At 41.0% G+C, this 126,985-nt stretch overlaps 1 protein-coding gene and 2 long non-coding RNA genes across 4 annotated transcripts; 1 reads left to right on the forward strand and 2 right to left on the reverse strand.

The window, feature by feature from the left end:
- Window positions 1-30,074: 30,074 nt before the first annotated feature.
- LCLAT1 (lysocardiolipin acyltransferase 1) lies at window positions 30,075-118,363 on the forward strand. The gene is made up of 6 exons (XM_081000258.1): window positions 30,075-30,424; window positions 58,411-58,579; window positions 63,569-63,767; window positions 72,566-72,712; window positions 77,982-78,098; window positions 115,276-118,363. The coding sequence occupies exons 2-6, from the start codon at window positions 58,415-58,417 to the stop codon at window positions 115,770-115,772; spliced, it is 1,125 nt and encodes a 374-aa protein (XP_080856384.1). The 5' UTR covers window positions 30,075-30,424; window positions 58,411-58,414; the 3' UTR covers window positions 115,773-118,363.
- Window positions 41,771-45,269, reverse strand: LOC308473065. 2 transcript variants are annotated; one of them, XR_013983885.1, is made up of 2 exons: window positions 44,961-45,269; window positions 41,771-42,130 (listed from the first exon to the last, which is right to left on the reverse strand). It is a non-coding gene; the product is annotated as an uncharacterized lncRNA (long non-coding RNA). The 2 variants fall into 2 exon arrangements; XR_013983886.1 differs by lacking the exon at window positions 44,961-45,269 and adding an exon at window positions 42,846-44,115.
- Window positions 111,974-115,268, reverse strand: LOC308474260. Its single transcript, XR_013984628.1, has 2 exons — window positions 114,445-115,268; window positions 111,974-114,068 (listed from the first exon to the last, which is right to left on the reverse strand). It is a non-coding gene; the product is annotated as an uncharacterized lncRNA (long non-coding RNA).
- Window positions 118,364-126,985: the final 8,622 nt, after the last annotated feature.

A 126,985-nucleotide genomic window follows, 5' to 3' on the forward strand; every position in this document is an offset into this window, starting at 1 on the left:
ATTTTTGCCACAAACTTGGGACAAGTTCACACATGAAAGCTCATCGTACGATGACTGCATGTGTGAATGGGCCATCAAAAACAACACATAACTTATTTTATGCTATGTCATATACAGTATTGTGATATATCAAACACAATGGCAATTCCGTGCGATCGGTTCATGCATTCAACTGCCTTCAGGGGGGCAGTAATCAAATGATACGTCCATATGTCAACTGTCCCTTTTTTGCAGGCAATCATCACTTGTAATCAGTATTTATTTATACCATAAACACACACACACACACACACACACACACACCCCTTTGGGTGTTCTCTGTTTTGCTTTAAAAAATTTTTTTAATGTTATTATTGAAATAAATGCGATATAGAAAAGAACACAGGTGCTCCAGGAGATTTGAAATCACGTAGGCATGATTTTGGAACTTTCTACAAAGCTATGTGCATCCAGCTCCTGTCTCCCTACCCTCCTCCCTCTGCACTACACAGGTCAGTGCAGATGAATATCTGAACAGTTGCTGAGAAGAAGAGGAAAGAAAAAGGAAGATGGATCCATCTTGGGCAGGTTGGCTGCAGGCTGGCTGGGAGAAATGCCTTGAAATCCAGGGCTGCACTGCTGTGGGGTAAAAGCCCCTCCTGAAATGACCATGCGGTAAGATCTGGACTCTCTCCATGCAGACTGAAGGTGTAAATAGGTGAGGAAACCAAATTTCTTAAAGCTATGACAGTCTGCACTGTGTCTCAATTCTCCAAAGTACCACAGACCCTGAAACCCCATGGGCTTTTGCCACTGCACCCAACTTTTGTAAGAGTAACTGCCAAAAGTGAAGAACAGAGATGCAAAGACTTTGGGGGATAATAGGCTTGTGCTATCACATCCATTGACCTACATTTCTGGACTGAGCTAAAACCATTCTGAAAATCAAGCCGCTTCTGGCAGAACTTTGGGTTGAAGCCACTCTCTGCATCTTCTTCACCAGTTCCTGTTCGACCTAGCTGCTTGCGCACTGTGTTGTGAATCACATCAGGTGACACAGACGCTGTGACACACATACACACACTGCAGCTCACAGAAAAGTGCTAATATGAGTAATTATTGCAGTATGTCACTGTGCTATTTAAAGGCTGCTCACCGTGTGCCAGAAAATGCTCTGTGCAGGGTTTTCATTGCAAGTGTCTGCCAAAGCACTTCCCAAGGGGATAGTGATAAATATAGATAGCAGAGAGCCAGTCTGAAGCCATTGGAGTGAAGAACGGCTAAGCACATGCCTCGGGGTCTGCAGAGCTCATAACCCAAGAGATAGTTAATGTGCCTGGCTCGACTCCCTGAAATATTTTGGAAGAGTCTGGCAAACTCAAGTGATGGATTTTTCAGGTAGCCTTTTGATATCCTATAATACCTCAATCTGAAGAGTCAGCTCTCATAGGCATTGCTACCTTTGCCTCTAGTCCCTGATTAATCATTTCTTTCTGAGCAATGAAAATAATATTTTCGTAGCTTTTTTCTTATGCCATGGCTCATTGCATTCCATTGTCACAGGCAAACATATGACAAAGAAAGCTGACCAATTAAATGCACCCTTGCTAGCACTGTGGGGAAGGGCAGCAGTGCAGTAGCAGGATACCATATAACACCAGTCCTGAAAGTTCTTCATTGGCTCCCAGTACCTTTCCAAGCACAATTCAAAGTGTTGGTGCCGACCTTTAAAGCCCCAAACGGCCTCAGTCCTGTATACCTGAAGGAGTGTCTCCACCCCCATCATCCAGCCCAGACACTGAGATCCAGCGCTGAGGGCCTTCTGGCGGTTCCCTCATTGCGAGAAGTGAGGTTACAGGGAACCAGGCAGAGGGCCTTCTCGGTAGTGGCGCTAGCCCTGTGGAACGCCCTCCCAGCAGATGTCAAGGCAATAAACAACTATTTTACTTTTAAAAGACAACTGGAGGCGGCCCTGTTTAGGGAAGTTTTTAATGTCTGGTGCTGTATTGTTTTTAATATTCAGTTGGAAACCGCCCAGAGTGGCTGAGGAAACCCAGCCAGATGGGTGGGGTATAAATAAATTATTATTATTATTATTATTATTATTATTATTATTATTACTTGTACTGCATGCAAAAAGTCCCAGGTTCAATACCAGGTTTATTCAAGTAGCACTGGGGAAAATCCCTTGCCTGTAACCCTGGAGAGCTACCACACAGCAGTAGAGAAAACTGACAGCACAGAGCTAGATGGAGCAATGATTTGACTTGATATGAGGCAGTCTCCCATTCCAATCCATCTAAGCAAGAATGATCCTGATTTGGACAGAACACCTCAGTCCCGGTGGATTGCTGGTTTTGACTGACTAAGCATATCAAGTACAATGCTTCAGCACCAGTGTTTTGTCTCAGTGAAGGCTATTGCTCCCACATGAACACCAGGCAGTAAGACGGTTGCACTATACTGATTAAAACAATCACTTAAGGATATTAGGTAGAAAGAAAAAATGATAAAGTAATGACCTAGAGAGATCACCTGTGCCTCTTCTGGTTTGTCTAAGTGACTTATTGGGGTCATCCAATGAAACGGATTGGCAGGAGACTCAGGACAGACAGAAGGCAAAAGAGAGTTGGTGATGCCACTGATTTAAATGGCTTCAAAGAAGAAATAGGCAGATTCATGGAGGGTATGTGTAGCAAAGCCAAAAAGTCATGATTGCTTTATGTACCTCCAGGATCATTCCATTCCATAAAGTTACTGGAGAAGAGAGGGCTATGACCTTCGTGCCTTGTTTGTGAGCTTCCCATAGGCCAGGGGTTGCCAGCTGTTTGGAAACAGGGAGATCAACTGGAATTTTGAAATAGTGCTGTGGCTCCATATAGGTGTAACATAACACAAAATGGCAACCGCGTCTAAAACAGCAGAAAGAGAGAAATGTGTGAGCATGGCCTCACCCTCCATCAGTGGGGGAAAGAACCTAGATCAACCACCAACAACAGGTAATACTCTTTGCATCCTTTGTCTGTTCAGAATGGGACAGTGGATGTCCAATCCTGGCATCCAATGGAACGTTGGCATGTTTAAGTGGATGACTGAATCAGTGCAAACAGGCACTGAGCAGGAAGAGCAAATGTTCTCTCATGCACTGTGGATTTTTGATGGGATATATACTGAGACCTTTTGCAGGCACCATTAGGAGGAGCAGGGCTTTTCTTATGTTCTTGTATGTCACACAAGAGCATCCATCCTTGATGAGTTTTTCCATCAACAATAAATATTAAAGGCACATAACTGGAGTTTTCTTCAAACCAAAGCATTGGAAAACACACAAGGTTCAGTCTTTAAAATGCAATGAGTATACATTAATAGCATTCCTGGGAGCATTTAGAACTAAGCAAGCACACACCCATTATTAGAAAAACTGTCTGCTGTAGCACATTTTTGTTCCCTTATGAAGAACCCTTCTCACCTGTTGACAAACTCCCATGGGAGGCTGAATGGTTGTTACTGCTTGTTTTAGTTAATCATCCGCTTCTGTGAGATGGGAAACAGGAAGAACAACTGATTTTAGGGCCTTCTTCCTTTCTCATGACCTCTAGAGGGACCATTTCCACCATTCATTCCAGAGAGAGTCCTGCTATAGGTAATGGAAATGGGCAATGAGAAGAGATAGCCATAAAAGTCTTGGATTGGGGTTACAAGTTGGCATTGCAGGTGTAGAAGACATGGAAAGTTCCACTGCAGACAGCAGGGTGATGTTCCTCAGACCCATGTTAAATATAGCTCCCTTGAGTTCCATTTTAGGAAATGCATTGATTTAAATCAAGGCCACTGTCAGGGGTCGGCAGCCTGTTATGGGGACCATTAACAACAACAAACCCTTGAATGACTGTGGTGAGGAGATAGGCGCACTAAGGGATGGGGTTTCATGCAGTGTGTCTTGCCCGGGGCCCCTCTAAAACCTGGAAATGACACTGAGCAAAATTTTAATTTTTCACTCCTGTCTTACAGATGAAAGACACTGGTTTCATGTTACTTTTATCATATATTTAATTTGTGTGGGGCTGTTGTTGCTATACAGTGGTACCTCGGGTTAAGTACTTAATTCGTTCCAGAGGTCCGTACTTAACCTGAAACTGTTCTTAACCTGAAGCACCACTTTAGCTAATGGGGCCTCCTGCTGCCACGCCGCCAGAGCATGATTTCTGTTCTCATCCTGAAGCAAAGTTCTTAACCCAAGGTACTATTTCTGGGTTAGCGGAGTCTGTAACCTGAAGCGTATGTAACCTGAAGCATATGTAACCCGAGGTACCACTGTAAATAGGGAATGTTGCTGGGCTCCCATCAGTATAGTGAATGGTTAGGGTTGATGGAAGTTTCAGTTCAACAACATCTGGAAGCTACAGGTTCCCAACCCCATATTAGGGAACCAAGGTGTTTCCTTTTGTCCTTGAAATATAACAGCATGTGTTTAACATATAATCATCAGGATGCCCACCGAGTTGTGGAATGCACATGGCAAACACAAGTGCTTGTATGATTAGCAGAACTTGGGTTTTGTTTTTTGCTTGGTCCCAACCCTCAGAAAATGTGCCTCTGCCCCCTCAATGCCCTGCACAAAACTGAGCTTCCAGGCCCTGGTTTTTCTAGTTGTTGCTCACTCTAGGGTCAGAAAACACGCCAGTCTTTCCTCCTAAAGAACACAAGAAGAGCTCTGCTGGATCAGGTGAAAGTCTCATCTGGCCCAGCACTCTGTTCTCACAGTGGCCAAGTATATGCCTTTTGGAAACCTATAAACAAGGCCTGCTCTTTCCTTACTCCTGAGGTACAGGGGCATACAGATTGGTCATAGCTAATGATGCCACATGCAGTTCCTGGGACTAAGGGAGAGCTTTCTCTTTGGGGGGGAAAGGTCCTAATTCGCTCAAACATCATCCATTTACCTTATCTTCCTTCTCCGCTTTCACACGGCACTTTCCCCACCCAATGCTGGCAAAGCAATTCCAGAGGAAAAGGCAAGCAGGCAGATATGTGGAAACATTATTATGTAAAATGACACAAGGGCACAGGGGGATTAACACAGTTCAGTAATGTATTATAGTGTTTGGTATGTGGGAAGCAAATTACAGAAAATTTATTACCCAGATTTTCCTGCTTACTCAAACTTTTCCTACAGAAGGCAGTTTTGGGCAAAAGACCAAGAAGCAGAGAGGCCTGAAGCTGAATCTTGTTCCAGGTTTCTCTGAAACAATCAAAAACATGACATCCCCTTCAAACCACTCAACTTTATTTGTGTTTTCACTCCCCCCTCAACAATTATGGTATAACTGTGGGTCCTTATAAACTAGAGGTGGGGAACCTGTGGCCCTCTAAATGTTGTTGGACTCCAGCACCCATGAGCCCTAGTCCAAGGTCAAGGATGATGGGAGCTGTAGTCCAAACTGCATCTGGATGGTGGCATTTCCCTTGCCACTGCCTTGTAAAAAAAACAACACTCTAGACACGGTGATTGATTCTTTGGTCTCATTTCTGCAGTGCTATTTTTCTAGAAAAAGAGGTGTCGGAACTCACCATGAACACCTCCCTCATTCTCTTAGAATAGCAATGAAGGTGCCAGAACTGCATTCATGTGAGTTCCCCCTGGGGAAAAAAGCAGCCCTGCACTTCTGAGAAATTAGAACCCACAGTTCTCCTTTCATCTTCTTTTAGAATTATAATCAGTAATTCCAGGGGCAAATACTCCAGTTCTATATTTAGAGATCATCAGCACTTCATGAATATCAAATTTGTGCTGTTGTTCTCTGTATACAAAGATGAACATAATTGTTAATTGTTATGCGAAATGTTAGGGAAACAGGTTGGAATCCCCCAAACAGGCAAAGAAAAAGATGCAGCACAACCACTAACAGAGTAAAGATATTAATACATCATCAACATCATCTATTTATTTCTAAAGCATTCATATCAATGGCTACTAACTCGTAACTCTCAGAGGTTGAGGTGGCATACAATAATAGATCTCTTAGGTGTCATAGGCCAGGGTAACAAGGCAGTGGCTGGTGCCCATTGAGGCTGGTAGGGCAGAAGGCAGGGAGCTCAACAGTAGGTTGAGCCAGAGCCAATGACAAGCAGAGCCAGCTAATTCTAGTTTTGTTCCCATCCTTCTCTATGCTGCGTTCTACAGGGGCAACTCTGGCATTAAGCAGAAAGAAGCTGGAAGGCAACACCACCCACCACCTGGGGACTGGATGAGAACCAGCCTCTACTGGGCATCCTCAACAAACAATGAAAACCAATGAAGGTGCCAGACCCACTTCTTTGGGGAGAAAATTCCAAAGCTATGGGGCTGCCACAGAGATTCTCCTTTCATGCCCCCCTGAATTTCTGAGGGTGGTGGAATTACAACCCCTCTGCTGATCTTAACAACCGATGGGGTCTGTAGGGATGGAGGGCTGAAGGGCTGAGGGATGGAGGGCTGTAGGGATGGAGGGCTGAGGAATTTCATGGCTAATAATCCCAAAGCACTATCAGGTTTTGACCGTGAAATCAGGATGCAACACCAGTGAGAGGGCAACGTGTTATTGGAAGCATACTAGCAACTAGCTATCATTGTAGGGAAAATATTTGTTTAACACTGACTTCAGTGACTCTGAAACCTTGGGACAAAAATAGCTGATCCCAACAGTTTACCAGGAAAAGAAAGAAAGAGTGAACTGCTTTGAGTGGGCCTTGGAGTTATTTGGCCTTTCACCTGTCTCACAAGCTGACATATCTTTCTTTTTAGGATGACATTGGGGGGAGGCAGTGTTGTAAGTGAACAGCCTACTCTTGGAAGAGACACGCTTGTTTGACAAAACCTGAATTTATCCATGTAATCCTTCCTCACATCTCCACAGCCAGATTGGAGCAGCCGGTGGAAAAATTCCTGTCTATTTTCAGAAACAGATAAAAGCATTCAGATTATGAAGTGCAGATCTCAGCTCAAAATGGCTGGAAAAATCCATTCAGCACCCCTGTCACTGACCCCCATGGCCCCTCCAAGTAATGAATTTCAGTAATCCTAGCTCCCTCCCCTGCTTTCTGGCAAGCTTGCCTCACACTCATCACCACTCCCGGAACCGCTTTATGCACCCAACATCTGCAAAATGTCATAGTCCTGTCATAAGTGTTTATGCTGCGAGGGGATGAAGCAGGGAGGTGTTTTGTAAAACAGCTGGGCTTGCAGATATTGTTTACTAATTGTTTTGAATCCCACCATTCCTCCAAAGGGCTTGGAGTGACATGCCTGAGGTTTCCAGGTGGTCTCTCATCCCAGGACTGCCCAGGCCTAGATCTGTTTTACTTCAGACTACTATGCAGTCTTGGTTTTCCTACTTTCTCTGTTGTCTTTTTAGAAAAAGAAGATAAAGAAGACATAACTTAGTTTGAGATCCTATTTCTAGGATCAATCCAGAAAAAAAGCAAGGGTGTGTTTGTCTGGGTTTTGCTGAATATGCTGGTTCAGCACCGGAGGTTTCACACGGAAAATGGATGCCATCTGCCCTGTGGGAAGGAAGGCTGACAAACGAAACAACAGGGCCTGCACTAGTTGGACTGCTCCTTACACAGCACTACCACCCAAAGGGCCAACATTACATTTAATATCATTTCTTTGTTTGGGTATTTTGAAACTGTAAACAGCTTTGGGTGTCTCAGAAGGAAGGCAGTCCATATAACTGCAATACACAAGATTCAATCAGTAATAAAATGACACTTTCAGCCCTTATGACAAATTGTAGGGCCAACCCTAACGTGAGGCACCTGCCTCAGGTGGCAAATGCCAAGAGGCAGGGAGGGGGACAGAGGTGTATGCCTTGCCCTGCATCCCCTGCTGCCCTCAAATTCAGTGGGGAGGGGGGCTGCCCATTGCCAGAGTCAAATGAAGATTCAACTGCCAATCTGATAGGCTTTTGTACATGGAATGTGTGTGTTGGTGAGGAGGGCACTATCTTGTCATTCACCTCAGGAAGCAAAACGTATTGTTCCACCCCTAGCAGATAGGGTAGAATGACAAAATCAACATAGCACAATCTGTCCAGAAAAATGATGTAGTGCAAGGTAGTGCTTCCTTTTCTGAGGTAATGCTTTCTGAAGGAGGAAGTGGTTCATTCCCTCCTTTAGAAGATGTTCCTGGTGTCGGAATCGGGGCATGGAAAAGCCAGCTGGCTCGGCCCCAGCTAGAGCGTCTCACCTCTCAGCTTTGCCGCTGTGGATATCCATTGACCTCTGCTCCTCCGACGTTCATCAGTGACTCAAGCTGCAGTGCATACTTGAGCACGCATTACTCAGCAGTGTAAACTCCACAACAGATGAGGTTTGAGGCTTGGACACAAACTAAACTACGCATTTATTATACATAAATCAGGACAAAGAAAACATGGCATCTCTCCTTGCCGTCTTCTCGGAGAGAGACTGAAAACAAAAGCAATACAGAGCGGAAGTTCTGCTCGTGCCAGCCATCTGTGCTGGAATGTAAACAGACATGTGACATGTAACAATCCACATATCTGCAGCAAAAGGTGGAATGGAATTCCCAACATCTGGACCCAGAAGTGCTTGGCAACTGTTGACTGAATGCTAACTTCCCCTTCTTGGGCAAAGTGCTTGAGGAGCTGATGCTTGGATGAAACAAGCCATTTATGACTGTTTCAGTCTGTCTTCAGGTCTGGTTTAGGGACCAAGGGACCCAAACTGCCCTAGTCAGCTTGGCTGATGGCCTTAGTTGCAGGAAAGAATGGGGAATGCAACCCTGATGATTCTCCATTACCTCTCAGCAGTTTTTCATACCACTGAGCGGCCAAGCTATCTTTCTAGACCGCTTTCGGGAATTAGAAGTTGGGGGTATTGCTTTGTGGTGGCTCTGCTACTAACTCAAAGGGCAATTCCAAAAAGTAGCATTGGATGATTTTTGCTCAGCACTGTGAGAGTTGTCTAGTGAGATCCTGCAGATTCTGAGTTCTAAGGCAAATAAGCTAGAGATATTATTATGTTATTATTTTATAATACAATGCAGTGCAGTGCAATATGACATAATATTTATTTATCCTATATTGTTTATTTATTAGTTACATTTCTAAACTGTCCTTCAACAATTATAATCTTAGGGCAGTTTACAGTCCAAAATGTCAGTGCATTAAAACAATAATATTCCAATGACAATTTAAAACCAACATTAAAATACAACCATAATTTAGAATGCAGCAATTCATCAATGCACAGTTGGTGTCATCCAGATTATCTTCCTCCAAAGGCCTAAGAGAGGTGCAACTGGCACTGAAAATAAACAGTGAAGATGCCAGCTGTACCTCTGAGAGCAGGGAGCTTCACAGACGTTTCAGAGAGTAGGATAGAATATTCATTCATAAGTCTATTGCTGATCTAAATGCGAACCTTTGACGACTGTTCATAATGGAATAATAATCACACATCTGGCAAACAAAAGAGTGAATATGCCTGCATCAAATTTAAATGTGAGCGGACTGCATTTAATACCCCTAAAAATGTCATTGTGGAAGTCTTCAGAGACTAACCATGTAAATATTTTTTCTGCTGCATCGCCAGCACTCCTTTTTATATAACACTGGTCAACAACAAATTTGTTGTCTGCATTTTTTCAGTTGATTTAGGATGAATCTGATGCGCTGAATCCAAAATTCACATTGGTTTTGATCAATCAGGTCAAGTTTTTGAGCTACGGCCACATGTCTTTTTTTACGTTTTTGTTCACATGTACGCTTGTGTGGAGCATTTTAGAAGAAGTTGGTGGGGGTAAAATGCCATGTCGAATAATTGTTTTGATTGGAAATGATTATTTTAATGACAAGAAGTATTCAGGTCCGATAGTTCTGGGTGATTATGTCGAAAAGGGATCAGTTTGAAGTCATAAAACCTCGAAATCTTCCATAAATTGGTGCGGCAAAGCATAAAGTTGGGGGATCAAAACTAAGTTAATCCTGATCTTCAATCAGCACGTCACCCTGTAGCTCATTGTGATGAAATTCCAGTGCCTATCTTCGGAGAACTTCCTGACATTAGTGACGAAGATGCCTCCAGTGTTGAAGGACATGAAGAAGAAGTGGTTCTTGAAGATGATGCTCCACATCCATTTTCCCAAAAGGAGTTGAATGATCTAGTTCGCGACCTCAGCTTGTCAAAGGACTCTGCCAAACTGTTGGCATCCAGATTGAAGGAAAAAAACCTCCTCTCTGACAGTGCTCGCATCAGCTTCTTCCGCAACAGGCATCAAGAGTACCTCCATTTTTTCTCGGAAGAGAAGGATTTGGTGTACTGTGCAGATATTGCGCAGCTTCTGCTCAAGCTTGGAGTGCCACAGTATGAACCCAAAGATTGGAGACTGCTCACTGACAGCAGCAAGCGATCACTGAAATGTGTTCTGCTATACAACGACAACCAGTTTGCCTCTATACCCCTGGCTCACTCAACTACACTGAAGGAGAACTATGAAGCGGTGAAGTATGTGCTGGAGAAAATTGGTTATGATCAGCATAAGTGGTTTATTTGTGTTGACCTGAAGATGGTGAACTTTTTGTTGGGACAACAGTCTGGCTTCATCAAGTACCCATGTTTTCTGTGCATGTGGGATAGTAGGGACCGTGCTCAGCATTACACGAAGAAGGACTGGCCTGTGCGGGAGGAATTGGTGCCTTGCAAAGAAAGGAACGTTATCAACGACCCTCTGGTGGACAGAGACAGAATACTCTTCCCACCGCTGCACATCAAGCTCGGCTTAATCAAGCAGTTCACCAAGGCTCTGGACAAGGATGGTGACTGCTTCACTTACTTGTGCCAGGCTTTTCCAGGATTGACCATGGAGAAGTTGAAAGCTGGCATCTTTGACGGTCCTCAGATCCGTCAGCTCATCAGAGATCCAGAGTTCGGAAACTCAATGAATGAAGTGGAACTGGAAGTGTGGAAGGAATTTGTTCTGGTAGTGAAGAACTTTCTTGGCAACAATAAGGCCAGAAACTACGCAGAACTTGTCAACAACATGCTGACTGCTTTCAGAAACCTGGGCTGCAACATGAGCGTCAAGATGCACTACCTATTTTCACATATGGACCGGTTTCCTGAGAACCTGGGTTCAATGAGTGACGAGCAGGGGGACAGATTCCATCAGGACATGAAAGAGATGGAGACCAGGTATCAGGGTCGCTGGGACGCAGTCATGATGGCTGACTACTGTTGGACTCTGAAGAGAGACCTCCCTGCTGCTGAGCATTCCAGGAGTTCCAAGAAATGGAAGTTCAAACCCTGAAGTTTGAAAAATGGTGAAGCAACATGCAATTTACGTGTACTTACCTTTATCAATGCCCACCATTCAGTTTACAGTAAACCTGACCTGATGGAGAGAAACGGATGCCATTTTCTGATTCAGCAGTGCAAAAATACCCTAAATCAGTTGTAGAAATCTAGACAACATTCAAAAAGTAAAAAATTGTTGCCCAGTGTAATGATTGCATCATAGTTTTATATAATGGTTGCATATGGCAGATCAAAATAAGTTTGAATTTAGCCTGCACAATACTAATCTCTCTTTTTTTTTAAATGATATTTATTACTTTTTCAACATTTCCAACATAACACTACAAACAAAAAAAGAAAAAAGAAAAAAGAGAAAAAACAATACAAATACAATAGAAAAATGCTACATGGACTAACAAAACAAACAAAAACAAACAAAAACAATTTAAAAACACCTCAAACATTTTCAATATCTTATATTTCATTCACTTATTTCCAGCGACCTCCTCCCACCTCCCTTTTTGTATTCCACTTCTATTATTTGTTTCAGCAATTCCTTTCCATCTTACTCTGTTTTCTGTTCTATAATTATCTTAACACATTCTTGCCATACTTTTCCTTTAATTTTCTATTAATCTATTTATACTTAATTCCTTATGACATTTCTACTAAAGCCATGTAATTTCATTCCAACATTTTTCTAACATTCCTTAATTTTACAATATTTCTATAAATAGTCTTTAAACTTTTTCCAATCTTCTTCCACCGACTCTTCACCCTGGTCTCGGATCTTGCCAGTCATTTCCGCCAATTCCATCTAGTCCATCAACTTCATCTGCCATTGTCCAACGCTTCAGTGTTTTCAAAAATCAACCATTCTCTCAACCAGCAAAAAGCAGATGGTTCACAGCGAAGTTTAAAGGTCTAGCAGGGCAGGTCCACCTCCTTCTTTAGCATCCATCAATATCTTAAGTTTTACTCGAGGCTTCCTGCCCTGCCAAACAACTCTAGGAGCATCCCTCTGCCACCTCCTGAAACCCTCCATCCCATCCAAAGCTTGCAATGTTTGAAACAAAAGCAACATCCCCAGCAACACAGCAGCCCTCATCCCCACCACAATAACTCGGCCCAACAGTAACAACTTCTGATTTATCCATATTTCCAAATCCCCCTTCTCTTCAATCCAACATCCTTCACAGTTATCCTTAAGCAGATTCACATTTTTGGCGGTCATACTGACCCCCAAATACCTCTCTTTCTCAACCAATGTTAGTCCTGTCGCCTCCTGAAACTCTGTCAGGCTTTCCTTTTCCAATTCAGATAGGGCTCTGGTCCTCAAATTCGTCCGTTCTTCTTTAAGTTCAATCATAACGAATGTCAGCTTATGTTCGTCAAGTTGTCTTTGTATGGATGGGACTCTCCTCTCCAGTTGTATTACTTTAGATTCAGCAGCAAGGGTTTTTTCCCTGACTTCATCTGCAGTTTGCCGTATCAAAGTAGATTCCTGTGTCAGTTTCTGGGTGGTTTCTGAATTGGTATTCACCTTTTGTCCCAAGTTATTTAAACTTTCTACAATTGAATCAATTGCAATATTTGCAACATCCAATTTCACATTTATTGCATCTGTTTTCTTGTGGAGTTGTTCCAGCGAATCGTTTATTTTCAATAATGCAGCCACTAAGGCCTCCTCTGTCGACATCCCGTCTGTTTTTTCCTTCCCGTTTGCCATAACACTTTAGAGATTCAAGGTCAATTCCAAAGTCTCACACTTTTTTATCTTGCAGCTGGAAATTCCCCTAGCCCAGCTCCTATAAAGTAACCAATTTCAAAAGCTTCCACTAGGGGAAAACAGGTTGTATTTGTATCGGTCAGTATGTCCTCTTTTAAACACAGTTTCAATAATCCAAAGTTAGTTTCAATTTTCAGTTACTTTCCTCCTTTTTTAAAAACAACCGGAGACAGTAGAAACAATGTATTCTCTTGATTAGCTACCTGTCAATGAACGTTCTAAACACTGTCAATGGACGTTCCAAAAAACATCAATCCTGCTAGCAGCCCGTTTCCAGGGTCAGAGCGGCGGTATTTTAACTCTCTTAACTCTCTCCTACAGGCATATTCAGTCCACCACTTCCCCCCCTTTTCTCCTGCCTCCAAAAAGGGGGGATTTAGTTCTTTACCGATGGAAATTTAGTCCTTTACAAAAGGCTTTCCAAGACTTTAGCTTGCAGTCTCCTTGCTTCAATTAATCTACAAAAGAGGGAGGCGGACTTCCTGTATTGAACCTCCCCGTTTTGATGCCAGATTAAACATTTAAAAATCCAATTCTTCCCAATTCAGCTCTACTCACGGGTAATTACTTTAGAGTCAAATTGTCCACAGGAAAGAGTCAGTGCTCTCCGACAACAGCTATGCGGCTTCGCTCCGTGGAAGAAGCAGACGATTCGAAGCACTGCGCCACTCACCCCACATCGCTCCGGATCCCCGAAACCGGGTTTCCCCGCGAGTAGGGGAGGCGCAAAAGGTGCCTGCCGAATCCCACGTTCACAGGCTTCTCCCGCCTGTGATTTTTACGGGTCTCCGCCTTCGCTGTGAGACCCAAAGTCCCACGGGGCAAATTCCTCCCGATCAGAGGAATTCCGCCATTGCCGGAGGCACCAACCCGGAAGTCTCTGCACAATACTAATCTCACTGCCCTCCAGCTAATTAATAATAATAGCAAAATTGGTGGGATATCAAAAATAGCCCATAGTGACTGTATTCCATTATTCTGGAGAACACACATGCCAATTTTGACCTAAGTCTAAATTAAAAGCAGAGATATCAGTCTTGGAGTAGCCAATCTTCTACATAATATAGCTGAAAGATGCACAAATTCAGCCCAGTAGAGATTCTGGATCATGTCATTTTTAGATAACTGGATACATATTCAACTTTCATTGTTTGTGAGAAGAAAGAGTGATGGCTTTGGTCCAAATATTGTCATGCGCTACAGGCTGCCATGTGCAACAATTGGCCCAAGAGAATGCATAGTGGATAATTACAACTGAGAGAGGAATGATTTCTAAGCTTTGGCAGCTTCCAATTGGCTGCAGGAGCTTTCTGCGGCCAATCAGAAGCCGCGCTTTGGTTTCCAAACTTTCTGGAAGTCGAAACGGATTCCGTTCAACTTCCAATATACAACTGTACCTTTAATAAGGTACATGCTTTATAGCAGTTCGTGAAATAAAGGCTATATGTTTGAATATCATAAATATTTAAAAGCTTCCTGTGAAGTGATTTAAGACTTACTGTCTCAAGAAATAAGTGTTGTTGTCAGTTAATTCTCTCTCTCTCTAACACACATACATATACAAGCATTTATAGAAAACTATTGTCCAAATTACCTTACTGATCCAATAAGAGTGCAATATGTGAAAGAAAATGCTGGGATTTGCACTGGGATGACAGAGACAGTTTCTAATCTCTGCTTTGCCATGGAATTCACTAAGGACAGGCACATTAATGTATTTCATTTGATTTTCACTCCATAGGATTCATGTGCAATTTGTAGCATTTATGCAGTAACACTGTCAACTGCATTGTTTTTGAGGTGAGTGAGGTTCTGCCTACTGTTCTTTTTTTTTTAATGATATTTATTAAGAGTTTTAAAGTTACAGAAAAAACAGAGAAGAAAAAGAAAGAGAAAAAACAAAAGAAAGACAAACCACAATCCAGCAATACAAATTGATAAAAATCAAAATCAAAAAATAAGAACAAAGCACGTAACAGAACAGAATCAAAAAACAAAAATAAGCCACAAAAATTTAAAAACAAATCCAATATTCTCATATCCTTGACTGTCATTACCTTCTTTTTTTGACCTCCTCACTCCTCCCTTTTTTTTGTATCCTAGTTATTAATAGTCACAGCAAATCCTTTCCATTTTTCATAATATTCTGTCATTACATTACCTTAATCTGTTTTAACCTTATCTTACTATAAAAGACCTTAAGACTTAAAACTTAGATCTTATTTACACCAATTTCTCATAACCATAACATATTCTTACATAATTCTTTTAACATTTTTGCTAAAGCCAAATAATTTCGTTCCAACATTTTTCTAACATTCATCAATTTTATAAAACAATCCTAATAAAAAAAATTTCTTCCAATCTTCATCCAGCGTCTCTTCCTCCTGGTCCCGGGTTTTGTCAGTCCTTTCTATCCCATCAATCTAGTTCATTAACCTGGTAATCTTATGTCCAAGGCCCTTAAATCTCTTCCATGTCCCTTCCGCAGCTCTTCTTCATATTTATACCTGTACTTTACTTTATCTCCTGCTCCTTTCACTCGTGGAAACTCCAACTTAACAGTGTTTTTGACCCTTCTCGACAAATCAGCCCCTTTTCCATAGTCCACACTAGACTCCATGTGGTATTTAAAAACATGTTTCAAGATCCCTCCAGAATTAAGAGCCCCCACAACCCCAAACATCTCACGGCCCATTGCCAGACTTGGAGAGTCAAAACATCCCTGCATGGGGGGGGGGTCTATCCAACCCCCCATTTCCAAACCAAACAAAACTCTATCTCTCCAAGCCTGGCTTTTTCCAAGTTCATTTGTCAAATCCAACAACTCATGTTCCTGCTGGGCCACAGCTCCCTCCATCTCTGGCGCCCGAGGTTCAACAACATCCTCTTCCCTCATCTGATCTGTCAGAGCACACTCCTGATTTAATTCCTGGATGGGCTCTATATAGTTACCCACTACCTGTCCGAAATTTCCATTCGCTGCAGTCATCAAGTCCGTCTTCTCATGTAGCTGTTCCAGTAGGGCACTTGTTTTGCAGAAGACACACATCAGAGCTTCTGAATACATTGTTCTGCAAGGTCAGATGACTATTCCCACGATCGTAATCTGCTGCAGCTGCAGAGCTTCCCGATTCAGATTTAGTAACAGTTTCACAGGCTCCCTCTAGGGGAAGAACTTCTATTTGTTCTTTTCTTTTAAAAGCAGATCTAACAACAAAGTTTCCTTTTTCAGATATTTTGTCAATATTTGTTCCTTTAAAATGCGAAGGAGAACAATGGAATCACTATGTTTCTCTTCTTTTAACTATCTGTCAAAAACGTTTGTCTCTGGTCAATGAGCTTCCCAAAGAACGTCAGTCCTGACACCCGCTCCCAGGATCAAGACGGTGGAAAATTACTTTGCTTTACACTCTTTCTGCAGGTTTAAACAGTCCGGGGAAAAAATCCCCCCTCTTCTCCTGCTTCCGAAGGGGGTTCAACAATTTTAAATGATGAAAGTTAATCCTTTACAAGCGATTTTCTGAACTCTAGTTTGCCATGTCTTTGCTTTAATCTATCTACAAGAAACAGAAGGCTGACTTCCTGTTTAGACCTTCCCGTTTCAGTGCCAAATTGAGATGAATTTCTTAGTCCAATTTTCCTTTCTACTCGCAGGTCATTATTCAAAGTCCAATTGTCCGAAATTAAAGTACTCACGGGTAATTGTTTTAAAAGCCAAATTGTCCCAGGAAAAAGGCAGTGCTCTCCGGCAACGGCTGTGTGGCTTCGCTCCATGGAAGAAGCAGTTGACTCTCAGCACCGTGCCACTTCCCCCTCTTCGCTCCGGAGCCCGTGAATGGGTTCCTTACTGGGTTGGGGGGGCGCTAAAGGTGCCCGCCGAGTCCCATGGTCACAGGCTTCATCCGCCTGTGATTTTTGAAAGGGTCCCCGCTTCGCCGTAGTGGGAAAGACCCGTTTTCCGTGGAGCTGGTCCCTCCAGATCAGAGGGAGTCCGCCATTACCGCTGGCGCCACCCCGGAAGTCTGCCTACTGTTCTTGGATCTCTCATGGCTAAGTCACACATTTAGCTGGATGTTGCAGTTACAGTGGTACCTCGGTTTTCGAATGCACAGTGGTACCTTGGGTTAAGAACTTAATTCGTTCTGGAGGTCCGTTCTTAACCTGAAACTGTTCTTAACCTGAGGTACCACTTTAGCTAATGGGGCCTCCCGCTGCCACCAGGCCGCCACCGCACAATTTCTGTTCTCATCCTGAAGAAAAGTTCTTAACCTGAGGTACTATTTCTGGGTTAGCGGAGTCTGTAACCTGAAGCATCTATAACTTGAAGCATCTGTAACCCAAGGTACCACTGTAATCCTTTCCGGAAGACCGTTCAAGTTCTGAAACGTTTGAAAACTGAAAACTCAACAGCCGACACTTAGGCCTCAGGATCTTGCACTCAACAGAAGCTGCGTGCCATGTTTGACTTCTGAGGCGTGTTTGAAAACCACAGTATTTACTTCCGGGTTTACAGCGTTCGAAAACTGAAATGTTCGTCAACGGTGACATTCAAAAACCGAGGTACCACTGTATATGAAAACACATGCATGAGCTAGCCTTTGGAAGGGGCCATAGCTCAATGGTAGACTGTAGGCTTTGTAGGCAGAAAGACCATGGATCAACCCCTGGTATATATCAGTTAAAATGATAATGTGATGGGAAAAACTCTGGAGAGCTACAGTCAGGCAGCAAATGTGTCAGCTTGTCTGACCTGGTTTATAGCAGCTACCTATGTTTCAGTGACCTTGGTGATGTTGCTAACACTTTATGCTAACTTTCTCATGGAGTTGTTGCGAGGTTATAAACCTTGGATGCTTCTGACTGAGTGAAAAAAAAAAGGGGGGGGAACGATCCAAGTAATAAAATTATGCCTTTCCCCACAGAAACCTCTGGAATGTTTTCTCCTCATTACAAATTATAATCTATTGTTCCAACTAGCAATATAGTTCAGGGTTGCTCTACATATCATGATTTTCTGCATCAGATCAAGTTCTTCTTGGATGCAAGCCACCTCCCACTGAGCTCACTGGCAAAAATCCCACTGTTTCTGGATCGTATTCCTTGTGTCAAAATTCCATACATTTCTCAAGTGTAGCAACTTTTAATAGCAATAGAAATAATAAAGATAATAAGATCTCATCGCTGTTTAAAATGTTCTAAACACGTAAGGCAAGCCCAGGAAAAAAAAAAGTTGAACTCTGTCATAACTGTCAAGGGAAAAGAACACATACTGCATGTATTATCAGGTTTACTCGACATACGGGAACAATACCAGTTATAGAACTACATTTGCATGCAGATGCAAATATCTGCATATGTTATCTGCCTGGATATGAGCTTTAAATATTATAGACCTCAGAGGAAATAAGCCATAGAAATGTACTCAGATATCATCCCTGAAAATCATCCAATTACTTGGAACAACATTCCTTGTATATATAAAGATATTTTTGATTTGAAAAGAGTTCCAGTGAATATGCAAACACTTTGCAGAAAGGTATTCATCCTTAGGATGGGAGCAACAGGCAAAACACCATTGCTATACATCTCAATTTATTTTAGTGGGGCAATGGAAGAGTTTTGCACAGAAAAAGAACAGCAGATGTTCTTAGCCACTTCTGCCCCATCACTGACCTTGCTTGTATGTCATTATAAACCATAGCTAAAAGTTTACTGTGAACATGCCAATCTTAGCTGCTTTGCTTTTCCTGCTATTGCATGGGGGGAACACAAGCCATGATCCCTAACTCAGTGTTATGTCCAATATGGGAATCATGTTTTGTTTTTCTCCCAACAACCATGATCTGTAGGCCAAGGTTTATTCCAGGCTTACTGATTGTGACTTCTTTTGAAATAAACCACAGTCTCCAAGTTGGATGTAACATCACCCTGGGGTTATGGTTTGTTTTCCCTACTCTCAAGAGGAGAGAAATAAAATTGCCTAGATTGGAGCGCTCCTAGTAAACCATCAACTATGATGCACTGGGTCACTGTAATAGTCCCTGTTTAATGCTGAACAAGAAGTATTTTTCTTAAAGAACTATGCATAACAGGTCCTTTAGCTACTTTCTCACTGGCCTCTCCCTATCCTCCTTACCTAGATATTGGAGGCATCCTTAAAGGTATAGTCACGTTTATCCTCACAGCCGCTGCTATGATCTGTTTAAGTCCAAGAAAGTGAACCTGCTTGCAGGTCAACAGGATACAGGAATAGAAACTAATGGGTAATTAATATAAGTGTTGCAGGACCTGAGCTACTTAGAACAAACCTTTGCAAGAATATAGAACTCCTTAAGATTTCAGCTCTAAATATGAGAGAAATTAATTCATTGGCAAATGGCAGTGGAGCATTGCCGTTGCAGAACATCATTGTGCACTGGTTTACAAATTAAAGAATTAGTGGTATGTGAGATCTGGTCAGAGATATCAAATAAGAAAATGGGAAAATCCAAATGAAAGTATTTGGGTACCTGAAGATGGACTAGGCAACAGAAGTGGCGTGAACACAAGAAATGCTGGATTTAGGAACAGAAATGGCAAGTTTGTGATATTTCAAAAGCTGGAGGGCACTGGGTAGAGCAACAAGAAATTGCACACTTACTGCCCAAGATTGTAAATCTTAAGAACAGCCTGTACATGTATAAAAGAACATTCATTTCTCATAATCCATGGAGGATATAGCACTGCAACAATCTGTTATGGTGATGTTGCAGACAATGAAAGAGCTGTTCCACAAGCTGTTACTTTAAGTTATACACCAAGGAGTATTAATACAGTGAATCTCATTCAAGGAGCTGAAAACCTGTGACAAAGGCAGGTAAGCCTTTCATTGTGATTACGCTTAGCAGATGGAAAACATTGCATGAACCATCTGGGGTCATGCAGTGCTGCTGGGTTTTGCTGTTGTACAATCATTTTGGTCCTGTGTCAAGGCTGAAAGACAACAGAAGATGAAATGCACAATAAAAAGCAAGTAAATGACAAAGAAGCGAGTAAAACAGTAGGCAGGTGTCCAATGCAGTTGAAAGGTAATTGCCTCCAGAGCCTGTCCCAGCCCTACCTAGAGATATTGGGGATATATTCACAGGCAAGATATGTGTTCTGCCACCAGTGAGCCTTTCCCTATACTGTATTTATGCAAAAAATGGATTTGGAGGTCCACCATCATTTTGCCTCCCTGACCTCCTTTGGAAGGAAGCGCAGGATATAAATGTAACAATAAATTAATTAAATAAACAAATCATTTTAATTGTATTTACTTCTTTAACCATCCTCCACAATATTAACCCAGGGTAGTCTACAAGGCAAATGAAAGCAACAACATAGACTCAACCCATGAAGACCAAGAAACAAGTGAAACAATTAAATATCAATTAAAACAACAGTGATTCTAGATTTCCACTGTTTCATAGACAGCACTGTTCCAATACTTTATACATACAAACCCAAGAATAACCCAATGCCTATGATGCACCTAGTTCCATATCTGGGGCACTACAAATGAGAAAGCATACTAATTTTGGACTTTCTGTTCATACCATAGTCAAGAGAAGGGCTTAGTGTAACCTTCAGCAAATCTGTCAATGGCTTTTTACCATGATGGCTAGTTGAAAATAGAGAGTGCCAAATATGTCAGTTTTGGTTTTTCTCAGTTTCTCATTTCTCATAAGTTGAGTTCTCTACTTTTCTGAATCAGTTTCTTTATACAAACATACACATATATTCAGCAACATTTTAATGCAAATTTCTCCTAATATACAAATTTTTGTATGTAATTTCACCAGGTGTAGTGGTTAAGAGCGGTAGTCTCGTAATCTGGTGAACTGGGTTTGCTTCCCCGCTCCTCCACATGCAGCTGCTGGGTGACCTTGGGCTAGTCACACTTCTCTGAAGTCTCTCAGCCCCACTCACCTCACAGAGTGTTTGTTGTGGGGGAGGAAGGGAAAGGAGAATGTTAGCCGCTTTGAGACTCCTTAGGGTAGTGATAAAGCAGGATATCAAATCCAAACTCTAATATGCACATTTTTGCAAAGCTATTCCCTCAAATGGAATGCACTTTTGGATGCTATTTGCACTAATATCCATATTTATATGCATTTTTAATGCACACTTTACCCTAGTATGTGGATTCCGGGAGAGCAGCAATTGGGAGATGCACTCTGATAAAAGAAAGAGTGATTTAACCAAGTGAAAGCAAATTGGGCATGCTGATAGTATAATAAGGCAATTCAAATATTTATTGGTGGATAATTTTTCATCATTCACACCCTGTGTTATTGACTACTTCCTCTGTCGGTGCTGACAGAGCTCATTGTTTATGGCTTGCAGTGTAACACAAGGTTTTGGTTGAGGCTGCAGGATGTTCGAAAAACCCTCATGCTGTTTCAGCAGCCAACCTGAAGTTGCAGTGCTTGATTCGGCTAGGAAGGAAGGGGCTTGGCTCAGACCTTGAGATTAGCTAGAACAGATTCTAGGTCTTAAAGCAGTTCAGGATGTCAAATTGAGATCGACCAGATAAAGCTGGATTTGCATTCTGCAAATTTGGAAACAAATTCTTTTTGGCATTTTCCAGCAACAATGTGGGCCAAGAGGGGAAGTGCATTTTCCACTTGTCTTCTCTCTCGCTTCCTTCTGGACACACAATGACTATCCTAGAGGCCATTCACAGAAGTGGCTATTGATGCTAGAATGTGAACATTTATCCTGCATTGTGACTTTTAAAAAGTGGCAGCACTGTACTAGATATACCGTATTTTTTGCTCTATAAGACTCACTTTTTCCCTCCTAAAAAGTAAGGGGAAATGTGTGTGCGTCTTATGGAGCGAATGCACGCTGCGCAGCTATCCCAGAAGCCAGAACAGCAAGAGGGATTGCTGCTTTCACTGCGCAGCGATCCCTCTTGCTGTTCTGGCTTCTGGGATTCAGAATATTTTTTTTCTTGTTTTTCTCCTCCAAAAACTAAGTGCGTCTTATTGTCTGGTGCGTCTTATAGAGCGAAAAATACGGTAATACACAGCAAAGCACAGGTCATGTCAGTCTTGTCAGATCTCTTAGTGAGAGCCAGATGCAAAAGACATACAGATAGAGCTAAAGAAGAGGGTGCCTCTGAGCACATTTGTTTTTAGTACCAGAACTGAACTCAGCTTATTCAGTCCTTTCACACAAAACCCCCCTTCCTGGTTTGCTGTCTTCATTTCAACAGTCTATTTTAGTTGTTTCCCCCTGTCAACCTTTATTAAGTTAAAATGAATACATCCATACAGTATTTGCCATTACAAGCTTACAACATAAGAAAGAAAAGAAAAATGCAAAATAAGGACAAGTGTATAAAAATCAAGGAAAAAAGAAGAGAAAAAATATGCGTAATTATGAGATTCCTCAACACTGAGTATTTTGTTAATACAATGATTATTCACACAATTAGAAATAAAAAGTGCTGCAAACATTTAAAAAGACTTCCAAGTATTCTCATTGTACTTTATCTGTTATGTACATTATACTGCACAGTTACCTGTTTCTTGTGATTTTTCGTTATACCTCAGTTACCTTTTATGAATTTCAAGGATTAGTCTAATTCTGCCAGGAGATTTCTGTTTACAGCATAATTTTTTAGGTATTCTTTATACAGTATATTCTCTATGAAAAGAGTGAACTCCTTACCCACCCATCTAATGAATTATCAGATTCCTTCTCCATGGGCCCCACCTGCTAAACTGCTTACAGGTATCAGTATAATAATACAATGATAGGTGATGGAAAACAGACAGACTTCAAGAGAACTTCTGCAGAATAAGCTATTTATGGACTTCAGTGTTCACATGTGCTATTTTTTTTTGTTTTTCCACTGCTTCTCAGTAACTTTTTGATATTACATGAATGATGGCTAACTTTGATCTTCCTCTTCAGCAAAATGCAGCCATCTGTCCCAGAGCTGTTTTAAGAAAAATAGCATTCACTTCCATTATTTGGCAGTGTTTCAAAAATAATAATAATAAAATTCCAGTATTCTGCTACAGCTAATGTTACCTTGGGGCATTTTTGGCATGCTTCTGATGTAAATGCATTGTACATGTGGCCAGGAAGAACAACATCGTGTTGCATCATGTAAAAAGAAAACACTGTTTCTTCCCTGATCGCTCATTTCCAATCTATATAAGCAGATGGCTGAACAAAGAAAAAAGACCTGTCTTGGAACAAAATAATTAAACCCACAAAACAATGGCATGCATGAGGCCCAACTTAAAAGCACAAGGTCAAATCATTCTACGTTTCCCCTTTTTAAAAATTAAACTCTATTTATTATATTTAACTCTTAGAAACCTGACAATATTTTCCTTTTCTTGGTTGACCCCAAGTTTTATTTGCGATATATAGTTGTGTTTTCGTCTAGTATTTAGAAGATGTCCTTAAATGTCATTTGTATTTTTATTCTTGTTCTGTAAACTGCATACAGATTTTAACTAAGCTGCACGGAAACTGTATAACTTAGCTAAAAAAGAAGAAGAAAGAAATAAGAGGCTAGCCTGGCATGTAACAGCAGCACCTCTTCCTACTTGGGGGAGTGTCGCCTTATTTATTTATTTCACAAAATTTATACACCACTTACTAGAACAAAAGGCTTCTTCTCAGTTTCCAGTAGACAGTCTAAAATAATCAAAAACATGTTACATAACGTTTTGAAAATATCAAATAAAATCAGTAATATCATGTGCTAAAATTACAGGCCTGGGTAGTCTTGCTGGAACAAAAAGGTTCTTAGCAGGCGCCGAAAACAATACAGCGAAGGTTTTCTCCATAATCCAGTTAGAACTGGCTAGGGTGTGTTAGTCTGTATGCCTAGTGAGCACAAGCTGTGTGGTTTTGTTGGTGTCTGTTGTTCTTGCATGAAGAAAATTGAATAAAGAACATTAACCGTTACTCCTGCTGTTTCTTGGCTTGGAGGAGGCTAGCTGGAAGGTCATCTCACAACAGAGAGCACTCTCCTCCATGCCCAGTGGCGAAGGATACACGGGCCTGAGGATTGCTCCTGGGGTCTGGCAGAAAACACCTGTGGCAAAGCTCTGTGCTTTTCTCCATTCCTGTCCTGACATGGCTGGGAGCCCCTAACAAGAAAGCTTTTGTGGTCTTTCCTCCTGACCAAGAGGGCCCAAGGGTTTGCTTGGGTGGCTGGAGACAGTCAAGAGGAGCCTGGGAGTACATGAGGCCTATCACTTCACTTACACTATCGCAACCTCATACCTTCCAAGCACCCTGGGGGAGAAAGGGACATCCCATTATTATTTTTTGCACAAGATCTTGGCAGCCTTGGTAATCTGCACTGGGGAAGGTGAACATAGGAAGTTGACTTATAGCTAGTCAGACCATTGATCCATGATGATCAGCATTGTCTTTTTTTTTTTTTAAGAATAATTTTTTATTAACCGACCAATCACATCAAATCAAACCAAATTACATAAATTCCAAATTACACAGCCGAATTTTAAATTTTTGTTGGGGTTACCCATATTTCAAGTTCCGAAGGGATCCAATCAACTTCTTGCTTCTTACTGCTGTTTTAATGTCCACAAATCTAACCTTATGATGTTCACAGTACTATCCAGTCCTTTCTTATTATTTTTCCACATCTCTTGTTGTTATTTTCATATATTTTTCCTTTCTCTTTGTGACCTCTGATAGTCTCCGCAAGCTGGTTAGAACAGTTTGTAATCCTGCGTGGATATTAATTTTTTTATCCAGTAGCCATATTCAGACGTTTTCCATATAACATCACTTCCATACATCAAAACAGTCTTAGTGTCATTAATCTTCACCAATCTGCCTCCTTTCTCAAAACCTCTGAGGAGATTCACTAGGAATGCAGTCTGAAAACAAATCCATTCTTCCTCCCGGCTATAAATCCTTTGGCAAGATGGCGACTCCGAATTAATTGCTGCGCCATTCCCAAAAGCTCTTATTGCTTCTCGGTCTCCATAAAGCATACTTTTGGTTAAAGTTTATCTCCACACAGACCTTGATCATCCTGCTTGGGTCAGTTCAACCGACGGTTCTAATGAGGAGGGGTTCTTGTAAATCACATAGAAGGAAAGTAAAAAAGGTTCCCCCCCCCATTCAGCCCCATTGTCAACATACCCCGCCTTTGGTGTATCTTCATCGTAAAATATTCCTGTTTCTCCAGCCCGTCGTCTTCTTTTGCAGAGGTCACTTAAATTAGCAGACTTCACTCCCCTTCTTCACTTGAAATATGTGCATTTGCTTCTTTTGTAATTAATTATTCCAAATTGCTGCAACTAGTGCGCGATCAGAAACAGCGTCCAGGAGAGCCGATGTCCACACGGGGGCATTCTGCCTAGGGCCCTCACCCCCTTCTTTCGAATTAGGGGGTGATTTATGGGCACAGCAGGCAAGGGCAGTGTTCCCCATTTCCTTGGGGCAACAAGGGAGGCTGCCTACTCCCATAACAGCCTCTTAATTACCCCGTGTGGGTCGGAGAGATCGTATTGTCGGCCATCTTCCAATGCGCCCCCTAGTGGCCCCCTGATGATCAGCATTGTCAACAATGACAGGCAGCAGCATGTAGGCAAGAATCTCCAAGCCCTTCCCAGAGACACCAGGGATTGAACCTGGGACCTTTTGTATGCAAAACATGTGTATCTGCTGCAACCCCCGCCAACGCTTCCTGCCTTACCCACTTGAGTAGAAGAGGCAGTGTGGGGAAACTGGAATGTTGATGGTGTTGCCACATGTTGACAGATGCCTTTCATTCAGGCTGGTATAAGGGTGTCATTGGCAAGTGATCTTGTGAGTTACTAGGGAGCTACACTGTGGAAATAGTTGCTCGTGTTGCTACATCAGCACTGGTTTCTGCAGCTGTTGAACTTCTGGCTTTGTTGCTGGTTGAGCAACAGATCATGAATCGTTCCCCACCTACACTATACATTTAAAGCAGTGCGATTCCACTTTAAATAGCCATCGCTTCCCCCTAAAGAATCATGCGAATTGTAATTTGTTAAGGGTGTTGTCAGGAGACCCCTACCCTCCCTCAAGCTACAATTCCCAGAGTTCCCTGGGAAGAGGGACTGATTGTTAAACCACTCTGGAAACTGTGGCTCATAGCAATCGTCATCTTAGTTGACCCATTGGTTGAATACAAAGTTACCTTATACATCAATATGTATGTTTATGTGGAATTGGAATTGCCACAGCTACTATTCTTTAAATAAAACAAACCGATATTTTGTTTTGAATGCATATTTCTTTAAACACTTTCAATTGTGTCTTGCAATGACAAACTGGTGTTACCTACCATCTCCTCCCACATTCTTCTTTGACCTTTTTGGGATGAAGTCTTCATCCTTAGTATTAGTATAACAAAGCCTTAAGAATTGCACATAAATTCCCAGTCTATCACATCCTTCCTTTTGCCGAATACTGAACATTCTTTTCTTGCCCTAGCTGTTGTCTTTGGCTATAAAAACCGGTCTTTCCATTTAAAAAAAAAATCATGGAGGCTTTAATAGTGTATATATAGTTTCTGAATAAACATTTGCTTTCTATCAAAACAGCTGTTCTCCGTCACTCTACTAATTATTTCAAACTGATTAGTTTATAATCAGTTTTCCAGTATATGTATAAGGGTGCTTAATACTCTCCACAGTACAGATTCAATTAAAAACCAGATTTCCGAAGTATTGTGTAAATAACCTTCAGTGTTAAAATTGTAGTGTACTCTGGGCTGAACCTACCATTAGGCAGGCTTAGACAACCTGACCTGGATGCCAGATTTTGAAGAACCATCCAAGCACAGCAAATAGTCAATAATTGGGTTTAATATAATATATTTTGCTACCATGAGAGAACCTTTTTATTTTCTTCTTTGGGTTCCAAAGTGCCTCAAACCATTTGTATGGTGCAAAGTCAGAGGTGTCTGCATTTCAACTAGTAGATAAGATAGTTTCTGTTTTCACAGTTTTGAACCAGGACTCCCAAATTCCAGCACATTACTTCCTTGGGCCACCAACACTCTCATTTCTGTAGTAAGCCTGATAGGTAGTGTTCTGGACTCCAAGAGAACCTCTCAGTCTGCTAACTCCTAGGATCAATTCTGGTGCACTATAAAGCCCTGGTCTCAAAGGGTGCTCCATCACAAAACTTAGAGTGCTGAGGAGTAGACAGTCAAGTTGGTTTGAAAAATGAAGTATAAACAACTCAGATAAATACTTTTAAACTTCCAAAACCAGGTTTCTCACAATATCGGTTTAACGCAGGAAATTCTACCCAAGCAATCAATGTAACGGATAGTCACTATATCAAAAATTATCACATTAATTAGCTGGAGAGAAATTTTCTACACCACTCTTCATATTCCCATTTCAACATTTGATTCTTAAGTGGGAATTTGGAGTCAAGCCTCCCAACCCTGCCAAAAGCAGAAATAACATGGCATATATGATGCTCCTTTGGTTAAACAGACTCCACTGGCTATTGCAGAGGCCCCCTTAGAAGGGAAAATTAAAACCAGAAACACAAATCCAGCCATCATGTGGGAGGTGATTAACAGTTTAAATAACCCAGCTGTACATGACCTGTTCAATATTCCAGAAACCGTATGAATGTGAATTGGACTCACTGCATTACGACTTCAAAAGTAGATACTGACCACACTTATGGGCCCCCCTGATTTAATCTAGTGATGTCATGAAGGAGGAGGCATATATCCAGAGGACAGCATATAATTGTCCCTATGCTACACTCTATTGAGGATCCAGCAACAAAGGGCACCATTTGTTATGCGGCATATCCAATGAACAAGCCAGGTGGTAATGAAAAGAACAGACGTTAGGAGCAATTTGAGTCTAGTGAGCTGCTCATGGTTTTAGATTGGAAACGGCAGGTATGCGTGGGAAGGGCAGGACAATAAAATGAACAAATATTTAAAAACAGATGTTAAGGGAATAGGGACTCCACTCAGGAACACTTACGCTTTGGTTGCTGTAAGAACTATGGATGAATCCCAGTAAAGGCAATGAAGTACCGGATTACTGTTCTTTTATAGTACAAAGGATGTGTACTGCAGCCCCTTCCCGTGTTATTAATCTGGCTCCTCTCTGGTTACAAATGCAAAAACATTCCAGTCAACATGAATCACAGCATGCAGAAATGGAAAAGACCTAGCAAGCCATCCACTTTATCACTTAAGCAAAGTAGCATTGCTCTTTGCATGGCTGCACACATGCTCTACAGAATAAATGTTATTGTGTTGCTGTTTTTAATCTTGAATGCTTTAGCATGGGAACCCAAAGTCTATACCCAAAATAACCATGCAGCTGCCAGTTCAATTCTATAGTTTCTTGCGCAAGCAAAAAGGAGGACAGCTTCAAGCTCAAGAGACATATCACCAGTGTCTGTTGCAGCAGAGCACAGAGAACACCCTCCTGGTTTTATATATCAGGGCAAGTGACCAGTGGAACTATGCTGGCATGGCCAAAAGCATGATGCTGGTGATCACAATTAATTTATTATTCACCTTCCAAACCACTGTCTCAAAGCAATTTACCCATCTGGTAAATTGCTTTGAGACAGTGGTTTGGAAGGTGATTAATAAATTGAAAGCAGTTAAAGCAGTTAAAGACTTAAACTAATGTTGCCACATTTCAATAAGTTAAAATTTGGCATAGTTGCTCAGCTATGGGTAATCATCCAAAGTTGTTGACCTTTTCTAGGGAGATAGGCAAGTGCTCTGAGCAATGTGGGGGCATGTTTACTCTCCGCCAGGGTTCTCTCACCAAAGAGTACTTGCCCCAAACTTGGGTCCTGGCTTCCAGGATTTCCAACACGTTGCAAGCTGGACAGTGTTTGCAGATGTCTATCCAAAGGCAAGTTACAAAATCTGGGCCTTTTTCATTTCGAAAAATGTAAGAGGAGACTTGATAAAGTGTTTTTATTTAATTAAAAAAAAAACAACCCAGTTAAAACAACAACTATTTTTGTGCTGGAGCTTCTCCAGACATTCATGCTTCATCCCCTCACACCATTCTCCAGGGATCATCTCTGATCTCTCTCATCCCAGTGTTTCCAGGAAACAAATGCCCCCACATTATTACACTGGCTACTCTGGAGTTCTTGAAAATGACCGGCTGGAATGAAAACATTTCAAAGACCAGAGGAGCTTAAAGTTACTGATATTTCCGTAGAACTGGTGGAGAAGGCCCTGGAGTCCCATCTCTTTCCAGTGACTGCTGTAGATGACAAATGGTGGAGGATTCTGATGAAGCCCTTCATACAATTTGAACACTGTCTAAATGTTATGGGGCAAGCTAATTTTTTTACAATGATCTAGGCTTCTGTTTTCCCCATTTTTGGTGTGTGTGTGTGTGTGTAGTTTTAGAACCCCTTAAAATCTAATGGATTATCGCACCTTTCAGATACATGAGATGATATCCCTAGTTTGCAAACATCCCCACGTGCACACACACGCAAACGCACCAGTGGAGGTTAAAGATCACGATTTGCCATAAGTACATGAAGCCTGCCTGACCTTTCAATGGAAATCGCAAATGTGTTGCGAGATAAGCGCAGTGACCGTTTACAACAGGAATAACACTCCAAGCTTTGCTAGCTTAACACTTAAGTGTTAAAAATAGGCATAGCTGTCAACGTTTTCCCTTTTTTAAGGGCAATTCCCTTGTTTCGAATAGGATTCCTCGCAAGAAAAGGGAAAAGTTGACAGCTATGAAAATAGGTAGCATTTTTGTGTGTGTGTGGTGGTGATTTTAATTATACTGCATTGGGGTGGGTGGGTGTGTTTCAGGGCATATAAAGCCACAACATTAAAAGAGGTAATTTCAAGGCACGGGAGAAATCCTTGTTCTTAATAACAACAACGGAGTGCCATAGTTGTGTGGCTCCAGCTTCAGGGAAGGAAAAAGAAAGAAGGTTGGTCCCTTGTTCTTTTATACAGAAGGCAGGCGTTGCTCAAAAAGGGCGGTATCTCTTTAAGAGAATCCAATTCCCCACGCGGGAGAGCGCGGAGATCACCTTGGCAACCGAAGCTCAGGCGACAGCGGACCGGAAGTGACCCGAGGGGGGGGGGAAGAGTTCGAAGGTCGAAGGTGGCGGCGGGAAGAAGATGGCGGCGGCGAGGGACTTGCCTTTGCATCTTAGCGGCTGGGACGCGCTGATGGGGGTCCTCGGCAGCCTGAGCCGGGGCTGAGGCGCCCGTTGCTGGTGACGCTTCGGAGCGTGGTGAAGGAGCCGCGAGGGCTGAGGCCTCCTTCTCCTCCTCCTCCAGCTGACGCTTCTGGGTCCGCGCATCAGGTGAGGGGAGTGAGGCTGGAGGCGGAGAGGGCTGGGCTAGGCTGGGCAACGGCTCACCCTGCGGACGGGGGCGGGTCGTCTCCGGGTGAAGTGGGGTTGGTGGAGGCGCCAATGCGTGCTCTAAATGTATCCCCCTCCCCTTCCCCGGTACAAAACGGCCTTCGTCATTTTCCTGCTTCGGTTCCACCTCTTTAAACAGGCTTTTCTTCCTTTTGCTCTCCTGATAGCTGGGTGTTGCGCACGTGTGACGTGTTTTCATTTCCTCAGACCTTTTAGAAAGTGACGTTGACTTGCATGCTGACGTGCCGGCATAGTGGTGGATTGTGGCAAGGGAAATCCAATTCAACCCCCTGGCCGGCTATGACTTCCTGGGGTAGCTTGGCCGCAATTGTCTTCTTGCAGCCCAGTCTGTTTCTCAGTGTGGTCGTGAAACGGAAACGCCAGCTTGAGATCTTTGGAGGAAGGGTTGGTGACGGATATAGGTGGGATTAAAATATGTGCTAGTTTCGAGTCCTTGTCTTTCAATTCCAGGTTACAATGGGGTGCTTTAATTAAGAAAGTTGGGAGGGGTGCCTCATTTTGTATGCAGTGAGACTCATGTTGTACATAATATAGGATTCTTTAATTAAACTGCCACCTGCCTCAGTTTCCTTACTAATATTGTTTAGCTCAGTTATGACACTGCTTTTGCTGGATGAAGTAGACTGTTGATACTGAGGAAACCAGTATTTCAGATGTTTTTGAACCAACTCCCATCAGCCTCAGCTAGGCTGCTCCAATGGTCAGGGATGATGTGAATTTTAGCACAACAACATCTGGAGACCCACAGGTTCTCCAACCCTGCTGTATATTTCTGCTGATGTGCTAAAGTAGCACTCGCTCCCCCATGTACACCTATGTAGTTACTGTCGTGTAAACTCAAGCTCTTACTGATCAGTGTATACATTTGGGTGCTTTTTCTTCTAGGTCCTTAAGTTCCAGCTTATAAAGAAGATGTGTATTCAGAAATAAGTCCTACTGAGTTCTTACTCGAGCAAGTATGTTAGAATTGTTGCTAGCAGTGTATAATTAGGTAAAAGGAACTTTCCTGCTTAATGTCTTGAATACTAATGTATATCCCTCACTCCCTTCAAAGAGTTCAAGATGGGATACATGGTTCTTCTCCTCCTCCTCATTTTACACTTACTGACATACTGTGTGGTATGTTAGACTGCAAGACTGACTAAGCCAAGGTCATCAAATGAGCTTCAGGGCTGAATGGGGGTTCAAACCCCAGGTCCTGTCCAACACTCTAACTATTAGGCTACACTTACTCTATTTAGGCTTACTTCTTCAGCGATGCCGATAGCTACCAATCTTACTTAAGCACAGATAAGATGACAGTGTCAAAGGAAAGCATGAAACACTAAGAACTTCCCCATCCGGGGCTGCCTTCAGATGTCTTCTAAAAGTCCGTTGTAAACTTGTATGATTTCAAAGAGAGAATTTTGTCAATGTGTAAAGTCTGTTCTGTTGGACATACGATTTAATGTTTTTGTAAGGACATACTCAAAATAGAGCTTAATATTGGCTTTCTCACTTTAAAACATTTAAAAATTGTTAAATTTGTTTAAAATTTGTCTAATTCAAAATCTGATTGTGATTCATTTGAAAGAGTGAATAAAGCAATTATGTATTTGTCATTGTTAAGGTGTTCCATATCATTATCTAAAGTTTGCTAGATTCATATTCAGTGGCATGGAATGTTCTTACCTTGATCTTGTTTTGCTGGAACAGCCTTTGCTAATCTGGTGCCTTCCAGGTGTGTTGTACTACAGCCCATCAATCCCAGATGCTATGCCTGATGTGAATTGTACTTGAAAACATCTATAGGGCACCAGGTTGGCAAAGGCGGCGCTTGAGAGTTTGTGTGCCAGCAAGTGGGTGGTCCCTATTTTTTATCTTAATTCTGATGCATCACAGTACTGAAATCATGAGATAAAGCTGGCAGGCCACTTCACAGGCTGGAGCTGAGCTGTCAGACAAAAACCAGTTTGTTACTTTTGCTATTCCATTTCAACATTAGATTATAAACAAACCACTTCTACATATTGCCTTAGGCTTATTAGTATGGCTTCACATGCTGCCCAAGAGCCAATTTCTGTCTATTGGTTAACAAGACATTCTTATTAACTCAATTATGCTTTTCTTCTTTGTTCATTAGCAGTCCATGTGTCAAGGTCTCTCCCAAAGGCAGGTTTTTTTTAATTATTATTACATTGGGAGAGGTTACACACAGATTTACTTTTCCACTGCTTCCATCTATCTTAGTTCATCTTGGCTACCCCAGAATTTGGGCTTGGCAGTATTGGATTAACAATGGTCACCCTCCCAATGGTGCCCTCATTGACATGTAGAAGTTGATACATGTCATGGCAAGCCCCATTTGCCTTTGGACTTCTAGTGCTTGTGGATTTGTGGGTGCCCTTGTGGTCTTCTACATCCTTGTGGACTAGGTCTGCACCAACTGATGAGGCTAGAAGCTGATTTCAATAAATATCTTATAAAAAAAGAAGAAGCTGAGAGACCTGTGGTGAGAATGAGTGAGGCTTGAACTATAGGTTTTATTTTTAAATACTTAGATGTCGGCACCACATCTTTAGGTACCAGTTTTGTACAGGAGTGATGAGGGAAAATTAAACTACCTCATTTGTCCATTTAGCTTGGTATGGACTTCCACATACTACCTAATCCTTTTAAACTAGAGGCATTGAGGTTTGGAACAAAGACCTGTATACAAAGCATGAGCTGATACAAAGCATCAGTTTTAGAAGCTTGAGAGACCAGGCTTCTAGGTTTGTTTCTTTCAGCTCTGACACTAGTCTTTAAGGATCTAAGCACACATTCTTTCTTAGGGGAATGGTGTTTCAAATAAGATTTCTTATTTGAGTTATGCATTTCCCCAAAACATGCGTGTCTCAATCTTGTCTTTTTCTTGTCAAGCTTTTCAGTTGGGTTTGATTATAGCTGTCAGTTGCTGTTTAAAATGGCTGTTTCACATTGCTTCATTGTAACTCTTTTGTAGCATTGTTTTCAAAGTGTTGCTGCTAACATACTGTGGACCCTCGGGTTACGTTAGCTTTGGGTAACGTAGTTTCACTGTGTGCGCATGCGCAGAAGCAGCGCCTCTTCTTAGAAATTTTCGGGGTGCACATGGACCCCCGGAACAAATTAAATTTGTATCCAGAGGGGCCACTGTATTAATGTAAGGCAGTAATGCAGATGTAGTTATGGGATGAGTGCATTTATAGTTTTGTGTCTTTTCAGGTTACACTCTAATTCCTCCGTTACGGATGTTATACTTCATGTTGTAATCATGTGATTCATATCTAGAAAAATAGTACTAACTTGTTTGTAGGGTTTAGTGTGTATGATTTGATAAGTCCAAAAGATACAAGTTGTAACATAGTATGGAGTTGCATATGCTGCTTAAATAACTGGACTTAAGTGCATATCTTTAGAATGGTATAAACCTATTACTCTTTGACTTAAATGAATGACAGTGAGTGATGGCAACACATGGACACATGTGCTTCCATCTTCTTCACACGTATGAGAAGTTGAATCTGACCCAATATGGAGGCTAAATGGCCAAAATATTGGGAAATACTAGAAAAAGATGGAGACAACTGGAAATTGCAGAGTTTGGAGAAAATGAAGGATAAAGTGCGAGACTGGTTACATTACGCTCAGATTAAAGAAGTCTTTAAAAATGACAAGAAACTAGGGTTCCAGGTGGAGAAATCGAAACTAGAAACAGAACTGTTAGAACCAAAGTCTAAGGTACTTTCAAGGATGTATAACTTGCTGTTAAAATGGAATACACAAGATGAAATGGTTAAATCGGCTATGATAAGGTGGGCGCAGGACATTGGGTACAATATCATGTTTGAGGACTGGGAAAGGTTGTGGAGTACTGGGTTGAACTTTACTGCATGCAATGCTTTGAAAGAAAATGTAATGAAAATGATATATAGATGGTATATGACCCCAGTCAAACTTGCAAAAATATACCACCTGCCTGATAATAAGTGTTGGAAATGTAAAGAGAGTGAAGGAACATTCTTCCACCTCTGGTGGACCTGCCCTAAAGTGAAGGCGTTCTGGGAAATGATTTATAATGAACTGAAAAAGGTATTTAAGTATACCTTCACAAAGAAACCAGAGGCCTTTCTTTTGGGTATTGTCGGCCAAGGGGTGGTAAAGAAGGACTGGACATTCTTTATGTATGCAACAACAGCAGCAAGGATACTACTTGCAAAGCACTGGAAAGCTCAAGATCTACCCACACTGGAAGAATGGCAGATGCAACTGATAGACTATATGGAACTGGCCGAGATGACCGGCAGAATTCGTGACCTGGGAGAAGAGAAGATGGAGGAGGACTGGAAGAAATTTAAGAACTATTTACAAAAACATTGTAACTTGAGTGAATGTTAAGCAGGATGCTAGATCATAAATAATTGAGCACCACTAAATTAGATGATTTAAGATAATAAGTGAGATTGAGAAAATATAAACCTTTTTGAGAATTATAAGATTATAAATATACAGATGGGACATAAGAATGCAAATAAGATAATAAATTGCTGGCAAAAAGTTACAACGATGAAAGTGGGAGCGGGAGATGTGAGGAAGTCCAAAGAAAATGTGAAATTATGTTAAGATATATGTTATACTGTTTATTATATTTATTTTTATTGTAAACCCCAATAAATATTTAAAAAAAAAAAAAGAGAAGTTGAATCTGTGTTCACTTTAGAACACGGTTGGCTAACCTGTGACCCTCCAGATGTTGGGTTCAACTCCTATCAGCCCCAACCCACATGGCTGGTGTTTAGGGGTGAGGGCCTAAGAACCAACCACAGTTCCCATTGCAAACAACCTAAAAACAAAAGCAAAAAAAAACACAAAACTGGCTTGAGATCCTGGTTTGTCCTCTGCATTTGTACATGACATGGAACTGTGGTTTATTCTTAATTAAAAAGGAAAGCTTTCACTTCTCCTCTTGCACATGGCAGATGAGGCTGGGAAAGTGTGAAATCATGAAAGCATGCAATGCCTTGCTTGTGATCACCTAAAAACTGTGGCTTAAGTGAGTGTCTGAAGCAGGTCTCTGTCATAAAAATGGAAACTTTGCAAAGTTTTTAAAAAAGTTTTTTTATGGTTATAAGGCACAAAATAATTTGCACATTGAACATATTTTCTTTACAAAGTTGTTTGTTTATAACATCTTTATATTACTTAATAGAATAATATTTTAAGCAGTTTATAAAAATAATAAGTAATAAATTTTATTTATACCCCGCCCTCCCCAGCCAAGGCCGGGCTCAGGGCGGCTAACAAGCAGTAATAAAAACAAATTGACATAAAAATGGGTTAGTCCCAATGGAAGTAGACCCATTGAAATTAATTGACAAGACTAACTTAGGTCCATTAATTGCAGTGCTCTACTCTGCGTGGAATTTAGTTGTATACAACCCAATTGAAATACAACATGGAATAATATTGTAAAACATAACATTGCATAACATAAAAACTAGTTAAAATGAGATTAAAAACAAAACACAACTGTATACCACATACAAAACCAATAGTGTTGAAAAGAAAATTAAAGTTCCCAAATCCAGTAGAGCTTGGATAAAAACGTTTTTAAGAGGCGCCTGGCTCAAGAATTCCCTGAGGGAGGGCATTTTTGAGGGTGGGTGTGATCACTGAGAAGGCTTGTTTCTGCGTTGTCACCAAGTGGTAATTGACTGATCATGGAATTGATTGGCTGGTCTGCACCTAGGATGTCCTGTTTCCAAGTTGTTAAAGCAGAGGCAGATTTAGGTTCAGTCGCACTGGGTGCAGAGCCTTTGGGGTGCTGCAGGGGGCGCTGCAACTATGATATAGAATGGAAGGTGAGAGGCAGCCCTGCCCCCCAATTTTGGCGTCACACAGGGCGCCACTGAAATTTGAGACCCCAAAGTCTGCCACTGGTTAAGACTTTAAATGTCAACAACCAAACCTTGAATTTGCCTTGGTAGTGAACAGGCAGCCAGTATAGATTTTTCAGCACCAGTGTTATATATGTGTAAAGCTTGTTAGATTATTCATTCTACTTAGATGCTTATATCTTGGGATGATTTCTGTAGGATATTTATATCAGTCAAGAATTGCAGTCTAAAATAATTCACGGAAAGGATCCATTCTATGTACAAGCAATGTAGAGCTGAAAAAGATAATTGCATATCAGTGCCAGTTTCATCTTGAAGTATTTAGAAATCAATTTTGGTTTCTCATAATTACAGTGTTTGAAGAAACAGGCATCTAAATGGAGGGCAGCATTTTGGAAGACATGTACTTGTTTTTCTAAAGTAGACCGTTTCTGTGGTGACATTTTCCATTCATTTTATAAATAGATGTAAATTTGTAGGAAAACTTTTTTTAAACATGTTCAGATGAGTTTCAGGAACATGCACTGCCAACAGAATCTTGCACATCTCCATGTGTGGAAGAAAAGCAGTAAAGAAACTCAATCCCAATGATACAGAAACACTGTGGGTAGACGGTTCTCATGTTTGGAGAGGTTTTATTCAGAGCTTTTTTTTCAGCCGGAAGTCGCCGGAATTCAGTTCCAGCACTTCTCAGGTGGGTGCCATTGCCATTCTAAGAGAACAAGGGAGGCGTTTGTGGTCAGTTCCAACACCTCTTTTTCTAGAAAAATAGCATTGGAATCATTCATTCATTCATTCATTGCATTTACAGTAGAACCTCTACTTACAACCGCCTCCACTCGCGGACGTTCCAAATTGTGACCACGGCAAACCCGGAAGTAACCGGTGGGTTTGCTGCTGTTCACGCATGTGCAGGAGTGGCGATCACTGTTTGCGCATGAGTAGGAGCGGCGTTTGCCGTTCGCGCCTGTGCACAATGGCCTCTCTCAGTGACCCGTTTCGCCATAAGGACGGGCCTCCCGAATGGATTGTGGTTGTGACTAGAGGTTCCACAGTATATACAACCTTTATCTTCCAAGGATCTCAAGGTGGTACCCATCTTTCTCCACCCCATTTCATCCTCATAACAACCTGTGAGGTGGGTTAGGCTAAGAGATGGTGACACTTCCTGGAAAATAGAAAATGTTCTGCAATAATAAATTGAAGGTAGGAATTTGGGAAAGATGTGCAAGAAAATCGTCCAAAACAGTAAGGCACAATCCAGAGAGCTTTGTTGGACCCAAGGGAGCTTAATGTTTTTTCTTCTCAAATGCCAACCCCCAGATAGATTTCTATAGCATTTTGTGCTGTGCACAGGGAAAAATCCAACAGACGCCTTGCATAGAGATAATTGTTTGGATTTTGGTGTATGTGTATATTTGCAATGTGTTCGTGCATATATTGGGCTAGATCCAGAGTTGCTCTTAATGGTGTTCAGAGTGTACTGCAGGAAAGGGGCAGCCCAGAAGTTTTCACCAGTTTCTCCTTTGTCCTGCAGGGCTGTTCTGTGGGACTGAAGGACTCTCAGGCAGCATGGGATGTGGTGCTGGGGGCTGCGGGGGGAAAGAGGAATTGATGAAAATTGCCAACCCACTCCCCTCAGTGGGAAGCCTTCACTGGATCCTACTTTGCTCTGTGAATGTAAAGAACCCTTTGTTTGTGAAGGGCAAGAATAGTTCCAGTCCATTCACTGTAACAAAATGCTCAGTTGAGAAATATAAATACACTGAACAAATAAAGTAAGATGCCTTTCAGGGCTATGGCTTCCCTCCCACACATTATGTCCGGATCTTGAATCCTATTTTCCATTGAAACACATTTCCTTCTGGTCTCCTGAATTTTGCACTGTGCACCGATCTGAGGAGTTCCTGACCTTGTTGAATATAATGCGATTATGGAAAATAAATGACTGTGAAATATGATAATGTGCATGGAAAATGTTTTTTTGCATGGTGCCTTAAATGCCAATAATTTGTTTCATTTTTAGGGTGTGGGTTTTGGTTGTAATTTGGTACATTCTTGAATTTTTCATTTTGAATGTTTGAAAATTAGTTTAATAATGAAAAGCAGCATACCCAAAAGCTATACTGATAATAGAATCACAGAATTGTAGAGTTGGAAGCGCCTCCAGTAATCATCTAATGAACCTTCTGCAATGCAGGAATCTCAACTAACGCATCCATGACAGATAGCCATGCAACCTCTGCTTAAAAACATCTAATAAAGGAGAGTCCACTGCCTTCTGAGAGAGTCCCTTCCACTGTCAGACCGATCTTAGCACCATCTAGTTCTTCCTGATGTTTAGTCAGAATCTCCTTTCTTGTAACTTGAATCTATTGGTCCAGGTTCTACCTTCTGGAGCAGGAGAAAACAGACTTGCTCCATCTTCCATGACAGCCCTTTAGATGTTTGAATATGGCTATCCTATCTCCTCTAGTCTCCTCTTCTCCAGGCTAAACATACCCAACTCCCTGAACCGTTCCTCATAACTCTTGGTTTCCAGACGCCTGATCATCTTGGTTGCCCTCCTCTGCATACGTTCCAGCTTGTCAATATCCTTCTTAAATTGGGGTCCCAGAATTGGACACAGTACTTCAGTTAATGTGTGAGATTAATCTAATACAGGCATAGGCAAACTGCGGCCCTCCAGGTGTTTGGGACTACAATTCCCATCATCCCTAGCTAACAGGACCAGTGGTCAGGGATGATGGGAATTGTAGTCCCAAACATCTGGAGGGCTGGAGTTTGCCTATGCCTGATCTAATAGGTATATATTACTTGAGGCATCTCCTTTGCAGCACATAAGCCATGTACATTCTTGGGAAAAGCCATAATTGAAAAAGTGGTTTAAAGTCCTGTTTGAAAGCATGTACTACACAAACAAAGTGTAATACATTTAGAAACTACCACAGAAGCCCAGCTGCAAGCAACACACTTCAAATCATAAAAATAAATGAAAGATTGGAACCAAAATAGAATGTACTGTGGAATAACAGATGCTGTGGGCATTCTGGAGGCTCCAACTTGCTTATTTGAAATAATAGCTGCCCACTGTTTGGTGTTCTACAAAGCAAATTGTGCACTTGTGGATGTTCTTCCACATGAAGGCTTTGCATTCATTTTTGTTAAGTTGGGTCTTATTGTTGGTGTACTTTTCAAATTTATTGAAGGACAATCCGAACATGATGTAACAAATTCATTCTTAGGGTCTCCCACGGGTCTCCCACGGCTTTTGCATTGCTGATTAGCACATTTCAGTGTAATATAGTATCAAAATAAAATTACCTGCAGAATATTGGCAGATAGCTTTTCAAAATAAGAGCAAGAGCAAGGCTTTTTTGTGTTGATATTTGAGTTGTTTGTCTCTAGTTAGACTTAATATAAATGAGATAACCCAGCAAAAGCAAGTTCACACATCTTATTGAGTTTGTATATATATATATTTAAGGTACGTATGTAAGAGGCTCGTTTATAATTCTATTTTGGGAATGATTCATGTTCTTATGTAGCTGCATGGCTTAATACTTTCTGGATGTCCCATGATCATGTTATAAAGTAGTTGTGTTCTATTTTATAAATCAAGTAGCGCTAGAAATTGTTTCTTTTTGTTTTCAATGTGTTTCTTATTAATTAAAAATTTGGTATGGCACAAGCAAATTTTTATTCTGAAAGTGTGACCCGGACGAAAAAAGATTGAGAACCACTGGGTTAGCAAAAGAAAATTGGTATGGCTCCCAGATCGCATTAAATGCTTTTAAAGCATTGCTCATGCCATGGAATCATTTGTCAGTACAGATTGTTGACTGTAGAAAACAAACAAAAAATGATTTGCGTCTATTGTTGTATTGACCCAACACCCAAAGCTAGCATGTGTAGCTTAAACACAGATCTCCTTTAGCTCATGCATGAATCTAGACCTAGCCCTTGGTGGTCACAGGATTGTTCAGTCTTATGCTTGGGATTGGCACCACTGCTTGATTCCTGTAACACTGGTTCTGGCACTTGTTTGGGAATATGTTCCAGTCCATTTTGCATATGTTACTATGTGGTAAGGGCTTTGTTCAGCTAGTAATGAGCTCTGGAATTTCAGATGAATATCTTGATATTATGGAAACAACCACATCTTGGCAAAACAGTATGCCTTTGACTGATTCAAATAAAAAGTACAAAATACTCCATTAAGCTCTAGTTTGAAATATGAAGTGCTTCAGTTAAAACACTTAAAGTGCAAAATATATGTAATATATGTAATATGACCATAGGAAGCTGCTTCATGCCAAGTCAGACTATTTAGTCCTCTAACTCAGCACTGTCTGCACTGACTGGCAGCAACTCTCCAGGGTTTGCAGGCAGGAATCTTTCCCAGCCTTCCTTGGAGAAGTCAGGGATTGGAAATGGAACCTTCTGTGTGCAAAGCATTCCACCCAGTTATGACCCTTCCCGAATGCATTTCTGAAATAAAATACTGTCTTAATCCTGCAATGGTTTGTATAATTGAATCTTCAGATTGTACTGAAATTTATAGTTTAACAAGCACTCAAAAAACAGGGTTTCAGAAAATTGTGGTTGGCCTTGGTAGCCTACCCCCTTTTCTTTTTTCTTCTTGAATAGCAGTGCTGTTTCAGGGTTTTATCTTGGTCATTGAACAACTGAAATTCTTGGGTGATCTCCTATAGAGTCCATCTGCGAGTAGAATGGACTTCTTGCTTGTGCAGTCTGACTGCTTCTTCCTTCCTTTCCCCTACATGCCCCAAAATTTCTTCCAGGCGGCTCTCCAACCCTCTGGAACACATTTTGGAAGCGTTCAGGGGGCTGCAAGGTGGAGGAAGGAGAGGAGAGAAGACTATTGCCTGAGTGGATTTCATCCCCACCCCCAAATTTTTAAGCTGTCATTAATTTTGTAACTTGGCAGTTTTGCCTTTTTTTTTTTTTTGCAATAAATCTAATAAAAGCTCAAAAGTATACAACATCTTACATTTTCTGGTATAAAACCTCCAAATGTGGAAAAGTTATGGAGCTGGGCCTTAACTTGCCTCTTTGTAAACCCTTGTTCACAAAAATTAGATTGTAAAAGTGGAGGGAAAACTCCTAAGCTTGCAGAGCTTCTATTCTTCAATATTCCCCAGTTCCTTTCTTAAAAGAGTACCTCTCCTACTACATGCTCTGCTCATCTGCCTGCTGCAGCACTGGAATTTATTAAAATATCAGAGAAATATCTACATTTTGCAGGACGGGTGGACAGGAAAGCAGTTGCTCTCTCATGCTGCAATAAGCATGTTACAGGAAGACTGCCATTTACAATACTGTGTATCATTTTTTTAAAAAAGTGAATGAGAGGGAGATCTGTGTGCTAGTGGTTGAGAGCACTGGCAGGTTGCAAAGGTATTTTTAAAAATGTGGTGGTGTTGTAGCAAGCATTTCTTTCTATTTTCCTCTCTTGCTGAGAATAAAGAAGCTTGGTATTCTCTCTTCTCTGTAACTCAACCGGACTTCATCATGCCATATAGCGGCTCATTTAAAATGGCACTAGACTTCACTACTCTCCCCTTTGAAATGTCAAGAGATACATTGGGTTTGTTTGGCGATCATCTGTTTGCCTTCTTGAGTACAGAAAATGAGAAGCTGTCTTGAGGTCTCCCTCTTACTGCTATTACTCTTTTATGCTGATAAATATTTGTGTATCCGTTGCCTAAAAGTAAAAGAAATGAAGCAGATGCAGTGTTAATATACTTGAAAGATTTCAAATACAGGTGACTCCCCACTTATGTGTGGGTTACGTTCTGGGCCCATGTGCACATACAGTAAGTGAAATGCTTGAGCGGGGAACTAGGGTGATTTCTTCTTCTTTTACAACAAAAAACTTCAGAGCTATTTGGAACGCTACATAACAAAAAGCAACCCATACTGTACCTTTGCCTACAGATTGCCAGAAAGGGCAGAGAACAATGCGTTTGAGTCTGCAGCAGTACAGCTTCCTGCCCGACAGCTGTTGAGCAGGGCAGTGCAGCAGCATTGAGAGCTCACTCACGCCATTTTGGAGCCCATAAGTTCCTCCCTCCCTCCCTTCCTTTTTCAAAAAAGCCTTTAAAACATCTTTGGGCTCTGGGGAGGATCTCCTCGCATGCTGTGAGGACTTTCCAGTTCTCTCCTGTCATTTCTAGCTTACGTTGTTGTTTAGTTGTGTCGACTCTTTGTGACCCCATGGACCAGAGCACACCGGGCACTCCTGTCTTCCACTGCCTCCAGCTTTGAATTGATGTAAATTGTTAGATTGATTTCCCATCACTGCACATTCATGTGGTCACACATGTCGATCACGTGTAAGTCGAAGGATGTCCGTACATGAATTTTCGATGCTATGCAGCTCTAGAAACAATATTTCAGTGGTTTATCAAGATATCAACCTTTTTCCAGTTGGTGGTCCAAATGTAGTATGTCCGCCTGTCCACCTAGAATGGGGAGACTTGTGAGCGGTAGAGGAAATCATTTTGTTTCTATCAGGGATTGCAATTTAAAGCTTTTTTAAAAGGGCTTAAAAGGTGCTGCCATTCTTTAGCAGTACATTCAGCTACAAATGAATTATTGTGTAAAAATACTAATTTATAAAGCTTCTTTTAAAAGCCTTGCAATAGACCAGGCCTCTGAGGAGGCAGAGTTGCTGCACTACTAGTTCCATCAAGGGCATTCTTCAATAGGAGCAGTGAGGTAACCACATTCCAAGCAGCATTCACAATTGTAATTGTTCACTCACTGAGGATCCTATTTTTCCTGGGGATGTAATTGTTCCTATGCTGAATTTTTCATGGCATTGGGCCTACTGTTTCAACTTGCTATCTCTAGAAAAGCACTTCAGTTTTACACTATGTTATCTTGGAAAGAACTCTTTGTGAGTTGCAATAAGTTTCTAAAAAAATATTTCTAATGATTGCAAGTGACAAGAGGATGGCTTTCTCACAAAAACTTGATTTTCAGAGAACAGAGTGTTGAGCTGTTGAGAACATAAGGTTTAAATTTATTTGCCTTCGAATAAAAGTTTCAAAGAAAACTTGACAAGTATCCACTGTTTCCAATGTTTATATCTGGCAACATTTTCATGCCAGAATGGACATTTCAATTTATAATTTTGTTATCCCACATCAGTGGTTATATCTTGGGTTTCAGGTCCCAGAGCTTAACCTTAAAAATACCTGTTTAAGTAGGAACTCAAGCCACTAGAAGCAATCTCTCACAACTTACAACTGCATTAATGGTAGGCATGGAGCTCTTTCATATGAAAATTGTTTCATTCCTTCATTTAACACTACAGGGTGGCTCAACACAGAACCTAAGTTGAGTACAAATTCTTGTTTTGTTCCAAGGGTTGACTCTTATTAAATGTATATAAACTTTGGCCAAAGTAGAAATGAGATTGAATGAAGACATCAACCTGTTAATGAAATGGATGTGTGCTCCTTCAGTAGTCTTTTTGTCTTTTTAGCAGTTTGTTGTGATGGTTCATAAAATAGCAAGTACTTATCAGTACTGTAGAATGTTAAACAACTGTCAAGTATACCAATAGAAAACTTGACTCTCCAAATGTCACTGCCCAAGGGGGGAGGTATTAGCAAGGAATTAGCATGCTCCGAAGTACCAACCCCCCCAACCCCTTTATGGGGGGGGCGCACTTTTAGTGGCAAGAGACGAAGCCCTAAGTGCCCCATTCAGCATGCTCATTGACAATGCTGACTGTTTGGGAGGAATTGGGGGGGGGAGGAAAGCTAGGGTGGGGGAGAGAAGTAGCCTATAATTGCCTGGAACACAGGAGCACTCCCTACTGCAACATTTTGTTGCAGACCCCACTTGTTTTACCTGTTCAAACACATCAGTGTGGTGTAGTGGTTGAGAGCGGTAGTCTTGTAATCTGGGGAACTGGGTTCGCGTCTCCGCTCCTCCACATGCAGCTGCTGGGTGACCTTGGGCCAGTAACACTTCCTTGAAGTCTCTCAGCCCCACTCACCTCACAGAGTGTTTGTTGTGGGGGAGGAAGGGAAAGGAGAATGTTAGCCACTTTGAGACTCCTTTAAGGGAGTGAAAGGCGGGATATCAAATCCAAACTCTTCTTCATCATCATCAAAGGAGCCTGATTTCATCTCTAAATCAGAGGAAAGAATTCTGCTTCGAGTGCATAAGGGGAAAAGTAGCCTAACTGATGTAAAATATGCCTGGTTCTTGAACAGTCCTTTCTATTCATTTTTTCCTAATCAGCGAGGTGGGGTGGAAAAATTCTCCCTGCTGTTATTTTCATGGAAAATTTTCCATGTCTTAAAATACATTAAAAAAAAAAGCAATTAGCAACATAATGAATGGATGCAGCACCAGGTGGAGAATTTTCAAAGTAGTAATTACCTTTTTTCATGTTACTAGAGCAAATTGTCCCCTGTAATAGCTAAAATGAGAGCTGGTTCATTCACATCCTGGCGTGCAGATTGTGTACACAGGTGCAGGACAAACTCTTAGACCGCAGTCTTTTGCCCACTTACCTGGGAGTAAACTGTATTGACTTCATTTGGACTTTTGAGTAAACCTGTGCAGGATTTCATCCTCCCCGCTTGTAAAGTGTGTTGTGTGATTGAGTGCATACCTGCACACATACTTAACCAATGTGATCTGCCTTCTTAGTTGACCTTATATGGGACTCTGCTTCATGAAGTTATTACAAGACCTCTAGATGCCCCAAACTAGGTATTTTAAGAGCACATGGGAAGCAAAGGCAGGAAAAAACAGGCTATGTAGTTTGGCTGAACTGTGCTGTTCTATTTACATCAGTTCCAGCTGCAGAATTCTTCAGAATATAGTGACATCAGGAAATTCTGTCTTTAAAGTAATGACTGGCATTTAATTCTTTAGAATTAACAATTATGTACTTAAACTTATGTACTTAAAATGTCGTGTTTTATATTGAAATAAAAATACATAACATCAGATGTTTGTTCCATACAGTTTTACACTAGAACTGCTACAGGAAATAAATAGTTTTCTGTTCCCCCAAAATAGAACTTTAGCCAACATTATATCTTCAGAAAAAGTCAGTGGGATATTATAAAATAACATTTTAGAGCTAGTGTATCCCTCAAGACTAGAATTCCTGCACACTTTTAGTGCCTTAACATCTTACACTGAAAGGAAATTAATTCTTGAAAGAATGCTGTGCACAATCCGTTTGAGACAGTTTTGTTAAAGAAATACAAGCTGTCAAGAAAGCTGCAGCCAATGTTGAATTATTACAATAACATTTTAAAGGAAGTTTTCATTATGAGAATTCAAAGTAATATTTCCAGAACTGAGTTGCAGATCTGATTGGAATGCTTCATCAGTTGGTAGGCTAAGAGTCTTGTGTTAGATTAAAGGACTCTAGATGATCAAAATGTATGAAGGTAGCATGCAGACATCATTCATTCAAAGCTTTAGCTGGCATTAAAGTCAATGGTGGGGAAGCTTTAGCTCCTGTAATTCTGTGTATCATATATGGTTTAAAAGCACAGCAGGCAACCTATGAGTAAATTCCATGAAGATCATTGTTGCAAGTGAAAACTCAATAGACTGGATGTAAATTAAATTAGTTGCATTTAGATCCCATTGAAATCAGCAAACTTGGTTACCTCACTAAAAAAGGTAAAGGTACCCCTGCCCGTACGGGCCAGTCGTGTCCGACTCTAGGGTTGTGCGCCCATCTCACTTAAGAGGCCGGGGGCCAGCGCTGTCCGGAGACACTTCCGGGTCACGTGGCCAGTGTGACGAAGCTGCTCTGGCGAGCCAGCACCAGCGCAGTACACGGAAACGCCGTTTACCTTCCCGCTATAAAGCGGTACCTATTTATCTACTTGCACTTAAGAGTGCTTTCGAACTGCTAGGTGGGCAGGAGCTGGGACCGAACGACGGGAGCTCACCCCGCCGCGGGGATTTGAACCGCCGACCATACGATCGGCAAGTCCTAGGTGCTGAGTTTTACCCACAGCGCCACCCTCGTCCCTCGGTTACCTCACTACACTGCTGAAATAATTGCACTGGCTGCCAGTTAGCTACTAAGCTAAGCTCAACTTTTGTTTTGAGGTACAAAGCCCATCGATGCCATTGATGCTTGACTAGCTGGTAACTGAAAGGACTAAGAGGACTGGCTAAGCTCCAACTTTGTTTCCTGGGCAGCATAAGACTGTACTAGCAAGGTTCTGGTTTCAGCCCTGCAAAGTATGCTAACATCCCACTCCCAGCTCACTGTTTGGTGTATGTCAGGAGATGTGAAAAGAACTATTTCCTTTATTAGGCATATAACTAGACTATCACTCTGGTTGGAGGCAAAGCATGGCCTTTAGTTCTTTTACAGGCATTTTCTCCCTTCTCTGCATGCATGCTCTCTGTTAAAAATAAGTTGTTTCGGAGTTTCAGCATCTATGCTTTTATCTCCTGAGGCAGTCTTCCAACTCCTCTGAGTCCAGGCAGCCTGGGAAATGGTCCTCAAGTAATCCGCTCCCCCCTCTGTTTGTTGTTCAGATTGAAAAATGTCAGCAACATGAACCAAAATAACAAAAGGATGAGAAGGTATGCTCAGTCATTGCCAGGGTTTACTGAGCAAAATTCCCTTACTGCCCTCCTCCACCATCAACCATTCTGTAAAAAACGAACAACTTTTCTCTGTCTTCAAAATGTGTTTACTAAGGGTCTTTTCATACATTTACCTTTTAATGAGGAAATAAGTGTAACCAAGCCTCCCTCTGCATCTTTTGGCTTCTGGAAGCAAAGTTTATTTTCCTTTCCAGCTAATACCAGAAGTGCCCCTGAGCACTTCTTTCCCCAACCTTGCCTGATGCTCCGAGAATGAGAGGGTTTCTTAGACTTTCTCCCTTGCACACTCATCCCATATTGGAACTGTTCCCTTCCAATTTCCTGTGGTGGCAACAACTTTTTAATGAGCAAACTACTACACTCAACAGCTTTTGAGATTAGGTCAAGGGGTATGATTTACCTGTACACAGTTATCTGTGACTGCCATCTGTCTGGCATTTCAAGGAATTGTCAAGGAAATAAGATACTACAAACTCAGGCAAATGTTTTCCATCACCAGTGTTTTCCACTTACCATTAGGAGGTTTTCTTTTCTGATGTCTAATCACACTTTACCTTTTCATAGTTTTAAAACAATTTCTTCTTGGTCCATTTTCTGTGCTGTTGAATAACTGTTTTGCCCATTTCTTTTAGGAAATATTTTGAGATGCTAAAGACATTCTCTTTCTCTTAGAAGTAATTGGAGTTCACCAGGGGATGGAGCAGCCAAAAATATTCCACTCCCTGTAATCTAAAGTGGTAGAATCCAGAATTTGATCATTTTGTGCTGTTTAATGTGCCATTTGGCTCTCATATGAACATTTAACTATATTAAGTTCTCTACTAAGGGGAACAGCTTTTACAAAATTTTGTGATCTTCCTGTTCAAGTGGCTGCAGATATATGATGACTTCTTTCCATTATGCCAAGTTCTTGTAAATGTAAATAGGAGGTAATAGTCCTCAAAAATCCCTAGTTAAGTTTGATGAGCTAGCTTTCCCAGCTCTTGCAGGTGCCTTTGGACTGAGGTCATTGTTTTTCCTATGCATTGGACATTCCAAATTCTCTAAAATTAAATAAATGCACTTTTTACTGAAAGTGGAACAAGTGATGTCACAAATGTAATGCTCATGAAATAGAAGATTTTAGTGACCTGCTGGTTCAACATTTTATTGAGGAAAATGTCAAATATCTAATTGGGGATTGAGCTAAAAAGATGGTTCAGTTAAAAAATATGGTTATTTTAAACACCAGTTAAGGACAAAACCTTATCCAAACTCCATTTAAGAAGACTGTATACTTATATACACTTTATTGCTTATTTTTTCTTCAGTCCAAAGTTGCTGGTTTTTAATGGTAGTTTTTAATTGCTTCTTAACCCACCCTTTATGGAATGTTTTAAAAATACAAGATGCTTTTCACAATGAATTGGTACTTCAGATTGTCCCTGTTGTTGTCCTCGCCAAGATCATTACAGACGGAGCTGACAGGGAGATATGAAGTGATTTGATTTTTAATGCCGCAGAAATAGACATTGCTATTGTTTTCAATTTAAGGTGTGAAGGGATCAAAACCATACCCATATAGTTTAAAAATAACATCCTGCTAACCAGGGTTGCCAGGATGCAACCTGTCGAGCAAGCATTTACATTCGATATGCATTTATAAAGCAGAAGTTGAGTCCCTACTGGAATTGATGGGAGCCACTGTAGGAAACAGACATTTTTTTTAAAAAAGGACAGAATCAGTAACTATGGCTGAGGGTTGTTTTTGTTTTTAACACCCCCCTCCCCAAATCTTATTTTTTAAAAGTAAACTTCTCACATTTTTTGCATTTGAAAACTAAATTGCTAGAAAGCATAAAAGGGTTTTTTTGTGCCTGTTTAAAAAGGAGCTGTGTTCTTTTCATAGCAAATATGATTGCTGCATGTAAACTAGTCTTACACTGGTGTTTCCCAAGTTAAGCATGTAAGGCACCTGAGACCTATGTGCAAATACTGGGACCCTGATAATGCCAGCATCTGTGTGCTTTCTGTGAATCATACATTTTGCTGTGGAAAAGGCCAATTAACACTGGTGTCTTATGTGCCAAACACGTTTGGTGCTTAAAGTTTGGAGCTCCTATGTATGCATGGAAGCATGAAATGTTTAAAAATGCCCTCTCAAAATAGAGGACGCAATCCATTTCTTCTTTGTAAAATAAAATTATCAGTGGAAATTTCACGAATAAGCCTTGCATTCCATTACAGATGTTTGTGGTTGTGACTATCCCAACAGAATTAAAAACAAAAACAAAACAAAACTGAATCCCTTGGGAGGTAGTATAGTTGCTCTTTTTTGACTCATTCAATTTTTCAGAGCAAAAATGACCAAATAGCTATTGCATTTATTGCTGTTGAAATGAGCACCATGAGATGGTAGAAATGTAAGAATGAGTTGACCAGGTTTGTGTCTAGAAAGCTGTGAAGCAGTTACATGGAATTGTTCACACACGCGCGCACACACACACACACACACACACACACACTAATTAACAAACAGGAACAGTTTTGATGGGGGGGGGGGAAGCTACAAGCTGTGGCTGATTAGTTATTCCTCTCTGGACAATTCTTGCTACTGCTGCTCAAGTCCAGATTGTGTGAGATTTCATGAATAGGAATACAGCTGAGAATAAAAATGAGGCTTCTTTCCATCACTCTATTTATGGAGCAGCTGCTTCACTGTTTGATACCCCTTTTACAACCATTTCTAAATAACTTACCTGGTGTTCTCAATATGGCTTTTTGGTTTAATGCTGCGTTCATTGAGAGTAAGGTCAAATGAGAAGAGGGAGGGAATATTGAGCCATTCATTGTCTTTCTGTGATTTCCTTTATTCTTTTAATGTGGGCATTTTCTTCCCTACTAAAAACTTATGACCTTCTTGATCTGTCCTTGGTATTTGAGAATATAATTAATATTTTCTTATATTTTAAAAAAAACACTCTGAGGTAGTTAACAATGTTTTTAATAGAAACACAAATGAAATAACATAATCCTAAAACAACAACAACCCACTAAAACATCTGTCAAATCTGTCAAACATAATATATAAAACAAGAAAAGAACCAGCTTAACAGCATAAAAATCAACATTAAGCTACTGCCTGGGGGTGTTGGAAGTATGTACCAAGGCTGCTTTAAGGTCATATTTGTTTTTTTCAGAAATCAAGATGCTCCTTCCTTCTTATATGTGCCTTAATAAAACACTTCCTGATTTCCTCAAACTGTTGTTTGCCATGATGTCCAAACTGGCAAAACTGTGTGTGACTATCCCTCCAAACCAAGATTACAAATCAGACTCACATTCTAAATCTAGCAGAATGTGCATCACACTTCTGTATGAATGATATAAATCCAGTGACCCACTCCCTTTTCGTCACCGCAATTTAATATTTGAAGAGCTTGAATGGAAGGGAGAGAGAATTCTGCCCAAGTCCTGCTGGGATTGTGATGGGAAGTGATGAAGGCAAAAAAAAAGGAATAATGTTCTATGCCAGAATAGATAAGTTGGGACCAACAGATCAGCAAACTGGTAATGAAATGACTGTAAGTGGAAGAAGATAAGTAAAACAAAGAATTAGTGTAACACGATTGTCAGAAAATATAAACTATATTCCATGTCACTAGCATAAATTTCACCCCAAATGTTCAGTTCAGGATGTGTCTCACATCTTTTATTGTCTTGCATAGTAAGGCAATTAACTATATGAAACCAGTTTTTGTCTTAAGTTTCAGAACTGATTTGTCATGTTCACAAAGTTCATAAACCTCAGAAAAGATCATGGGATTAAGTGAACATAAATTTATGCCAAAATAAATCTTGCTACTCTTTAAGATATCACAAGACTCCTTTGTTCGTTCGTCCTTTTTAAAGAATAGTACCTAGAGATGTTTGAGAAGAGATGCTGGTTTAGTTCTTGATATCCAGAGAAGTCCAGAAGGGTAAAAAGAGTTCAGCATCTGCTAAGGGGAGTGGATTGAAAGATGACATAGCAAAATATAAAGAAACCTATCTAATAATTATTTCAGTTTTTTTGATACTTGGTGGAGAAAAGTGCATTTATATTCCTTTGATGATGGTGAGGTCTGAGTTTGGGGGTGGGCAGAGACGTGGATTTCAGCTGATTTGAAAGTAGGCTTCTAAATTGGATCGATGGTTCTGAAGATTTTTCAGAAGCTGAAAATTCACTTGAACGTAGAGGTCAGATTTTGGCTACTGTGCAGCTGCTTGTACATTTCTTAATTTTAGAAACAGTTAAGTCTTTTATTTTTAACCAGAAGATAGGAATAGATTTCATATTGTTTCATGTATTTCATGGGATGCAATTCTTCGTGCGTGCATTCTCGTTTACTGTAGAGGCCAAGATCTTGTTTTAAAGCATTTTTGGAAACCATAAAAGGTTTTGATTTAGTTCAACTGAACTTTAGAATATGGGAAGAAATCATTTTTTGCCACAAACTCACAATAATATTTCTCCATGAATAGTAGTAGTAAAAATAAATATCTGAATATTCTCAAGCTAAAAGAATGGAAAATACATAATCACAAAGACTAGCACTAGCGAAGAATAGGAATAAGAAATCAATGTCACAGGAAACATTGAGATTATGTTTATCTTTTGTATATAGAAACCTGCCCGGAGAAGCAGGTTTCAAAAAGTTTGACGTGAAACTGATAAAAGTTAAGTTGACATTAAGGAATTAAAGGATTAGTTTAAGCAGCTAGGAACAATGGTGTACTGGTAAATTTTGATGGGTAGGACTTAGAAAGGAAGCTGCTTTATACTGAGTCAGACCATTAGTCCATCTAGCCCAGTATTATCTACACTGACTGGCAGCGGCTTCCATTCCTCAACAGCACAGCCTGGGGATAGATGCCAAGGATTGCATCTGGGTTCCTCTGCATTTAAGAGACATGGATGGTCTGCAACTGCTGTTCTACATGTCCCCAAAGGCCAGTGTGGTGTAGTGGTTAAGAGCGGTAGTCTCGTAATCTGGGGAACCGGGTTCGCGTCTCCGCTCCTCCACATGCAGCTGCTGGGTGACCTTGGGCCAGTCACACTTCTCTGAAGTCTCTCAGCCTCACTCACCTCACAGAGTGTTTGTTGTGGGGGAGGAAGGGAAAGGAGATTGTTAGCCGCTTTGAGACTCCTTCGGGTGGTGATAAAGTGGGATATCAAATCCAAACTCTTCTTCTTCTTCTTCTTTCTAAATATGACAGTCCCATAGCCCATATTCCTAGACGGAACTGATATACCCTCCACAAGACTTTGAATCAGCTGGCACTCATAGAATAGCTGCAAAAGGTGGGTTTTGTTAGTATGTTGGAATTTGTCTGGGAAGATAACTCAGATCACTGGTCAGTCAGGTGGCATGACTGCTATTCTGTGCATAGGTATCTGAAAAGCATGTTGAGCTTTAACAAAAGAGCTTGAGTCAGCTGCAATGCAGCTTTTAATTGGAAATGAAAGAAAGACAGCTTGCCTTTTAAACTGCTAGAATAAAGTAGGAACCCCATCGAAGGAAAGAAGTATCCAGCCCCTGCTTGATTATTTCCCCCAGGCTCTGACTTGTTCTGTGCTTACCTGGCACAAATAACAGCAAAACTAAAAGCCTCATTATCACATTGTTCACTTCCCAGAACCAGGAGGGCCTGTTAATTACCCAGGCCTTCTAATGGAGTTATTTTTTCCATGTTAGTTTGACTGTAAACACAGGATGCATGAAAGAGCCAATCAGAGAAAGGAACATTGTGATGCATGGACCATGACATCCATACTGCACACATGTTCCCACAATGGAGATCTGGAGAATGGAAATGAGAATTTCTGTCATCTAATCAGAAATTCTTATAAAATCATTGCAAAATGGTAATTGACACTCTAGAAACTTAAGAAATTGTAAGAATCCTCTGTCTAATTGCTTGTGATGTGAAACCATAACAGTTAATTTGATGCATGTATTGTGAAATTTCTTTTGCATTATTTTTTAAAAGAAAAATACAAGAAATAACAGGTTATACTGATGAATCCAGTAGCATTTATTTTAGGACATTGGAAGGTTTTTGCACAAACAGGAGACTGGATTGCTATTCCACTTGTTTAAAATCTACCAAAAAAAATCTTTCTCAATTTTGGAAGGCAATGGAGATACTATTTCTTGAATTATAGTAAACAAAAATTAAAATGATTTGTTCTGAAGAGATGGGAAAGTACAAACCTGAAATCTGGAGTTGCTGAATGACTAGGGCTGCAGTCCTAACCCCACTAATATGGGAGTAAGTCTTATTTAATTCAGGAGGACTAAGTGGACATGGTTAGGATTGCACTGTCTGGCCGCATTCTTAACTCACCTAGGAGCACACCTCATTGAAGTCAAGTAGGCTTGTTTAACATTGTACTGTACTGCTGATGGCCTGGTTTGGAAGCTCAGTTCCCAGCTTCCCAATTCATAGTTTAGCAGCCAGGTTAGGAAAGTGGTGATAAATCATGGCATCCCATTTCAAATGTAATGACTAACTTCAGTTTAATTAAACCAAGATGCAAGTACCGAGGAAGGAGGCAAAGGAGTACATGGTATTGCAAGTTAGGAACTGACACTGACTAGATCTAACAATTCGTTGAAGTTATTTTTGGAAGGTTATAGTCAATAAATAGTGTTGAATGATTTGGGAATATTTGTACATTAGGGTTTCTATATAGATTAGTATGCTTTTGATGCTCTTATGAGTTTTGGCTTTGAAATATTTTTGTTTCTTTTATGTGATTTTGTTATGTGTGTTTTGTATGTTTATTACAATAATAAACACTGGAATAAAAATGCAACTGTTTTGGAAAGTTACTTTCTATTCTTAGCCAAGAATGTTTAAAATTAACTGAAAAATAAAACAAAATATTTTAGGATTTACTGTCCCCTGTTACCTGGAAACAGAAAATGTTTTTCTCTTGCTATGGCAACAAGAAAATGTGAATGTACGATAAACCAATAACTTGGAGTTCTGCCACAAAATAGATGAGAAATCTGTTTAGTGCTGCAGTAGAGTTGTATCTCAAAATTTCCAGCCTCCACTTTGACCTAATTCATCCCCACACTTCTCAATCTTTTTGTAGAAGTGGAAAATTACTTGGAATAAAGCTTTTATATGGTATTTTAGAAGGTTTGCAAACTTAGTCCCGTTATAGGAAAAGATGGCTGTTGAGTGTAGGAAAAAATGTTTCCCTAAGCTGATTAACAAAATGGACCATATTGGGATGGAGTTGCTTTTGCTTTCTTTGGACAAAGTAGTAGCAATGTATTGAATTCAGATTTTGAATGACTACTTCTATTGTGTCATTCAGGAGTGGACATACTGTATATTTTCAAATTCCTAAGTAGCCTTAGATTTTCAGAAGCAAGCAGTGGATCATGGATAACTTTGGGCAGCCAAGTACCTGGGTTGAAGCTTTTTATTTAATTCACAGACAGAGACAAAATGACAAAAAGGATGGTTTAGTATTTTTCGGTGACAGGAAGGTTTTAAGAATTTATGCTGAAAGCTCACTGAGAGTGCACTGTTCCCCAAGTTTACTGAATACATTTTAAGTTGACGTGAACCTAAGAAGACTGAGATAATGAAGAGCAGCTACTTTCAACCCAACTTAAGTTCCTTGTTGTTGTTGGCGTCTGTCTCAAGAGACAATGCAGTGCACCTCCAGGGGTGATTATTCTTACTTGCAGAAGGTGAAATGAGACAGAGTGACTTACTCAGGCTCTTACCCTGGCTGTATTCAGAGGCCATGCTTTTACTTCTGAACCTTTGTCAGCTCGCAAACCATCATTTAGGAGGGGCTTGCTTGAAAATTACAGTTTGTGCCTGCTGCTTACTGTTATACTGTATATTTACTCACCCCACCACACAGCTTATCCAAAATGGAGATAAATAGAGAAAGAAAGGAGAATGAAATCAACTACATCCAGTCCTCACAACTCCCTTTCCTTACCAAGTGCTTTCCTCTTTTCACACTGCACATGTATTGCCTATTATGTATTTGGAAGCATAAGCCATGGTGTCGGTTCCTAACTATGGTTAGCAGAAACCATGTAAGGCATGATCCTTGAATGAAACCCATGGGTTGGTTGACAAATAACACTTTCCCATGATTTAATGCTACATAGATGAGCCTTAACAAGCCGAATGCTCACCAGAACAAGATGGTTTGAGCATATAACACCAATCCTGGCCCAACTTCATTGGCTGCCAATTAGTTTCCAGGCCCAGTTCAAAGAGCTGCTGTTCACTTATAAAGCCTTACACAGCTCAGGACCTCAATACCCTAAGTACATCCTCTCCCCATGCAGACTGACCCAGACCCTGCACTTGTTATCTCTATGTCCCCACTCCTGAGAGTTTTGGAGGGTGGCAACACAAAAACGGGCCCTTTCTGTGGTGGCTTCCTGACTGGAATGCTATCCCCAGAGAGGCTCACCTGGCACCATTATTTACATTCTTTAGGTGCCAGGGACATTTATTATGATTATTTTATCATATTGTTATGCTTTTTATTATGTTTTCACTATTGACGTTCTGTAAAACGTTTTCTTAATGCTGTACACCACCCTCGGATCTTTTGATAAAAGATAGTACAGTGGTACTTCGGGTTAAGTACTTAATTCATTCCGGAGGTCCGTTCTTAACCTGAAACTGTTCTTTACCTGAGGTACCACTTTAGCTAATGGGGCCTCCCACCGCCGCACAATTTCTGTTCTCATCCTGAAGCAAAGTTCTGAACCCAAGGTATTATTTCTGGGTTAGTGGAGTCTGTAACCTGAAGCGTATGTAACCCAAGGTACCACTGTATATAAATTGAAATGATGATGATGGAAGTGCAAGGCCCCTTGCATCCAGGAGGAGGACTCCTGCCAAGTTTAGTTTCAGCTTCAGAGAATCTTGGCTTTGCATTACTTGTGAACCAGTAATTCTGGCTTAAAGCAAACAGTGGTTAGTTTCTAAAACAAGCAGACCTCAAACCATGGGTTAGCTGGCATGTTTTAACTGCTGATTGTGTTTGCACATGATGCTAAGCCATCATGCTTTGACATTTAAAGTAAACTTGGCAGAGGAGGGCAAGGAAAGTAACATGTGAGCCTGATGCTTTGTTGAGACTTGTCTCCGTAATGCTGAACCATGATTTAGTGTTACAGGCAAACAAGCCCAGCAGCTGCATACACCTCCTGCCCAATGTGCATGGACAATAAGCTTGTGCATTTCTACCTCCAGTGCAGCTGAGAAGAGGATATCAGAAACTTCTGCTTCCATCTTCCATTTTCAACTATCCATATGTTCTTGTTATGGCTGAATCTGGACAAACTGTACTTAGAGTTAGCTATGATTTATTGAAATAAGCAAAGTTCAAACCCTGATTATGGACCCTGATCTGATTTAGTAAATCATAGTTAGCATTGTGCACAAAAAGCTAAACCATGGTTCAGCATTATGTGTGAACCAAGACAGTGAGTCAGTGGCAGAGGTGGAACTTCATGCTAGTCCTCCCAAATGCAAATTAGGTGGATTGGATAATATTTCCTGTATTGCTTACTAAAAATACTCTCTGGCATTCTGAATGAAAAGCTTGACAGACAGCCCTCTCCTTTATAAGCAGTATGTGTGTTTGTGTTTTGTAAACAAGAGACTTTTTTTTCTTGTTCTGTTATTTACCAAAACTAAAAGCCACAATTTTCGAAATTCTGTGCTTGTTTGACACAGTGTATTTGTTAGATAATTCAGGCACCACTCCATTGTACTCACATCTTGATTTGCTGGAGAGAGCCAGGTTCTGCATGTTCATGCTTTACTGGAACTTGAAAATAAATGGGCTCCAATGGCTTTGCGTAATGGGTTGCTTTTCCACTGCTATTTCTCCCCACTTCCACCAAACTGAAAGCACTAGTTTCCTGCCTGTCTTGTGTGATTTCTTGCATGTAATTTTAAAGCTGCCTTTTAGAGAGCTCTTCAGAGTAGTGAACAAGAAAAGCCTGTGCAAAGCTCCTCATCTTCTAAACAACCAATTTAATCCTAAATAATGGAAAACTGGCTATTTGCAGATTCTAATTTAGAAAATTAGTGTTTCCATATTTGTTTAATGATAACAAGGTGGCTGCTATGATGGAAAGTTTCCTAGACAATAATAAGATACTCTTTGGTCCACATTTGGCCAGCAACATTTCTTATTGTATCTAGCACATTTAATAACAGATCTACATTATGGTTCTAACCGACAGTAGAGCTACTCTGATAGTCTTGTCATAATTTATATTATCTTAATTATATTTATAATTTTATTCTGATTATATCTTAATAGAGATTGCTGATGTATTGTATTCATCCCAGAGTATGTTGCAATGGTGATTTGGGAATTGATGTAGCATTTTTTTCTTACAGAGGGGTCAGTTCTGCAGTAATATATTCTGCAGCAGAAGGTGAGAAAATTTTAGAGTAAACACAGACAGGGAGATATGCTCCCTTGGACACCCTCATTTGAATTCCCGTTAGGCTGAAGGCCAAACTAAATGTTATGCTAGTGCCGTACATGATTTATTCAAAAGCTGATTTGGGGGCCAGAGCTGGACCGGTACCTGGAGGGAGCAGGCTTTAACCCCTTGCCTCTGGTATGGCCTCATTTAGAATCGCATATTCTCACTCCCACCTCAGCGTTTCATGTTCCTTTACTTTTTGAAGTAATGCTTTTATTTAATTATTTTAATTCAACAATTTATACACAGCTTAGCAGCGTAGTTTCTAAGCAGTGTACAGTGAGGTTACAAAGGAGATGCAACAGATAAAACAAGTTAAAAATTTTACCAAAAAAGCTTCCTTTTGTTCACAAAGTGCCTGTAGTTCAGGGAGGCAGGCGGCCTGTTTTGATTTCAACTGGGAAAGAGAATTAGGCTGACAATACTGAATGCACGGCTCCTGGCAGATGCAAGCTGTGCACCTGAGCCATGGGGGGACCATTACAGTTTGTGTCTGTTTCAAAACTTTTCAGGGCTCTCTTGGTGCAAAATCCACAAGATCTGTCTTTGCAAAATGGAATGAAAATCACATGCTGAGTACAAATTATAGGGTGGTGGGTTCAGTAATGGTACAAGTTATCTAGGCAGCTATATTGTGGGTTACACTGGAGGTACTGAGTGGCTTTAAGAAACTGACCATCTCTGGCCTGAGGCTGACTTGCCAACAAACTGGTTTTCTTCTCCTCTCTCCAAAATGTATGACAGAAATTGAGTACCGTCAATTGAAAAGCATGGAGAGGAGCCAATTCAGGAAGACATCAGCATTGAAGCTGTTTCCATAAACACCTTTCTTTCTCTTTTTCAGAGCCATGGTGTCATGGAAAGGAATTTATTTTGTACTTACACTATTCTTGGGAAGTTTTTTCGGAAGCATTTTCATGCTTGGCCCCTTGCTGCCATTGATGTTTTTCTCCCCAGCTTGGTATCGCTGGGTCACTGATCGCGTTGTGGCTACTTGGCTTACACTTCCAGTGGTAAGTTGCTTATATATTACATCTTATGAAAAGTCCCAACTGCTCAAACCACCCAGACTTTAAATGCCAAACAATGACTTTTTATATTCAATATTTGGACTTAGTTTCAGGTATAGAATTGCAGCCATGCAACACAACCTTGCTCTGTTCAGTAGACCTTATTATCCTAAGTGTAACTAGGATTGCAGGCATAATCTTCTATGTGCTGTCAGGATAAGCTTCAGAGCTAATGGCAGAGGGTGATGGACAACTGTGTCTAAACTTGAGACAGAGATGGGAGGTGTCTGGACTGGAAAGACTTTGGCAGATGGCCAAAATGACAACTATAGAAGAGCCAAGGAAGAACAGCTATCAGATAAGTTAACAGTACTCCTTGTTCTGTTCTGGAATGGAAAATTCAATTATAATATTCAGCAGTCTGCTTTATTGTAAGGTATCTTTGTTTCTTCATTCTTTGAATGATCCGCCTTTAATTATTCATCAACAAGTGGTCATGTTTTTTCCTTCTTTTCCATGTAAAATATAGTAATTTATTTGAGAGAGATAAAAAAAAATAGGATTTCCTGGTTGGAATGGTTTGAGATGAACTGCTATGCTTAACAGCTGTAACTCTCAGGTCACTTCTTTCCAGCACATAGTGTCCTCAGCCTGACAAGGTCACCACCTATTAACCCTAATATATCAGTGTAATGACAGTGAAGAGTCTTTTAAAAATAATTTGTAAGCTTTAGGTGGTTAGCAGACCAGTAATACATTTTTTAAAAGAAAATTTTTACCAGACCTCTTAAAGGTTACCTATATGTTTGTTTCACTGTACATTGGACCGTCCAGTTACATACTACTCTGGTTATGTAACTTTCAGGTTATGAACGTGGCAAACCCGGAAGTGCATCCTTCCGGGTTTTGCCACGTGTGCAGAAACGGCACCTCTGGTTACGTTTTTTTGGGGTGCACACGGACCCCCAGAATGAATTAAATTTGTATCCGGAGGGTCCACTGTACTGATGAGTTTCTTGTTTTTCTGCTGTTTTAACTGTGTGGCCAAACAACAACTTTGTTGTTGTTGGTTGACATGACTTTTGTTTGTAAGCTTACTTGAGGGGTAAGGTGACAAGGCAGAGTAGCCATCAAAGCAATATCCTATGCTGGGTATCTGTGTTAATCAGGAGTACATGCGCAAACATCCCATATAGACCCTAAAAACTATAGAAAAGAAGCACTGAGCGAATGAATGTGAATGAAGCTTGACTATGGTTGCAGCAGACTGCTGACTGTTGAAGGAAGGGAAAATCAGAGGGAATGGAACATAGTGTCCTGTAAGATCCTGGTTGGCCAGCTGGAACCCTGAACAGGAACACTTAACACTGCAACATTTTGTTGCAGGTCCCACTTGGATTTTAACGTAATGCTGAAATCAGAATGGAAGAAAATGTATATTTAGGTCTGAAGTGCTGTAGTTCAACCATCTCATCCCCAGGACTATGTTTATGAACTGTAGTCTCACAGAAACACATGAACACTGCTGTTCACTGTTTAAAAAACAACAGCAGTGGGGAGTTATAATTGTGCCCTGAGACTGCAGCCCAAAGAAGATTAATTTGAAGCCAGTTCCATTGAACTCAGTGGGAACTTGGTGAGTCTTTGGAAATAAATCAATGTAGGAACAAACTGTTTTCTTCTGATCATGTATTTGATTCATTTCCTGAATTATCGTAATGCCAGCATTTTTAGAGACTCTACCAGGTGTGCTTCCCTCCTCTACAATTCTATGATTCCTGCCTTCTTAAAATGGATTTCAAATATCTAATAATACTGCACAGAGGCTATGCATTTAGAGGTTTACAAATATTTAGAATCGGTAAAAAAATTGTACCATATAGTCACTTACATATTACTTTGTTTTCTCTGAGCAGAGCTCTGAAATAAAAATTCTGGCTAAATAAGAAGTAAAATTCATTTTACTTCTTTCGTTCATTCTTTCGTTCAAGGCTGATAGCATATTAAAAACCTGTTTTTAATAAGGAACAACTTATTGACTGATAGTAGAAGTAGTGGAACTTACAAATATGTCCCATTGTATATGTTTCTTTGACTGCTTTGTCATGCATAAGCCCTGAAGTGACTAATTCTCTAGTTCTCATTTTTTTCATCAGATGATGATGATCTCATTTATATCCCACCTTTCCCCCAAGGAGCTCAAGGTGACGTAAATGTATAGAATTTTAGGTACAGAATCATTGATTTGTACAGTTGGAAGGGACCCTGAGGGTCATCTACTCCAACTCACTACAATACAGGATTCTCAACTAGATCACACATGACTGATGACTATCCAAACTCTGCATAAAAACCCCTAAGGAAGGAGAGTCCACCACCTCTCATGGAAGTCTGTTCCAGTCTCAAACAGCCCTGACCTTCCCCATTTTATCCTCATAACAACCCTGTGAGGTTAATGAGGCTGAGAGGGAGATAATGGCCCAAGGCCACCCAGTGAGCTTCATGACTGAATGGCTCAGTCCCTAGTGCAGCATTCAAATCACAGCACCACACGGGTATTACATATCAACAGAAGACACCCCAAAAAACCTCCTGTACCCTACGTATCTGATCCACTTCCTGTACCCCATGTGATCCAACCATTGGAGGACAAAAGTGGCTTCACGTGGGATGGAAAACTTACCTTCTGTGAAATTCCTTAAGGTGTCTTATTTTAACATTTAAGCCATAGAGTCCAGCAATCTTACCTGTAGCGGTGCACAGCCATTATTTATTTATTTATTTTACTTACTACATTTATGTACTGCAGGAAGCTCAGGGGTGTGTATGTGGCTCTTCACGCTCTTCATTTTATTAGTGTAACAACCCTTTGGGGTAGGTTGGATTGAGAGAGAGTGGCAGACTGGGGATTTGAATCTGTGTCTCCTCAGACCTAGTCCATCTGTTGCACCATGATGACCCCACGATGCCTTTAGAAAGCTTACAGGTGGGGCATGAGGGCCACAGTACCCACTGTTTTCATACTGCTTCTGAACATGGGAGCTCCAGTTATCTATTATTACTGATAGGGAAGACTTCCATGGGCAAAACTGAGGTTGAGAAAGTAGGAATGGTTTTGATGGATGAAGTTGGGCTGGGGAACACTTGCAGCACACACACTTGTTGGAGGCACCAGCTACCACTGTGTGTTAATAGTTGTAAGCAACATGTTAATGAGCAAAACTATCTCTCTCCCACCTCGATAGATGGTCCGTCCGAATAGCGGTGCAGAGTTTGCTATGCTTTTATAATGGTTCATTTTTAACCTTGATCAATAATAACATGCCAGTACTGCAGTTAGCTGAGTCATCCATTAATGCTTTATGCTCTTTATATAGTTCATTTCACACAGGGAACTAAAAGCCCTTCACAGAGGTAAGTGACATCTCTGTTGATTAGATGAGACATTGTCTGTCTTATTTCCTTGTTCCTTCATCTTTTCTAATTCTAATGCTGTTTTATATTCCAAACGTCAAGGTTTATTTTGGGTTAGAAGGCTTCACTTTTCCCCTTGGGTAGTTCAGGGAAGAAAATTGGTGTTTTGATTCTATTGTGGGTCTGGGTGCCTTCGTCACCTTTTCTGCCGTTGCAATTGGTTGTTTTTAACCATCATCTTTGTATTCCAACCTTTCTCTGAAAGGCTCAGGGTTGCATGTCCATAGTTACTTTATTCTCAAAGCAACTCTGTGATCAGTTAGGCAGGAAGAAAGTTATTTCCTCTATAATTTGAAGCTGGATAACTTTAACTGTTCAAATAGTGTAAATACTATTCCTTTGCGTAGTAATTTTAAAATGTCTTTTCTAATAACAATTCAAGTTGATGTGCAACTTTTTTATATAAAAAAGACATAACTCATACAGATTATATCAATACAGATAAATTATGTTGGGGTAGGGAACTTCTGACTTACAAGCCAATATTGGCCCGTTCTCAATTTGACCCACAAAGCCATGTTCCCAAAGTCACTTCCACCCTTCTGCTAATGTCACTCATGGCATCATCTGATGGATTGGAAGCTACAGTTAAATCCTGCATTGCCTGCATTCCTGTTCCGAGCAAGAAACAGGAGAGCAGCACAGCTGAAGCAGCAGGATTTGACCTCCATGCTTGTCAGCTGATAAATCCTGCTTGGTTTGGCTGGATTCCATGCAGCACCTTCCTGATTCAGAAAGGGGGCCTGTATGGAAATTCCTGCTGAAATGGAGGGGGGCACTGGCCTTGCAAGGTGCTCTGAAGTCCTGAGTTTGGGACTACAAAGCACCCTGCAGCTGACATAATAGGGAAGTCAGGAGATTGACAGATGGGATGTCCTGTGAAGCGTATCATTATCAGCCCATGGAGCCGAAAAGGTTTCCAACCCCTGAGTTAAATGATTCTGCTGTGCAGCAAACCACAAGCTGACCAGTCTATGGACAGAAAGAGCAGTGTCAGAGAAAGGCATAAAGAGATTGGTGTGGTATGAGGCTTCCCAGAAGGAATCATCCAAAGGGTAGATGCTATCAGGCAGGAGATCCCACAGCATAGGCAAATCTTGCTTCATGCATGGAAGGGTGAAGGTGTTCATTGTTTGGGGAGATAAATATGACTGCCTTGAATTAATGTGTCTATTTTCTGCTGCTTTCACCACAACCATAATGGTTCTTCTGAATCATGTGGTTATTTGACACTGAGTCCTTTGAGTATGCAAGGTCCACATTTTTTTCCTGCAGTGGGTGCTCTGTAATAGTCCCATTGGTACTGTACAGTTGAACAGTATGCTACTCCTCAAATGCTTTCCCCAAACCATTCTGCTAAATATTTTTTTAAAAAACTAGGTACATCTTAGAAACATGCACTGGCTACTATAAACCTTTGGTGCAAGATAATGTCTTGATTTATATCATTGTAAATTATTTGTTCTCAGATATTTGCATGTTTTCAAAGTTAATATAAAATCAAATTATTTCTCTTAGGCCTTACTGGAGATTGTATTTGGAGCAAAAGTGGTTATAACAGGTGATGGATTCATCCCCGGAGAAAGAAGTGTCATTATCATGAACCACCGAACTCGAATGGACTGGATGTTCCTATGGAACTGCCTGCTGAGATATAGCTACCTCAGACTTGAAAAAATATGTCTCAAATCTAGCCTCAAAGGCATTCCAGGATTTGGTAGGTCACCAACATGATAAAAACTTTCTTTTTTGTTTAGCTTTATATGATGTTGTAATATTTGCTACCTTATATGGTAGTTCAGAATATTTGATTTTAGCTCTGCTGTTTTTATAATGATGGGTTTCATTGTTCTGTTTATTATTTTTCGGCATTATTGTTAGCTGTCTTAAGGGATCTGTGGAGCCATGCAGAAAGAGAAAAATTCCAAAATGATATCTAAAACCTTCTGTCTGTTAAGCATGTAAACTGCTTTCCAGCTCACATAGGCTAAAATAATTTGTTTTCAAAATATGTCTTAAAATATTATTCTCTTCAGATTAGTTGCATATTTGTTTGTGCTGTCTTGTTTTATTGCACAGTAGTCAAACTCTTAGAAGATAAATCCCATTTCTTTTTCTGATAGACATACAAGTTTGGTGGATCAGGGAATGCTGTGGACATAGTGTATCTTGATTTCAGTAAGGCTTTTGACAAAGTCTCCCATGCTATTCTTGCAGAGAAGCCGGTAAAATGTGGTCTAGATGAGGCAACTGTTAGGTGGATTTGTTGGTCGGCTTGATGACCTTAAGCATACAGCTGACAGGGCCCAAACTAACAAAAGAAATTTCAATAGGGGCAAATATAAGGTTCTATACTTTGGCAGGAAGAACAGCTGCACAAATATACGATGAGGGACACATGGATTACCAGTAGTACATGTGAGAAGGTCTCTTGGTGGACCACAAGCTTAACATGAATCAACAGTGTGATGCAGCGGCAAGAAAGGCTAATGTTTTTCTAGGCTGCATCAACAGAAGTATAGTGTCCTTATCAAGGGAAGTAATAGTACTTCTGTATTTTGTCTTGGTGAGACCCACCTGGAGTAGTGTCTAGTTCTGGGTGCCACAATTTAAGAGGGATATTGACAAGCTGGAACATTTGCAGAGGAGGGCAGCCAAGATGATCAAGGGTCTGGAAACCAAGCTGTATGAGGAACAGTTGAAGGAGCTGGGTATGTTTAGCCTGGAAAAGAGGAGGCCTAAGAAGCGCTCTGTTGGATCAGACCAAAGGCTGCTTAATTTTTAGCATCCTGTTTCCCATGATGCCTTTTGAGAAACTTGTAAGCAAGACCTATGGGCAGTAGCCCGCTCCTGCAACCATTATTCTGGGGCATGCTCCCTCTCTACCTGGAGGCAGCATATAGCTATCATGAGTAGTAGTCATTGATAACACTATACTTTTTTATTCTTGGTTTAAAAACTTACTAAGAACATTTATTCTTACCTACTCAGTACTGAAGATTCTGCTGTTCACAGCTGTGTTATTTTGATGGAATGTAAGTGACAGAAAGGAAATAACAAAGAGCCCATTCAGTTGTAACAAACCATCACCTTTAAAGCCAACAATGCATGTTGGGCCTGGAGCGCTCCTCTCCCTTTTAAACAAACCACAATAGAATCTCTGAAGCTGATGTGTGCCATAATAAACTAAGGTTTATTAGGCCAAGTTCATCACGTCGCAACTGGCCTGTGAAGTAGTTCTTCCCTTTCCTTTTGCATTTAGAAGGGGCAGAAAATAAACAGCAACTCTTCAAATGTAGCCGTGGCACTGTCAGCCTCAATCAACAAGAGAAGTCTCGAGGCATTGTTTGTATTCTCTTTATCTTATATACAGTATATCCTAGTGTGGTGATAATAGATAGTGTGGTACACATACCACTTTTGTAAGGGGCTACGCATGTAGCCTGTGTTGAAACTTTCTAAGCACACAAGTGTAGCCCTCCTGGATCAGCTCCAAAGACCTATTTAGTCCAGCCTTCTGTTCCTCATAGTGGCCAGCCAGGTGCCTATTATGGGAAGCCCACAAGCAGGATGTTCATTTAGCAAAAGGTGCTCACTTCACTGGTTCACAAAAATATACTTTGTTTTATGTGTACACTTGTAAAAATTAAGTTAACTGGCCACCCTCCACTAGTTTGACCTTTCAGAAAAGTTCTGATTGTATTTATTGCTTTCACTCACTATTCTACTATTACTTTGATTTCTCAGCTGATATCATCAGAAACTATTAAGGTACACCGGTTGCATTGTGCATACCAATCTTTAGTTTTGTTCTGTTGAACGTATAGGCTCTAACAAGCCTTCTATCTCAAACAAAATTTTCATCAGTTCAGTCATACCCCTTTATTGCTAGGTCACCTTTACTCTTTCACCAATTAACTTGTGGAATGTATGGTATGGTACAGTTCACTTACCACTGGTATAACTGTAAGAATTAACAAAGAGTACCTTGGAGAGCATTTCCCTTTTTTCTTTTAATTACTTACCATTCTTAAAACTTAAATTACCCATTAGAGCTTCTGCCAGTAATAAGCAAATATCAGCATCATGATGATGATAACTTCAATTTGTTTTGCCAAAATCCTGGAGTCGTATTCAATGCTGCTGCAGTGGATTTCCATGCATACATGTGGAGCTTCCTTTTTATCTCCTATCCTTTCCAGCCCCCCTTCTCACATTCTTATAATCAGCTCTGAAGGTTTGGGGATTTCTTCAGAGAAGATTTTGGGGGTGCACAAGGAAAGAGAGAAAACAGGGGTCCCATTGCACCTCTGGAACTCTGCACATGGAGCATTGGATAGAACCCTTGCTATTTACTGGCTGTTCATTCGTTCAGTCAATCAGTCAGTCAATCAGTTATTAAATCCTATCTTTGGGGATATAAATCCTTCCAAAAAAATACATTAACAAAATCACAATAACATTAAAATGTAACATTTTATCAGTATCCTTCTCAGTTGGCAATTGATGCTAGATGACTCTGTATGAGGAATGGGAAGATCCAGATCGAGCAAGTTCTAAGTTGGCCTTTGCTTGCCTCTCTCTCTCGTCCTCTCCTGGTGTTCTTTCCACAGCGAAGTGGGAAGTTATATTAGGGTTTGTGGGTCACAGCTCCTTTCTGTGCAAGTGAAACGTGAGGTTACCAGAGCATGTTCCACTGTGGCCCATGCAGGAATGGCCACAGCTGATGGGTACTTTTCATCACCAAATCCACCTGAGCCTCAAGTGGTGATAGCACTGGATAGCACCACTCCTAAGAGTATCCCCAGACTCTGAACCTGCTGCTTATGGATGAATGGAACTCTGGGAATCACTTACCAACAGCACCACCATCTTGTCAAGATTCAACCTCAGTTTATTGGCCCTCATGCATTCCACTGCTGCCTCCAGACACTGGACTACCACCAAAGTAGTTTCACCTAGTTCAGATGGTATGGAGAAACAGCGCTGGGTGTCATTGATGACACTGAGTCCCAAATCCCGTGATAACTCCACTCAACTTCATATAGATGCTAGATAGCACCAGGGACCAGATGGAACTTTGTCAAACCCCACAGCCCAATTGCCAAAGGGCTGAACAGAAGTCACCCAATGCTACACGCTGGAAGCAGCCCTGCAGGTTGCAGCGGAATCATTATAATATTATGCCTCCATCTCCCAGCCACAGAGAGGATACCATGGCTGATGGTATCAAAACCTGCTGAGAGCTTCAGGAAAATCCAGGAGTTGTTAAAGGTAGAAGGCTATGGTGGGATAACTTTCCCCGAAGTCTTTCAATGTTAGCTATTCCCTGATGGCTGCTTCCCTTGCAATTTTTTTAAGATAATAACATTCTCAGATAGTGACTTTTGCAGGTTATTTTTGAATTGCATTTTGGATGTTCCACACAATACCACACATGTGGAAATAACCATGGCATGGCATTAGCTGCATCAGAAAATTGTATGGTTAGACCTTGGTCTGTTTTTCCAAGTTATGCATAATGCAGTAATAAAATTGTGGAAAGGGTCAAGTCCACAGCTCCTCCACAGGGAGGCCACCTCTTTCTTTGTGAAAGATAGTATTTGAGTAGGGTCAAAGGTTTCTGTTAAGCATAGGCCTTCCATTATCTAAGTGCTGTATAAATAGCTTGTGGTTTGCTTTGTGGACTGGAGGCAATGGACTCTTTAAGTGAGAGTCTGAGCAACAGTGACATGTGATATCTTCCAGCAATTTCATCAAGGGCTGTCAGACTTAATTACTTTAGAGTTATTTATATTATGAGGTAGCTTTGGGAGTGTATGTTGGAAAGTGTTCTCTGTAGTGTTATCACTCTTGTAGAATTGTTTACATCAGAAAGATGCATACCAGATTTATTATTATTATTATTATTATTATTATTATTATTAATTTTGGAAGTTGGAACATTAACCCTGCTCTAAATTTGTGCTGGGAAAGGGGAATAAAATGACTATTGTAATAGCTTGTAATCCTGCTTTTTATGCTTTAAATAAGTCTGGTCTCATAAAGATCTGTGTTGTAAGGGAACATTTTGTGAAAAGTGATGGCTTAGAATAATAATTTGAAGGGATCAAAACACAAAGACCAAAGGTTCGGTTTAAAAAGCATTCATCTAGTCTCCCATAGGTAAACTGAATTCAGGCCAGTGTGTTAAAATCACTAAAAACAACTAATTTGCATATTTTTGCCTGCTAAGCAAATGTGCCAGATGACTCAAGTAAGCAAATCATCTACTAAACATCCTATAAAAGTTTTGTTTATACAAAATGGGGGCGGGGGAGAGGAAATAATATGTTCCGATTCACTTGAAATGTCCATACCTTCCAGCTCAAGCATCTTAATGTAGAGGGCAAGGAGCCAATGTACTACCTGATTAACTAGAGAGGTTGGGTCTTGTCGTCTGGGCAGCCCAGGATCTCCATGCACACAGCCCAGGCTAGTACCCTGGGGAGATCACTTTGGTGCCAGTAATGACTTCACCCTTGGAGACACATTCCATTGTCTCCTGAGACAGATGGATGCCAACAGCCTTATAGACTGAGAATAAGTAGGCAGACTTGAGGTTGCATGTCAAGCAATGAGACAAGCATCTGGATTAGAGGTGAATACCACATAGCAGAGTTCAGAGAAATAATAGATGGATATTCAGCTGAGGTTTTGTTTTGCTGCAGCAGTCCTTACTGATGATTAAACTGAACCTTACCTGCATGCAAGTCTTCCTCCATTCATTCATGTCGTTTTGTTGGATCCTGGCTGTAGAGAAAGGATCAAACAAGGAAGCACTCACCTTTCCAGAGATGGCTGGTCATGAAAGATGCTAGTGTCCATAGACATAAAGTAGAATTGCAGAGGGATGCTTTTGCAATTTTTAAAAAATAAGATCAAAGCTGTAGCTTGTGTGATAATTTCTTTAATTCATAGCTAATTTTTCGTCTCATATATACCCCACAATATTGAAGACTTTCACATTTACAGTGGTGCCTCGCAAGACGAAATTAATTCGTTCCGCGAGTTTTTTCGTCTAGCGAATTTTTCGTCTTGCGAAGCACGAAATCCCATAGGAATGCATTGAAATTCAATTAATGCGTTCCTATGGTCAAAAACAAGAGTTTATTAAGTGCTCTTTAAAGCCAAATTTGGTACAACAAGAGTTTATTAAGTGCTCTTTAAAGTCACACCCACCACACAGAAATTCAAATCCAGAATTTTTTTTAAAAAACAGCAGAGTGGCCCAATGGTCACAGAAAATCATAAAAATGCAGAAAAAAACCACACAAGCTTCCAGATTCTTGCAAACCCCTCCCCAACACCAAATCCTTGAATTCCAAACACCCCAACCCAAAATCCAAAAACCCCCAAAAAAGTTTTAAAAGTTTAAAAGAAGTTTTGGAAAAGCTTCAAAAATCACCAAAGTCTTCAAAAACTTCAAAAAAGGCTACCACACCGCGTTCTATGAGTTGCTCCTCGAAGTCAAGTCGCAGCTGTATTAACGGTGTTAAGAAAAAGGAAACAAACTTGCAAGACGTTTTCGTTTTTCGTCTTGCAAAGCAAGCCCATAGGGAAATTCGTCTTGCGAAGCAGCTCAAAAAACGGAAAACCCTTTCGTCTAGCGAGTTTTTCGTCTTGCGAGGCATTCGTCTTGCGGGGCACCACTGTACTTTCACATATAAAGGAGAAAAGAAGTAAATGTGTCTTGCACTTTGTGCAAGCTTTAGAAACGGCCAAATTTCTGCTTCCTCTCAAAAATCATCTATGGGAAACAAGCCTGAATATATTTTTTTCTAGAGAAAAAAAATTATTTCTTTCTTTTGCTCCACTTAGAGCGTTGTCTTTTGAAGCAAGTGACTTAACCTGAAAGCAACATAGAACTCATTGGCTTACTTCTGAGTCAATATATGTAGGATTCTTCTGTTAGAATTTGAGGGTTTCCTCAGTCATGATAGTGCATTTATTAATGGGATGGTTACTGCAACACCAGGAAAACAACTTTACATGGACTAAAATCATAGAGAACACAGAATCCAGTTCTCTTCCTTCCCTGAAGAGATAGGTCTTTATTGGGTCATCTGAATGCCCTTATTAGATCATAGTGTTGAAATTAACCTACTCTCAGCCATAGAAAAACGATGTAAAAGTCACTGATGCAATCTGTTGCATGCATATTTATTTATTTATTTATGCTTGTTCATAAATTTTCTTAAGATGTCTTTTGACTCCTGTGGTGCTCAAGATGATGAACAGTATTCCAAAATCCACTGTACACACACAGAGAGAGAGAGAGACAGAGAGAGAGAAAGAGAGAGAGAGAAAGAGAGAGAGAGCGCACGTAGATACCACCCCCATTATAATTGAAAAACACATTTTCAATTTTTTTTCAATTGCCTACTTGTGGGAGCTACATAATGAGCTATTGTCTGATGTTCTGGAGTAAAGGAGTTTCTTCCAAATTTCTACAAGGAGAGATGGCTATGCAGCATGCCCTACAATAAATGATAGTATGTGCAACGTGGTCTCTGACACATTATGTGGTATCTTGTAGTTGTTTCCAGCTTGAGGACCCTTTAGCCAACATAGTGCTCTCCACATGCAGTAGACTACACTTCCTGTCTGACCCAGCCAATATGACCAGTGGTCTGGGATGATGGGAGTTGTAGTCCACAATATCTGGAGGACCTCTCATTTGCTTTCAAATGAAGGACTTTTTTTGTAGTGGCTTCTCCTGCAACTAGTTGGTTGGTGAAACTGTAACATTCAACATTTTCCCTTCAATACAACTATTAATAGTGCAGCAACTCTGCCCCATATTGAATCTGGCAATTGTTTGCCAGGTCACTGAGTTCACATGTGAAATGCATTAATTTATGCAGCACAGGTCAGATTCTGCAAAAAGAAAGGAAAGATCAAGTGGTGTGCATTTCAAGGACTTATCACTTTACAATGATAGGCAGTTGAATTTGCAAATTGAAATGAGAAGGCAAGATGCTTGAGTTTCAGTAATGGTATTGAGCTAAAAAGCTGTAAAAATGTACTTCTGCTAAAAAAAATCTTAATTATAAGAATTTTTTCGCCTGTGTATTCTTATTAGGTCCCAAGTATGTTATGTTCTAGCTCATGTTTTTAATGTTAGACATGACTCAGTCTCTTAGTGTTATTTTGCACCCCTGATTTAATATCATTAAGAATAACATAACACCTACTTTTTCCCACACCTTTCAGAGGGGTCACTAACACATCTGACATATTTTAGTGCTAGCCCATACACTTTTTTCTATAATAACTGTATTACATGCAAAGTGGTCTTCCCTAAGAAATTGGTTATGTTTTCACATAAAATTATCTGTTTGTTTGTTTGTTTTTTAATATCCTTTTTATTATTTTTATTTTAACAAAGTAATAATAATAAATAAATACAAATAAAAATGTGCGCCCCCACCCCAAGACCATTCCATTGTAACTATCCAACCTCCCAAATTTCAACACCTCTTGCAATGATTTGACCTCTTTCCATTTTAACAATACAAATTCTACAAATACCTTCCATATTTCATCAAAATCATTTCTCCTGCATATTCCCTGTCTTACCTTAAGAGCACATGGTAATTTATTATTAATAGCTATATCTCACACCTCTTTAGACCATTCTTCCATTTTATATTCATCTCACCCCTTCCACTTCCAAGATATAACACCTCGTGCAGCTGTCAGTAAATTTGTGAGCAAGTCTTTCATAGCCTGTGAACCTTCCACCCCATCATAAATTGAGAACAGTGCTACCTCTGGACATTTGGCCAGCTTTAACCCAGTGATTTCTGTTATCTCCTTAAACACCCTTTGCCTCTTTTAATTTGTTAATATTTTCTTGTTCTAAATCTTCTAAATTTCTTGTTATATTTATTCCCAAGTACTTTATTACATGTCTTAATTTTATATCTATTTTTTTTCCTTCAAAAGTTTTTGGTTTACATCTTGATCGTAGTTAAATATCATCATCTCTGATTTGGACCAATTAATTCACAACCTTGTTTTTTCTCCACTTTTTTTTTCTAATGTGCCTCTATTGCCTGCATATTTTCCAACGGATTTTTGATTGCTATCAAGGTGTCATCTGCAAATAAGCTTATTTTCTCTTTTCCATTATTGCTTAATCCTTTTATATTTCCATCTTCTATAATTACATTGACCAGAGTTTCAATGACCAATACAAATAAAATTGGGGAAAGGGGGCATCCTTGTCTTGTACCTCGGACTAGTGTTATTTGTTCTGTTATACCATTGTTCACGATGGCATATGCCTTGTTCCTCAAGTATAATTGATTTATTAAACCCTTGAATCGTTCTACAAATCCTTTTTCTATAATCCTTTTTAACACAGTGTTACAAAATTTATGTTTGATAATTTGAGAACTTAAGTTATGGATATGCACAAGCAAGAAATTTCCAGCACAGTATTTAAAAGACTCTTCAAAATTGTTCTAGGCTGGGCCATGCAGGTTGCTGCCTTCATTTTTATTCATAGAAGATGGGAAGAAGACAAAAATCATTTTGAAAATATGCTGGATTACTTCTGTGACATTAACGAACCACTGCAGCTCCTCATCTTTCCCGAAGGAACAGATCTGACAGGTACTTTAATTCAATTCTCTCCCCACCAATCTTCTCAGGGTAGAAAAAATTGTGTCACAATTATTCCATTTAAAAGTTTACAATTTAAAATGCAAGTTTGACCTGCCATGTGTTCAGTGGTGTTTTATCTTGAAAAGTTATGCTTTATGAGACTTCTACAAGTGATACTAGTACCCATAGGGCAGGAGCTTGAGAGGAAATACTGCACATATTCTGAAGTGGGTTCAAAACGGCCACAACCTTTTTTTGATGTGGCATAGGGCACAGATCAACTGCGGATCATCCTTACTGCTATTTGATAGTACAGCCACCCAGCCCACATTGATGGGAGTAGCAGAAATATGATAAATTTCTAAGGTTTGAACGGCCTGGATGTTGGATGGGTATGGCAGCCCCCAAACTCGACTGGGTTTTGAAGTGACATCCAAAGGTTCCTTAAGTGGATTAACTGTTTTTAATAATCTTATGTGTTAGTTGCCTTGAAACAACAATCTCCCAGTGGGGAGCAGGGAATCCCACCCGTTCTTATCCCTGCTGTACATCCAGCCCAGTGCTTCCAGTGTGTCTATAATGAGACATTGGCCTGGTTTGCGTGTCACATTAAGGCCAAGCTATGGTTTAACACGGGACATGGGTGGCGCTGTGGGCTAAACCACAGAGCCTAGGGCTTGCCGATCAGAAGGTCGGCGGTTCGAGTCCCCGCAACGGGATGAGCTCCCGCTGCTCGGTCCCTGCTCCTGCCAACCTAGCAGTTCGAAAGCACGTCAAAGTGCAAGTAGATAAATAGATACCAATCCGGCGGGAAAGTAAACAGCGTTTCCGTGCGCTACTCTGGTTCGCCAGAAGCGGCTTAGTTATGCTGGCCACATGACCCGGAAGCTGTACACCAGCTCCCTCGGCCAATAAAGCGAGATGAGCACCGCAACCCCAGAGTCAGCCACGACTGGACCTAATGGTCAGGGGTCCCTTTACCCTTTACCTTTTATAGTTTAGCACGAATGCACAAGTGTGTAGGTTCACTGATAATTTTGATGCTGTATCATACTGTCTGGACTTTCTTTTGTGTAAATCAAATAAAAGTGACTTTTTCCATGTGGAGTAGCCTTCAGAGAGGAATAAATGCCATTGCTTTGGGTATAGTCACTGCTTCCTGGTGATGGTCTGTGGCCCAAAAGTGCACTTTTGGAATGTGTTTTATAAATGTATTTGAAGTGCTGAATGCTTCCGAGACACATTCGTACAATCTGAACATTACTACATTAAATTCAAAATTGTGGAATGCTCTCCCCAGGGCGGCTTGGTTGGTGCCTTCTACACATATATTTAGGCACCAGGCAAAAACTTTCCTTTACTCTCAGCCCTTTAACTAATTAAGCTAGGGTTGCCATATTTCAAAAAGTGAAAATCTGGACAAATGTTGTTGAGCTTTTTCTTCTTATATTTTTCTGGCAAAAAAAAATGAGCTGACATGGGTTGCCGATTTTCAGAAATTCTGCTTGGACTTTTAAGCTCTCTGTCTCCCTCTCCGTGTGTGTGTGTGTGTGTGTGTGTGTGTGTCTGAGAGAGAGAGAGATGGGGGGTATTGTTTTATATGTTATTATGTTTTGCATTTTTGTGTTTTTATATTGTAAACTGCCCTATGATCCTTGGATCAAAGGCGGTTTAGAAATCTAATAAATAATAAACAATATTTTCTTATGGGGTGAATAGACTTACAGCTTTGTTTTTCACTAGAACTCCTAGATCTACCAGCCAGAGCTAACTGTAATAATAATAATAATAATAATAATAATAATAATAATATATAATATAGTATAGTATGAAATTAAAGAATGTGGTGCCTACGAGCACAGTTAGCTTTCTTCAATTTTAGCAGCCTTATTTAGGAAAATTTACTTTTTACTATTGTTAAACAACAGGGAATCAGAAATTCTTGTCAATCTACCACAGAGATGTCCCAGTATACTCACATTCATCCAGAGATATCCCAGTGTACTCACGTTCATGCCTTTGAGGATTTAGTATTGCACTATTGTCAGGGAACATGGCAAAGAAATATAAGCAAAATTAATAACATGCTGCCCCAAAGAACTTACAGTAAGTTTGACAGTAGGGAAGGGAGCGCAAGCTGGAGGGATGGGAGAGGATAATAAAAGAATGGCAGCAGGAAAGAAGGGGCAGAGATGCTTGAGAGAGCAAAGTGTGTTCCAAGGAACTGAGGGCAAAATTAGAAGAGCAAAAGCCTTGGGGATATACCTGGTGCATTTTAAAAATCGGGTCACAGAGTTTGCGTTGGTGTGAATGAAAATGAGTAGCATAGATTGGCATGGTCTGCACAACTAGAAAGAAATTATTTGTCAGCAGAGTTCTGGATTAACAAGGGAAAGGGAGGAATTTAACAGTAGTTCAAGATGAGAAATTGGATAGAGAAGACACACTTTTGCCAGAAGAAATGGCATTACTTGGTGATAAATTAAATAAAAGCAACAAGAGGAAAGATAATAGAAGAGAGTAAGACCTGAAAAGAAAGATGAGAAGTGCAATCATCTACATACTGAGCTTGGGGTGGCAATATAGGAATAATTTTTTTGCTGCAAGTATTTCTCTCTATTCCTCCTATTCTAGCACTGAAATAGTTTTTTATATACCAAGTGGGGGGTCCTGATGTCCCAGAATTAATCAAGCTGTGAAATAGGTCCAGAAGTTGGTCAGGTTGCTAGGTACTTAAAGACATTTTTTCTGTTATGTGTCTGAGAGTCACAAAGTTCGATTATTCTTAGATTGTGTTGCCAGGCAAAGTAGTGCTATGTGACAGCAGGTAACAAGTAGCTTTTTTTCTTCTGTGCGCTCCATCATAAATAGAATAAATAATAAACCAAATGCAAATGTTTGCTCTTGCATATAGCAGCTAAGTTTACACGGGAAGTAAACTGAAATGTGTTCCTGTAAGGAAGACAGCACAAACAGAATACTTTCTAATGACAAAGAATATCATATTCTGTTCAGGTTGTTTTGATTATGAAGTTTCACACTATCCCCTTGCCCCCGGAATGTCATGATTTTCCATCACCACTACATATTTCTGTGAAGTTTAAACTCAGTACATTTGAAATATTAAAGATACAAAAGCATTTCAGTACTCTCCTCCCAGATCTTAATTATTTTGTACATTTTGTTTTTCTTTTATACCATTACCTTAGCAGAACCAAGTATTTTTAGGGGCTAATAAAAATATTCATTATTTATTTTATTACTATTTCATAAAATGTATACAATGCTTGATTGTTAAAAAAAAAATCTCAACAGTGTTTACAAAGAGAGCAAAACAATAAAATTATCAGTAAAAAAAACATAAAACTCTGTAAATCATTCAAAACATAAAATCAACAATAAACTAAAAAGGTTCAAATATATATCTGCACATTACACGTCTGAGTAAGCTTGGGTAAGAAAAGTGTTTTTAGCAGGGACTGAAAAACGTACAGAGATGGCGCTTGCCTGAAGTAAATAGGCAGGGAGTTCCTGATTGTAGGCACTGCCAACACCAAAATACAGTGGTGCCTCGCAAGACGAAAAGAATCCGTTCTGCGAGTCTCTTCGTCTTGCGGTTTTTTCGTCTTGCGAAGCAAGCCCATTAGCGGTTTAGCGGATTAGCGCTGTTAGCGGCTTAGCGGGCTTAGCGGATCAGCTGATAAGCGGCTTAGTGGCTTAACGGATCAGCTGTTAAGCGGCTTAGCGGATCAGCTGATAAGCGGCTTAGTGGCTTAACGGATCAGCTGATAAGCGGCTTAGCGGATCAGCTGATAAGCGGCTTAGTGGCTTAACGGATCAGCTGATAAGCGGCTTAGCGATCAGCTGTTAAGCGGCTTAGCGGCTTAGTGGATCAGCTGTTAAGCGGCTTAGCGGCTTGGGAAAAAGGGGGGGGAGGAAAAAAACCCAGCAGGAACTCGCAAGACATTTTCGTCTTGCGAAGCAAGCCCATAGGAAATTCGTTTTGTGAAGCACCTCCAAAACGGAAAACCCTTTCGTCTAGCGGGTTTTCCGTCTTGCGAGGCATTCGTCTTGCGGGGCACCAAAATATTTATTTCTTACAAATGCAGAACAGGTATTATGTGGTAACTGTAACAGCGCCAGTTCTGCGAATCGAAGTGGTGAAATGGGCATATATGGGGTATGGTGATCTTGCAGGTGAAATGGCGCCGGGTTGTTAATGGCTGTAACTTGTAGTTACTTATTGAACGTGGCCCGGTAGCAAATCGGCAATCTCTGGGCTCAGGTGTCATTTACACTCCTGCGAGCAGCCATGCTGCAGCATTCTGCACTAACTGCAGCTTCTGGATCGAGTGCAAAGGAAGCCCTGCATCATATGACCTCTGTGCACTCTGGAAAAAGTAAGGTAGTGTGATGTGTCCAAAAGAGTATCAAATTTGGTTAGGGATGTAGGAGATTTCTCTCCACCCCCCAAAAATGGTTAGACCTAGGAAGAACCTGGTGGAGCTTCATGTGGCAAGAAAGTGAAGACTTCCTGTGTGTACCACAGATCAAAGGTACAGTGTGTGGTACCTGCTCTTTCTGCTAATGCTGTTGCCTTTCGTTGCTAAATGCTAAATGCCCCTAATATTGCCCATCTGCTAGCAGCTTCAACTGGCATACTGTCAAATCTTAGTGCCTGAGAAGGATTTTTTTTTTCTGATCTTGTTGATTCTAATGCCTTAGCCCCACCTGATTGGTGACCAGTTGCAGCCTGATTGACTATTGATGAAGCCTTCTGGAGCAACCAGTGTCTCTTGGGAAATGGAAGCTGCTGACTAAGGTCACACATTTTTGTGTGTTTTTTGTCTGACTCTTTATCCACACCTTCCTGTTTTTCTACCTGTTTGCCCCTCCTTCCATGGGAGAGCTGGAATAATGTCAAATTGACAGAATGTTTGCCTCTAGTTCCTAGGGCATCATTCTGCAAAAGCCTTCGGATTTGCCGTGAGTTCTGTTGTTTGAGGCTGAGTCCTACAGCTCACGGAGGAGCTTGGGGCTAGCTTTGACCCAAAGCTTTGCATCAGCCAACTTTCCCTGACTCTCTGCATAATAAGAACTGAACATGGGGGGGAAAGATGTTTATGTAAGAAAGCAAAACAAGAATTTTTTCCTGGTGTTATTAATCTCTTATAATCTCCTTGATCCCTTGCTCCACTGATGTGCTCTATGATGCTAAAATGTTCTAAAGCTTAGTCACAACACTGATTTTAATCAATGTTTTTCATGCTCTTTATAGACAACACCAAAGCCCGCAGTAATGAATTTGCTGAAAAGAATGGACTTCAGAAATACGAATATGTCTTGCATCCAAGAACTACAGGCTTCACTTTTATAGTGGAACGACTAAGAGATGGTAATGGATCTTTGGATTTGCTTTTCTTTTCTTGTCATCTCAAAATAAATAATATCTGGTGAGGAATGTAGCTGAGAACCAATTGCTTTGAGAAGGTTTCTCCAAGATTTTTAAAAATGGATTCTACATTCTAAAGAACAAGAAATTACATATTCTGAGTAGTGGCAACATTTCTAGTGTCTTTAAAAATGAAATAATTTGATGAATGAAGGCATAGATATTATAGCAAATTAAATTGCTTCCATTCTATACAGTGAATTTTGTATGCTGGTATTGGGAAGCACTTAGATGAGGTTGGTCTTGGGGCAAACTATATATTGTAAGAAAATGTTTGTAATCAGGTTCCAACCTCAATAATTACTATTAATGAAAAACAACCTTAGAGCACTGTAATTTTGAAGGGTGAAGGGGGAGCTTGATGTTCTCCCTCGGGGCAGTTTTTCTACTCAAAATAGCACTGAAGCAGCTGCTTTTCCATGTGGGGTTTCAGAGTTATATTTGCAAATACATGAGTTTGTCAGCAGTCATCTAACTTGTTTTGTATCAACTGTTAAAGCTCAGTGGATCAATGTATTGTCTGCTTTAACAGTATGCCGGACTCAGGGTTAGCATGACATTGTGTTTTCATTGTTAGGGGGAAATGTGGGGTATTAATAAATATAATAATCATAATAATCATAACTACCACTACTACAATTAGGGTGTTTTGTTGCACTGAACATTGCAAGAATTTCAGTTAGTGATAGGTGCCCACTCTTGTGGTTTTTCAGAAAAAGGAGAGAAATTTCGACAGTCAGGCACTGAAAAGCTGATCTTTGTATGTTCTTTGATGCAAAGGGAGGAGTGTATCGGTGTTGTTGTGTCCCTTGTCTTACTCTTTCTTTATATCTGGTGTGAAATTCAGTCCTAGCATCTTTATGATGAAATGATGCATTTGTCATTCATGGCGCTCCTTTTTTTGAAGTGATTCCAGCCTACATAACACATGGAAAGGTTAATTTTTCTGGCAATAAATCTGTGAGCAAAACCTGACAGGGATAATAAATAGGATGCTATTATAATACTGGAGGGAGCAAGTGAGCACAAAATAGGATTTGATCTAAAATGCAGACACGGCCTGAGAATGGGGCCTAGTCAGACAACTACTTGGCAGACCATGTATTCAGGTCATTTTGTTCAGCCAGTGGGTCTTTTTGCTTTTTTTTTATTTTAAGTCCCGGAAGATTATTTTTGTTGAGAGGTTAAATGTATGCATAATAAAGGAATATTCTGACTGCTTGGCTATGACCACAGATTTCTCTCTACTGCACTATAACAAATAAACTTCAGCAGCTTTTGTAGTGTTGTTGACAGAAGACATCTGTGCTTATGGTGGGCCTCTTGAATTGCCTTTTCACTAGAGGTACTAATTGCGTACAGACAACAACAGCAAAAACTAGTGCATTTTGAAATTAAAACCCATTAGCAGCTTTGTTATTTGCAACAAAAATGAAAAAATAACATTGGTGCTACAATAACAAATTCCTCCACTTCCTTGTGTGTGGTTTGTTTTGTTTTGTTTTGTTTTTCTTTGTTTTTTTGCAGCAAATTCATTTGCTGCCCTTGAAGGTATCTGCTATCACTCATACCTGTCTGAAAGCTGACAGGATTAAGAACACGGGGAAAGTTAATTTCCAGGTTGTTATGGTGAAGTCTTCAATATCATGCCTACATCTTCGCAGACTGTTTTTCCCTTGTGCATGGATGACAACCTTAAATGCCTCATACTTTTCTGTGAATAAATTTTTGGCTCATGGCAGTTTTCCATTCCTCAGGCTGAAATGCATTCCCTTCAGGCATAAGTACATTATTTAGCTCCAAAAATAGGTCAGTGGCGAAGGGGGGAAATGTCATGAGAAGTTTAATTGCTTTTTTAACTTTGCAAAAATTAATTTCATTTGTCAAGAACCTTGATTAATCTGTATTGCAGGCTGTCGTATGAATGAATTACCTGTTATATTATAAATGCCACTGTTATATGAACCGTAAAAATACTAAGGAAGAATCTGAAGTAATAACCTTCAGAAGAGTGTTGCTCTCTCCTTTTTGTATTAAGCATTGGCAACGGTAAAATGACTGAACCTTACTAGGTCTTCATTTGCTGTGGTTTACATCAGTCTCAAAACCACACTCCTATATATTTTCCCTTAGCATAGCTGTCTCTATTTATAAATGCATGACCTCTATAATCAATCACAGCTAAACTTTTGCTGCTGAAGTTTTGATTTCTTGCAGGTATTAGTGGAATTCACAACAAGTACATTCTCGAGGGGGACTGTTCTTGAAGCCACAGCTGCTCCTCCACGTCTGCTTCCAGACATCTTTCCTGTTTGGGTTCCAACACTTTTCTTTTCTTTTCTTTTCTTTTCTTTTCTTTTCTTTTCTTTTCTTTTCTTTTCTTTTCTTTTCTTTTCTTTTCTTTTTACTAGCAATCTCATAGTTCAGAGCTTGTGGACCCATTACAGTTCTGCAGCTTTTGTCCTAGGTTAAATTAGTTTTCACCTGAGGCAGTTGCCATCTGTGTGCAGAATGCTAGAGCTACATCTAGTAGATTCTCACTTGCCCCATGTGAATTGCTTTTATCCACTGCTTACAGCAAGAAGTAGAGGAATTGCTTTCCAGAGCTGATATATATATATATATATATATATGCACTCAACTCTTAGCCATTCTCAAATATACTCAGATTTGGTTTGCTAGGATCATATGAGAGAAATGGCACCTTTCCATAATCTGGTGATACGACATCTCCTGTGATGGTCTGGGCAACTACAGTGGTTTATTTAGGTGACTGAATTACCTAAGAATGCTGAAGCACACCTGAGATGGTTGTTTGTTCTCAGAGAGCAAACTTTTGTAATTCTGTATGTAAACTGAGCCTTTTTTCCTATCTTGAGTGGTAAACTTAAATATCTTATTAATAGAACTCTGGAAGTGGCTGCTGGATCAGACCATAAGGATTCTGTTTTCACAGTGGCCAAGCAGATGCCTAAAACAAGAGTACAATGGTGCTTTCCCACCTCTGATCTCCAGCAGCCACTATTCAGAGGCACTATCTATTTATAGATAATAGCATTCCTATTGGTTTCCTTCTTCTTAATCTAAGAACAGGTTTCTCAAAGCAGCTAACAAAACCAGTTAAGCACTTCAAACATTTTAAATACAAAACTTTTTAAAAAAGCATCTGAAATAACAAAAAACCCTAAGTACAATAGGGTTCTTATTCTACCCAAAAGGTGGTGGATAGAACTGGCTATGTACATCTCCTTGAGCAGGGAGTTTGAGGTGCAGATTTTTACTAAAAAAGAGGCCTAGGATTTACTTAGCTGCAACCATGACGCTTGAAAGGAGGGGATGATAATCTGGGCCTCCTCTTGACGATCTCAACACACACTTGAGAGCATATAGTACCCAAGCCTCAGAGCTTTAAAAGTTTAGCATCATCACTTTCAACTGAGCACAGAAACAATTCAGTCTGTAACACAACTACCCAAGAATAAGTTCTTTGCAAGTCCTTTGGCTTGCCTGCTTCGAAAATCTATGCAGCCTCGCTCAGTTGGCATTCCAAGTGTAGAAAGGGGAAAGATGTTTCCTGGCCAGGAGGGCACTGTCTGAAAAAGAAAGTGTAGCATTGGGTCCAGTTAGCACCTCTGAATTGCAAACCTGTTCCTTTAAAATGAGTGTAAAGTGGTACCTCTGGTTATGTACCTAATTTGTTCCGGTGGTCCGTTCTTAACCTGAAACTGTTCTTAACCTGAAGCACCACTTTAGCTAATGGGGCCTCCTGCTGCAGGGCCCTGGTCTCCTGCGATAGAGCGTACCACCAAGCTGGGGCCAAAGCCGAAAAGGCCTTGGCCCTGGTTGAGGCCAGTTTAACCTCCTTGAGGCCCGGGACCTCCAAGATACTATTATTTGCGGACTGTAAGGTCCTCCGCAGGGCATACCAGGAGAGGCGGTCCCGTAAGTAGGAGGGTCCTAGGCCATGTAGGACTTTACAGGTTAAAACCAGCACCTGGTCATAGTTACTGGTTTGGGGGTAGTTAAATGACAGAACCAGGCAGAGGGCCTTCTCGGTAGTGGCACCTACCCTATGGAACACCCTCCCAACAGATGTCAAGGCAATAAGCAACTATCTTACTTTTAAAAGACATCTGAAGACAGCCCTGTTTAGGGAAGTTTTTTTAATGTTTAATTCTATATTGTGTTTTTAATATTTGATTAGAAGCTGCCCAGAGTGGCTGGGGAAACCTAGCCAAATGGGTGGGGTATAAATAATAAATTATTATTATTATTATTATTATTATTATTATTATTATTATTATTCTACAGAGTGTTGTTGATGAAAGTAGTTAAAAACGGGCTAAATTTAACTTTTGATTCCTCGGTAATGGCCCAAGACTTTTTTTAGTAAAATTTATTCTAAAGGTTTTTTTAGGTTGTTCTTTAGTAAAGCTGTCGGGGTGTCATATTAATAAAGTGGAAGATAAATCCAAAATTATGCATGAGCTGCAACAGCTAACTAAAGGGCTTAGAGCTAAGGAGACATTGGCAGAGATCTTAAGTAACTTTGCCGATACACCTTGCGTGGTACTGCTTTGTCTCATATGAACAACAGGACTTGCCTTATTTCAGGGAGAAAAAGGACATGAAGTATGCTTTGTGACATGGCTAGAAGTCCTTTTATCCTGTCCTGCTTTCTTCTTCTACTGTTCCACAGCACAAGGAACAGATTTGTGTAAAGAGGAACCATAAAGCAATGAAGGTGGCAGTCCTAGATTTCAATTTGTTTGGGGTGGATTGTTGAAATACTGTTACTTTTACAGCTGATCCAAATAGGCTCAGTGTATGCCGAACCAGAGCTCATAATAGCATTCTGCTTTCCATATAATCATGGAACGAATTGGCTCTGCAGACTGTGCTATTACCAGTGCGCTGGAATTGGTGGTTTGGCACACCACTGCAGTGAAGTAATGCCTTATATTCCATTATGTTATTTAAAGAAACTGAATTACTTGGTATTTACTTAGTATTATATGCCCTGATGAAGGCATTTTAGCCATCACAGGTCAATCTGAATGTCACATATGTAGTGCGTGACAGTAAAATAAACCATTCCGCATTTTCTGTAGAATGAATGTAATGTAAAGAATTTTGCCCAGGTACTCAGAAATGAGTATGGACTTGTTCTCATAACTCAGTGGTCCTAGTAACTTGCAGAAGAATTTTATTTTCTGTAGTTGCAGGACAGGGTTTATATATAGCAGGAAAGAATGTACTTGTTTTGCCAACGGTTTCAGAACATCTGTTAAAAACTTCCATATGAAAAAACCAGAGAAAAGGGGTTGCATTTTTGTGTGTGTATGTGCTTTGCTACAGTGTGGAATTTTTGCACTATTCAGAAAATCGGAGCAATGGGGAAAAGAGGATGCAACTACAGATAAAGTCAAGGTAGCATTCATAGTTACACATACAAACATATGAAGTGGCCTTTTACAGTGCTGTTAACACAGACTCACAGCAGCTTCCAGGGTTTCAGACAAGGCTGTCTGCCAGCCCTACCTAGAGATGCCTGTAGTTCAATATGAGGCCTTCTGCTTGCGAATGCTCTGCCACTGAGCAGCCCTTAAACAAACCATCCACTAGTCTTCAAATGTTATGAAGAAGTTAGGGGTCATCTCCCTTGTCATTAGTGGCAGGATGAGAGGGTTTTTTGGGTTAATGTACGGGGGGGGAAGTTTTATAGAACTTTCTGTCTGGGTGCAATAGGCTTTGCAATCTTCTCTTAAGATAGTAGTGAGATAACGGAAAGATTGTTGGCTGATGTGTTACATTCTCTTGGAGGTGGCTGCAGCTGTAAAAGTTCACTATGCCCAGATTACTGTGGAAATTCAGTGTGTGAAATTTTGAATTTCTTCCCTGCCTGCCTGTGAGCTCTGTAGTCAGTCTTGAAAGATTTCCTTGCATGGGTTGTTAGCACAGTGATTTACACATACTGCAGATCCAAAGGAACTATTCACAGATGATACCTTGTGCCTGCAATCTGAACCTGTGAATTAGGAGCTGTGAACTCTGCTTTCTGAAGATGACTAAAGTTGAATTGTCTCTTCTTAAGTGTAGAGTAGCTTGATGAAAAATGGTACATGTCCCAGATTTAAAGCCATTGTTTTATTCAGAGGAATAGCGGTGTGGCCTTTACTTCAATAAAACAACACTGGCCCCTAGAGGACAATCATGTTAATTTGATATGGTTTTGCTGATATAGATGTTCAGTATGTGGTCCTCTATAGAGAGTTTGCCCCTTGTTAATTGGCATAATTCTGAAATGTCAAATTTAAATCTTTTCTTCCCTACATGAACATTCTCTATGTTTTCTGCACATATCCTGAATCTCAAGGGGTTTTTGTTGTTGTTGTTGTTGTTATTTATACTGGAACTGATTATAATGAGCGCTGCAACCCCAGAGTTGTCCGCGACTGGACCTAGTGGTCAGGGGTACCTTTACCTTTTTACCTCAGCTTTCAGTAGTTGCCTTGTGTCTGCTCCATATGAGGGCTCATTTTCTTCAGCTCTTTTTTTTTATTCCCAGATTGTACATATTTTGGCCTGTTGTTTTGAGGTGACTCACATTTTTTGGTCTTGATAGTCAATTGCTGGTTTTTACTGAAAAGCTCTTGAAAGCATGGGCATATTTATTTTGGCTGTTGGATGTTGCCATGGGTACTGAAGTTGAAATGTCAAAACACACAGGGCAGAGATGCTTGGGAAAAAGTTATAGTGGAGTCAGGACTCCTCTTTAAACAATATATTTACTGAAAAACACAAACAGAAATTCATTACTTTGCCCCATACAAAACTGTCATATTATTAGAAGCATCATTCTTTTTCCAGACTTATTTTTACCGCTCTTGCTAAGATACGTGCAGGCAGGCACATAGGCCCAGACCTAGCCAGTTGCCTTGCTGAATGAACTGAGCTTGTGCAGGAGAATCAGTATTATTGATTTGGGCATTGACAATCACTTTTTCCTACTAGCATGAAAAGCTGATGAACTGTTAGAGCCCCTAGACCTTGACACTGAAGGCAGAACCACCATATACTGTATTGTGTGCCCCCCCCCCATAGAAAAGCTTGCAGGCTGATGGGACCATCCCCCAGTTGAGCAGGTAAGCATAAAATAACAGCCCTGCTGGATCAGGCCCATGGCCCATCTAGTCCAGCATTCTGTTCTCACAATGGCCACCCAGATGCCTGTGGGAGGCCAGGAAACAGGATTTGAACACAAGTGCACATGGAAAATCTTGCTCCATCTGTGAGCATCAAGCATGTAGCATGCAAGTACTGTATTAAAATTGTATCTGACTGCTTTCCCATAATTAATGCCATGATGTATCCTTCCTAGAATTAGTAAAAATGTGAAAGTGATCCTCAGGGCAGTTGGAGCTGTACATTTCAGCTTTAGATTGTCACAATACAGTGGTACCTCTGTTTACGAACTTAATTCTTTCCGGAGGTCTATTCTTAACCCGACACTGTTCTTAACCTGAGGCGCGCTTTTGCTAAGTGTGGTGTAGTGGTTAAGAGCAGTGGACTCGTAATCTGGTGAACCGGGTTCGCGTCTCCGCTCCTCCACATGCAGCTGCTGGGTGACCTTGGGCCAGTCACACTTCTCTGAAGTTTCTCAGCCCCACTCACCTCACAGAGTGTTTGTTGTGGGGGAGGAAGGGAAAGGAGATTGTTAGCCGCTTTGAGACTCCTTAGGGTAATGATAAAGCGGGATATCAAATCCAGACTCTTCTAATGGAGTCTCCCGCTGCCGCTGCGCCAACGGCACATGACTTCCGCTCGCACCCTGGGGCAAAGTTCGCTACCTGGAACACCTACTTACAGGTTAGCGGAGCTTGTTACCCAAAGCATTCATAAGGAGGGACGGTACGAAACCCAAAGTTTCACTGTAGTACAAAATAGGCATGGATCAGAAACATTTTCAGCTCTGTACAACCATATAAACGATCACCACAGCTTTGTGGTATTTCCCACTGACATTGCATTTAGCAATCCCATCTTTAAGTTATTTTTAAGTTTCAGTAGCATAATCGAGAAGCCTATAAAGGCCCTCTTAAAGTAATTTTAATTTTGTCATGGTATATGCATTCTGCTGGCCCCATGTAAAAAATCCAGTCCACTGTGAAATTGAATAATAATGGTATAGCAATATTTTTAAATAAGCCATGAATAGTAGGCCTGGTTGGTTGGAGGACGCTAGAGACAATAACACAGAGAGCTAAGCCTTCAACTGAGCTTTAAGAAGACTTAATAGTGTAGTGATCACCATGGGAGGCAGAGAATGCCAGTCCCACCGCAAGTGGGAGTATTATCTTACAGAATATATCATATTAAAAGAAGTTTGGTGAGTTGGATCCCTTCTAATCAATAAACAAAGGGCCCTGCCCCAAAGAGCTTGGCTGCCAGAGACAATAATTCCATCCTCTCCATCTTAGTGTCTAATTCTGTCCGTTAATTATCATCATGGGTATACTGCATTCAGAGAGTCAAGTTCTGTAGCTCATTAGCCTGCCAAGAACCACCAGCTTCTGCAAAACCACATTGCTTTCGTCTGCTTTCAGCATAGCTGACAAAGCAGAATGTATTTGCTGGAACCAACCAAGTTTATCCACATAATTGTAAGAAGCCGAGCTGGTGTTAAAAGGCCCACCTCATTTGTTCAAACTTTCCAAGAAAGTAGATCATTATGGAAAATAAGAAAAGCCAAATCATCTCGGATCTTTGTCAGTATTTTAAGTCTCCTGAAATTTTATAATCCTTCTAGCTAATGCTTAAAAAAACCCAGCCCCCAAAGAAGCAGCTTACATTTAGCTAAAACCAACTAGTTGAGTATAACTTTCTGGTTCAGAACATATTTTTGAATAAGAGTACTAAAAATAATCCATTGTAAACTGCAACCACTTGAGAGGGCTCATTTATCCTTACAGCACAGAATAAAAAAGTGGGGCATTAACAGCCATGGACTTCTTAGCCTGTAAATATGATGAAATGCTAAAAGCAACCAATTATTTTCTAACCACCATGTATATTCTTAGTTGTGAGCAACACGCATTGTAATGCTAATGAAAACCTTTTTTCTTTAACTAAAGTACTTGGAGGATATCCTGCCTCTGTTGCATTATTAATACTGCCAAACCACTGGAAAACCAAGTGCAAATGCCAATCCACTTAGTGCTATCATTCGGCTCAACAAAACTTTCCATTTTAAACTGTATAGCATGTGTAGAAAAGCAAAAGCAGGATGAAATATACATGTACTTTTTCAGTAGCTAGTTGTCCGTCTTGGAGGAAAAGAGTGCAGTCAACATGCTCACATTTAACAATGTTTCATCTTATTTTTTTTTTAAATAAGACAATACTGGCAAAAATAGCCTTTTAAAAAAAATGATAGCAGTTTCTATTAAAACTTCTACCGGTTTTACACATGATTTTCAACACAAACAAATCATAATCCCTCTAATACCAAATTTAGGTAATCTGATACCACTCACTTTAAAAATAAGATAGTGATGTTTGCATATTTAAGAGATTTCAAGTTGAACAAAAGTATATTTGTTTGTTTTCATTTTGTTTCGTTCTACAAACAAAAATAGCTATACAGTGACTTACACTTGCTTCCCAGGACATTGGGGATTTTCTACCATGAAATATTAAGGGTGTCAGTTTTGGGAGGGGGAATTGAGAGAAGATGGAATTGACCTATTTGAGTCACTCACAGCTTATTGGTAGGGGTCTGGGTGTGTGCCATGACGTTAAAAACAAAACAAAACCCTCCTCTCCCTGCATTATGCAGGGATGTTTCTGGAGGAAGAAAGGGACTTCTCTTCCCCAGTCTTTATAGAACTAAAATGCTCAGGATCTGTGCCTGTAAGCAACTACAGGCTTGATTCATTTCCTGTTGGGGTCTTAGGGGCACCATGGTGTCCGACAAGGTACCTTGCCCTTCCCAATTTTTAATTATGAAGGGTTGGTTGTGCTTTCTTTGTTTAGTCAGGGTGCTTTGTCAGACTGGGGTCTGACCATTCATTATCAGTCCCCCCTGAATTTGGGGTTTTGTGGTGCCCAGAACAGTTTCTTACATTTTCATAAAGCATGAGAGTCTTGTAGCATCACTCACTGGAAAAAATTACACAAAACGCATAAGACTTAGCTGTTTGTGCATTGATGTCCTTCACAGCTCCTTGATGGCAGGGACATTGTGTAACTGTTTCTGTAACAATGAAATGTACCTTTCTATTTACTCCTTTAAGTGTGTTGCTTAGGAAAAGTATATCAAAACAGGAGAAGGCAGAAGAAGAATTGCATCTCGCCTATTAAATGGAAACTTGCTGTTATATACGATCATCTTCAGTTTCACTGCTTGAGCTCAGTAAGAGTTCCAGGAACTAATTATTCAGCAATGGCTGGTGACATGGAAATATATTAAATATACATAGATGGTTACCCATGAATACTTTATTTATACTAAAGTGGCATCATAGTTTATTTTTTGAGCACTGTACAGGGTTTATACTGGAAAAATAATACACAAAAGGGAATTGCAAAGCCGTCCAATATTTTTACATGATTCAAAGCAACCAGTATGTCCAAATATGAGGCTTAGGATACTTTACTTTTGCTTTATACATTATTTTTCAGACTTGGTTTTTGTTATATTATGCATATGTATTAAGGTAAGACACAATTGAATTGTAATTTGCTTAGATCCAAATTCAGCCTGCATAGTGGGTTTCAGGGCAGAAGGAGTAATTGGTAAAAAGTGTCTCCCTGTCCCCTTCCAGGATCTCAACGAGATCAGCCCTTTGTAATCTGATTTTTAGAAGACATCTGAAGGCAGCCCTATTTAGGCAAGTTTTTAATTTTGATGTTTTATTGTGTTTTTAATATTCTGTTGGAAGCTGTCCATTGTGCTGGAGCTGAGCATGTCTAAATCTGGTCAGTGCCAGAATGGGAGACCACCTTTGTATGCCATCATGAGCTCTGGGATGTAATAAGGTGGGATATAAATGTACTAAATATATTTTAAACATAAATTTTGATTACAGACAGGGTCAGGGAGCTAGTGCATTCAAATGAATTCAGTGTGTCCCCTTTTGGAGCTGTCTTCTGCATTCTGAGCACGAGAAGTATATGGCCCTGAGACCTGTTCCTAATCTCACAATACTTAAAGATTATAGGTGTGAAGTTTGGCTGTATGGGCCTTGGGGGAAACCCCTGACTGGGGAAAAAACTGGAGAGCTTTGTTGCAGGAACCAAATTTCTCTCTGAAGCTCCTTTTAGCTGGTTTTAACTGCAGCTACCCACATTGTTGGCATTCAGCAACTGCTCTGGCATGCCGAGCGAGCTTGCCAGGAATCCAAACATTTATAGTGTGGTAGGAGAAAATAATACTTTTTTTACACTGGAATTAAATAATAGGCTTCAAACTTTGCTATTTCTAAATTGCTAGTACCATGTCAGTATAATTTATTATAAATATACAACATGAGGCTGTTGAATATAGCTTTCTTTCCTTTCCTTTATCAAATCAGCTTCTTTTATAGCCTCCCACTTAAGAAAAACATCGCGCTGACCTTGGCCTTACTGTGATGTAAATGTTATGATTCTTAAAATTCTTTAGGTTCAGACTGTTCAGGCTTATTCCTTAATCTCTGCTTGAGGTTGCTCTCAGGACTAGCATATGTTGTGTAAGCTACTTTTTCTGCATTTGTTCAATTAATACCTATGGCCTTTAGGTCACCTATGTTTTTCATTCATGGTGTGTTATATCATATAGTAATGTTAAGTGTGCCCTAAGAAATATGTGCTATGGAAGTGAGAAAATAGCAGCTACCAGTAATGTGTGGGGAGCAGGGTGCTACTGAGAATGAAGGCAGCATGTGCTGCCATTGGGCAGGACGAGAAAAGAGCCAATCAAAGGAGCTGTTGGTAGAACTGAAGGTAAGTTGATGTTACGGATATAACCTTCAGCTACGTGGCAGATTTTCAGTCTCAATAAATGTTCAGCTGTTTATTTAGGAAGCAGTGTTGTAGCCACTCATGCTCTTAAGAACCATTAAAATGTCTTGAAGTAATTGCCGTAGCTCTTAGGAGAATTACATCCCCCGTTGGCAGTACAGATGTGGGAGAAAACTTCTAGCCCAGAAGTTATGGAGCCAGAAGGGGCCTCCAAAGCCCCACCCCACCAAGAGGCCCTTGTTTCACTTCTCATCAGTTTCCTACCAATCAGCTGTGTTTTGCCACAAACTTGCCCTCAGCTGATCAGAGAAAAACAGTAGAGAGAAGGCAGGTACAGGTGCAGAGTCCCGTTGGACAGCTGTCTCTGTCTTCTTCAGCTGCTGCAGCAGCTCTACCCACCTCCACCACACATCCTTTATGAACAGTTAGGAAGAGGAGACTCCAACAAGCTGGCATCTCGGGATGAGAGACCAAAAGCTTTGGGAGTGGGAGGGTTGTAAACGTCACAGCACCTGCAAGTCCTGGAAATGCAGGGAGGGTAGATTCGTAGAGGCTGAAGTGAGAGAGACTAAAGCTTTTAAACAATAGTATGATTTAAGGAACCTTTAAAATGCAGATTACCACCCCAGTTGGCATGTGGATGTGCTGCACGCTTCTGTGGATGTTGGTTTTTAAACCATTTTCAACTTTCCTGCTACTTCGCCTTTGTTCAGAATTAATTCTGGCCTTATGGAATGTCTTTTCCTCTCTTTCTGTGTGGCTGAGAACAGCTGAAAGGAGCAGTATTTTTCATTCATAGTGTGCAATATCATGTAGCATTGTTAAGCAGAGATCTCAGGTGTGACCCTTTCTCCCTGCCACCTGTTCCCTTTGAATGCCTACAAAGCTTCCTTATAGCTTGGTATAATGGACTTGTGCATGAGATGGACACCAGCACTGGAGACAGAATGAGCTATTAACCAAGATTGCCTATCAAAGAGATATTTCCACAAGGGAATACTGATAGGCTAGCATCTGGACCAATGGATTCAAGAAAGGAGATTCTGATGAAACATCAGGAAGAATAGCATGAGCTGTTTGACAGTGGAACACACTCCCTCAGGAGGTGGTAGACTCTCCTTCCTTGGAGGTTTTTAAGCAGAGGTTGGATAGTCATCTGTCATGGATGCTTTAGCTGAGATTCCTGCATTGCAGGGGATCAGACTAGATGACCCTCTGGGTCCCTTCCAACTCTACAGATCTATGATTCTCTCCCTCTCCCCTTTCAGAACCTTTCTTGAAGCAGCTACATAGGCCTACCACATAATAACAGTACAAGGTCTCCAACAGTTAAGGTCTTTGACAGTTAATGTTCTGGCATCAACAGAGATCACAGAAATGTTTGGCAAAGCACAAAAGATAAACAGGAAGAGACAGACAGACAGAGCTTTTCTCCACAGGTTGTTTTGGCAAAAATTGAAGCAGGGTAGTTTTTATTCTGAACCACTTAACCCAGAACATTTTTGGCTCTGGCCCCTTTTGGTTCCAGTGCTACCTACCACTGGCATGCAGGCTCAGAAAGGTTACTCTCAGAGGTAATGCTAAAGCTATGGAAACGGCACCCTGTCCCTGCTGCACAGTTTTGGAGCCCCAGTGAACTGCTAATCAGCACATCAGAAAAGGGAGGAAGGAACAGAGAATCTTCTGTTCACACCACTTCTTACCAGAGATTAAAAAATTTTGGAGAGCTGCAGAGACAGGGGGAGGGAAACAATGAATTATTCTCCAGCTTGGTTTTTGATCCAAACCACAAAATAATTCAGGGTTTCTAAAAGCTCACTTTTCATTAAGTCCAAAGTTTGTCTGAGCCAGGTTTGGAAGATCTTTCCTTCTAATACTACTATACTTTTCATAGTGAGCTTCATGCAGCCCCAAACAGACTGATTACTTATTTAAACTAGTGTACACATCTAAACTAGGGACGCAGGTGGCACTGTGGTCTAAACCACAGAGCCTAGGGCTTGCCGATCAGAAGGTCGGTGGTTCAAATCCCCGCGACGGTGTGAGCTCCTGTTGTTCGATCCCAGCCCCTGCCCACCTAGCAGTTCGAAAGCACGTCAAAGTGCAAGTAGATAAATAGGTACCGCTCCGGCGGGAAAGTAAACTGCGCTTCCGTGCGCTGCTCTGGTTTGCCAGAAGTGGCTTAGTCATGCTGGCCACATGAGCCAGAAGCTGTCTGCGGACAAACGCTGGCTCACTCGGCCTAGAGAGCAAGATGGACACGCAACCCCAGAGTCGTCTGTGACTGGACCTAACAGTCGGGGTACCTTTACCTTTACACATGTAACAAACTCACCAGTGAAACATTGCCAGGAGTGAATAACCTTGGAGCGGAATAGGAAGCAAGATTGAAAGTTCAAGAAATGTTAGTTCTTGCAGTTGAGGAAGTACTCTCAGGGTTGAGCCCCTACAGGGAAAGACTGCAGGTGTATATTACCTTTTCATGTCAAATATAGAAAGCTGAGGGCAGTGATCAAACTTACCGTATTTTTCGCTCTATAAGACGCACCAGACCACAAGACGCACCTAGTTTTGGGAGGAGGAAAACAAGAAAAAAAATATTCTGAATCTCAGAAGCCAGAACAGCAAGAGGGATTGCTGCGCAGTGAAAGCAGCAATCCCTCTTGCTGTTCTGGCTTCTGGGATAGCTGCGCAGCCTGCATTCGTTCCATAAGGCGCACACACATTTCCCCTTACTTTTTAGGAGGGAAAAAGTGAGTCTTATAGAGCAAAAAATACGATAAAACATTTAAAGTTTTAATGAACGATTTCAAAATAAAGAGTAACGAATTTATGGGCAGGAAAGAATTTTTGAATATAACAATGCTTATGTATTGTGGTAAGTATTGTATAATGAAAGACATGAACTATGGAAGTTGGAATTCCTGGTTAATGAAGCCTTTAGAAATAGTGTCACTAAATACTTCTCAGGAATAGTTGTTTTAGTAACACTGCCCCGTATGGTTGGCAAGGGGTAATGATCTCTAAAGTGCTCTCCTACTGATTCATTTGTGTGCCAGCACAAAAGAGTAAAATAAATCAAATGTTCTGTTCTCTGCGACTATTACCCAGCCATTTAAAAACATTTAGACCAGAAGTAATAAGCAAACAACACATTTCAAAGGATACTTGTTAATTAAGTGCTGTGTGCCGGGTGTGAACATGAACACAGAGGCACTTCTGATAATATATTGATTTGTACTGCAAGGTACTTCACAAACACCACACAATCTTTTTCAAGAAAAAGGGAGATGTTTGATCTTCATGTTCTGTCTGAACTGAGTTTTTCGTATCTATGAAGATGTATGAATACTGAATACATACTGAGTTTTCAGTATGTATTAATTTATCACTTCATACACAGAAGAGTGCTTCAAAGCAACATAAAGCATGAAATACATCAAAACTCAATATAAAGGAATAAAACACAATGCATAAATGTGCCTCCACCGGAATATTTATAAAAGGACAAATTTTACCCATCCAACTAAAAGTCAAGTAGTATAAAGACCACAAAACCCCTACTACCCTTCCAGTTAATAGTCAAGGGTATTTTTTAACCTGGTACCTAGATGCACATTCATGATAATAATTACTGGAAACTGTTTAAACTGAAGGATCAGACTGATTTTAAAAATGGCTTGGAACCAAGTGGCAGAACTGTGACCTGACCAGTCAGCCATTTGTACTGAAAGAAATAAAGGATAATGGAGAGAAATAAGGGATCATGGGTTAAAAGCGATAGTAGGACAAAAGTATTGTGCCTCTCACAAATATGAAAGCCTGCGGGGAAGAGATGAAATTTAAGCTATTTTGTTTTCTCCACCTTGCTTTGCTTAGTGCTTATTTACATCCTTCTAAGAAAACTACAGAGCTTGTACATTATGTATGTCTTCTCTGATTTTTTATACCCTAAAAGGCTTTTTTTTTTTTTTTTACTGTTCAACCATTGCTTGCTTCATTTGGACTGATTCCTACAGGATTACACTTTGAGCCTTCTCACTGCATTGACAAATTGGAAAATACTGCCCTAGAACATAGGTTACCAAATAAGGGTTTTGTTGACAGAGCCAAGGGGGTAAAATTAGCACATGTTCATTTTATTAAATTTATGGCTTCAAAATATTCAACTTAGTATTTTGCAGGAAAGCCAACTGACCCCCATCTTGCTTGGGCTGATGGGTTTTAGAATGCATGCCAAATACTTTCAGAATTACATATTTCAGGAACTGTTTTAGCCTCTTAGAAACTTGAAAACGGCTTTCTCATTTTCTACTTTTTCTCCAGCATCTTGGTCTGTGATTCACTAAAAAAGTTTCCTTTATTCACTTCAGTCACTTTGAAAGTGGCATTTCTTATACATATGATTTAATTTCTTCAGTGTGGCCTTACATTCTTTATTAGTAAAATACCTGGTTTTATTTTTAAACTGACCTTTAGTTAATAAAACTGGATGGTCTTAGGACCATAGAAAATATTGATAGTATTCCTTTTATAATGGCAGAAATATCTTTAGGGGTGAAAGAATGTAAAGTGTTTGTTTTCAGAATACAATCCTCCTGATTTAGTAACAGTTTTTGTTCTTTAAAGGGTGGGAAAAATAGCTTCCAAGAGAGAGATGATGTCATTCTTCTCTGTAGGAATTTTAACCATATTAAATATTAAACTTAGCTTCAGTATTTCATCCTCTGAATATCAACAGCGTTTGTAATTTTGGTGAATCATTCTTAACACTGACATTCTGCAGGGTGATGTTATCCTCCAAATTTGTTTACAAAGTCTAAATTTATGATCCAGAGAGGTTTACTTTCTGTATTCTAATTTATGGGTTTAAATTGCTTTGTAGTTTAAAAATGCTGTGATTAAATAAAGCTGCCGTTTTCAGATGGGCTAACAGTATTTTCCCAGAGCTTATACTAGTGTTGCTGAAAACTCATGCCTTATATACTGTTAAGTGGATCTAGTCCAATGCTGTCTGCCTTTGGGTGGCAGAGGATTCTTACAGAGGTCTGTTTGTATTTGCTGTTTGAGATCCTTTTAAAGTGGAGGTGCAGGGATTTGGAGTCACACAAAAAAGGACATGACTCCAACTTCTGAAGATGAACTGAAATACTGAGTTGGGTGAGAACAAAAAAAATAGTAAGTACTCCCAAATAGCATGAGAAAATAAAATACAACTTTAATCCCACAAAAGCATGTTAAAATGCAAGAAGGGTGTCAGGGGTTCAGGAGCAGAGGCACAGGAAAGGGAGGAAATAGAGAGCGAGGGGGAGGAGTCCGAAGGAAATGTTAGCGATGACAGCGGTCCGAGGTCTCTGAGTCTTTCCAGCGAATCGGAAGATTCACAGAAAGGGGCTCCCATGGTCAGAGCAAGGGGGGTGCCGAGGGGGACACCCCAGGAAGAAGGGGCCAGAGGGGACTCAGAGAGCAGCAGTTGGAAATCAGGACCAGCGTCCACACCAGAGTGCAGTAGGGGGGAGGAGTCCCAGGCATCGGGATCAGGCGGCGCACTGCCAGTGGGAGGACATGAGTCAGGATTGGCCACGCCTCCATCGGGGAGCGAGGAAACGGTCGAGAGGAAGGTTGAAGGCTGGGCACGCGCGCCAAGTTCAAATGTACAGGAGGGCGGCGCAGTTGGCAGCCCGGATAGGGAGCCAGGTCCCAAAGCCCGCCGAAAAGAGGGGGAGGAGTCAGGGGGGTCAACGTCAGCGTCAGAAGAATCCAGGAAGGAAGGGACCCCGGGGGGTAGCAGGACCCAGAGGAGAAAGGAGAGATGTAAGAGGTGGAGTAAGGCTAGAATCTTAAACTGGTGTACAGGGGGCGGAGACTCAGATGGAGCTTCGCCGATCTAACCCCTAGACGTAGAGCTGGGGCGCTGCGGCTTGAAAATGGAAACTGTACTTCAATAAAGACTTTTATACATTACTGCCGGCTAGCGTTGGTCCTCTGTGAGCTGGGACCTGGAGCCAGCTCTGACAAAGGGTATAAATAAAAATGCTATCCAGGTCAAGGCCTGATCAATGTGACAAACAATAAATAAATAAAACCTATGTCTGAGGTCTCCCTCAGTGATCAAAAGATTTTTAACAATGCATTTCCTTCCATCAGAGAACCCCTTCTCAGTGATTTCCCAGCCCCGTTGCCTTAAAAGCACAAACTTTTCAGCTGATGAAAAACATTTGGGAAAAGCCGCCTTGTCCCTACAGGCTCAGCCATAGACCAACGCTCACCTTAAATTGTTGTTTGTTCGCTAACAGCTTCTTTAATAACCAGTACGGTGTAGTGGTATCAATCCCACATGATCTTAATTTTGGTCTAAGGTAGCCTTTGACAACTTGTAGCTCCAAACATCTGGAGGGCACCAACACCCTGCATTTCTGACCACTGGCCCTGCTGGATGGGTCTGATTGGAACTGTAGTTCAAAATGTCTAATTTGCTAGGGCACCAAGTTGGCAAAAGCTCATATAACATGATAACCACTTTCCAGGCAGCTGCCGCCCTTGAGTTCATCAAATGTGTGAGTAAGAATGCAAAGACTTCTGGTATTTCACATTGCATACAATTCTTAACCTGGGTCTACTGCTTCATATGAATGTATGAAGTTATCTCGAATACTACCAGGCCATCAGGCCATCTAGCCCAGCCTTCCCTAACTTTGTGACCCAATATGCTACTAGATTACAACCTCATCACTCCAGCCAGTGTGGCCAGTCATTGGGGTGGTTCACAACATCATCATCATCATCATCATCATCATCATCATAATTTATTTATATCCCACCCCCCCCAGCTGAAGCCGGGCTCAGGGCGGCTAACAACAATAATACAAAACAACAAAAATACAAGATAAACAGCACAAAATGCATAATAACAAACAAACCAACAAACCAGTATCCCTCCCTCTTCCCACCCAACCCCCCCTCAAACACATTAAAAACACATAATCTGAGAGGGCCAAGGTTGGGTAATGATAATCTAGCCTATCAGAGTCTACTTGAGCAGTACTTCTCAAAAATCTTAGGAAGAGGTCTCTCTCAGCCTTGTTGACATCTTTTAGCCAGAGATCCTGGAGACTGAAACAACAGGGAGTAGTCACTGAGTTATACATACTGACCAAAAGGTATTCTTTCCTTTATAGGTAAGTAAGAAGTTGGCCACTATATATAAGAACAAATAGATTGAGATGAATTTGTGCTTAGAGATGCTGAGATGGTCTGGTACACATACTGCTGTATAACATTTCTGTGTATTTTTTAAAGTATAAAAATGTGGGGTTGGCGTGAGGGGAAGAAAGCCCCATTGTTTCATTGTTGCTTTCTGTGCACTGAAGTATTTTAAATCAAGCTTTTTATTGTGCTTGCGTTTGAACAGGCTACTAACCAGCCTAGGCATGTTTGCACACAGCAGTGTCTTCTCATTTAAATTCAATCACAGTCACAAAACAAGCCTGGCTTAGACTAGCTGAGGATATAAACTTCATTTTCATCTCATTAGGCCACCTGGAAGCAGCAATCAGTGAGTAGTCCTGACGTCAATGGTCTCTCTGCTTCATTAAAATGTTAATTTCATGGCTTTAATTCCTTTTGTAAAACGTGCTGCTGTGGGACACTGATGATTCTCCCCTCAGCCCCCAACTAGACTGATCTCCATGCCATATTTCTTTTTATTGCCGAAGGGATTTTTCCTCCTGTTTTATTTTTTTTAGTTCTCTAAGAGGACACTGAGGACATTGGGCACATGTAAATATTTCTTGAAACAAGGAGTCCGTTTAAAAGCTTAAGAAGCTCATGAATTAATCATGACAAAGCTATCTAGGTTATATTGTTCTTTCACTATTTTGAAATGATCACAGCTTTGATAAGCATTTTACCCAACATTGGATCACTGAAATAAATTTACTATAAAAAAGATCCTATGTGAACCTATTTCTATACCAAGAATATTATTGGAAACCTTCTCTATGTGTGCATTGTTTGTTACTACCTCTAAAAGGTAAAGGTCCAGTCGCAGATGACTCTGGGGTTGCGGCACTCATCTCGCTTTACTGGCCAAGGGAGCCGGTGTACAGCTTCTGGGTCATGTGACCAGCATAACTAAGCCACTTCTGGCGAACCAGAGCAGCGCACGGAAACGCTGTTTACCTTCCAACTGGAGTGGTACTTATTTATCTACTAGCACTGCTTGCTTTCGAACTGCTAGGTTGGCAGGAACAGGGACCGAGCAACGGGAGCTCACCCCATCGCGGGGATTCGAACTGCTGACCTCCTGATCGGCAAGCCCTAGGCTCTGTGGTTTAACCCACAGACCACTAAACTCAAATATTATCAAAATTCTGTTTTAATGTCATCAGGTGGAAGTGTAAAGCAGCCACGAGTGCTTCATGGTTCAGGAGCATTTGCCAAACACCCCTTAAAATGTATAACCACCTAGTGGTGATAGAAAGGTATATTATTAAGAAAGGTTAAAATACAGAAACATAGAATCTTAGAGTTAGAAGAGACCCCAAGGGTCATCTAGTCTAACTCCCTGCAATGTAGGGATCTCAGCTAAAGCATTCATGGCAGACAGCCATCCAACCTCTGTTTAAAAACCTCCAAGGACTCTACCGCCTCTCACCGGAGTCTGTTCCACTGCTGAACAGCTCATACTGTCAGAAAGTTTTTCTGAATGTAAGACATTGTTGGTGAACCTGCCGACACTTCTCACAACTTAATGCAGAAAGTATTTTTTATTTCATAAGTATAAATTGTCAGCACAAAAAAAGAGTTGTAATTGTGGGGGCTTCATGGAGATTTTATAAAAGTATTTCAAATTTTACCTTTTTCTCTGGAGTGAATATTCATCTTTTCATTTAAGGCTTCATTTGCTTCTGTAGTAGTTTCTTCAGAAAATAAACCTTTTCCCCGTTCTTGGTCAAACCAACCATGGAAAAAAATAGCTGGAAAATTATATGAAGGCACCTTAGAACCTACTCTAAAGGAAACCACTGAAATATCATGAGGAAAGCCATATGAATAAAAGTGGGTCTCTTTAGTGAAACTGACTTCCTGTATAAAAGAAGGGATTTTTTTAAACCCAGGATTTGTGTTTGTGTGTGTGTTTTGTTTTAAGATTGGACTGGAATCTGACCAACTTTATTTCACCTTGGGAGGTTGTTGTTGATGATGATGAGAATCATCATCATCATTACATCCATTATGCTAATATGCACAAGTATGTAATTTTTTCATATTCCCTCCTATACATTGTAATAATTCTACACATTCTAATAATTCTATTCTACACATTCTACACATTCTAACAATACATTAATTGAATGAATGTGCATTCATGATAAAGAGCAAAAACAACTACCATGGGATAAACTTTGGAGGCAAATTAACTGAAAATGGCAGCTAAAACAATACAGCTTTCAGTGCCTGCTTAAAAGTTGACAAGGAGGTGGTCTGTTGAACTTCTCTGGAAAGAGTCTGGGTTCCATGATGAAAAAGGCCCCACCTAATCTCTGCCATCTGAAACTCTGTCAGAGGAGGGTTAACAAGAAGTGCCTCAGAAAAAGTTATTGAGCAAGTTCACATATGAGGCAGCAGTTTCTGAAGTACCAAACTGTTCCCATCTTGTTATAAATAAATTTAGTTTAAAATGGGAAAATATGCTAGAAAATATATCCCTTTATCCAACTGAGGGGGGGGTGTGGAAATCAAGGCTTAACAAAAAATGCTGGCTTGGATCCTAATATAAATGAACAAGGAATTCTAGGCAAGGAGAATTCCCTTCCTCTTCTCAGCATCCCCCACTCCTGATCCCACAGTCTTCAAAAACCAGGGGCCGACCTTTCAGAGAGGTTGTTCTGATGCCTACCTCGAGTGATATCCAATTGTGGCATCCCTTCTGTGCAACAGACTTCTGCTTTTGTAAGCGAGACTTCCCATTCCTCCTCTTCCCATCTGCAGCTCCCAACACATCCTCAAATCTGCTCTAGTGGGTTGGGGAACCTGCAGAGCAGATTGGAGCGAGGAGAGGAAGTCCCACTGTGCCCACTGACTATCTCAGATTTGGGACAGGGTGATGGAATTAGAGTCGTTCCCCTTAATAAATATTGAAATGTGTATTGGGAGGCAGCAACACCCTCTTTAGTAAAAATACAACTGGACTCGCTTTCAGTGCATCCTAATTCTGTCTGTCTCTTTCCTTTATATGATTGCATTTTTAAATGGCCTAGCACAGCCAATGAAAAACAATTGTACTAAATAAATCATATGTGCTACAAAGCAATATATCACAATTAGAAATCCATTATAGTTTAATTAGGCATTCCATTATTAAGTTGATGTATTTGGCTTCCTCCAGGTCTCTGGCTAATCCTGAAACAAATTCTTCTTTGTGGATAAATATTAGTCAGTCATAATTAAAGAGTGTTTATTGCAGCCAAGACTTTTAATTAAATCCCTTTCTGATTAAGATGGCTCCCTGAGTACTGGGTTTATTGAACTTAATAAGATTTGTCCACTTGTGTATTGTGGCATGGCAGAAACTGTTTCAGTGCCAGCAGATTAGCAGCTATAAGATCGTTTCTCCTCCTGTCCACTCATGGATTTAAACACCTGTCATTTTGAAAACTATATATAAGCTGCAGTCTGATCTACCACTTTATATTATTAGGCTAGCAGGCTGTTCACACAGTGATATATATAAACTATAATGACTGCATAGGAAACTTAATGTTGCCGCATCTTTAACGCTAAGTGGTTTTAAAAAGAGCCCCTCTTCTGCCGATCAGGGAACTGGATGCACGTTGAAACACAAATAGTTTATCCTTCTGAAACTGGTTACAGATAGGTAGCCGTGTTGGTCTGCCATAGTCAAAATAAAAAAATCCTTCCAGTAGCACCTTTAAGACCAACTAAGTTAGTTCTTGGTATGAGCTTTCGTGTGCAAGCACACTTCTTCAGATACACTGAAACAGAAGTTGCCAGATCCTTCTATATAGTGAGAAGGTGGGGAGGGGTATTACCCAGAAGGGTGGTGGGAATTGGAGATTGGCAGATAGCTGAGATGAGCCTGCTGACGACTCTTAACGACTGTAATAGGTCTTACAGGAAAAGGCAGGGGGTGAGAAGGTGAGAAATGGCTTAGTCATGTATAATGGGATAAGAATCCAATGTCTTTGTTCAAACCAGGTTTCTCCATGGTTTTAAGTTTGGTAATGAGTTGCAATTCAGCAGCTTCTCTTTCCAGTCTATTTCTGAAATTCCTTTGTAGTAAAACAGTTACTTTGAGATCTTGTATAGAATGTCCTGGGAGATTGAAGTGTTCTCCTACTGGTTTCTCTGTTTTGTGATTCTTGATGTCAGATTTATGTCCATTTATTCTTTGGCGTAAGGTTTGGCCTGTTTGTCCAATATAGAGAGCTGAAGGACACTGTTGGCATTTGATGCCATACACAATGTTAGATGATGAGCAATTGAATAGTCCCGAGATGGTATGTGTGATGTTGTTGGGGCCGGTAATGGTGTTGTCCGGGTGTATGTGGCAGCAAAGTTGGCATCTGGGTTTATTGCAGGCTCTGGTGCCAGTGTCCGTGTTAAGTCTGGTTGTAGTATTATTGTGGGTTAGGAGTTGTTTAAGATTGGGTGGCTGTCTGTAGGCAATGAAAGGTCTTCCTCCCAGAGCTTGAGAAAGAGAACTGTCATTGTCCAGGAGAGGTTGTAGATCTCTGATGATGCGTTGTACTGTTTTAACTTGGGAGCTGTATGTGATGACTAGAGGTGTTCTGTTATTTTCTTTTTTGGGTCTGTCTTGCAGCAAGTTCTCTCTGGGTATAAGTCTGGCTCTGTTGATCTGTTGTCTAACTTCATCTGCTGGGTATTTTAGTTCTGAAAAGGTTTGCTGTAGATCTCTTAGGTGAGAGTCTCTGTCTGTAGAATTGGAACAGATGCGGCTGTAACGTAGTGCCTGGCTATATACAATGGACTGTTTGGTATGTTTGGGATGGTAGCTAGAGGCATGTAGATATGTTTGTCGGTCAGTTGGTTTACGGTATAAGGTGGTGTCTATGCACCCATCCTGTATTTTTATAGTAGTGTCCAAAAAATGTATTTCTTGCATAGATTGATTCATTGTAAGGTTGATTGTGGGGTGAAAATCATTAAATTTCTGGTGAAAGGTGTCCAGGGTCTGTTGACCATGTGTCCAGATGATAAAAATATCGTCAATGTATCGTAGGTACAAGAGAGGTTTGAGTGGGTAGGAGTTTAGGAAAGAACTGAACAAGATTGTTAAGGAGCTACCCCCACACATCCAAGAACAGATCCTCACCAACACACCAACAGAACCTCGACCAGGAACTTTCTATCTTCTACCTAAAATACACAAACCAGGAAATCCAGGACGCCCCATCATTTCAGGTATTGGCACTATTACAGTGGGTGTCTCCGGTTATATGGACTCTGTTCTGAAACCATATGCCATCAGTGCTCCCAGCTATGTACGTGACACCACAGATTTTCTGAGGAAAATACAATCTTTAAATAATCTTCCCAACAATACTATACTAGCTACTATGGATGTGGAATCTCTGTATACCAACATCCCACACAACGATGGTTTACAAGCTATAAGGAACACCATTCCAGATAAAACCACAGCGGACCTTGCCACCAAACTCTGCCAATTTGTCCTTACCCACAACAACTTCAAATTCGGTGATGACCTGTTCCTTCAGATCAGCGGCACAGCAATGGGCACCCGCATGGCCCCACAGTATGCCAACATCTTCATGGCAGATTTAGAACAACGTTTCCTAAACTCCTACCCACTCAAACCTCTCTTGTACCTACGATACATTGACGATATTTTTATCATCTGGACACATGGTCAACAGACCCTGGACACCTTTCACCAGAAATTTAATGATTTTCACCCCACAATCAACCTTACAATGAATCAATCTATGCAAGAAATACATTTTTTGGACACTACTATAAAAATACAGGATGGGTGCATAGACACCACCTTATACCGTAAACCAACTGACCGACAAACATATCTACATGCCTCTAGCTACCATCCCAAACATACCAAACAGTCCATTGTATATAGCCAGGCACTACGTTACAGCCGCATCTGTTCCAATTCTACAGACAGAGACTCTCACCTAAGAGATCTACAGCAAACCTTTTCAGAACTAAAATACCCAGCAGATGAAGTTAGACAACAGATCAACAGAGCCAGACTTATACCCAGAGAGAACTTGCTGCAAGACAGACCCAAAAAAGAAAATAACAGAACACCTCTAGTCATCACATACAGCTCCCAAGTTAAAACAGTACAACGCATCATCAGAGATCTACAACCTCTCCTGGACAATGACAGTTCTCTTTCTCAAGCTCTGGGAGGAAGACCTTTCATTGCCTACAGACAGCCACCCAATCTTAAACAACTCCTAACCCACAATAATACTACAACCAGACTTAACACGGACACTGGCACCAGAGCCTGCAATAAACCCAGATGCCAACTTTGCTGCCACATACACCCGGACAACACCATTACCGGCCCCAACAACATCACACATACCATCTCGGGACTATTCAATTGCTCATCATCTAACATTGTGTATGGCATCAAATGCCAACAGTGTCCTTCAGCTCTCTATATTGGACAAACAGGCCAAACCTTACGCCAAAGAATAAATGGACATAAATCTGACATCAAGAATCACAAAACAGAGAAACCAGTAGGAGAACACTTCAATCTCCCAGGACATTCTATACAAGATCTCAAAGTAACTGTTTTACTACAAAGGAATTTCAGAAATAGACTGGAAAGAGAAGCTGCTGAATTGCAACTCATTACCAAACTTAAAACCATGGAGAAACCTGGTTTGAACAAAGACATTGGATTCTTATCCCATTATACATGACTAAGCCATTTCTCACCTTCTCACCCCCTGCCTTTTCCTGTAAGACCTATTACAGTCGTTAAGAGTCGTCAGCAGGCTCATCTCAGCTATCTGCCAATCTCCAATTCCCACCACCCTTCTGAGTAATACCCCTCCCCACCTTCTCACTATATAGAAGGATCTGGCAACTTCTGTTTCAGTGTATCTGAAGAAGTGTGCTTGCACACGAAAGCTCATACCAAGAACTAACTTAGTTGGTCTTAAAGGTGCTACTGGAAGGATTTTTTTATTTTGACTTCTGAAACTGGTTTCCTTCAGAGGCACATAGATGAGCTTGTTTGTGTATGATGCTCACCAAGCTCTGCTGGGAATGTTCACTTACTAACACAACTTATTTGAATAGTTTTAATGAAACAGCAAGAAATTTAGGCAGAGCATTAACTGCTTGAAGGAGCATGGGCCAGATTCCATCTGATTTGATTTAAATAACTAAGGAAAGACCTTAAGAGACTGATTAAACTCCAAAATTAGTCATCTTAGATTGGATGACAAGTTAATGCCTTACTATTAGTTGTATTTTCAAATGGTTTTGACAGAAAACGTGTAAGATGTAAGCATTATGAAGCAGAGGAGAACAATCAGTTACACCACAGTTTACATGCTAGGTGAAAAAAGAAAAGTTTTAAAATCTGCTCATGGCTTCTTTCCAATAATTGCTCATTAAGCAGTTTGGCAGTTTGTATCATTCCAGTAAAGCCAGTATATGTTATGTCTTGGGAGGGATAAGATTCACAAAATAAAAACAAAAACACCCATAAGAAGCCATTTCATGAGTTATGCAGTCATTTTCAGAGCTTACTTGAACCCGAATCCCCCAAATGACGACTATGTGCTTGAAGGTCATTAGAAAAATTCCAGTGTTCCTAGTTTAAACTTATTGTTAAACTTACCCTTTTTTATCTCCACTGGGACAGCACTATTCTAAAGACCCACTGATCTAATGGAGCTAGTTGCATGGTTCTTTGGATCCTAGCTAATGTTAATAGCCTTGCTGTTCACAGTAAAGCTCTCTGAATTAAAAACTGTTTTGTTATTTTGTTTGCTGCAGCTAATCTGTCATATTAGTGAATATTGTAAATGAATCGGTTCTTAACTTTATAGCTGTTTTCCTAAGCTACCAAGGGCCAGAAGGGCCCTTAATGATGTCTGAGATACAGTTGTGAAGATCCCTGAGCAGCTAAAGAGAACTCTCTAGTGGTTGAGTTGGGGCACTGATGAAAAGTGCAGAAATGAATTTTTGCATGGAGTATCTGGCAGCAACAAAATCTTACCTGCATATCTGGTTGGGGGGTGGTATCTCCCATTTTACAATGAGACTTCCAAGTGTGAGTTCTCTTTGAATAAGATTTTGAGACGGCCTCTAATTACAAATAGCAGATACTTAAGCCTTCTTAAGACTAGCAAAGGCCACTGGTTTGTCAGGCAATGTTAACTCTTGCTATTACCTACACATTATCTCACTTAAACAAAAAACAAAAACACTTGAACTGTCCATAATTCAGGACATGTTAAATGAGATCATCCACTTTATTGTAAAAAACTAGGAGTATGCACTACCATCAAGATTTGGTTCAGTTCTGGATTTGCTACCTCGGGAAGTAGTCCACTTCATCCCAAAATGTGTTGTGGCCTACCCCATTCAACTCTGGCTCCAGAATCAACTTCATGAATTCCCTTCATGAAAAATGAAGCTCTGCCCCTTCCGCTATTGTGGGGAATCAAAAACAGCCATTGCTCTGAGATAGGTGAAAACCCCACAGGACCTAAGCCAATCCGCCTGCAGGTAAAAATTCCTCCTCGATGCTGAGAACAAATCACCAACCAGTGTCCATAGGAACATTGCAGATAGAGACCTCCTTCATTGAAGAAAGTCACAAAAGTTATAACTATATACAGTGGTACCTTGGTTCTCAAACTTAATCTGTTCTGGGAGTCCGTTCAAAAACCAAGGCGTGGCTTCCGATTGGCTGCAGGGGATTCCTCTACTCAAGCGGAAGCCACATAGGATGTTCGGCTTCCAAAAATGTTCGCAAACAGGAACACTCTTTTCTGGGTTTGCGGCATTTGAGAGCCGATTTGTTTGGCAACTAAGCCATTCGGGAACCAAGGTTCCACTGTACAAAGAAGGGCAGGTGGGGAAGTTAGAAGTCCCTGACCCACACAGGAAAGGCCGGCTGCCTCCACTCCACAAGCTGTTGGGGAAGCAAGTTGGGGAACCAGGATGTTCAGCAACGTGAAAACTATTGTCAAATACATGGCATGCTGGATTTGATTGCAGCAATAGGCCTTCACCCCTGGAATTTAATGGTTCACGCAAGCAGACTAATTTCATGAACAGGGTAATGTTGAGGCACATTCATGGGTTTTTCACACAACAGGAGGGATTTTGTGTGAGGTAGTGACTCTGTTGTTACGCTGATCATATGAGCAAAGGGTTTTGTTCTTTTTAGAGGAGGTGCGGGACATGGGCCTATTGTCAGAACTCATTTTCTAAATCTTAGAACAGGGCTATTTCAGTCTGAGTGCCGCATTCCCTTCTGGTCAGAGGCGCCGAGTTGGGTGGGGGGTGCATGTGTGTGTGACGTAACTGTTTCAGACACTGTGTGGCCAGGGGCAACCTCCAGCCAGGCTGCCTCCTGGGTTGTCCTCCTGCCAGGCTGTGCAGCGACGTTCTGCTAGACTGTGCCAGTCCTCACTGCATCTTCCAGTGCTGCGCGGCCTGAGGCAACCTCCAGCCAGGCCGTGTGGCATCTCCCAAGGCAGGATTGCGGGAGAAACGTAAGAGGAAGGGAGAGGATGGGCTCAGCCTGTTCCACCCCCTCAAGATTGGTGGGTTTTGGTCCCGTCCCAACAGACTTTGGGGGAGCTGGCACCTATGCTTCTGGTCAACTTTTCAGGGGTTGTATGCCAGAGGTAGACAGGGGCAGAGGCAAAAGTAGGCAGAGCACCACATGTAAATTTTACCCTTCTACAGCAGGCTAGTTTCTGCACACACTCGTAGACATTTCTCTATCCTCCACTCAGACAAGCAGGCAAGAGGCAGCAGAGTTTAAGGACACATTCCAGCTTTGCAAAAACACTTGAGATGTGAAGGAGAGCGAACGAGAAGAGGAGTTAATTGGGGTGAGTGTGGAAGGTTGGATAAAGAGACCTCAGTCCTGAGCTTCCCTGCCTCAGACGCAGGCAAGGTATCATGATTTAATATCCAAAATCAGTTTAAATGTTTCTACCTTGTAATAATGTGTGCATTCAGGGACAGCAGCACACATGCAAGTTCTCCACGTGGCATGGATTTACGCATTCGCTTCAATGCCAGTAAGTGTTTCACACAGTCCATTGTACACTGAAGTGGGGGGGGGGGGGCATTGTTGCTTATGTAGGCCATGCATGTGGACTGAAGCTGCCAAAGGGCTCTAACTTTGACCATGCACCATTTATTTTACGTCCCATAACTGTGTTAACAGCGATGGCTGTGAGAGCTTGTCTACATAGATTCAAAATTATGTGGTCCTGAGAAGGGAACAAGTTTGCATAATTGGGAGAAATGTGCAGTTGTGAAGCCTGTAAACTGAGTTAGATAAACAGAGTCCGTGAGTCAGTTCTGCCTGGTCATCCTGAAGAGGCTGAAAATAACTTGTTTTTCCACCCTTTTGACCTTCTCCTATCCCACTTTTTGTATGTTGTCTGTGCTTTATTTATAGCTCATTCGCTTTGTAATTCATAGAATAGCACTTCAGAAGCTGCAGGAGAAAGAGAAGCATTGCTATGAAGGCTAAAATGCAGCTGCCAGGTTGGCACTAGGATGAATGCAGTCCCTTAGTTAGAATATTACACATCACAACAGCTGATTTTGTCCTGTTGCCCATATCCTTTATGTGCCCAGACTTTGCTCTTCAGTGAATCCTTTCTCAGTACACAAAAGGCAGCCTTCAAAGGACAGTTGTATTGGGGGGGGGCAGTTGACATTGTTTGAACTTTGGAGCAAATGAAGGGCTTTTCTGCACAAAGAATGCCTCAAATGCATGTTATCCTGGACACAATAAGCTTGAAAGCCCTTATCTCGTATCTCATAAGAGAGGAAGAAGAATAACTATGTAGTGGTCCACTTCCTTTTTTAACAATGTAGGTAGCGTCGGCACTGGAAAGGAGAAGTGCACAGCCTCTCAAGAACTTTAAACACAAATAAAAGCCTAAAGTGCAGCGGTGGGGAACTGATTGACCCCTAGATGTTGTTGCCCTCCATGTCAACCAGCATGGCACATGCAGCAACACCGGGAGGGCCACAGGTTCCCCACCCTACCCTAAAGGGTGGGACAGAAAAAATGAGTTTAAATAGGTTGCACTCCTAAGTGGAAATAATTACTTACTTGGCACAGTAATACAAGCAGTAGGAATTTACTGCTGACTAAACTTGCATAGGATTGGGGTGCATAAAAAAAAAAAAAAAAAAAAAAAAACCATTAGCAATCTGGCCAGGATTACAAATTTTCAGGACACAGGTGGCAGATCTCTTGTCATGTAAAGAAAGCTTGGGAGATAATAAGGGTCCTGTTGAACTCTTTGCTGATATCTGGGTAAAGTTGCTTCTTGTTGCAAAGGCAGGAGTGCACAATGACATTCTTAGGCGCGCATTTAGGATTCTTTCCTTGCCTCGCAGTTGGCCTTTGGCAGAGGTTTCATCAGCTTTTGGCAGTTAGATTTTGTTCTGGCAAGATGCCAGGAGTACAGTGCAACCTCATTCGTCTGTACGGCCTGCAAGACACCCAAACCCTTTTGATAAACATGCAATTGAGAAGGCAAAAGTGCTATTTATTTTCCATGCAGATTCATTTACATAGCTTGCCAGAAGGGACACATCCCAGCTTTCGATAGCTAGACTTTCCTGACAACCAGAATGTTTACCCTGTATAATGTTCAGTAGAATCACTATGGTACCGTTAAAGCCGGATTGAATGATTGGGTTTTAATTCTGCAAATTGTGTCTTTGCTCTATGGACAGGTGTATCGTAGCCTGAAGAGGGGATGGTAGTGAGCTAGATGCTTAAGGCTTGGTTTCACCCAGTTTTCTTTAAACCTACATTCTCATAGAGCTGGAAGGGACCACGAGGATCATCTAGTCCAACTCCCTGCAATGCAGGAATCTTTTCCCCAACATGGGTCTCGAACCCGTTACCCTGAGATTAAGTCTCATTATCTACCAACTGAGCTATCAGGTTGCTGTGTAATGTTATTGATGTTATTACTGAAATGCTGTTTGAAGTATATGCCCCCTTTACCAATTTTGTTTCCCCCAAAAAACTACAGGTTGTGGCTTCTGCTTGCATTGTTCACCAACCCCATCTGCCCCCTTCACCCCCACCCCATTGCCAATCCCCCCCTCTTTACAACTCACCCCAAACCCCTCCTCCTCCTCTCCTCGCATCTCACCTTTTCCCCTTTCCATCTCGCTCACAATTCACCCACCCCTCCCCCATCAGATTGCCCAACCCCTTCCTCATAGGTCACACACACACACCCAAAAAAGTCCTGCATCACGACTCCCACATATTGCCACCCGCTGGACCCCCCCACCAGCTGTGCTTTGCACTCTCCTCAAGTGTTTTGGCCTGTCTTGAATGCATCCTTCAAGTGTTATGTCTCTTGCTTTCATGGATCGAGAGATGAAGGGCAGGAGAAGGGGTGGAAATCTCCAACTTCCGCGCATCTAGAATGTACCCAAGTACAGTGGTGCCTCGCAAGACGAAATTAATTCATTCCGTGAGTTTTTTCGTCTAGCGAATTTTTCGTCTTGCGAAGCACGGTGTCGGAAAAGTTTTGGAAAAGCTTCAAAAATCACCAAAAAACTCAAAAAAGGCTACCACACCGCGTTCTATGAGTTGCTCCTCGAAGTCAAGTCGCAACTGTATTAACGGTGTTAAGAAAAAGGAAGCAAACTTGCAAAAAACGCAAGACGTTTTCGTCTTGCGAAGCAAGCCCATAGGGAAATTCGTCTTGCGAAGCAGCTCAAAAACCGCAAAACCCTTTCGTCTAGCGAGTTTTTCGTATTGCGAGGCATTCGTCTTGTGGGGCACCACTGTATACAAAAGAAAGTCATATCCATTGCTCTGCCCGAACTGGCCTGTGGCTTCTGGGAAGTTTTCCAACTGTAGCCCTTGGGCTGACAAACTCGCCTGATTTAGGCAAAGAGAACAGCCAGCTTGGTGATCCATTTGGATGGCATATGCTGCCCTGGATTCCACCTCAATAAGCCGGTTGCAATGTAATTTTGACCATTCCAAGTCTTAACTTCTGCTTCCCAAGATCTTTGCAGGCAAACCTACATTCCATACTACATCGTTTGGATTTTTTCACCCACTGGCTTTTATTTTAGCCACCTCACAAGATGAATGCGTTATTTTCATAAACCAAGTAAAGAAAAGCTTTCAGATACATCTTAAGAGCTTGATATGTGCCAAGGATGAATAATTTCCCGTGATAGTAAGATAGAAATTTAACCAATGAAGTTAAATTTGTGTAAATTCAAGCTAGATGCTTTTAATAAAAGGAGAATTTCAAAAATCCAATGCGATAAAAGTGACTTTTCTTTTGCTTTTGAAAATGCATTTAACTGAAGAGAGTGATTTATTAGGGAAGCTTTTACTTTGGTCACAAGCTTACTTAGAGTTTTGGGAGTTGCCTTTTGCTGGCCTCAGACATAATGCCTAAAACAATTAGCTTTGCATTGTAATTATTGAGAGAAAGATGTGACGTCTGTAGATCCTGAAATATGAGCGACTTTAAGTGGAATGCAAATAGGTCAAAAGAAATATTAATAGAAAGGAGCCAGACAATAATGCTTTCTGGATTGTCTTTTGCTTAGTAACTTCTAAGTAGCTGGAGCCAGTGCCCATTTTAGTGCTTTATCTTTATTAGGAATTGTTATGCATGAGTTCCTATTAGTTTGCCAGCAGTGGAATACTGATGCTTCTGTTTTCTGAGTTGCTCTGTTCTTAGAAGTGTGCTAACTCCAGATACAAAGAGCATTCTTCTGCTTAGTACATTCATTCGGAGGGTAGATTCATTCTATTAAATTATTAAGACTCCATTAGTCAAGATTATGTTAGAACAGGCAAGATTTTTCACTTCGTTTTTGTAAAATTTTGACTAACTTTTTACAAATAAAGAAATTGTTTAGACAGATGATTTGAATGATGTGTTAAGTCCCAAGCTGGATAAACCGTGGTCCAAGGAAAGAAAGCATCAGTGAAATTCAGGTTACCAACCAATGTAGGGATATATATGAAATCCCTGTTATTAATAGATTGTGGGAGATATTGTGCTAAAGAAGAGATTGTGCTTTTTATGCTATATGACATTACACTAAAGAAGAGATTATACATTTTATTCTTTACCTCATTACACATACTTAAGTAATGACATTATTTGGATTGCCCCTACTATAGTGTGGGAAGTTTATCAAGTAATAATAGCAGCAGGTACAATGCAGCTCATAATCTGGTTATACTAGGAAGGAAGGAAGGAATTTTCAATGTACTATAGTGGTAGAGAAATTACAAAGCAAATATTCTGGAAATCAAATATATTGGTGAAATCTTATGCATATTTACTCAGAAGGATTCAGTCAGACTTTGTATGAGGTAAATGTATAAAGCAATGTGGCCTTAAAGAGTTGCACTGAGGACAAGCTAGTATGAGCTCTATTCTGCAGGAGTTTTAGATTGTGCATTCTGTATCCTTAACAAGTAGATCTTGTTTAACAAGACTGAATGTTCTGGATCTGCAGGAGAATGAGGACAGGGCTTTTTTTTAAATATATATATTTTTATTAGTTTTCCAATATAAAACTATACAAAACAAATCATCCAATTTATCACCAACATCTTTTTTTTTTACTTCCATCAACATGTCTGATAATTCTCCGTCTTAATCACTTCTTACACATTTCTTAATTTAATATTGCACTACAATAATATCCTAATTTACCTTATTTTTTAAACAATATTTCTACCATACATTCTCACAGAGCTTCCTGAAAGCTTACAAACGTTATCTGGTCATCACATGTAGTTTTCATATAATCTGTGAATTTAATCCAGTCTTCAGTGAATCTCTGGTCTCGTCGGTTCCGGATCCTTCCTGTTAATTTATCAAGTTCTGCGTATTCCATTAATTTCATTCTTCAATCGTAGGTAGTTCTAATTGTTTCCATTTTTGGGCCATTAATATTCTTGCTGCCGTTACTGCGTATAAAAATAACTTCCATTCTTTCTGGACAGGGCTTTTTTCAGCTGGAACTTGCTGGAACTCAGTTCCAGCACCTCTCAGGTGGGCGCCATTGCCATTATAAGAGAACAAGCGAGGCGTTTGTGGTGAATTCCAGCACCTCTTCTTTTCTAGAAAAACAGCACTTAATATGGATCACAAAGAGCCTTTCTTGTGAGACAGATCTTAGGACGTTTCAGACATACTTGAAAACTGTTTTCGTTCTCACCCAAGGCATTGTTACAGCTACTGCTGCTAAGGCTCATTTACATTTTCTTAGTTTTCAAATGAAGGCTTACCGTGCTTTGAAAATTCATGCAGGCTGTTGCAGGAGAGGGCACAGCCCCACTTGTTGGGACAAGAAAGTATGCAGGTGTATGCTATTCATGTTGGACGGAGGACCAATTATTCATTCCAGGTGCTCTCATAAGTGACATCCAAAGCACATGAAGCTTGACAATTCAGTTGTAATTTCCGTTCCTTGCATTGACCTCAGTCAAACTCAACAGTGGTTTTCCTGCAGTTTTCAAAGTGTAGTAAAAGTCACGCAGAACCACAAGGCAGTCTCGCTGGTGATTTTAGCAGCATAGATCTCCATGTCTAAAGGCTAGCGTATTTCTTCAGATGTACCATCAGGAGGCTCTTTGAAAGCTGCCTGCCATACTTGAGAAGTATAGATTTCAGCTTGTAGCAGAGTGGTAGCACCAGAAAAATATGTGAAGTGCACAGAAGGAGCGCTGTATGTTTTGGAGAAAAATGGGAAGGGACCTTCCTCACATTTTAGATTTGTGAAAGAGGGTCACTTTAACACTTCCATCCTTGACATTTTCTCTATAAGTATTTTCAATGGATTTTTGATGAAATGTCAACTAACTTTGCTCAAAGTTGAAGCTTTACTTTAATTTATACTTTATAATTTGTGTGTGAAAACTTGCTTTCCTTCAACTGACCACAGGGACCTAGCAAGGAGGGTGAGGGGTCTTTGCAATCCATGAAACACAACTTTTGTAAGCCAACTGGGAATCATGCATACAGAGGCTGAAACAGACCCGGAGAAGATGTTAAGACCGTCAGTCATCAGTTGCTTTTATTATTCCTTATATAACACATAACACCAGCTGCATGCTGGGTACTGTATAATGTCCAGAAATAGCATGATCCATGGTCCAAAAGGGTTAGAATCTACGTTAGTTCAACAAGGCAGAGGAAAAATGAATCAATATCAGGGATTTCCAGTGACAGAAGGAGCCTATGACATGGGGGACCATTGTGGCCCCCCACTAGATGTTTTTGACTAGAGCTCCAGTCATCCCTGACCATTGATCATGATGGTTGGGGCTGATGGGAATGATAATCCAAAACATCTGGAGGACACCACATTGGCTACTTCCGGGCCATAACATCTGACAGAATGATAAAGTAAGGTGGAAATAAAATCCTATGCTAAGAGTGGCTGTGCCAGCACATAAATGTTTAGAACCAGGTCATAGCAAAAGTACGCAGTCACAATACTACAAAGCATATACTCCCATTAGCATTGCAACAGTGTTGTGATGACATGGGAGAGGTATGCCGATGGAAATATTTGACAAAAATGCCAAAGAGCAGAATTTTGAAAGCAGAGAGAGAGATATTTTATACCCAACTATGCAACATGTTTGGGACGCGGATGGCGCTGTGGGCTAAACCACTGCGCCTAGGACTTGCCGATCGGATGGTCGGCGGTTCGAATCCCCACGACGGGGTGAGCTCCCGTTGTTCGGTCCCAGCTCCTGCCCACCTAGCAGTTCGAAAGCACCTCAATGTGCAAGTAGATAAATAGGGACCGCTCTCCGGCGGGAAGGTAAACGGCGTTTCCGTGTGCTGCTCTGCTTCGACAGTAGCGGCTTAGTCACGCTGGCCACGTGACCCGGAAGCTGTCTGCGGACAAGCGCTGGCTCTTGGCCTCTTGAGCGAGATGAGCACGCAACCCCAGAGTCGGTCACGACTGGACCGTATAGTCAGGGGTCCTTTACCTTTACCTTTATGCAACATGTTGCCCATTTCCAGTATGTGTACAACTATAACAACAACAAAAGCCCTCCTGAAGCAGCCGGCCTGCATTTCCAGACAACCATTGTTTTAAATCTCTAATGCACTCAGCTCTACCCCAGCCAGCAGACTGAAGTTTTAAAAGGAAATGCAAAATAAATTAATGTGCTGGCACAGCTTATCTTAAACGTCATATCCAGTGAGTGTGGCACCCACATCGAATTAGGCAAGCTGACTTTAGATTGCATAAAAATAATGTCGTATTATTGCTATTTATTATTTATTTAACTCACTCCTCTTTTTGAATGAAAAGTAACTCAAAGCCACTTTTAAAAAATCTGGGACACTGTTAGGCAAGAAAGTAGTGTGCTGTGTTAGAGCTGGCATTGGTGCACATACGCAGAGCGTAAATAATAGTGTAGACCACTTTTCATCTTAAAAGGAAGCAGCAATAGAAGATACATAGATGACTTAGCTTGCAGTCCTAACAATGTCTACTCCAAAGTAAGTTGTATTGAATTCAATACTCCTTGATAAGTGGGGTGAAAATTGCAGACTGCGCTTCGGTTGAATTTTTGGAATTAAATAGATAAGATTTTCAAAAGTTCTTTTGATTGAAGAGGAGAACACAAATGGCAAAACATAATCTTAAAGGCTTGTGGCCTATTTTCCTGGACCTAGAAGACAGAAAATGACATTTTATAATGGATCTCTTAGATTTTTAGGTGATTCTGGTTTCAGTTGTTCACAATATCTAATCAGTGCTTGGTTCTGTGAATACTGACCAACTGTATTCATAGTCTTTATCTATTTCCCTCTAGGCAACAACCTTGATGCTATCCATGACATAACAGTGGCATATCCTCAAAACATTCCTCAAACCGAGAAGCATCTTTTGTATGGAAACTTCCCAAAGGAGATTCATTTTCACGTCCAGAGATATCCAGTACAGTCTCTGCCAACCTCTCGGGAAGAACTGCAACTCTGGTGTCAGAAGCGCTGGGAAGAAAAGGAAGAAAGGCTTCGTTTGTTTTATGAAGGCAAAAAATACTTTGATGCAACCAGAAGAAGCAAAATTCCACCCTGTAAATCTGAGTTCAGGGTCATGGTTGTTAAGTGCATTTCACTCTTTTACTGGACATCTTTCACACTGGCTATGTTTGTGCTGCTATACTTGTACAGTTTTGTGCGGTGGTATTTTGTGATTCTTGTTGTCATTTTTGTTATGCAACAAAAAGCATTTGGTGGGCTTGAATTGCTGGAACTTGCATGTCATCGGTTTTTTAGTAAAAAATTACGCAACTCAGAAAGAGACTAAATTTGGTGTATGTTGTGGGGAGGGGGGTTAAGTTTGTGGGCATTTTTCAAATGTGCCACAGGGTTTGCAAAAGTGGGAGGAGATTTTGCATGAGAATCATTGGTCTGTCTTAATGCTGTGGTTGATTAATACACTGTGCACTTATATTGTAAAAGGAGAAAGAACAGTCATGTGAATTTTTAATTTTTGAATGTATTTTCAGAGTTTCTCTCTTTGGCAGCTAGCATATACAATGTCTCTGCAAAATAATTTGCCAACCAATCACATTTTATAGCGCTTGAGCCTTTCGGGAGCTATAAATAGCTAGGCAAATTGTCGTGCTAAAAGCAGTGGCCTGTGATCCCTACATGGCCTTGCCATAAATAAATTGTGAAATTTGAAAGTCCCCACTCATTACATGGTCCATATTGGCCTTTCTTTAGCTCTTTCCCCCTTTTCCCTTTCTGTGAGAGAATCATCATTAGTATCAGCAAATTTTCTGACCTGCAGAATGAGAAAACAAAAGATGTTAATTTGGGTCTATTTTATTATACTCCATTTTTATATGCCTGTTCTGTCTGTTGATTAAACTGGTACAACTTGTACACCTCAGTTTTTAAACAAGCTTCGAAACAAGTTTTGAACATGTATTTTGAAACAAGTTTCAGTAAAAATCAGTTGTGTTGATCTTGAGGTAAATATTATGGCAAAGGATTTTCATGAAGTTTCAACAAATATTTTGTCAGCAATCCACCTAAGGCTGGCTGTATTGAAGTCCTGTGAATGGTTTGTAATATTTTAAGATAGTAGGCAATCTCATGTTTAAAACTGGATTGGCCTACAACATAAAAACGTACCAAACCATCCACAAGATAGGAAATAGGGAGCCAGCCCATAACACGATTGTTCAACACCAACAAAGCATCTTTATGCCCACACATTTAGAAGAACCAGTTAGATTTTTTATTTTTAAAAAAATCTCCCATTTGGATTGTGATGAAACATGAGAAAAGTTAAAGAGTTTTTGTTGTTTGCTTGTTTGCTTTAATAATGTGTTTTTAGATCACAAATGTCACAAATGGCACATGTAGATATGCTCACCTCACGAAGATTCACATGATAGGTGTCAGTAGCTGAATCACCCCTCATTTCCTATCCAGGTGCTGAGAGTATAAAGAGAATGGCACATTGGCTTTGCAATTAAGGAAATCATACAGATGTACAGGACTTGAATGTTTGAAAAACATGATGGGTTTTCACACAGTGTATTCGAAGCATGAGTTTCAGCATTGCTGTGAAGAATTTCGCCTCCTTGATTATGTGAGAGAAAATATTTTTATTTTTTGTTTCGTTGCTTAGTTCTACTGGTCAACATTTGGAAGCCTCAGCCAGTAGGAACACCTTTACCTGCTGAGGTTAAAGTGGCATCCTATAGATGGCAAGTGAAGTTGAGGCATCATGTCCACAGTCACTCCACCCACCCCAGTGTAACTCCCCTACAGCAAGAAACAGGAGGCTGAAAAATGACTCCTAGAATGCCAAACAGAGGACTCTCACAGTGCCACCTCCCCTTTGCTCCAGAAAGTCCTTTGCACAGGACCACTTCCCAGTAAAAGGGGATGCCTGAACAACTAGTGAGCCAACAAGCTAAAACAAACAAACACCAAGAGCCACCTATCCACCAGGGAGACTGATAAATCTTGTGTTTGCTGCCTGCCAGACAAAATCAGGTTGTCAAGCCCCTGGCAGGCCGCAACATGTGGCTGGTTGGACCTTCTGTGGTCTTGGAAGGTCACCATTCTCAGTGTCTCAGACACTCTGGTTTATATGCTTCTTTCATGAACTGCTTCCTGTTTTCTAGAGCACCTGTTACCTTTGCTTTTGACATAAAAATAAATGGGGGAGCCGCTGTCATGCAAACTACCAGAGTGGGGAGAGCTTTCTAGGAAGAAGAAACCGATCTCTATTCAGTGGAGGGAAGGGGGACCTGTGACCCTCCAGATATTGTTGGACTACAAATCCCTATATCCCTAACTGCTGCCTGTGATGACTGGGAATTGTAGGCCTGGCTACATGTTGGCTGCCCCTTCTCTATTCACTCTCTTGGCCACTCTGGAAATAACCCCACACTTGCTAAGAAGCAAGTTCCCTACTCTCTCTAGTGACTTGAGACTACATATATTCCTTGAAATGTCCTAGCTTAGTTATACGTCATCTCTGTTGACTAAGCACTTTCCCCCCAGCACTTTTTCTTAGAATTACAGTGAACTCTTTTTACGGACTGTATTTGTCATCAATTGGTTATAGCTGACAAAGTTCCCTTCCCTGCCCTGAATATAATTAGTAAGACGGAGCCATAAGCCAACACTTAAGGTATTTATTGTTGATCTCATTAAGTGTCATGTCTGCTTCCATGTCTTCGTTCAAACCTTGTTGCTTCTGCAATGCATTTTTATAGGTTCATTTTATAAATAAATTGTATTAAGAGACAACTGGGGTACAAAAGGTCTCCAGACTAGCCTTAGTTTTCAGGTTTTACCAAACTGTTAGAATGTTTTAGCCACAAACGAACAAACCTATTCTACAGCAACAATAAAAGAATTTCAAATGCACATTGGTGTTATTGTATTCCTTGGTATAATATCCATGGTGAATTAGACCCTTTTTCATAAAATGAAGACATTGCTTCTTTCTGCAGCCTTTTACTGAGAGATTGATTTACTATTAAGGCATCCAATCTCAAAGGTTCAAAGAGGTTGTGATATTGCATTGTAGCAGAATAATAACAGCAGACCAATTCAAATAGAGTGAGAACATGGCATGAGAAGAGCCTGCCGGATCAGACCTGCAGCTCAGCTAGTCCAACCTTCTCTTCTCCCAGAAGCCAACCAGATACCTATGGGAAGCCAACAAGCAGGACCTGAGCACAACAGCACTGTCCCCTCCTGTTGTTTTCAGCAACTGGTATTCAGAAGCATAGCACCTCCAGCTGTGCAGGGAGAACATATCCATTGGGGTTCATCAACCCATCAACAGCCTTATCCTCCATCAATTTGTCTAAGCATCTTTTAAAGCCAGACAATTTGGTGGCCATTGCTTTCTCTTGCGGGAATGAATTCCATAGTTTTAACTACGTGCTGTGTGAAGAAGTAATTGGTTTTGTCTAGCCTGTATTTCCAACATGGAACCACACTGGATGCCTCTGAGTTCTGGTCTAATGAGAGAGGGAGGAAAAGTTTCCCCTAACTACGTTCTCCATACCATGCTCTTGCCAAAATCATTCTTGGGTCAGCATACAGTCATACCTCGGGTTACAGATGCTTCAGGTTGCGTGTTTTTCGGGTTACGGACCCACCGAAACCCGGAAGTACTGGAACGGGTTACTTCTGGATTTCAGGGGTCGCGCATGCACAGAAGCACTAAATCGCACTTTGCGCCGAATCGCAGCCCGCGCATGCACAGACACACCGCTGCGGGTTGCGAACGTGCGCCCCACACAGATTACATTCGCAACCCAAGCATCCACTGTACTCTAGGACTATTCAGGCATTATCAGGCTTACAAAACAATATGTTTAAAATGAATATTTTGAGAGCATTTCAGCAGTTCAAAAGAAAGGTTTAGAAATGTATTTTTCTGTTGACAGTTTAAATCACAGATTAATACAGAAACAAGATGGGTGAATATATGAAAAAGTGACACAGACTGCAAATGGACTGATTTGCACAATTGCTCTGTAAAACGGGTGATTACCCAACTGCAGTCATCAAAATTACTGTGTGTCTCCTATTTGCTTCTTCAGTGTTCACAACAGACCCAGAGGCCTTTTAAGCTAGAGAAGACTCTAAACAAGTTTTCTGTTAAATGACATGACATTATCAGCCAACATTTCCCATGCTATTCAATGTTTGGTCTTTGATGCAGTCTGAGTGTAGTTTTTCTTCTTTGGATGACCATGCTGAGGCAAGATGGTGTGCACCCTGAGCCGGTAAATATACAACTTTGCTAGGCAGTGACAGGGATGCAGCTAATTCTCTTCATTCCTAAGGCTTAAAAATGCATCCTGTGGTGTTGTTTTTTCTCCATTCAATATAATGGAGACAAAGTGGTATTACAATTTGAGTTTTGTGTTAGGTGTGAAATCATCACAAGCCATAAGTAATTTATGTCTTTTTCCTTGTAGATTTTTCACTACCCCTTTCCCCAGTCCCATTGTTTCCAGTGGAAGTGGAAATAACCACACAAGTGCCAGTGCTGGCATAGTTTCACATTTGTTCTGGGGGCATGTCTAGGAAATGAGGGGGACTTTAGATCGGGCAGATCCAAAGGCTTCCCTTGGATGAAACGGGGCTGCATTTAGAACACAAGAGCCCAGCCTGGAACAGGCCGTCTCCCCTGGTACGCCCCACAGAGGACACGGTCAGGGAGATGAAACAGCCCCAGAAGGAGCTTCAGCTAGGGAAAGCTGTGTGTATGGGGAGCTGTGAGGTTCCCCTAACTGTGTCCCTATATTACATTTAAGCTCAGTCAATCAGCTTATAGAATTCATGGTCTGGTTCCAGACTTAAGCTCTCTCAATGATGCACAGGGCAGTAAGATTACTTGGAACCTGGAGTTCTTCCAGGGACAACTGAAATTACTGAGTCATTAATTAGGTAAATGTGACAGGAAGTCACAAAAAGACTAAGATACTGAAACAATTTAAAACAACAACAAGAAGGAGAAGGTGACGCATCGTTTTTCACTTGTGACGTAAGTACTTTGTACGCGTGCCCAACACAAATAGGAGGTTGCTCACCAGGCTGGGTAAGAAGCGAAATCAAAACACATCTATATTTATCAAGGTTGCATAACACGTGGATCTAAGGTCAGTTCAGGAACTGCTAGTGTCATAGGTGGAGTCAGCAAAGCTGATGGCCTAAAAATGAGCATATATTTAGCTGACAGGCTGTCACAGGGTTGTCTGTGTGAGAAAAATGGGTCCTTTAATAACCACAATGCTCTGCTTTCTTCAGGCCCCTCCAGATGTCCTGTTCATTGAGCCGTCATGATTTGCTTATTCAGAGGTTAGGTCTTTCTCAGCATTTGTTCTGATTTATGGCATAGTCATATGAGCAAAATATCCCCCCTTCCTTTGCCACTGGGGCTTCTAAGCTCTTGGCCACTCTACCCCTCACATGATCCCATGGGGCAATATTGCTTCCTGAGGGCTCTTGTGAGGATAGAATGACCAGCCTCATATAGCCAACATGCTTAAGTCTAATTAAAGTATGAAGGGGTTAAGACCATAGAGTAAGCTGTCCTGCCAGGCTTAACTCACCTTGGGAGGGTCTAGGTGATCAAGACTTTGTTCCCTTTCAGTCTACCTGAGAAGCTCAGCATGTGAGGAGATCTGAGCTGGCTGCGGTGTCTGAGACCACATGGTTCTGACAAGCCACTTTTGAGCTGCTATATCATTAATTTAGGAACATTCAGTGCCCTAGCAGTGATGGGGACTGGTGTTGACTCACCTCCTATTGTAAGGAACGATCACTGAAAACACCCATGAAGTGCTTTGACCACTTAGGAAAAAGCACAAGAGAAATGCTAAGGGTGGCTATTATCAGATCCATGGCTGGGCTTTCTCTTTACCTTTCATGTCATATAAAAATGTCATGTTAATATGCGGTAATTCAATAGTTGCTCAGGCCAGACATAAAGCAAATGCAAGGAGCCATGTTTGTCAGGCAAACATCAAAGCTGTATATTATTCAATGCATATGGTCTCTTTGTCACTGTTTTTATTTTTATTGGCCTGTTCTTCTTAATTTTATTGACTTACTGCCCTTGAGACACCTTGTAAAAGTTTACCATAAATGTATTTATGGGGTATGAATACATTAAATAAAATAAATATGTGGCTAATGTATTCCTGCTCACTTGGCTTTTAAAAAAACAACCTGTATCCTTGAACAGTGATATATATTAGGATTATTGTGTGGGCGAGGAGTGGGCACTAGAGCAGGGTATCGCCTGAATTACAAAGAGGATCAGGGTGACTTGGGGAAGGGTTTCACGTTTCCAAATATTGCATCCCATTTTTGCACAAAAAGAAAAGTAGTAGACTTCCCTTTTTGTTGTTGCTTTTAAAAAATAAAAGTTTAAAGTTGTGTTGTCTGTAAACTCCTGTATGCACCTATCCAAAGTTGAGGAAAATATTTTAAGGGTTTCCGAAAGTAATTACAAGTTGGACCTCATTTGCAGCCCATGGGGTGGGGTGGAGCCACAATGCCACCCTCCCGTCCCCAGCAATAATGCATCTTACCTAGATGGGGCTGTGGTGAGGCAAGGGCAGTGGTGGGAGTCAGGACATTGGTGGAACCAATCTAGCACTACCTCTACTGCCATTGAACAACCCTGATGTCCTCTAGATAAGTCGACTGAGGCTAATCATGGTTGTAGTCCAAAACATCTGGAGGGTGTTGTTTAGTCGTGTCCAACTCTTCATGACCACATGGACCAGGCACTCCTGTCTTCATCTGGAGGGTACCAGGTTGGAAAAGGCTGCTGTAGTCATTAAAGTCAACTGACTACCCCGTGAATTATGAGGAAGGGCCATAGCTCAGCTGTAGAGGATCTGCACTGAATGAAGAAGGCTCTAGGTTCATTCTCTAGGTAGGGCTGGGGGAGAGCCCTGTCTGAAATTCTGGGGAGCAGCTGAGAGTCAGTATAGCAGACTAAAACAGCTTCCTAGCTTCCTGCTGCCATGTCAAGCCTGGCCTTAGCCATCTTTTGGCACTATGGGCAAAACATGTGAACATTTCCTGAGCAACCATTTAGAAATACGATGGACTGATTCAACACTTACAGAACAAGAGGTGTCTTGCTCTGCCCCTTCAACACCCAGAAAAGCCAGCCCGCACCCCCGTACTCCAATTCTATACTAGACCAGTAGCACAAGTTTCTTAATGGGAAAGACGGCACTTTCTACTTCCTCCATTTTAGCCCTCGCTTCTCCCCATAGGGTATTGGCTAATGACTCAGATACTGGCAAACCATATGGAAAGCTACCACATAGTAAAACACAAAAAATGTATATGACCAGAAGACAGATCAGAGTAATCCGTGTACTTCAGAAATTAATTTTTATAATACCATTTATTTTTAAAAATGCTACCTCCAAATAAATAAAAAGAGGGAATGACGCATTGTGCAACCTAGTAACGTCTACCGAAAGCCACTGACATTTCAAATGTGTTCATACTAGGAGTTAAGAGCCCTGAAGGATTTCTCCTATGAAACTTCCCCACGTTGGGGGGGGGGGGGGGAAGAACCTTCAAAATGCATAGCAGATCCGCATGACCCTCTCTTGGTAATTCCTACAGCCATCTCAACTCAAGAGCCACTTCACTAAATTCAACATCATTTCAGTCCCAAGGGATTAGCTGTGAATATATCTCGGTGTGTGTAGTTATTCAAAGACATTTAGACTGGCTTATATCAAGTTCAACATGGCACTAGTAATTTAAACCATCTTGACGACTCACTGCTTGAAGCCTGTTTTGAGAGACAGTGAAGAGGGCCAACAATATATGGCTGTGGCATTTCAATGCCATTCTCGGCCTTCAGTTATTCCCCCTCCACTCCATGGTGTTTTCTGAAGCGGGTTGGGGTGTTTTAGTTTAGAGAAGAGGTGAGTGAGAGTGACACGATAGAAGTTTATAAAAATTATGCATGTCAAAGCGAAAGTGGATAGAGAAAAGTTTTTGTCCCTGTCTCATATCATTAGAATGAATGAATGAAACTTTATTTGCATCGGCCATTGGCCATAGCAATAAAACAACAATATGATATACAAAGAATAGAAATAAAAAGTCAATTATATAAAATACATTTTAGGGTTTTGAATCAATAGTCAAATAGTGGATCTTATTCTGATTGCCCCAGTTAAAAACCTTGCAACCTTAATAACACTGGAGCTCAGGCCCAGGGGGTGTGCAAAAATCATGCCTCTTCACTCTGGCTCTGAGTGGCTAAGAGCCCACCTGCCTGTCCGTGTCATCCCCAGGCCACTCCTCTGTGTCAGGGGACACAGACTGAGGGGGGCGAGACTGAATCTTCCAGAAAAGAGGAAGGCAGTATTGAATTACAGCAGTGGTTTGAGGAAGGTCACAGCTCAGAGACAGGCAAACAGAAGATGTGGAAGGTGTTGGGAGAAGAGAAGGGAGAGACAGAGACAGAGCAGGCAGCTGAGACGTTATCACTGGAGAGCGTTTCTGACCCTCCCCCTTCTCCCAGAACCCAGTGTGCATTGAAAGTGGAAGAGCAGAGGACTCAGAGACAATTAGCCCCTAGCAGCCACCATAGGGGGAAGTGCTTTTGCTAGGAAGGGAGGAGGGAGGAGCTCAGTTGGAGCAACGCCATTAACCTAAGAGGCAGCGTACAGAGGCCTCTTGCTGTGAATATTGAAGACTCGGTAAGAGCTTCCCGTCTACTTCCTTAGCTGTCTGCCGTGAGAGGGGGGAGGATTGGAATTCACTGAAACCAGACACTGCTGCTTTGGACACCCAACATCTCCTTGTCAAGGGACGGGGGACACAATGATGCAGCTCTTTGCCAGGGAAACAAGGGAGCCTATGTATGCGTCTGGGTAAGATTTACTATGTTTCTATTTAATTTGTCACAACAATTTCTAACCTTACATCTCTGCATATATACTAGCCCATGCCGTTTCTATGCCAATCTGTGTCCCCTCTTGTCTTTTTTTTTTTTTTTTTTTGTGATGTGTATGTGGCCATCCTACAGAATGAAGGCCCACCTTGACAAAGGTGTCAAACCTTTTGCATTACACAGCAAAGTGACCCCGTTCTAGCCTGGTCCGTGCTGCCCAGCTTATTTATGCAATGGGACACAACTCAGTGCAACGGAATAAAAATAACAATCAAGTGTCATTTATGAATTAATAACAGAAGAAAAACTCTGCTGGAGCTAGTCCAACATCCTGCTTCCCACAGCAGTCAACCCTTTGGAAAGACCGCAGGCAAGGACTGATGCCAACAGCCTGCTTTGCCCCCCGCCCACCCAATCTACTGGGATTCTGTGGCATGCAGCCTATAAGCATCAAGTTTCCAGCCCCCCACAGGCTGGTGTCTTCCAGATGTTGTTGGACTTGCACAGCCAAGGGCTAGGGATGATGGGAATTTCAGCCAGCAGCATCGCAAGGACCACATACCCACCCCCACCCACCCCCCGATGTAAGGCCTAATCCATGGACTCAGTAAGAGTCCTTTCATTGATCTCTGACAATGTTGTTGTTGTTGTTGATCATTTATTAAATGATCAACAACAACACACTCTCCTGTGATAATGTCGCAGCTGGCTGCTCTGTCTCTGTCTCTCCCTTCTCTTCTCCCAACACCTTCCACATTGATCTCTGACAATGTTGTTTCATTGATCTCTGACAATGTTGTTGTTGATCATTTATTAAATTTGTATACCGCCCTTTGTCCACAGAAGAGTAGCTCAGTCACCCAGGAGGTAAAAGCGGTGGTGTTAAGGGGGAAAGTGGCCCAGATTATTTTAAAAGTGGTTGTGGTGGCAGAGAAAGTGGAGAGGTTAGGTGAGGGTAGTAGGGGGAGGGGGAAATGGCTGGCAAGTGTGGAGGAAGGGAAAGAGAGCTGGGAAAGGAGGGGAGAATGACCAGCAAGTGCGGGGATGGGAGTGCCTCTAAGTGGTTGTGTGAAACAGCAGTTCTGTGAACAGAGCAGTTGTTCATACCTAGATCCATTTTAGCCAATGGAAGCATGTGACATGTTTATCACTTGAGCAGCATGGAAGACAAGGCCAGGGAGCATATTGCCTCCACTCCTGACAGATCCATTGATGGCTTGAGGGAACAGTCAGGGCAGCAACCTCTGGTTTCCCTGGAGCTACTGAAGGGCGGACATGCCCTGAGGGGAGGCAGAAGCCAGGAAGCCCAGGCCAGGTCTCTTGTATATAATTAGCCTGAGGGCACTCTGTCACTCTCCATTTTAATATCATTTATTGGTTTTAGCTTTTTAAAATAATAAAATGCCTTGTGTGGGCCTTGGCAGAGGGGCAGTATACGAATGCAGAACACAAGCAAACAAAACAAGCATCTCCTTTATTTTCTCCAGGATATTTTTCTCCAGACAGTTTGAAAAGGAGAGTGGCCTAAGTGCTGGAGAAAATGGCACTGCTAGTTTTGTTCGGCATCCTCAGTGGCATCAGCCGGGCAATAAGGCTAAACAGGGTCCTCTTACCCTGGTTTAATCCTGCACCGAAATGAAGTCTGGGGTGATGTGGCAGAGTAGAAATGGGATGCACCTCACCATGGCAATGAAAGGAAAGCCAAGAGTAAACAACAACACCGTGCCAGACCTCCTGTAGGCTTGTTATTTCTCAGAGAACCTCATTTATTTGGAGGAAAGATCTTTCATTTTCTTGGCAGAGTTCTCTGGGTCCCTTTTTTGCCGCCATTTCTCTCCCTGGAGAAGCGAGCCGTCGCACAGAGCCTGCTTCTCCGTCTCACTCTCCACCCCTTTCCCGCTGCCTTCATTCTTTCCCAGCATGAAATTGCAAAGACTGTTTCTTCCCGGCTCTGCCTGATGAAATTGCTTTTTATTTTTGTACACCGAGATACAAAAGATCCCCCTTTATCACTCGCCTGCAGCTCCCCGTCTCCTGGTTAAGCGACTCTGCTCATCAAGCGCGCCTGACAGGCGACGAGTCATAGGAAGTAGCCTCCCTATGAATAGGCAGCTGAGCCTCGGGTTTTATTCTCCAGCAGGAGGCGGCAAAGGGGGAAAGGTCTCCTCCATTAGTGGGCATCTGTCTTCCTGAGCAAACAACAGCGCCCCTCCTGTTCCATTTCATTATAAAGAAGTTGGGAGGAGGGAGGCTGCTTTCACCCAAGCCCGGTGACAACTGGAAGAGTTTATCCTAGGATAAAGAAAATTTGAAAAATGCAGCCTCTCTGCTGATTTCACCTGATGTTTACACTCCGAGTCATACAGTGTCAAGTTCTGACCCAAGTTAGCCCTCCAAAAAAGAGAGAGTATGTACAGTTGTGTGTGGCCATCACAATGTCAGTGATGTCAATATGTCCTTCAGTGATATGTTCGTCATTGATGATCCACATGATCTTTCAGTATTTTATTTTTGTGTTTTTATATCGTAAACCACACGCTGATCCTCAGCTGAAGGGGAATATAGAAATAACAACAACAACTATG

This window comes from Podarcis pityusensis (genome assembly GCF_964106645.2).
Source record: "Podarcis pityusensis genome assembly, chromosome: 3".
Taxonomy (NCBI): Eukaryota; Metazoa; Chordata; class Lepidosauria; order Squamata; family Lacertidae; genus Podarcis; species Podarcis pityusensis.

Excerpts from the sequence above, each read along its gene's own strand:
- LCLAT1 (XM_081000258.1), top strand. The coding sequence starts at position 58,415 with ATGGTGTCATGGAAAGGAATTTATTTTGTACTTACACTATTCTTGGGA. Across the intron at positions 58,580-63,568 it reads CTTGGCTTACACTTCCAGTG|GCCTTACTGGAGATTGTATT; the intron begins GTAAGTTGCTTA and ends TATTTCTCTTAG. Across the intron at positions 72,713-77,981 it reads CGAAGGAACAGATCTGACAG|ACAACACCAAAGCCCGCAGT; the intron begins GTACTTTAATTC and ends TGCTCTTTATAG.